At 39.5% G+C, this 144,179-nt stretch overlaps 1 protein-coding gene, 1 long non-coding RNA gene and 1 pseudogene across 2 annotated transcripts; 2 read left to right on the top strand and 1 right to left on the bottom strand.

Moving 5' to 3' along the window:
- Nucleotides 1-32,535: 32,535 nt before the first annotated feature.
- On the top strand, nt 32,536-115,917 carry RSPO3 (R-spondin 3). The gene is made up of 5 exons (XM_008138563.3): nt 32,536-32,632; nt 66,618-66,809; nt 68,385-68,531; nt 73,332-73,529; nt 114,738-115,917. The coding sequence occupies exons 1-5, from the start codon at nt 32,536-32,538 to the stop codon at nt 114,923-114,925; spliced, it is 822 nt and encodes a 273-aa protein (XP_008136785.2). The 3' UTR covers nt 114,926-115,917.
- LOC129150480 (uncharacterized) lies at nt 53,256-89,761 on the bottom strand. Its single transcript, XR_008557235.1, has 3 exons — nt 89,649-89,761; nt 65,482-65,523; nt 53,256-53,413 (listed from the first exon to the last, which is right to left on the bottom strand). It is a non-coding gene; the product is annotated as an uncharacterized LOC129150480 (long non-coding RNA).
- Nucleotides 115,918-116,128: 211 nt separating the features above from the next.
- On the top strand, nt 116,129-116,281 carry LOC129150661 (U2 spliceosomal RNA; annotated as a pseudogene).
- The last annotated feature ends 27,898 nt before the right edge of the window (nt 116,282-144,179 follow it).

The following is a 144,179-nucleotide window of genomic DNA, read 5'->3' as shown; positions in this document are numbered from 1 at the left end:
ATAGAAACATCAATGATGAGAGAGAATAAATGATTAGCTTCCTCCTGCATGGCCCCACACTAGGGATCAGTCGAGCCTGCAACCTAGGCATGTGCCCTGCCCAAGAATTGAACCCTGACCTCCTGGTTCATAGGTCAATGCTCAACCACTGAGCCATGCCGGCCAGGCACAAAAGCCATGTTTTAAATCAAATTATTCTAGTCCAGGTGAATTAAATAAAGAGGAACAAAATCTATAAAGATTGTATATTTGTTCATATATTGCTTTAATTCACAAATTAAAATAATGTATAAAATAATATCAAAAAATAAAAATATCAAAAAATTAAAATAAGGAATATTTCAGATCAAGACCATAAGGTAAGATAGAACAAAGATGTATAGATTGATAATATTTAATACTGATATTAATATTGACCTTTATTTCCCCATGCTTAAACATCACAAAACTTTGTATAAGGTAGTAAAATTATATTTATTATTTTCAAGGTTATATATTTTCAAATATCTGTGGTCTTTTCTTACAAAATATCCATCTCAATCAGAAGCCCTGGCATACACCCTACTTCCTAGGTCCCAGATTATATTTGAAGCACTCAGCATTGGGCAACTCTACATGCCTTGGGAAAATCATGTATTCTCTTACTTTGTTTTGATGCATATATATCTGATCCTTATGGAAATAGTTTTTAAAACAAGGTCTAGATCTTTATTGTAATGGTTTTCAAAATATACCTCTCAGCCAGGCTGTTGTGGTTCAGTGGTTGAGTGTCAACCTATGAACCAGGAGGTCATGGTTCAATTCCTGGTCAGGACATGTGCCTGGGTTGCATGCTCCATCCCCAGTGTGGAGTGTGCCGGAGGCAGTCAGTCAATGATTCTCTCTCATCATTGATGTTTCTATCTCTCTCTCCCTTTCCCTTTCTCTCTGAAATAAATGCCTCCCAAGTTTATATTCCTATTTGCTTCTTTTGACTGCACTGTCAACCTAGAAGACACAAATCAAGTAAAAGCTTGATGGCCATCTGGTGGGACTCTTACAGAGGGTGTTCATGCTTTGGGTAGTCTGGCTTCTTTTCATGAAAGCTGGTGAAAAGTGGGCTAGTTCTGAAGCATGAGATAAAATCCAGGAGGTCTGACAGGATCAGATTTGTTTTGTGGAGCACTAAACAGCAGATGCAAACCAAAGAATGCACACTACTGTTATCACATAGATTACTGGTCACTATCAGAGGAATATCATTAAACGGAAGATCCAAGAAACAAACGTAAAGACATAGGCAGGAAATGAGGCAACAAGTCCGGAGTTAAAGAGGTCATGAGCAGGTCAGAAATCAGAGAAGGTGGCATTTAGCAAAATGTTTATGATACCGCTATCCTGCCTGTGAACAAATGAAGTAGGGCTGCCAGGACCTTGTTGTTGTTTAGATGTTGAATGGTAAGTAGATTGGTCAGCTTAAAGGAGAGTTAGGCTTCATACTTACCACTACAGCTATCCAGTAGAGATGACATAAATGTCAAACCCTCCAAGGATGTGGTGGACCTTCTGAGGCCACCTTAACACCACTGCTCTGTCAGAATAAAAATAATAGGCTTCTCAGACCACGCAATAATTTAAATTTATAATATAGAGAAGAGAGGTGTGTTTTTATCAAATTTTGTTTGGGGAGATAGTTCTCCCTGAGTCTCTCATTTATCCACATCTTGTGAGCAGGGGCACTTTCTGTTATTTTTCCAGGCTATCTTTTCAAGCATGTTTGTAAAACAGAGCCTTGAAAAATAGAGACAGCATTTCCCACCAAAGCAAAGGGCAGGCTTGCCTACTGTCATGTATAATAAAAAGTATGTTTATGGCTACTATCTATTGTAAAAGATTCAGATTCCCTAATCTCTGACCCCTCTCCTTTAATACCAAGCCTCTGCATGGACAGGCATTACCTTCTCATTGCACTGTCTCATGGGAACTGGGGTGTGGGGAAACAGTACAAGAAAATGCTGATACTCTGGCTGTTGCTATTGCTGTTAATTTGATCTTTTTGTCCTGGAGGCAAGATTCTTGTGTCTTCTGCCAGCATCTATGAAACTGTGACAAAATAACTTTTTAGTTTGCAAAGAGTATAAAATATCAAGTAAGATAAAAAACATAATTTAAAATAACATACTTGTAAAAAGAAAATAAAAACTATCTTCAGAGAGACTCACCTCTGTTAATTACCTCCAAGTAAGAAGTAGTACTTTACCACAGACTTGGGAAAATTAAAGGATGGAAAAACTACTATATATACTCTGTATGATTGTTTATCTATTATATTTTAGACACCAAAAATATTGACTTTATATAACTTTACTTAAGGAGCCTATACATACCTATTAAAAATAAGCACATTGATACCAATAGATACATTGAGTACATTATCTCTATCTTAAATGATAGAATAAATATCCTATTCCCCGTTGACTTTGAGTTTCACCTCAGTTATCTTGATCTCTGCTCCAATTTGCACTTAATTTTTATTTGTAGCCTCAGGATGTTCAGCACATTTGCAAATCTCAAATGGTTATAATTTATAATTGAATTGTATTTGCATCGTTGTTTTTTTCAGTTATCACATCTATAATATTTAATTTATTTGTCTAGGTCAGTACTGAAAGCCTTTAATGAAAACAGTAAGAAATATGAAATATATATGTATATGGTATTCTTTATAGAGCAACCTTGGAATTTTTAATTCATTTTTTAATTTTAGCTTTATATTCAGATTATGGCAGTCATCCTAAAATATAGTTTGAGAAAGATGCAGGCAGAGAGGATGAAGGATCCTAATATCTATATATACGAAAGGCTAATATGCTAAGTGTCCCTCCAACTGGTCACTATGACACACACTGACTACTAGGGGGCAGGCACTCAATGCAGGAGCTGCCATGACACTTACTGGCCATTGACAGAGAAATGGCACCTTAGACTGGGTGCCCACAAAGCAACACTCAGCTTCCCCCAAGTGGGACACAGGCCCCGCCACCACCTCGGAGCGACAGCCCACCAAATCGCAGCTGATGCTGCCGAGAACCCATAGCACAAAATGTGGCCCACAGCCCAGCCCCACTCAGAAACAGTCACTGTGGGTGCCAGGTAATGATGTCACATAGCAACACCTGCTTTCTCTCCCTAGCGACTAGCCTCCTTGAAGTTTCTTCAGCCCAGGAACATGGCTTGCTTTATAGCCAGGTGCAAACATTTCACACTTTAACCAAATGTCTGGGAAGCATTTTCCCATGCTTCATCCCATTTGATCCTCACAGAAGTCCTGGAGTAGGTAGATAGGAGACTCAGTGGAATCCTATTTTCTTTTCATTAGTTGAAAAACAGAGATTTTGAAAGCTTAGAAACTTGACCTGACTGAAAAGAAGTAAGAAATGGTGGACCTTGAAAATGACTTCAGGTTTTCTCACTATGCAGAATATAGTCAAACACTGCTGCAATTAAATGTTTTTTACCCTTTGTTCTCCCTGTGTGATCTACAATAATAATCTGCTTCATGTTGATATTTACTGCTGTGTGGCTGACAATTACCTGAAAGAGAAGTTGGGGTGCTTCACTGGGCTGGAAAAAGTTTAGCTACATCAGAAAGCAGGTCTAATTAAGCAAGTTTATTCTATATCTATAAAAGGCTAAGTTGACTTGCGCATGCACGATACATATACAGCTCTCGCTGGCGCCAATTGCACACATTTGTTTCAATCTGTCATTGTCGATCGTGAATTTGGTTGACACTTCTATTATAGAGAAAGGGCGAATGGCGATATTAAAATATTTCTTCTAATTATTTCCCTTTCAATGTGCATGAATTCATGCACCAGACCACTAGTGTAAGTATAAGAGAAGAAACATAATGAGACTTAAGCTTGGCCAATGTAGCTTAGTGGTTGAGCATAGACCTATGAACCAGGAGGTCACAGTTCAATTTCCGGTCAGGGCACATGCCCAGGGTTGGGAACTCGATCTCCAGTAAGGGGCATGCAGGAGGCAGCCGGTTAATGATTTAATGATTCTCTCTCATCATTGATGTCTCTCTCTCTCTCTCTCTCTCTCTCTCTCTCTCTCTCTCTCTCTCTCTCTCTTGCTCTCTGAAATCAATAAAAATATATATTTTAAAAATGAGACTTAAGTTGAATGTCACACAAAGAGATAAAGAAGTCAGGAAATTCCAGAGAAGTCTATGATGGATGGAAACCAAAGTAGTGGAGGTGACTGTGCACGCGTGACCTGAGGCAGACATGCTAGTATATCCAAAGCTTAGATTATTCTGTTTTGTCACTTTAATGTCCCAGACAACTCAATCAATACAAAGGCATCCCCCTCTTCACTTTAGCAAATCCTTGCCAACACTCAGTAAGTTTCAGTTTAAACACATCACACAGATGTTTACATTCAGTAGGGAAATTTGAGAATTTTCATCAGGATATACAAAAATTGAGTCTGGAAGTTTGTGGTCTAACAAGAGTCCTCCTACTCAAAAGCAAAGGCAATATTGCTTAAAAAGAAAAATTTTAAAGGGGGAGGGGAATTCAATGGACACAAAAGTACTGAGAGGTTTCAGAGATGATAGGAAATAATGAACCCACCCGAACTAATCTATGTTATGAATCGAGCTTTCTTTCTGGCCACACCAAATTGGCCAAAATCAGATTTACATGCTTATTCTACTTGGTGTCCCAAAAAAAGAGGAATTGTTTATTTCAATAACTACACACTGGAATTCACGGTTTGGGTTTTTCAAGGACTGCATAACAGGGCCCTGGGTAAGCAGGTCTCTTATTTCTGTCAATGGAAGTATTTTTCCCTAGAATTTACATTTTAAACTGTAACTTTCCTTTTAGTTTATAATTTTTCATGCTCTGCTATTTATGCAGCAAAAGTCATTGATCACCTACTATATTTAAAGCATTTTACTAAGCACAGATTACAAAATGATGAACAAAACAAAATCTCTGCCCTAAAGGAACCTAAAGTGGGCAGTTATCTTTGGAAACAGACCATCACAGAAGCAAACACACATTGCCACTCCAACAAAAATATTTAGGTTGGGTAGTTGGTTTAGCTTGCCATATTTATTAAGTGATTTGACCTATCAGAATAAAAGACATTTTATAAATGTTTTATATGTATACATATATATTGTTTTATATATAAATTGTTTTATATATATAAATTGTTATATATATATATATAAATTGTGACTATGCTTTTGCAAAGTTGAAAGTGAAGCAAAATTACAAGTGGTTAGGCTCATTCTTGTCATTCATTTTTATTCAATTGTAAAGTATTAGAAATTTAAAAATACTAGCCTGGATTAAAACAATAACAATAGTAACTGGTTTTTCTATAACCACTAGAATCCCCATTCCTCAGTCGTGCATCCAGCTCTTGGACTTGCACACTTTTCTGCCTGTGTAAGGAGCTGCTATATCACTCTCGCCTTCTTGTGAATTCACTGCCATCATAAGTTGCCTCTTTTAAAAAATTACAGAAAGGAAAGTAATCCAAGCAAAGTTTTGGAGAGTATGGCCAGGATATAGATAATATAGGTGTTGAAAATCCATCCTACAGCCATCAAACAGCGTTAGTCTGATTTGTTTATTGTTGGAATTCACCCTTATGACAGCCACCTCTGTCGTTGCACACAGGAGAATTATTACATTGGCATATTAGGCCATAGACGAACTGCAACTCAGAAATCTACCGAATGTCAAATGTCAAAAACATCTACACTTAAGAAAACCTCCCTGCAGTCAAATAGTCCATAATGTTTATTTATACTTTCAGTTTACAGGTGTAATATCTAAAAAATACTACCATGTTTTATTGGTCAAATATCTGTGTTGTGATTGTATTGCTAATAATAATTCATCTTGCCTCAGTAGCCTAGCTGGTAATGGCACATGAGGTGAGGTGATGGGTCAAGGTTGGTTAGGACAGGATCAAGTAACAAGGACCTTTTGGCATGAACCAAATGTCTCTGTGGACAATTTGGACAGGACCAAATGTCTGCTAATCAGAAAGCCTCCAAATTGTGTCAGTGTAACAAACCCACCTACTTCCTTCTTAACACCCAGGAAATATGGAGAAAATCACATATTGTGAGAATTGTGGCCCCCAACAAATTTCTGGTTTGTGGCCATGCTTGGGCCTTTGCGAAAGACAGAGCTCATGCCCATTGTACACTGCTCAGCTGAATGCAGAACAAGCAGGAAGAGACAGCATCGTCATGCACTTAGTTGAGTTAAGCCTGGATTAGATGCTGCTGCAGATCTCCCTTCATCAGGTGAAATAAAGCCCAAGTTCCTGCCAGGGGAACCTGAGACAGGAAGTGATATTTGGGGATGATTTAACTCCATGGTGTGATGGCCAGAGATCTCCACTGAGCAAGTGGCCAAGATCCCAAGAAGCAGCTGGAGCCAAGTGAATGTGTAAAGGTGCATGAATGTTTGGTCCACCATGGGTATATTAAATTATGTAAACACAATTGTAGAAATAAAAATGGATATCTAAACAAATAAAAGTTATTAATATGTACTTTACCTTCAATAATATGGTAAATAATGAAATTGTTTTTTAAATTATTTTAATTCTACTAGTAAACTACTAGTAGAATTAAAAATGAGATGCTTACTTTCCAAACTCCTCAACAAGTAAAAATAAAAATATTGTTCATAACAGAAATAAAAAGAGACTCCAAAGAAGCACAACAATCAGAAAGCATACAACAAAATACTAAAAAAGAAATATCAAACATTTAAGTGATGTTAAATAGTTAACTACTCTGTTAGGAGAAAAAGATACATAGTATTAAAGCAATCAAACAGATTAATATCCAAATATTTATGGGCAAAATACTATTCAACAATGCTGAGACCTCATAGTGCACAAACTAAGATGTTACCTTCATCTAATGCAACACATCTGCAGCTATAAGTAGAAAAAAAGATCCCAAAAATGCATATATGAATATATAAATGTTCTTAGAGTTTGTGCATGAAATCTGATGGTCAGAGTTTAGCAATTTGGAAGTTTGAATCTAAATGCTTCATTAAATTATTTTTAATGGCATCTGAGTTAGCCATAGTAATAAAACTATGACTCTGTTTCCTTGTTTTCTAGAATGGAAAAAAAGTATCATTTTTCTAAATCATGGAAATCACAGTGGCATTGAGATTTTTTTAGTGGGTTGGGCAGATGAAAAGTGGAAGAAGAATGTGAATCCTTAAGTTTGTTTAGAGATTTACTTTTCCTTTTTTTTAATATTTTTTAAAATCTTGGCACAAAACTAAACAGAGGTATAAAGGCAACAAGAAAAATCACTAATAATGATTCAGAAAAGACTTTTAAGAGAGTTATGATTAAGATAAGTTCTTCATTTCTGTGCTTCTGCCCCAACATAGCTATTTTCTCTCCAAATCTTTTTTATATTTTTCTGCATTGTTGTAAATAAAACCTAATCTTTTTGTTCTCTCTAGTTCAAGGACCTTTGGTGGGTTTTCCAAAGTCAAATCTAAATGTTTAAGAGAATTATTGCACTATAGAAATGTGCATATGCCTTCAAAGTCTACCATTAATCGTTGGGAAATCATGCAGTTAAGAGGAAAGATGTTTGCATAAATTTTTCTCTTCCTTTATTTATATCCTTGATATGAACTACACACAGGAACATACAAAATATAAAGAATAAAAGATAGAAGCAGCAAAGCCTAACAGAGACCTAGTTGGTTTGGCTCAGTGGCTAGAGCGTCGGCCTGTGGACCAAAGGATCCTGTGTTTAATTACAGTCAAAGGCATGTACCTTTATTGCAGGCTACTCCCCAGCCCAGGCCCTGGTCGGGGCTCATTCAGGAAGCAAGCAATCAATGTGTTTCTCTCATATCAATGTTTCTCTCTGTCTTTCCCTCTCTCTTCCACTCTCCCTAAAAACCAATGGAAAAATATCCTCGGGTGAGAACAAACAAAAAAACGCCCTACCAGAAACCTCCTCATGGCTATAAATAGCCCACAGGTTACTATGGAAATTACTCTTCTGGCACTAACATTTCCCCCCCAAAAAAATGATTTTATATATATATATATATATATATATATATATATATATATATATATATATATACACACACACACACACACACACACACACACACACACAAGAGGCCCGGTGCACAAAATTCGTGCATGGGGGGGTGTCCCTTAGCCCAGCCTGCACCCTCTCCAATCTGGGACCTCTCGAGGGATGTCTGACTGCCCGTTTAGGCCCGATCCTCACAATCCAGGACTGCTGGCTCCCAACTGCTCACCTGCATGCCTTCCTGATTGCCCCTAACTGCTTCTTCCTGCCAGCCTGATCACCCCCTAACCATTCCCCTGCCAGTCTGATTGATGCCTAACTGCTCCCCTGCCAGCCTGTTTGCCCCTAACTGCCCTCCACTGCAGGCCTGATCACCCCTAACTGCCCTCCCTTGCAGGCCTGGTCCCTCACAACTGCCCTTCCCTGCTGGCCTGATTGCCCACAACTGCCCTCCCTTGCAGGCCTGGTCCCTCCCAACGACCCTCCCCTGCTGGCCATCTTGTGGCAGCCATCTTGTGTCCTCATGGGGGCAGCCATCTTGTGTGTTGGAGTAATGGTCAATCTACTGATTACTCTTATTAGATAGGATAAAGGCCTGGTGCATGGGTGGGGGCCAGTTGGTTTGCCCTGAAGGCTGTCTCGGATCAGGGTGGGGGTTCCCTTGGAGCATGGGGCATCCTGGGCGAGGGGCCTGTGGTGGTTTGCAGGCCGGCCACGCCCCCCGGCGACCCAAGTGGAGGCCCTGGTATCTGGGATTTATTTACCTTCTACAACTGAAACTTTGTAGCCTGGAGCAGAACCAAGCCTCCTGCTCGTTCCGTGGCGGCAGCCATTTCTGTTGGGTTTTATGTATCTTTTATAATTGAAACTTTGTAGCCTTAAGTGGAGGCCTGGGCCGGCCAGGGTGTGCGGAAAGCTTGGCTTCCTCCATGGCCGGAGCCAACCCTAGCCTCCCACTCTTTCCAGCTCCATGGCTGCCTCCATTTCTGTTTGGATTTATGTATCTTCTCTCATTGAAATTTTGTAGCCTTGAGTGGAGGCCTAGGCCTGCAAGGGCAGGCAGAAAGCTTGGCTTCCTCTATTGCCAGGGAAACCCAAGCCTCCCTCCTGCTCTCTGTGGCCGTAGCCCTCTGGGTTGGGTTTATTTGCATATTTGCTCCTGACTGGCTTCTGGGCATGGCTTGTGGGTGTAGCGGAGTGATGGTTAATTTTCATATTACTCTTTTATTAGATAGGATATATATATATATATATATATATATATATATATATATATATGTGTGTGTGTGTGTGTGTGTGTGTGTGTGTGTATATATATATATATATATATATATATATATATATATATATATAGTATTTATTAGATAGGATATATATATATATATATAGTATTGATTTCCAAGAAGGAAGAGAGAATCATTGATTGGCTGCCTCCTGCATGCCCCCTACTGGTGATCAACCTGCAACCCGGGCATGTGCCCTGACTGGGAATTGAACTGTGACCTCATGGTTCATGGGTTAATGCTCAATCACTAGCAGGGCTCTTAAGGAATGATCTTGTCACTAGCCTTATATGTCTTGTTAAAGAAACACAATAGCTATGATGTGTTCAGCCCTAAATTCTGAAAATTTATGGCATTAGTGTCTTTATTCCAAGATATTTAAGCTTTGGCATTATCAGTTATTTCTTTAGGAATTTCAAAAAAGATTTGATCTCTGTAAACATAATCACATCAATTTATCAGTTAATCCATACTTCCCAGCCATTAAAAGAACAAAAAACAAACAAAGAAGCAAAAACAAAGAAGGAAGGAAGGAAGGATGGAAGGAAGGAAGGAAGGAAGGAAGGAAGGAAGGAAGGAAGGAAGGAAGGAAGGAAAGGAAGGAAGAAAGGGAGGTCCGGAAATACTGAAAGTTGGTCAATTATATGATAACCTCATAAAATGTATGCCCACTTTATTGATATTGCCGTATGTTATACTTTACCACCACTTGTGTCTTTATCAATAGCATAAAGAGCCAGCCTGAAACTGAAGTTGGCTCTGAGGCCAAGAGAAAAGAATGACACCAACCATATTATAAGGGCGCATTATAAACCAGCTGCTTCTTTGTAGAGTCACAATGGCTTTAATGCTCAAAAGATCCCTCTATAATTTAAAGACACATCTCAAACTGTGAAGAAAATTACCAAAGAAGATAAAGAAACAAAGGCTCAAAATAATAGATAATGCTCATTATCTCTACTACGAAATTCTGTCCAGAGTTTTATTGTAAAGGATAAAAATGTATTTTGTTTTCTGTCACATCAGTAGTTTGATTCTATATGAAAACAACTTCATTCTACTATGAAGGCCTGAGACATTAACCCAGAAGATAAATTATTACAAAGCCTTTGCAGTCTTTGTTTCTGTTAGATATTGCACACTCCACATTGCTCAGATTAATGGAACTCCAAAAACAGCTCTTGAACAGAACACAAATCCAATAGAACTAAATTACCAGGCCACCATGAACTCCTATCGGAGCTTATCCTTGCCAATGACATTTATCTCTCTCTAACACCATATTTCTATCTGGCTTTTAACATCAGCCTTTTGACACTTTCTGACTCTGTAATAGGTCTATGACCCTACTCTGCTGTATCGCCATTAAGATTAAAATCGCAGGCCCGGCTGGTGTGGCTCAACTTATGAACCAGGAGGTCATGGTTTGATTCCCAGTCAGGGCTGTTTGGGGTGTGCAGGAGGCGACCAATCAATGATTCTTTCTCATCATTGATGTTTTTCCCCCCCCCCCCCCGGCCCGCCCCCACCGCTTTCCCTTCCTCTCTGCAATAAAAATATTTTTTTAAAGATTAAAATTTCAGGTATATTTTTAGGTGGGAATAAAGTCTTCTCCCTCTAGTCATCACAGCAGTCCAGAGGAGGCACAAAAGAGTAGGAGGACAAAAAAATTACACAGTCTATCTAAAGCTCTGCCTTCACTCTGAACTGAGCTGAGGGGTGAAGAGGCTACACTAAAGTGGAAGAGAGATTCAACATTGGCTGAAACTGCCCATATCCACTGGTAGAGCTGCATATTTTTGTGGCATGATCAAGTGAAGGACATGATGATGCACAAAGTCCTCCAGTCCAAATCATCTCAACCCCACGACTTGAGATTGTAATATTAGGGATTTATGCCTTTGCAATTACCAATGGAGTGTAAGCAGATACCCAAAAAGGAATGAAATGGCATCCACTTGAAGAAAGGAATACAGCAAAGTTAAAATACAGGATGAAAAGTTTGTGATAAAAAAGGGCCACCGAAAGGGTAGGTAACTATAAATAAAACAATGAAATAAATAAATTCCATGTATGGCATTCTTTTCCCTAGATAAAATTCCCATGCCCTGGTTAAGGAAAGGGAGCGGTAAAAATCAAAGCAAATAAAATATGTAGTGGGCACCCAGCCTGTTTATACTGTGGGCTATAAGGAATAAAATGTAGAAATGAAGGTAGGAAGATTAGAAGAAGGCATAATAACAGAAATCAAAGTTACAACAAAAACTAAGAAACTGTGAAGCAAATTCCTCAGACACACCTTTACAAAATGTGAGAATTTTTAATTCCAGGTTCAGCCCTCTCTGGAGATTTGATCTTGTTGTGATATGGAAGTAAATTGGTATCTGTTGAGAAAAACTCTGGCTAATCCTTGCCTCCAACGGCTACATTTTCAAGAGACTGTGTTGAAAATGTTATACAAATCTTGAAAAACATCCACTCAAAATCTGTTTTGAGTAGATACCAATTTATATTTGCCAGAGAACACAACCGAAGTTGTATGGTTTCTTAGAATTAAATGTGCAAAGTACAAAAGGGAAAGGAATATAAAATATTTTTTCCTCCCTTGATTCTTAAAGTGTAAAAACTTCCTGAAACTACATCTTCACAAACACAGAAGCTGTCTCAGCATTCAAACATGAAGCCTGAAGATCTGCAATGGGGGATACTAAAATAGACTCCATGTCTCCTTAAATACGTTTTTAAAAAACTAGGTTATTTTTCAATCATTTTCTTTTATTCATCTGTCAGCAATTTTTTGTGGAGCATATAGCCTGTGAGGAAACCAGTTTGCTTAAAATAAAGAATGTAAAGTTTAGATCACTTGATCCCTATGCTCAAGGAGCTTGAAGGTTGTTGAAGAGGTAAGACATGACCAGAAAAGAAATCTGATGCAAGACAGAAAATAATGCCCCCCCACCTCCCCTAAAAAAAAAAAAAAAAAAAAAAAAAAAACTAAAGCAAAATGCCAGGAAAGTTCAGAGGCAGGAGAAATCATTTCCATAGTGTTGGGAGAGAAGAGGTAGTTTTCCATGGAGCTCACACCCGCTGAGTCAGGCCTTGAAAAAACTTAGGATTTCTGTAATTGTTGATAGAAACAGAAGAAATTCCCAGTGAAAGAAATAGTTTAATAAGAAGAGCAAATGTGGGAAAGCTCAAGCAGTTTATGGGGGAAGACATGTAGTCCAGTTATGTATGTTTAGAGATTGTACAAGTATATGAGAAACTAAAATGCTACATTTCCGTGATTTTCTAGGAGCTAGTGGCTCATATTCAGATTTTCAAGACACACTTTTATACAAACCATAAGCTATCTTCTATTGAACTAATATCATTAAATATAGTTCTGGGACCTTCTAGCTCAACCCTCTATTTTAGCAGAATTCAAAAACTGAATTTTAAAGAAGACAGATGACATTTCCAACTTCATAAAGCTAATTAATGGCAGCATTGAGACCTGTATCAAAGTTTATTATTCCAGTATCAGAGGAGGGATTTCCCCTGGCCCATAAATACTCTATTACTCCACACATTACCGCTCACTCTCTCCCCATTCATGCCAAAATATGCATTGGTTCACAGGCAAACCTGAGTAATCGGTTACCAAGAGGGAGGGATATTTTCTCTGAAAGATCTTAATTGGTTCACACAGAGAATCAGTCTCTACCTTGGCCTCATTAGCTGCAGGTTCTAACCAAATCTTGCACTGGGCCCTTATTGAGAGGATCAAAACAACGTTGTCACCAAGGAATGGAATTTCTAAAAAAGAACCAATAGCAGTTGAAATGCATTAAACATAACTTTCTTATATTTGACTCCCTCTAGAGTATGTTGGAGGAAAAAACTTGAGTCAGTGAATTCTTTTTTAATACACATTTTGAAACATGGAAAGTACTTGCTACAATACTCCCCATCCCCCACAAAATCTACAAGTTTTCTTTAAAAAAAAAAAAAAGAAGAAGAAGAAGAAGCAAAATCAATTCAGTCTGTCTTAACTTCCTTAGTGAACATAGCTGAAATGTTTCTGTTGAGTAAACTACAAAGTTACATCTCTAACTCATTCACCTATGGATATTAGGACCAGAGATCTCTAAAGTCAAGTCCTTAAAAATTGGCTTTGTGAATTAGAGTACTAAAATTCCAAATTCATAGATGTTGTTTTTTAATGAGTTAGCGTTAGATAAGTGCTATCAAATAAAATAAACCTATCACGAAGCCTTTATTCCTATAACTTAAAGTTCACTAACCAAATCAGTTTCAGCTTTTCACGTATATGAACATGCATTCATGTGATATGCTCCTTTATGGCAAGATATACATGTATTTGTTCCATATTGCAAAAAGGAAAATTAGGGACTTGCTTCATTCTCCTAAAATCTCCTAAAATCTTAACATTTGAATATATTAAAGAGATTTCTTCCACATGTTTTGCATTCTCAATCTCAGGTAGACTTATTCAACATAAAAATTTTTTCAAGGTCACTGGAGCATTAAGTACCATACATAAATAATAATAGGAGTATTTGTGATCCTTCATAGGAATAATACACATGCTAAGATAATCAAATCGCATCAGATCTCTTTTTGTTCTTTCCCATTCTACCAGGGAACCTATATAAAGTTTGTGTGTGTGTGTGTGTGTGTGTGTGTGTGTGTGTGTGTGTGTGTGTGTATAGCTTATATATAAAGTATATGTGTGTATATATATGCTGTGCGTATATATATTTTATAAATGTATATATACATAAATGTAGTTATGGATGTAGATATATATTTTAGTGAGCTCTGTTAGTGAGCTTTTGCTAGTCCATGTTAGGTAGACACTATTACACCTACCACCTCAAAATTTAAATACTGTATATATAGAAACTTGGAAATAATATGGAAGAAGAAACCATAAATCTTATTTGACAATATCTTAACACTCATCTGAATTTATGCAGGAATCCTATTCTGCAGAAAAACACATTCCATTTTACACAGTGCTCATGGTTCAAAATGGCCCCTTATGTCATTCTCTTTCAATAATGCCCCTCCCAGTAAAAGAAGCTCTCATTAGGCTACAGGTCCCAGCTATTAGCTGATTAGTAAAGTACTTCTGCTTGCCTGCTAATATTAATAATTAACTTGATTGATTAATATAAATTAAAGAGCCAGAAGTAAGTCATGCTGGTGGGAACCTGTAACAGATTGGTTATTTATTTGAACACTATGGTGCATTAAGAGTTCATTTTGACTTCCTTGAATGTAAACTAGATAATTGCTCACTTACTGCAGGATTGAGAAGGAAAGTTCCAATTTATCACAAGTTGCAAAATGTAGTGAGTAATCCTTATTATATTGTATTACACAGCTGTGGGATGGCTCCTGATGTCAATAGCCCACTTCCCATTCCCCAGACTAGACTCACTTGACTTTCGGTTTATTTAACTGACACTTTTGTTTGAAATTCTGGGTGCTTCTTCTCCCTTTGAGTCACACACTGCATCTGGGAACCTCTGCTCTGGCACTTTTAGCACCTCATTAATTACTAACTGTGGCAAAGTCCCGCTGTTTCGCAACTTCTTTGCCTTTGTTGGGAAATCACATCTCCTTGCTAGAATGAGAAGGCAGGACAATAGTGTTCTGCCAAATGTCCAGTCTGGGTGCATTTTACTAAGACTGATTATCTGAGGGTCTTGTAATTTTCCTAGTTACTCACAGTTGATAAGATAATTGATTGTGTCTATTAAGTACCAGGGGAAATCCAGGAAGCATTTGCATTCAGCTAACAAATGTTCAGAGAAGTCAAATCATCGTTACAGATGAAAGTGAGAATAGGCGATGAAATAGAAAATGCTCCCCTAGTTCACACCGGCACCTTTCAGAGGGACAGCCCAAAACACAATTCCCAAAGGCAAACAGCACTCAACCTCTTCAGAGTTACTGTCTGAACCTCCCATTTCACTCTCAATGCGTGCTTGGCTCCACTGTTGTTTATTTTTTGTGTGTACAAGTTCTGACCCACCCCCACAATGAATTTTAAGCCTTCCAGAGTCAGGGCTGCATCCTTTAATTTTATTTTTTTATCCTTAGCACCCAGCAGTGTGCTCCACATTTTTTCCATATGTAGATGTTTAGAATGCATGGTAATTTCCTACTGTGAAATTTAACAAATAGAAGTACAAACAATTCTATAAGTCAATGCAAGGTCTTGAATAACCCCTAACATAATTTTACAAAGAATTCATCTATTAAATTGTTCTATGTCAAGACGGCAGAGATATTGAACAGATGCAATAAGTGTAATCCACACCAGTATTGAAAATGTGTTGCTGCTATTTGTATCACATTTATCAATAAAGAGATTTTTACACATTTTACACATTTTTAAAACCAGTATTCCTCAATCTGGGTTTTAAGAGTAAAAGTATCCAAAGGATAGCTTCCCCGAACCCTGAAGAATACCCACTCATTCCTTTCATACCCACTCATTCCTTTCATATTGAATCCTACGACTGATTCTTTAGCTAATCTGATTTGTTATCTCTCTTCTTCTAAAATCTTTGGTTATCTTCTCTCAAATGTTCCCTTTCAGGAACAACCTTTCCCAAACAAAGGTTTAGAATTGTTAAGAATCATTCACGGACTCAGGTGCAGCACTGGGTGTTGATAATGATAAAGGAATGCAGGTGGATTTGAGCCCCACCTCAGCTCTCACCTTATCAGGCATTTTAAACCTATAGCTCATCCTGTATTTTCTCCTTTCCACGTTTCCCTCCCTGCTCTGTGTTTCTACACCAGGAGGGTAAAAGGATATAGGGACAGTGTTTCCTGGTAAAAGGATATAGGGACACTGAGTCAAAAATTAGCTCCCCCAAGGTCACCAGATGAAAGGACTGGGACATCTGAGGATTAGCAGTGTTTCCTAGGTTTCCTAGTTAACAAATGGCATCTGAGATGCTTGTTAAATATACAGATGAATAGGTGTCTCCCCTGGAAATTAATTTCTGATTTGGAAGGTTCTAAACCTAGACTGGAATCCATTTTGTTAACAAGGCTGTAAGTGACTCTTATCTTTAGGTACGTTTGGGAGAGTAGAGCACTGTGTTCACACTAGAACCTCCTGAGAACTGTTTAAGTCACAGATGCCCGAACACCAGAGATTCTGATTTAATTGTGTTCAAATAGAGGCTATTCATGAGTCCTTTTCAAAGCTCCTTCAGATGATTAGTATATCATCGAAGCAGCCTCTCAAACTTTTCTGTGCATACAAATCACCTACAGTGGTTCTCAACCTTTCTAATGCCGCAACCCTTTAATACAGTTCCTCATGTTGTGGTGACCCCCAACCATAAAATTATTTTCGTTGCTACTTCATATCTGTAATTTTGCTACTGTTATGAATCGAAATGTAAATATCTGTGTTTTCCGATGGTCTTAGGCGACCCTGCTAGCGGTTCTCAACTTGTGGGTCTTGAGAACTGCTAGCAGGGTCGCCTAAGACCATCGGATATCCAGCAGTCGGATATCCCTCTCACAATCCTGGACCACTGGCTCCTAATTGCTCACCTGCCTGCCTGCCTGCCTGGTTGCCCCTAACTGCTCTCCCAACTCCCACTGCCAGCCAGGTCACCCCCTACTGCCCCTTCCCTGCTAGCCTGGTAGCTCCTAACTGTCCCCCCCACCCCTGCCAGCCTGGTCACCCCTTACTGCCGCCCCTGCCAGCCTGGTTGTCCCCACCTGTCCCCCTCTGTCAGCCTGGTCACCCCCAACTGCCCCCCCTGCTGTCCTGGTCACCCCCAACTGTCCCCACTGCTGGCCTGGTTATCCCTCACAACCCCCCCGCCAGCCTGGTCACCCCATGCAGCCTACTTGTTCAGTTGTTTGGTCGTCCCTCACTAACCCCCCTGCTGGCCTGGTCGCCCCATGCAGCCTGCTGTTCAGTCGTTTGGTCATCCCTCACTAACCCCTCTTGCCGGCCTGGTCACCCCATACAGCCTGCTTGTTCAGTTGTTTATTCATTCCTCACTAACCCCCCCACCCTGCCCCTGCTGGCTTGGTCGCCCCACATAGCCTGCTTGTTCAGTCATTTGGTCATTCCTCACTAACCCCCCTGCTGGCCTGGTCGTAGGCAGCCATCTTGTGAGGATATGATGGTCAATTTGCATATTACCTCTTTATTATGTAGAATATCAGATTCCAGTGTTGAGTAGGATAAATAGTATGGAAGAAAAGGTTGAAAATAAACTGCTAACTTACCTAGATGAACGAACTATTAGGTGACCGAACTGACAACATGCCATTGTGCCTTGCATGGAGCCTGGGTTGTGAGCTCTCAGGAATTGCTTTTGAATGCAGATCTGAACATTCTGAATGGGCATATGCACAGAATGAGTCATTCAGTTGGTCTCAAAGGAGAGAGGGGAAAATTTGAGGTGTTTCTTTTGAACAGTAATCACTTCAACACCTGTCCTGCCCTTTCCCTATGTCTCCATCAAATTTGCTTCAAAATCTGGCTTAACATTGAAGTCTTCAAAGACTGGTACCTTAGTTGAACTGACTTAGTTCTGCTTATTTCTCTGTAGTCTAAAGAGTAACCTTCTTCTAGGGATATGAAAGTATATGTAGCATAACATTCCCATTGTTGATACATCTCTTTATATCTTTTTCATGACTAAATTATGAGCTTCTGGAGAACTGTGTCCTTCATTTAGTGTTACTCTCACAACATTTAATAAACATATTCCTATTGCCCACATAGTAGAGTCAGCACTCTCACTAACTGGCAGTGTGAAAGCAGAATCCAAGAAATTTTTATACATTGCAGTAATTAGAAAATAAATTGTAATAGTATAAGTATAGGATAATACATGGAATGAATGTATTACCTTATTTATTTCAGAAGGTTATAATTTTTGTCCTTAAGAATGGCTGGAAAAAGAAACTATGGCCACTTCTATGGCAAATTCATATTCGAATTCTCTATTATAAAAACAAATATGGGCTTCAGTTAAGAAAATAAATGCAGAAACATTAGTATATTTCTAGTATACTCAGAATTCACCTGACCCTAGACTTTGCAAACACAAGTATATGAAAGTCAATGAAAAATTATGGGGAAAAAACACAATTAAAGTGTTTAACACAAAGAAATTAATAAATTAATAATTCTTTTAAACTATATAAAGGTTTCTTCATTTGAAAATGGTAATGAGGATCAAAGACAATGCCCAGAGAAAGTAGTAAAGGAATGTTAAATAGAAGTGAGTGAATGAATTAATTAAACTGCTGAATAAATGAGCTGTTCTCAGACTCCATTGCTATGAAACAAAACATATGGATTGCTAAAGTAGCATGTCTGATGAAACAGCATTCAGAATCCTGGTGTAGTCACAAGCATCCTAGAAATGAGAGGGATTGAGTTTTAGTTTCAGCTTGCCAGTATGGGCTCCAGCAAGCCATTTAATCTTTCAGGTCACAGCTTACTCAACTACAAAATAAAATAATATATATTAAATGACTTCTAAGAGTCCTTCCAGTTCTAGAATTCTATGAATTGTGTAATTTAAATTAAGCTAGAACTTGCATTAAGAATCAGAAGCTTTACCAGTTTTCAGACAAAGATTCCAATTTGCTGTTGAAAAGTTCATTCAGTACAGAATCCTTAGGCTGGCATATGTTGCTATTCTAGGGAAATGGTTTTTGTTCTGTACTTTTTTAAATTTTATTTTATTGTTTAAAGTATTACAAATAGTAGTACACATGTCTCCTTTTTTCCCCCATTGACCTCGGCCTCCCCTACCACCCCCCCCCCACACACACACACACACATGCCTTCAAACGCCCCCCACCCCCAGTGTCTTGTGTCCATTGGTTATGCTTATATGCATACATACTAGTACAAGTCCTTCGGTTGATCTCTTAACCTCCCCCCCACAACCCTCTCCAGCCTTCCTGCTGTAGTTTGACAGTATGTTCGATGCTTCTCTGCCTCTGTACCTATTTTTGTTCATCAGGTTATAATGTTCTTTATTATCCATAAGTGAGTGAGATCATGTGGTATTTTTCTTTCACTGACTGGCTTATTTCACTTAGCATAATGCTCTCCAGTTCCATCCATGCTGTTGCAAATAGTAAGAATTCCTTCTTTTTTATAGCAGCGAAGTATTCCATTGTGTAGATATACCACAGTTTCCTAATCCACTCATCCGCTGATGGGTACTTAGGCTGTTTCCAAATCTTAGCTATTGTAAATTGTACTGCTATGAACATAGGGGTGCATATATCCTTTCTGATTGGTGTTTCTGTTTTCTTGGGACATATTCCTAGAAGTGGGATCACTGGGTCAAATGGGAGTTCCATTTTTTATTTTTTGAGGAAACGCCATACTGCTTTCCACAGTGGCCGCACTAGTCTGCATTCCCACCAGCAGTGCACGAGGGTTCCTTTTCTCCGCATCCTCGATAGCACTTGTCGTTTGTTGATTTGTTGATGATAGCCATTCTGAGAGGTGTGAGGTGGTACCTCATTGTTGTTTTGATTTGCATCTCTCGGATGATTAGTGACTTTGAGCATGTTTTCATATGTCTCTTGGCTTTCTGAATGTCCTCTTTCAAAAAATGTCTATTTGATGGGAAACCATAAAAATATTAGAAGAAGCCATAGGCAGCAAAATAGCAGACATTTGTCTGTCGTAGCAATATCTTCACCGATACAGCTCCTAGGGCAATGGAAACTAAGGAGAAAATAAACAAATGGGACTACATCAAAATTAAAAGCTTCTGCACAGCAAAAGAAACCATCAACAAAACAACAAGAAAGCCCACTGAATGGGAGAAGATATTTGCCAATGTTATCTCTGATAAGGGTTTAATCTCCAACATTTACAGTGAACTCATACAACTTAACAAAAGGAAGGTAAACAATCCAATCAAAAAACAGTTCTGTATTTTTAAAAGTTGCAAAAAAGATTGGAACTTCCTCACCGCCTGCCACCACCACCACCCAAAGGTCTTTACAAACAGTATACACTTTTGTCTCTCAAGGGTGCTTTAAATGTTCTATCTCAAGTCCACGTGGCAAACAGGTTTCCCTATTGTCCTCCTGTTCCCATCACCTGGCAGTGACAGCATAGGGCCCTGCGTGTGGAGGATCCTGGACCTGGTGATTCGGAGTGCCACAGTCACATTGATAACATGGATTTCAGAGGGAGGGACTTGTGGCACGCTGATGGGAATATTTGCCGGGCATGAGAGATGAGATTAAATACCAAACCTTTCAAGTTCTCTAAAATATATGTGCTTCAACTTGGTATTAAAAGCCATCATTCTTTAACAATAGACATAAAATAAAAGAATCCATTCTTGTGCTTAACTTTTAAATACTTATTAATTTAACAACAGCAAATATATCTTATTCCAAAGGATTCTGCAGCTCCATTTTTTTCAATCAATCTTGCTCATTATCAATAAGGATTTATTGAATCTGACCCTGTAAATTATCTATTACTTTTCTCTTTATAATTTTGATGGAAATTATCTATTCTTATTCCCTAGTGTGTTCCCCTTCTGAACACATATCTTAATATACATATACTAGAGGCCCGGTGCATGGATTCGAGCACCGGTGGGGTCCCTCAGCCTGGCCTGCGGAGATTGGGCCAAAACCGGCTCTCCGACATCCCCCAAGGGGTCTCGGATTGCAAGAGGGTGCAGGCCAGGCCGAGGGACCCCACCAGTGCACTATCAGGGCCAGGCAGGGACCGCGGGAGGTTGACCAGCTGGGGAGGAACTGCAGGAGGGCTCCAGGGCATATCTGGCCCATCTCACCCAGTCCCGATCAACAGACCCCAGCAGCAAGCTGACCTACAGGTCGAAGCATCTGCCCCCTGGTGGTCAGTGTACATCATAGCGACTGGTAGGACACTTAGCATATTAGGCTTTTACTATATAGGACTAGGGGCCCAGTGCACAAACTCGTGCACCTTGAAAGGAACTGTGGGCCACGAGGCTACGGTGGGCACATGACAGGTCTTGGCCCATCCTCTGTGCCCCCGCCCGGTGCCTCCCGCCACAGCCCCCAGTCCCCTGCCTGCCAGCAGCCCCGCTCCTGCCACTGCCGCTCCCACGTGCTGACAGTGCTGGCCCCACTCGCACCTGCTGATGGCGCAGAGCCATTGGGGCCGGCACCAGCAGCAGGTGCAAGCAGAGCCGGCACCATCAGCCAGTGCGAGAGGCGGCCTCTGCCTCAATAGCCCTTCAGGAGCAGGGGGAGGTGGAGAAGCCCTGAGGGGTGATTGGGGCTGGCAGCCGCCGCTTGCATCTGCTAATGGCACTGAGCGATTGGGGCCAGTGCTGGGCGCCAGGCAGGACCACAGGGCATGGGAACAAAGAATTTTCAGTAACCACCAGAGGCTTGCCCCGATGACAGTGACCAGCACCCTGCCTTGGTCTTGCACCCCCACTCACCTGCTCCACCATCCCACTGCGGCCCATGTCCACCATGTTCCACGCTCTGCCGCCTGCTGCTGACGCCTGCCATGTTCTGTGAGCGCCCCCGGTGGTCAGTGCATGTCATAGTGACCAGTTGTTCGGTTGTTCTGCTGTTTGGTCTATTTTCATATTAGGGTTTTATATATTTAGAGGCTAGGACTATGCTGACTGATGCAATCAGAGTCTGACTTAGGGGAAGTCTCAGTAGCCCATTAACTGCCAAGTTGTGTTTCTCACTCAGACTGTATGTCCAGCACAGTCAGCAGTGGATGAGCAGCGAGGGGGCTGTTCACCAGACTCCCACAGGGATCTAGGCTGACAAAGGATTTCTTTTCTCCTGTGCTTCCATATCATCACAACCCCAGAAAGAGAATAGTGTAAACCTGTCCCTGGCCCTTAAAGCTGTTACCTTGCAGTGACTTAGTGTCACTTCTGCTTCTTATTTCTTTTGTTTTATATAGTCTATGCTAAATTTAAAGAGAGGGAGGGGCATGGGAATGGAATTTCTACAGGTGTCCAGAAAGCATAGTGAAGAGAGAGACTATTTGCTAAACCACCCCGTGGCTACCGCATAAGGCCATGCCAGGACCAGCATGGTAGGAAAAATCCTTACAGTCACTTTCACCCATATTTGAATTCTGTACAAATGTCTCTGGCCCCCCCAGCAAATCTGCCCATAAACTATTATATTAGGTTCCTCCAATACAAGGAGAAATTTTAGTTCATCCTTGACCTTTTAATATACTGTAATTTCCTTATAGACATTTTACACAAGACCCTAGATATCCACCATAGCTCTACCCCTACAATATGAAAAGGGACATGGATGGTGAACTGTGCAGAGGAAACTAGACCATGACTTATTTGTCCTACTCTCCCACTATCTTCCCTTCAGTTCCAGAAGGGTTCTCTGCATCTTCTTCCTCTGACAAGGCTATCTTTTACGTCCTGATTCCTCATTACACTGTAACTTTCAGTGGAACTCTATATTTGGACTGCCAACTTTGCTTGTGTGTGTAAAGGAAAATTTTGGAGTTGAGAAATTTCTTGTCTCTCAACAAATCCATGGCAAGACTATTACTAACGAGGAATTCAAAAAAGGTAGTTTTGAGGCTCAAAGAAAAACAATAAAATTATGGTCTACGACTATGTGATATCTGTCCTTTACCCTCAAATAATAAATGGCCTTGATTCAATGTATAGAGTAGCTGTAGGGCAACATAATATTCACGGAATGAAAAATGCATCTGCTTAGCATTTTCAAAACTGTTATCTTCAAATTAAGCAATGTAGAATATTAAACATCAGGGCTATAAATGAAACAAAATGTTTTTCATTACTGGGGCAGTCTTTAAATTAAAATGTAGCATAAGTACTAGTATTAATAAAAAATATTTATGTTGTCACTGAGGGTTTCCCCAACAAAGTATTTAGAAGTCTGTCATGCCTGAAAAAAAATCCTTTCATACAATTCTCAGTAACAAGTATCAATAATAGCAGCAATTTCAATTTTAAAAAGAAAGTGGGTGAAGAGAAAATGGGAACAGTATATTTTGCCTCACCTTTTTGTGTTTGAGAGTATGTACTCATCTACTTTCAGCCTTCAAATGCATTTTCTGGGTAATTTTTCTTCTTTTCTCATAAGACATGCCAAATCTCAGGTGAATCTATGTCAGGGAATTTTCAATTACTTTTTATAACAACCCATTATGTAATTTCTTACACAACCTACTCCAATATTGTAGGGATTGTAATGGGGTGTCTAACTTACATTTTTATTTGTGCTTCACAGGGCCATCCCTAGAAAATTAAGTTCATCATTGAAACACTGACATCTCCTCTTCTGCTGCTGCTTTTTCTTGCAGCTTCTATTTCTGCCCTCACTTCTCCACTTCCCATAGTTACTCAGCATCCTCATTGTACACAAGTCTCTCACATTTCAAAATGTCCGGTACAGGTCAGACCTTCTCCCCTTACCAAATATCAGGGGTCTGTTAAGAAGGAAACAATCTAATTAAAGTAATTTGTTCATTATTCACTTTCTTGGGAGTGATTTCATTTAAAATAAATTTCTAATTGTGATGATTAAAAGTAGTATTACTTATCTATTAGAAGTTGTTAATTATTTATTACTTATTACTTATTTATTAGTAGTCAGGCTGGACTTGAATTTCTAACTTATTATATCATATATGTTTAATAAAACACGAAAGATACCATATTTTATATAACTGAACAATGTTACTAAGTATTGATTCTTATGATCACAAATAATAGAAATTCACCATAAAATCATGCAAAATTAATGTATCATTTTTACATAAATCAGAGACTCAATTAACACTGAGGTCCACATCCACCAGTTTACTGCCCCCAACCCTAGGCCTTCACCACCCTATTGTCTGTGTCTATGGGTTATGCAGATACGCATACAAGTTCTTTGGTTGATCTCTGCCCACCCACCCATCCTCCCCTCTGAGGTTTAACAGTCTGTACCATGCTTCTATTGCTTTCTTGTTTCAATTCAGTGCTAATCTGATGAGTGGCTACGGGGTTCAAAAGCTTGACTTTATGCAGTGGATTAAAAATTCCCAACAATTCTCTGCAGCTCCTCATAGCAAAAGATAGAGTCTATTGAGTAAAACCTGGAAACTGGTCTGGCCCTGTAACTTGCTCGGCCAACAGAATGTACTAGGAATAACACTGTAGGACTTCCAAAAGGATCTTTCAGCATCCACTTCCATGCACCTAGAACCCAGAGAGCTCCATTCTTAGGGCATGAATAAACACCTGAGGAGAGAGGCCTGCCTTCTCTGCCATCTCAGTTGAGTGCAGACCCAGTGACCTGATAGCTGAATGTAGCATATGAGCGGCCCACCCACATGACCATAGGAGGGAAGACCAAGAGAACCACCAGTCAAAAAACAAAACAAAACAAAACAAAAATGGTGAGCTGCCATAAATAGGTGCCATTTTAAGCCTTAAGTTTGAGGGGAAAGGGAGGGATGTTTTTTAGCAATATGTAATAGATAGAAGCTCCCTGGGAAGAAAGTCCTTTGCAATTTTGCTACAAATATAGAATACCACCTGCCAAATTGGAAAAAGTGGCAAACAGGCTAGAATCCAGATGTCAGGACCACCAGGCTACCGGAACCTTTCCTATTCCTCATAATGGCTTAAAATTCCCTACATCTGGGCCATGCCCCTAGGACAATGTAAAATCAAAATATATTTCTAAGAAAGAAATGACTATATGGAGGGAAAAAACAAGGAGAGAAGGGCAGAACAAAGCTAACTCTTTATCACTAATAAAGGTTAGGTTCCAGAGTAGGGAGCGTCTAATATGGGGAGGGCTACGCAGCCAGATGGCTGAGTCATAGCAGGGTACTTTTCGGTAAGGCTGGGTGCACAAAACACTGTCTGGGGAGAACATGTTGTAAGGAATACTAGAATGTGTGGGGAATGGTGGAGGATGAACGTGGGCTAGGAGCGTGAGAGCAGCCAGACACCTAGAGAGTCCAACCCTCATTTCCTTGGTTACTCTAAATACTTGTAGAAAAGAGGAGAAATAAAACATCATTTTTCTCACATGAGAGGAATCTACCCACCATGTGGCTATAGTATATTTCTCAAATCATTAACCTACATAGACAGCCCCACACGTATCAGCCATTAACCACACTCCCACATGGTCAATACTGAGCCACATTGAATTGCTGGAGGAGGAGGTGGCCTGATACCACTCCTGGAGTATGGCTGCCTCCCTGTAGCAAGCCGTCAGACAACCGTGACCACTGACCTCCACAAAACAAGATACAAGAGCTTATCCTTCCACCTCTGAATCAGGACCAGTCTAAGGCAAAGGGAGAAATCCTTCCTTATCTGCATTGAAACTCACCATCAGTCCTTTAAAAGCTGTGCATCTTAGACACAGAGTTTATCTCCACCCCACCCAGCCACGCATTGTTCCTCTTTCCTCTTCCGAGAACACACCACACGGTCCCTGTCACGTAGCATTTATCTGTGGAAGCTTTAATGGTTTATGTGCCTGCCTTCCTCCCTCACTGAGGGCAAGGCCCTAGTCTCCATAGTTTGCTCTCTCTAGAGCCTAGCATAGTAGGTGCCACATGTGCGCTTACTGTTGAAATAAGAGTAACTAGCTGACCAAAGGTAGCTACTCAAATGCATCGGTAGTAACAAACGTAAACCATAAATGATAGGTAAGTATAGAATTGAAGAGAGGTGTGTGTGTTTTTAAAATACAGCTGCTCTGAAGAGGATTTTTCCTAAGTTTATCATTGAGCATGATCTTATATGCCTCTTCATGCCATTTGTTTTCTGTCACAAAATATAACATTGCCATATATGTGTGTGTGTGTGTGTGTGTGTGTGTAAAATTTCAGAAAGGAAGGGAGAGGGAGAGAGAGATAGAAACATCACTGCTAAGAGAGAATCATTGATAGGCTGCCTCCTGCACACCCCCTACTGGGGATTGAGCCCACAACCCAGGCATGTGCCCTTGACGGAAATCGAACCCAGGACCCTTCAGTCTGCAGGCCGTCTCTCTATCCACTGAGCAAAACTAGCTAGGGGTATAACATTGCTTTTAACCACAGCACCAATACAACCTATAATGTCCTTTCTTTAATATTCGTCTCTTAGATAGAGGCCATGCATTCAGCCCTGCTTCTTTGTCTAGCCTGGAATCACCCATAGTAGGCACCATCAACAAACACTTGTGGGATGAATAGATGGTGACCGACTGACCTGACCGGCCACCTTTCACTATCCAATAAGGAGCCCTTACTCACCTACCCATTGTGCAGGACTGGTTTGAGACGTCGCAGGAATAAACAAATAAACAAAAAGTGACTTAGTCAAAACAGCCTTAAAGTCACTGGCATCCTTTGCGGCTGCTGTATCCTTACTGCACTGTCCCTTCTCTTCCCGCTGATCACCTTGTTTCTGGTGCCTGATTACAATTTTGAACATGAACTTTGCTCTGCTCCTTGCCATTCTGATTTTGGTTCCTCCCTTTGGGTTAGCCCACAATCTAGCTCTGAGGTCTAAAGAGGCAGGAGAGCAGTGTTGTTGAAACCTGGTTGAGAGCTAGGTAATAGTTACTACATAAGCTCAGGCAAGTGACTTTATCTTTCTGGCTTCAGTTGTGAAACAATGTGTTTCCAGGTTGTTTTGAAATAACCCATACAAAAGCAAGTGCAAAAGAATTGCTCATTAGAATTATCCCTCCCCTAGCTTGGCACTCTGCATCTTAGAGTGTTTTTATGTCTTTGTTAGTAACCCTTCCACCCAAAGCTGTGACCACAGCCACTGGAGCTTCGCGGTTGGTTTTCTGAAGAGCTTCCTGGGACAAAAGAAAGATGGATATAAATCCTCATCCAAAGATATAGATCAGAAAAAGAAATGAATAACACAGGATGAAAAAAAGTCCTCACTCAATGAAATCCATGTTCTTTATTCACCTATGATTCCTGATAACAAATGGAGATTGACTGGTACCTCTGGGGGGGGGAAGGGGGGTGCAAACGTCTTTTTCCCTACTCTCTCCTGGTGTCTGCCCAGAATCTGAGATTTAAAATTTGTTCTTCCTTGTCCCAAAGCCTAAAGACATCTAAAAAGATTAAAATAGTTCTAGACCTACTTTGTTGAGGCAGAATCACCTAGGATTCCTTTCATGGGTTAGACCAGTGGTTGGCAAACTCATTAGTCAACAGAGCCAAATATCAACAGTACAATGATTGAAATTTCTTTTGAGAGCCGAAAACCGACTTCTGCGCATGGGCCACGAAGTTTCAATCGCACTGTACGTGCACGTGCCCGCACGTGGTACTTTGTGGAAGAGCCACACTCAAGGGGCCAAAGAGCCGCATGTGGCTCGCGAGCCGCAGTTTGCCGACCACTGGGTTAGACATTTCTAGAGAATCAACGACTTTGCAAGCAGATTTCTAAGTCTGAACCTATTCAATTGAACACAATTCCGTAAGTGAAAGCTGTGATGTCACATAGCTAGAAATAGCTTTGACATTTGCGATTACAAGTCTGTCTTTCTTTTTTGGAGATACTGCCAGTATTTTCAGAGCTAAACGGGTATTTGGAGATCACTTAGTTGAATTCCTTCATTTTTCAGATGAAGAAACCTGAAATACAACAACAAATACAGAATAAGGATTCAACTTGATCCCTAGATTGCTAGACTAGACCCCTTCTTAATGCAGCACAGAACTGTATATTAAAGATCTATAATCAAACAAAAGTTTCTGAGATATTCATTTTTGATAGTAAACATTATAGGATATTCACTCTTTAAATGAACCCAGCAATGAATTGATTTGTGAGAGAAGTTATTTAAAATAGCCACACCAGACAGTGCTCGCCACAACTTTATAAGCGTCCCATAACTTCATCTGGGAGAAAGAACACACTTCCTTGTTGACAGAAAGTAATCTATCACGAGTCCTAATTTTCTCATTTTTCTTAATGATATGTAACCATTTAATCGTTTTTTAAATTGCTATAATAACTCTGTCTCCTTGATTTCTCTCTTCTACAAATAGCAGTTGTCCTTCCTCTACTAATTTCAATGGCTTTCAAATACTGCTGCCTGCTCTGTCTTTCAGGGATGACTTCTAACCGCTTCAGTAACACATACCCCGCCAGCAGCACCCTGTCTGACTGACTCAGATGCCTCCAGATCTGAGTAACTGGCGAGTTGAGCCTTTTCAGGATCTGCATGTCAGTTCTGTGGTATAATGACTGATGTCAGCCCAAACTTTGCCAAACATCTCTCATCACTACTAGTTATATCCCATTCCAAACTGCGGGGCTTGCTCTCTCTTTCTGGAGCACACCCCCTGACACATACTTGCAGTATGGATGCAACAATATGACAATCATTTTCTCTTCTTCGAGTGCCACTGCAGCAAAGGACAAAAATAACTTGTTACTGTTCGTCACTGCCTGGTGGGGGAGGTGGTAAAGGAGAGATGAGAAGTTTCACGGACTCCTCTGGATGTGTTTAATCCACTATCATTGTCCAAAACGATTCTATTCTTCTAGCTCGAATCTCTTAAACTCCTGGTTATCCAAACCCCTTGGAACTTGAGAGTTTTCTGGAGAAAAATAACAAGCAAATGTTGACTTCCATGCTGAGCCTATGGTGTTTAACTTGCTTTTTAGGCTTGGGCCCTGGAAATCATTGGCAGCCGCAGGCTTCTGTGAGTGCTGCTTTCTTGATTTAAAAAAAAAAAAAAATGGGAGGGGGTACTATGTTGTACAAAATAAGCCAGGGCATGCTTTCCATAAGCTGCTAGGACAGTTAAGGGAATGTGAGACTCAGCCAGGCAAGTAAACACACATTTAATAGTACGCTAACATGGATCAGGAAAAAGTTCTAAAGCATAGCGTCAAGAGAGAAAGAATACGCTCGCCGTTTATTTAATGTTTTCCTTATGTTTCCTCAGAACAGCACTATTCCTTGACAAGCTTTTCCTGCCCACTGCATCTAGTGCTTCTTTTCTGGGATGGCTCAAGAGCTACAGCTTCTCACTTCGCTTGTTTATTTATTTAGACTGCCATTCCCATTCTCTTCCAAACTAACATATGTCTGCACAACACACAGTGAAAAGTAAATGTCTTTCTTCATGTTTATTTCCCTGAAGTTGTTCACCAAATTGCTTTTTTACATCCCTTTTGCAATCTCATCCCATCCGGTTCAAGGATCCTGGATTAGAATGGCCTTCTCTGGAGTCCTTTTCAAAGGGAGCCTCCCACAGCCTTTAAATCCCCCACATTTTATGGTACAGATATTCAGGATCTGCAGTATTAAGTGAGAAGGAAGGCAAAGCTGAGTGTGACCGGCACAGCTTATTTTTATGGATAACCATTATTGGAATTGTCCTGTTATTTGTAACTTTTCTGGTTCTCAGTGATACACTCGGTCATTTGCAAGTGGATATTATGCAACAGAAAAAGGAGGAGAATGTGTGTGTGCTTTTGAGTGTGTGTGTGTGTGTGTGTGTGTGTGTGTGTGTGTTGCACAGAAAATGCAGTTCCACCCCAGAAGGAGAAATATTCAAATGGGAAGTCTTAAAAAATAAGCCAAAAATCATAATCTTGATAGGATTGTTGTGGTGGTTGTCTTCCTCATAAAATACAGCCTAAAGAAAACGATTCCTACCTTTGAAATTCCAATACAAGTGCGCCAAGTAAGAAATTATATGTAATTAATTAGCATGGAAAGGCCAGTCTCTCAGGTTCTAATTTTTAGCAACTTGGCAGGAATTCATATTTTATGATTCTCTCCTTTTGTATCCAGGCCATTTCATCTCCCCAACCCTCACTTTCGGGATGTTTAACAGCTACACCACTAAAGACCTCAGAGACATACAACAATGTGAAGCATTGCAAGCTTGCAAAATGGGGTGGATAGGGGCAATAGTTTTTTTTTTCTCCTCTCATTTATCAACACGTAAATTGAAGGCAATCTAGGGCTAGGGGGTCACAAGTGGAGGAAAGAAAAAGGAATACAAATCTTACTTGCTTTCCTCCAAGGCTTCAGCTATTTTCTAAACCTAAATGATTGGGCATACAAATTAACAAGGTGTCTATGAATCAAGGATCTTTTTACAGTGACCTCTCAGGCGTTTGGGGCTGTGTAAACCTGTAATGCTACCCAGTGCGGTCCTGCAGCTCTTCCATTACAACACATAGGACAGGTCTGTATTAAAGTCCCTTTGGGGCTTGTGACTTCCAACTAAATGCTTCTTCCGTAACTACTGGAAGCTCATCAACTTGTGCTACCGCAGAAAGGAGGTGTGGGAAGCCTGCCGCTGACTAATGACAGCCAGGGTGTATTCCGCTCAGAAGTGCTAGCCCTGGGCTCACCCGCCCCTGGCCACCCAGGAACCTCATTTTCCGCTGTCTTGGGGTCCCTACCTCCGCTGGGAACAGAAGGAAGTAGTAGACCCTCCTCTCCTCCCCCAATACCAGGAGGAATCTTTCCAAATGTCCTACCCAGTCCCCCAGATGAGACGCCGAATGGCACAACAGATCTTCTCCCGAAGATTGGGGGACTGAGGGTGAGAGAGCGCCCAGCGAGGGCGAGTGACCACGAGGGAACTGCTTGAGGGGAGGAGGGATCGTCCAGGGCCGCGCGGCCGGGCTCAGTTTGGAGGAAAACCGCAGCATAATTGAATTTCCAAAGGGGCCATCCTGAGCGCACACACCTCTGGGTCCTACCCACTCGGGTCAGGTAACCCGCGGCGGCGGTGACCTCCCGCAGCCACTTGAGCTCCCTCCAGACCACCCGCCCTGCGCCTAAACTGCAGCTACTTTTATTGAGAGAAAGGGAGGAAAGCAACAGAGGAGAGGCTTTAGAAACAACTTAAACAACAAAAAAAACAAACAAACAAAAATCAAACAAACAAAACACTGGGAAGTTGTCCGCAGCCAGAAACCCTCCAGCCAAGTGCCAAGCGGTCAAGGGGCGAGCTGCCCAGAGCCCGGCCACTGCGCGCCGCGCCGGGGGTGCGGGCGCCGATGCCGAGCGCTCGGCCCGCGAGAGCTGGGTGCGCCCAGCCTTGGCCGCGGAGATCGGCGGGACTCGGGAGTAGGGCGCGGGGGTCTCTCGCCTCCTGGACCTTCGGCCTCAACACTCCCGGGCCGCCCGCGTGTCCACCTCTCCCCCGCGAAAGCCGCCCTTTGGAGGGCCCTGCTACGCACGCAGCGCCTCCCCAACTCCCCGGCTCCCGCTCTCCCGCCTTCTCCGCCGTGCCCAGAGATGCTCCGCCGCAGACCCGGGACCCCTTAGGCGCCTCTTCCCGTGCCTCTGCCAAAGCGCAGCGCCTGTACTTTTCCAGCTCCCTCTTTCCCTCTTGAAATTGAAAGTTATTGAGGTCGCTCAGGGTTGTTGCTCCAGCAGTTTCCTTCCCCGCCCCCGAGCTCCCCCCGCCCCCCGCAGCCATGCCCCCTCCCCTTCCCTCGCCCCGTCTTTCCCTCCCTCCCACCCTCCCTCCCTCTCTCTCTCCCTCCTCCCCTCTGGGGTTCTCCTGGCAGCCCAGCCCCACTGGAGCGGCTCCTGCTCGCGAAAGGCAGCAGCAGCTCGGGGTCTCTCCACCGCCCCTTGGCCATGGCCGCGGCGCCGACGGCGCTCGCTCCCCGACGCTCCCGGGGCCTCCGCCTCTGCCTCCGCCACCTCTGAGCCCCAGGGGCCGCCGCCGCCGCCGCCGCCGCCCGCCCGCCCGCTCGGATCCCGACCGCGGCCGCCGCCGCCGCGCACCATGCTACCTGCGGCAGCCCCGGCGAGGCCGCTCGCTGCTCCCGGAACCCTCCTCGCTCGCGGCGTTGACAGCCACCCTCGCGGAGCCGCGGCGGCTCAGGGCTCGGACAATTTGAAAGTACAATAGTTGGTTTCCCTCTCCACCCGACCCGCTCCGTTTGCCAACCCAGCACGCCCATCGGCTCTGAGCGCAGAAGTTGTCCGCTGCTGGGGTTGTCGCTCGCTTTCTCTCTGTACGCCTAACACCTTACATATATTTCTAAAAACATTCGGCATAATTACCCATCAAAAGAAAACGGAGGAAAAGAAGGGAAGCATTACTGGGTTACTATGCACTTGCGACTGATTTCTTGGTTTTTTATCATTTTGAACTTTATGGAATACATCGGCAGCCAAAACGCCTCCCGGGGAAGGCGCCAGCGAAGAAGTAAGTGCAGGGTCTTTTACGCGTTTGCCCCCTCCCGCCGGGTTCACCTGTCGGGTCGCTTCGCCGGTGCGGAGACGGCACCCTGCGCAGCGGTCCTCCCGCCCCGCGCGCCCCACGCCTCCGGAGGAGGTCACCGGTCAGGCTCCGGGATGGACGGCGTCTCTCACGCCTTCCTCTCCACGTCCCTCCGGGACCCGGCAAACGCGCGCGTGCCAGAGTCGGGCATCCCGGGCGCTAAGGTGTCTCCCGCCCCCTTTAACTTCAGGTTCGCGGGAAAGTTGGGTCTTTTCGTTTGACTAGCTCTAGGGATTCCCGCTTTCCTTTCGAGACTCGGACGGGGACCTCGGATCCCAGGGATGCCCCTGACCACCTAAGGACACGCGAGGGGAGGTGCGCTCACCCTGGCGCCCGGTCACCTCGCGTCGCCGCCTCGCGTGGGGAGCCCTGGCTGGGCTCTCCCGTGGCGATCGGCTGCTAAGAGCCCGCGGGGCCGCGAAGAGCCCGCGGAGCAGCCGGGGAGCGAGGGGGGCGGACGCCTGCGCGGCCACTTGCCCTCGCCACACGCGCGTGGAGCGGGAGGCTGGAGAGGCGCGCAGGGTCCGCGTGTCCGCGCGCTTCGGGGCCGCTCGCAGCCCCAGTCCCAGGGCCGTGGGGACCTCAGCACCGCCGTTCGGAGCCGGTTTCCAGTTCCAACCTTTGCCTGTCACACGTGAACGCGTTTACCATCTCAGGCTCTTTCGAGCGGGTCCCCTTTCCAGCGGGCAGACACGTAGGGAGGGTAGGGGTGCCCCCTAAAGATTCAAGCTCGCCTCCTCGCCGTCTCTTACCCTGCCTCCTGTGACTTGGAGGGTTGGCTTGTGAAAGCTTCTTTAGACAGTGTCCTAGCTAGGGTTAAACGGGCACCCCGGAGCACCCGGGATGAAAGTGGTGCCCTCCTGAGATGAGGGGACAAACCCGAGAATGTCGCCTCTCCCTGCTCCCGGGTAGCCCGGCGCGCCGGCCGCTCTAAGGTCTGTGCCTGGGGTGGCAGTCCCTTGGAGAACAGCAGAGCGGGGTGGGGGGTCTACCCTAGCTTTAGTGTGTGTGTGGGGGGGCGCTGCTGGGGAGAGGGAGGGAGAAACCGCCCGGAGCCCTTGGGGGCACAGAGGGTGATGCTTTGGCCTTGGCCCCTCAGACCTCCTGGGCGTGGGAGGCAAAGACGTGGGGCGGCTCTTGATCCCGCGTGGAAAGCCCCCTAGCTCCTCGGGACAGGCGCGGGTGGCCCACGCACAGGACACAGCGCAGGCTTGTGTGAGACGGAGATTTGGTCATCGCTTCCCCGCCGCTGTTCGCCTCTGCCCTACCCCTGGACGGGAGGGTCCCCTGAAAGCTGCCTTTGTGCCGCTGGCCTCCAGCAGACAAGGTTTGATTCACCTGAAAACTGCCTTTTGGAAACGCGGCTGGGCCAGCGCTCCAGGGGCTCCGGCCTCACTGCCTCTAGGATCGCGTAGCAGGGGGCAGGAGGACCTAAGCTAAACATGTCAGGGCATCCGATTTATTATTCTTGGCTCCTGAATGGTTTATATTCTTCCTAACTCCTCCAGCCATCCTTTCACTCAAGCGTTGCGCTCACGCCTGCCCCCCCCCCCCTTCCCCCGCACGCCCCCTCCCCGCCTCCTCTTCTTGCGGTGTCCAGCTGGGGATCTGAGTCACAGATCCCTGGGAAGAAGGATGCCGCCGATGCCGGGCACAAACACAGCCTCCTATTTGCTACCACTCTTGCAGCCGGCGCCCACCTGGAGCTGCAAGTCCACTCCCTCCACCCCACTGAGGACCCACAGGGCTAGAAGCCGCACACCTGCTGGGTGGGGACAGGGACCTGAATGTCCGTGTGTCCCAGTGTCTCCGATTGCAGTGTGGGGGCCCCTGTTTCTGAAAGAAGAGACGGGAAGGGAAGTTGGCCACCCATTCGTTCCCACCTCCCTAAGCGAGGACAGCCGCGCGGGCAGCTGCCCAGGGAGGCCCCCCCCAAGGCTGCAGGGAGCTGCTGGATAGCGCCCCTCTGGGAGAGGACCCTGGAGGAGTCACGGATTCAAAAGGCAAACGGCTTCTCTGCCGTGATCATCTCAAGGCCAAGTCAAAGGCGCCCTCTGGTTGTGTAGCGGGGATGAGAGAGGGAGTGGGTGGAACTGGGACGAAATTCCAATTATTCTGTGGGAGTGGGGCCGGGAGCGAGCTCCCATTTGCAAGGGGATATCCCGCTCCTTCGCACTGGAGTCTGCTTTTGCGGCTGGGTTTGCTGGTGCAATCCTGGGAGAGGGGCGACCCCTTGCGTCCTCCGAGGAGACACGCCAGGCTCTCTTGGCAGGTGCAGTATGGTGTGGGTTTTGTTTTGTTTTGTTTTGTTGTTTTTTTGGAGAATGGGGAAGGGGTGGAGGGGAAGGAGAGATCTTTGTTAAATGTCCAGAAACTCAAGGCCAAATTGCATGTGCACATACTCACTTCTTTAAAACTCTCTGAAAGAAACACATTGAGACTGTTTCTCAAGGACGAGGAAAGGTTTTCTTTAATGAAAAATAAGGTAATAGTCAAAGGGATTTTAGAAAGTGGTCTCTCCAGTTTTTCAAGGAGACAACTTCAGTGAATGTTTAAGAGTGTCCCTTCTAGCCTGTAGTTGAATCGCTTCACTTCCTTAAACTCTTAACTTAAGATATGGGAGATAGAACATTGAACTAAGAACTTACGGTCTTTTGAATATTTTAGTAGAAAGTGTCTTGCACGAAAAGATATTCATTTGTAGTGTTAAATGTCAAGTTTAAGGAGCCATGGTTAATCCTCAGATATAGCAAACGAAGCCCTATCAGGTATTGCCCTAAAACAACTGCTAGACCATTTTCTCTGTGTTGTTGCAAACTAATGATATTGTTTCCTCTTATAAAAGAAACATTTCACTCAGAACTTTTATACTTTTAAATATATATATTGAATTATGGGTTGATAAATGCACAATAACTTTTTTACCTATTTGGATTCATATCCAGTTCCCAGAGAATTGAATTTATTCATGGTAAAAATGAAATGCAATTGTTACTTAAAAATTCCCAGGTAGCATTGTCTTCAGAGGTAAGCATTAGGATGCTAAATCAAGACCCTGAAACTCAACTTTTAATTTCTCTCCAACTCAGCCTTTGCAACTTAGTACAGTCAGCCTCTGAATTCCCGGTTATCTGCTAGTAAAATTAATCGTCAAATTTGCCATGATAATAACCACAATAGCTTACTATTACTCCACATTTTCACTTGAATTATTCATTTGAGCTTCTAAATAGCCACTTGATTTAAAGAGGCGGGTATTTGTATTCTCATTTTATAGAGAATGGACCCAAGAAATAGAGACTAAGTAACCTATACAAAATTATACAGTTAGTAAGTGAAACTTGTCTCCTGCTATTTATATGATATGCTGATTCATGGGTGAGAGAAGATGTCAGGCATGCTACGTAATCTTATGGTCTCTAGGCCATCATTTATCCAATGTGTTTGGAGAATACGCTGTTCTGCTTGACTGGAAATTTTTGAAATGATATTTGTATGTATTATACATAAATGACCAATGTCAAAGAATTAAATAACGAATAATAATAGTGAAGCTTGTTAAATATAATATAATATTATTTGGTTATTCAGAAGTAATTGTAGGATCATATTATGCCAGAAGACTATTGTTAGAAACATCAGTTGCCATTGTAGTATTATTTTTTTTTATGCCATGTACTAATTGGATTTTAATTTTTTAGATTTCAGATAAATGCAAGATTTGAAAAGCCATTGTATGCGTAATAATTGCAAAGTATCCATTGCACATCTATAAAACTTTTGAATCTTTCATAAAGGTGTTTTAAATAAAGGAGTAAGAATACAAAGGGAATATTTTTAATGGTAATAAAGTAAAAACCAGTTCATTGGAATATACTGGTTATTGCTCATGACATTGCTTCAGATGTTGAGCTATTCTTTTAGTTCCAATGCACTTTTGGTGATTACACTCTAGTCTTGGAAAATAAGTTAACAATAAGGTGGGAAAATCTTTTATTTTGTTCTGAATTTTGTAATATTACTTTTAAATGAAAGTATGGTTTGGATATTGGCTACAATACATTTTCTCACCTGTCTACTCTTGTTAACAGTCTACCTTGTTGTTCAGAGGAATTTAATAGATGGAGACATGAGTAACATTTGCTGGAGAAGGTATATTTTGCAACATATCATGTGATATCTGTGTGAATCACAAATTCAGACTCTTAGTAATGACATCTGAATATATGTAAAAGACTTATTTTTGTGAATTCTAATTTAATCATCATTAGACTATCAGAATTGTTTCTTAAAATATCCCTTTGTTATACTATTTTAATTATTTTATAGTTTAACAAAAGGATTTTTACCAAGAACATTAAGGGTGATAATTTTTAAACATTGTCTTTTTAGTCCCAAGTTATTCTACATAAAATAATTGAGAATATAAGAATGAGTGTGAAATTGATTTAATGTCATCATGTCTATATTACTTTAAGCATGAAATATGAACAGTATTTCAATGTGTAAGTAGGTAAGTTTTGCTAACTCATTTACATTAAATATTTCCCTGGCATTTAATATTCTACAAATTAGGTCCCCAGAAAGCTATGAATGGAAATTACAACATGTAGTTAAAATTGATTTTCAAGTTATTATGGAGAGGCCCTTGCCGCACTACTACAAAACAAATTTATTAGTCATCTGATCATTTTAGACTATTTTTAAAATATATTTTTATTGATTTCAGAGAGGAAGCGAGAGGTGGAGAGACATGGAAACATCAATGATGAGAGCAAATCACTAATCTGCTGCCTCCTGCATGCCCTGCACTAGGATCAAGCCCGCAACTGGGCATATGCCCTGACCAGGAATTGAACCTTGACCTCCTGGTTCAGAGGTTGACTCTCAACCACTGAGCAATGCTGGCTGGGCTCATTTTAGACTATTTGAATCTGAACAGATATCTTTAAATTGCTACTAAAAGTCTAAAGTATAAATGGTTAAATCTTTTTTAATGTAATAGTGCTCTAATTCTATGTAATGTTGATAGAATACTATGTGAAGTTGCCAGACCCCATGTAGAGTTAAAATCAAATTATCCTTCTGCAATTATTAGAATGAACTATCAAAAATAAAACTATACTACCTAGTGATTTACTCAGTCATCTTTTCCCTCTTTATCTCTATTCAAATGCTTCATTTTGGACATTGTGCTAACCTTTCTTCCCACTTCCTTACTATTCACTCCCCTCTCCCCCACCCCAAAATCCTTTTCCAAGTAGTGAATTCTTGAAATGCCATCAGAGAGGGTATTATGTTTCATGAAATGTAAGAATCAACTTTGGTTACCGTTAGAAAAACATCATTCAGTTTGAGAGCATGGTAAGGATCATGCAAGACAGTGTGTTGAAATTATATGTTTTACTTGGTTAGGACTATTTCTTCTCTGAACAGTGCCTTGTACACTGACATTCTTTTGAGAATGACCATTTGAAAAAGTGTCGAATCATAAATTACATAGTTTTTTTTTGTTTGTGTGTGTGTGTGTTTGTGTTTTGTTTTTTTTTTTGCCTTGCTTTTGATTTTGAGAAATAATGTGGAATTGTAAAATTTTTTCTTAGGGTTGAAAATTATCGGCTTATCTTAAAATTTACCATCTGATGGACAACCTAGTAAATTTGAAACACTTTGCAATTATGCCTTAACAAAATTATACAGAATCTATAATAATAAAAGCATAATATGCTAATTAGGCCGGACAGCTGAACAACCTTTCAGACGTCATTCCGGATGTCCTTACAGACAAAGCCGCGCACACGGGGAGCGGGGGGAGGGGCTGAGGCAGAGGCAGTTAGGGGCATCAGGCAGGCAGGAAGGTGAGTGATTAGGAGCCAGCGGTCCCAGATTGCGAGGGTGGAGGCTAGGCTGAGGGACCCCGCCCTGCCCCCCCCCCCCACACACACACACACAAATTTCATGCACCAGGCCTCTAGTATAAAATATACATCTGTAGAAGATACTTTGCATTTTTTTAATTTATTTAATTCTACCCATCAGACCTTCCCATTAAGGAATACTGCTAGCATTCTGATTAAAGTACTCATCCAGCAATACTGAAAAATATAGGATGTTCTACTCTCAAGAATTATGGCAGTGCTGAAAATACTTACTGTCTCAGTTCCATTGAGTGCTAAGTAATCTCATTTTATGCTCCAAAGGTGTTTCAACAACATGAAACTTTTAAGCAAATTACCTGAATTCTTTTTACTTGTGAAACATTTGAATAATTTCAAATTTTTATTTTTAAAAATATGGTTACAGGTGCCTCTTCTCTGATGAGAGTATTTCTGCCTTATTTGTAATCTTGACAAGGAACCAAGTTACCATCTGCTGTCACTAACATTCTTCTGGAATTTTCTCAAAGAAAACTGGTACTAAAGGATATGATTACCCAATTAAATATATCTTTTAGAGCTTTTAACTGCCTTTATACCTCATGCAAGAATCTAATCAAGTATTCAAAACTCTACCTTATTAAGGTTCCATCTGACCTTTAAGCATTTGATAAATAGCAAGCATCACAAATTCATGATAGAGACTGAGACCTAAGAAGCCATTGAGGAGAGTCCCCAGTGTATGTTAGGAAAACTAGACTGAGGAGTAGAAGACCAGATTCTAGATCCAGCACTGCTCCTAACATCTGGATAACCTAGTCAAGGTTACCACACTAAGTTGCAGTTCCTCGTCTGTGTAATGAGATGGCTGGTTAAAAATTTATATCTGGCCCGGCTGGCATGGCTCAGTGGTTGAGCATTGACTTATGAACCAGGAGGTCAGGAGGTCAAGGTTTAATTCCCGGTCAGGGCACATGCCTGGATTGCAGGCTAGATCCCCAGTGTGGGGCGTGCAGGAGGCAGCCAATCAGTGACTCTTTCTCATCATTGATGTTTCTGTCTCTCTCTCCCTCTCCCTTCCTCTCTGAAATCAATAAAAATTATATTTTAAAAATTTTAGATCTAAGTGATTCCTATAGTCTCTTCAACTTTTCGTCTTTGGGTATGAGAAGCATAAGTCAAGACTAGGGTGTTAAACAGTCCTTCTAAACTTAGCTGTCTTATTGAATAAGTTTAGTAGATAAAGATTAAGTTGACTTAAGTTTAGTAGATAAAGATTAAGAATGAAAGCAAATAGAAATATTCATTTATTATCAGTATATTAATCATATAAACATTAGTTAGTAAGTAATTTATTAAAGTACATAATTAATGAATTATGATATTTCCCATCCTTCACAATTTCTAGTGCCTGAAAACATTAGCCATAGCACCAATCAGTGTACTCCGTCTTCAGCAGGTCCATCTTGTCCTTTGGCTCACAGTCGTAGGGATCTGGTTTGGAACGTAACTGAAGAGAAGCTTTAGAAGTCCCCTATAATGGCAGACTTTCAGAAGTGGCCTGTGCTGGGATGAAAGTGGCAATTAAATGGCCCAGGTTTAGGGTAGTAAGGCCCTGTGCTATGACAGTTACTGATTGAGCAAAAATGCATATACAGCACATAAGTTATATTATGAACAAATCCATAGGTCTTAGAAACAAATTGGGTATTAAGGGAAACGAGGAAGTGGACCATATTTGGCACTAAACTTTGGAGTATAAAGACTCAGTTCTGTGTGAATGGAAAAACAATCGATGGGAAGGTAGGAAAAGCATAGTTGGTAAGAAACCTATTTTTCTTTTGACTTACCTTTCTTGAGGGCCAGTTGAAATTTAGTAACTCCAAATTAAAGTTTCAGAGAGTGTCAGGGGCTGAAGATAAATATTTTGGAGTCACTCACGTAAAGGGTATAGTTGAATGCTTGAGACTAAATCAAATGGTGCCTTGTTTATGAAAAGCGTTTGCAGTGCTGACATTGAGACTCACCCTTATTGGTAGCTTCAAAATAGGATTTATTACATTAATGTATTTGTTTTAAAGAGTCTACTATATTATTCTCAACTATGGTTTCTCGCTTTCACCTATGGGACTCTCTGTATTATATGAGAATGGTCCCTGGTATCTTGAGCTGCAATTGGAACTTGCCAAATCTTTGAACTGAAGATCATACGTGGAAGCCTCATTGAATGTGAGACTATATGGCTTTGACACCGATCATAGGAAACTTGAAAAAATTTATGGTAAAGAAAGACGAGTTTTCTTAAGATGTAAACATGGTTTTTAAAGAATATTCCATTTAGATCTAGCATCTACTCAAAACAGTGGAATTCTATGTTCAAGTACATTTCTCTACAAAGTGCGCTCTCTTAAAATAAGAGAATCTCAGGATGGGATGAAACTGGAAAGAATCCAGTCCATACACACAGTGTGTGGATTACCGCTGCAACATCCCCACCGAGTAATTGTCCAGCCCTAGTAACCACTCCACTCCACACCCTCTCTTTCTTCCCCTATTCACTTTGAACCTTCTGTATCAGAAGAAGGTTATATTTCCTAGTGTGTCTATTCTCACAGTTCTCTTCTGAGACCTTGGTGTGAGCATGGGATTGGATTCAGTTACCTTAAAACCTACTTCTCAAATGAATACACCATAAAGCAATGCACCATATTCACTCCCAAAAATTGTCCTCGGAAAACTAGCTGGTAAGCATATTTATAATTATACCCCGATACAAAGCACATTCCTGAGAGTAAGTGGTAAAGCAGCCCCCATTTTATAACCACATAATACAAACCACCACCACACAATATAAAATAACAGAACTTGTGAGCTGCTTGTTTTAGAACACTGTTTTCTTAACATATGCTTGATAAGCTAGTAAGAAAAAGAACAGCTAGTTTCTTATTATTATGTTCTCCACTCATGCAAAAGGACCTCACAGATATGAACACAGTCATCTCCACAAAGGCTTTCATGTAAGGAGAGGCAGTATCAGTCACATTTTCTGAGAAGAAAGAAGCAAAATGTTGTGCCAAAGTGCGTGTAAATGCTGCATGGCAAACTATAACTTCCTAGTTCTCAGAGCCACTGTTATAGAGGCCCGGTGCACAAAATTTGTGCATTGGGGGGGGGGGGCAGATCCCCTCAGCCCAGACTGCACCCTCTCCAATCTGGGATTGGGCCTCAACCGGCAGTCGGACATCCCTCTCACAATCCTGGACCACTGGCTCCTAATCGCTCACCTGCCTGCCTGCCTGCCCGCCCCTAACTGGCCTCCACTGCTGGCCTGATTGCCCCTCACTGCCTCTGCGTGCCGGCCTGATCACCCCTAACTGCTCCCCCCCTGCCGACCTGGTTTGCCCCTCACTAACACCCCTGCCAGCCTGGTCACCCCACACAGCTGCTTGTTCAGTCGTTTGGTCGTCCCTCACTAAACGCCCCCCCCCCCCCCACCGCTGGACTAGTTGTAGGCAGCCATCTTGTGAAGGGATGATGGTCAATTTTCATATTACCTCTTTATTATATAGGATACATTTTATCTGCATATAATACATTTATATTTACTTTTTGAAGTGAGTGCTGTGATAATGGCTATTACTTAAATAGCTGCTGTGTTCGAACTATCTGTGAGTGCCAGACCCTGAACTTGATGTTTTTTGCAAATATTATCTCATTTAGTCCTCACACTCACCCTGTAAGGAAGGCGCCAATAGTCCCATGTTAGTTGCTCCAGATCAGTCAATGAAGATGTAGTGGACCTGGGATTCCAGCCCAGCTGACTCTAAAGCCCATGTTCTCCCCAGATTTCTTCTCATCACCTCAACTCTTGGGATTGGTATGGAAGCCTTTTCTCAAACCTCACCTTTTTCTTTTCCTTACTCACCCTTTGCTCATTATTTCTTCCTCCTCATTTAACAAACCTCAAACTTATTCAAACATTTACTATAGAGTTTGCTTCTGGTATTCTGATATTCTCTCCCATAGCTCTTTCCTTTCTTTACCCTTTCTTCTCTTTCTTGCAACCTGCCCTATTAATGATTTTAAACATAAAAAGTTGCTGATTTTTTTTTTTCATTAGGACAATAGGCTAGCACAGTTTATATGAAATTCTCTAAGATTATTCTTCCCATCTATGGTGTGGATGTCCAAGATAAGATTAACTTAGGCATGAGGATGTGGGTACAGTCTATAATTTTGCAGTTAAATATCAAAATCTGTCTATGTAATTTACAACCACAATAGATATTTCACTGGCTAGTTTTTGTTATCCAGAAAAGTTATCTTTATGGTCCTTCATAAAATCTGTTATTTATATTACTTTTACCATGAACATTAACAGTAACCTCCACTCTGAATTTTTGTTTTATAGGCCTTTGTACAGTAATTTTCAATCCTGATTTCAAATGAAAATCACCTGGGGATCTTTAAAAAAAAAAAAAAGGGGGGGGGCAAATCAATGCCAGACTACACCCTCAACCAAATGGAGCAAGCTCTGGGGCTGGGGGCTGGACATATATATTTCAAAAAATAGTCCTGTTGGATCCTTAATTTGAAATTAGCTATCACTGCTGAGCAACTGTTGAAAACAGTGCCCATTCACAAGGGTTCAGTAGATGAAAAAGCCTGTGTGTAGTGTGATAATAAATGAGATATATGCCATTTGAACAGGTAATAGTTTAAAGTATAAAGCAGTTAGATAGTCCCATATTGTTTATCAATAGAGTAATGTTGAAGTTGTGACACTGACTAGTGCAGACAAGACCAGCTGATAGAGAATTGTCTCAGCCAAAGAGTCTAAGAAAGGAGAGGCAAGGCACACAGTAGGGCACGATAGTGAGTTGGACAGATATGGACTCATTGAGTAAGAATCAGCTGCTGGGGGAGGTGCAGTCTGGGCTGAGTGTGCTTGCTGCTGAACTCTATGTACCATGGGTGAGTGAGGCAGTAAGTAGGATAAAAGATGGGGTATCAGCCATACTAAAAAGGTTTTTCAAAGCTACTTAATAAGCCAATGTTTTTATGTCTTACCTGCTGACTGGTAATGTACCCTAGAGTCCTCTTTGTTTTTAGGAAAACGTAATGGTTAGAGAACTGCCTAATCTATAATAATAAAAGCATAATATGCTAATTAATCCAGACGGCCGAACAGCAGAACAACTGTCCGGATGACCTTCCGGATGACCTTCCGGATGAAGCCGGGGCTGCAAGGGCCTAGCCCCTTGCACGGATTTCGTGCACAGGGCCTCTAATAATAAATAAACATCCCATTTTTTAATAGTTTCTACAATCCTTGACCAACTTTAAATTGACTACTGGTGATTGTAAAACTACTATAAATAACATAGTTTTAACTCTATCTTAATGGGTTAAGTTTTGTAGTAGGTTGTTTATTCATGAACTTACTGATTTTCTTTCTCTCCTAATGTGCTCTTCGTTGGGTGGTTATCTTCATTAAATCTTGTTTATTATTTTTTCTAGTCCAGGAAGGATTTTCAAACCTTGTCACAAACCAGAGAAAGCTCCATGGATAGTGAGGTGGAAGTCTAGGCTTCCTGTCAAACTAAATTTTGCTTGTTAAGGGGGCTTGTTGGGAGAATTTGGGTTCTAGTGAGTCACTAGGCCAAATCCCAATAACCACACTTGCCAAAAGTAATTAGATTGAGGAAAGCCAGGCTCCTTGGGAGGAGGGTCATCATAGCACACTTGAGCCATTGCTACGTGGTCAGACCTAGTTACTTGTCCCTGAGGATTGGGAACAATCATGAGTTATAAGGAGCAGAAAATCCACCAGAAAACAATGCTTTCCACCAATTTTTCCCCCCTCAATAGGTTATTCACCCTAAGCACGCAAGAGATGGAAATACGCCACTGGTATTTGTACACAGTTCATGTCACCATCACCATATAAACCACCTTGTCTGCCTTCATGAATACAAACATACACTTACAGAACTCCTGCTGTCCTCATTCCAAGTTCTCCCCCTCCCTTCCTGAGTAGATAAAAAGAACCTAAGGAATTTCGTTGTCTTTGTAAAAGAGGTGTCTGATTAGGATGGAAAGGGAAGGGAAGGGACTCTTATAAACATCCTAAGGTCAATGTACATATAGTACTACTGAATTAACCCTTGGAAATAAGAAAATAATAGTATAATACACCAGGACTGGAGTTCTAAAACCTCTAGAGCTAGGAAAAGGCCAACAACAAACTTACAATTTCTTGTACTGAAAAGAATACCATGCTGAAACATGGTACCGTAAGTATCTAAGTAGAAATGATCAATAAGCAATGCTCTAATTTTAAGCCTTTCTACAGGCAAATATTAAGTTAGCATAAATGCATTTAATAACCCAAGTCCATGGTCGGCAAACTGCGGCTCGCGAGCCACATGCGGCTCTTTGGCCCCTTGAGTGTGGCTCTTCCACAAAATACCATGGCCTGGGCAAGTCTGTTTTGAAGAAGTGGCGTTAGAAGAAGTTTAAGTTTAAAAAATTCGGCTCTCAAAAGAAATTTCAGTCGTTGTACTGTTGATATTTGGCTCTGTTGACTAATGAGTTTGCCGACCACTGACCTCAGTGAAAGGTTGCCTTTAAAACTATTGCCATTGCCTCAAATACCCAAAATAGAGACTCTGTCACTTCATGTGATGGATTTTTAATGGAGCAAAGACACAGATCTCCCACTGATCATACTGTAATGTGGTAAGTTTCCCATTCCTTTATGACTCAGGATGACTTCGGCATATTTCAGTACTCCTATGACCTTAGCCCAGCGATTTTTCAACCAGTGTGCTGCAAGAGGCACGCTGGTGTGCCACAGGGATTTTTAAAACCTGCACTACCTCACTATTTAGTCAGGGGAATTGACCTCTTTTCCCTTGCATTGTCAAATTTAAAAAATTACAGCATCCAACACAACAATAGCCATTTGATGTAAGTGAGTAAAAATGACACCTAGTTGTTTTTTATCACACTGACAAAAATATATGTATATATTTTTGGTGTGCTACAGAATTTTAATAATTAGTTTATGTGTGCCATGAAGTGAAAAGGTTGAAAACCACTGCCTTAGACTACTAGCTCTTTTTAAGCATGTGGATAGGTGATACTGCTTATTTTAAACCCACTGACAGGCAGGCAGGCATATTCACTTTCTGGCCAGCTTTCTCCAGCAACACAATCTCCAGGTAATACTGGCAAATAAACCCTGACCTTGTGCACACCAAGGAATTATAATGACCTGCTGTCAATATATTACCAATCTAATGGAAATGTTTGATTTTCTTTGGTCTTGAATTTGACCATGAGACAATCTAAGAATAGAAGAATCCTAATTTTTGGAAATGTAGCAGCAAATGTTACCTATGTTTACTTATTTCACTACCTTTTGATGGCCTGTAGTTTCTGCCTTGAAATACAAAAGATATAGGCAAATGCTGCTTGACCACAAACTAAATGAGCACATAAATTAGCAGCTGAATATTTGTTTCTTACAGAATTCAGTCTTGCTTTCCAAGTTATGACCAATTTGTTGATCAAAGTCTAAAAGGACCTTACTACTTTTTGGTAACAAGAAATAAAGCCCAAAGGTGGTATCATCAGCCCCTCTGGCCTCAATTCACGCACTCATTTCATGCCATCTTCAAAATGGTAACTCAGCCCCCTCCACAAAGACTAACATAATTTAAAAGGGACAGTCTCTCTTTCCTATAGCACATTTCCAAGACATCCATCCAACTTTCCAGTTTGTCCAGAGCTTGATGTAGATTCAACCTTTTTTAAATGTATTTTTAAAATATATTTTATTGATTTTTTACAGAGAGGAAGGGAGAGGGATAGAGAGTTAGAAACATCGATCAGCTGCCTCCTACACAACCCCACTGGGGATGTGCCCACAACCAAGGTACATGGCCTTGACCGGAATCGAACCTGGAACCCTTCAGTCCACAGGCTGATGCTCTATCCACTGAGCCAAACCGGTTAGGGCATAGATCCAACCTTTTTTAAAAAAATGTTTTTATTGATTTTTTAGAGAGAGAGGAAGGGAGAGGGATAGAGAGATAGAAACATCGATGAGACAGAAGCATTGTCAATCGGCTTCCTCCTGCACACCCCTCCCAGGGCATCGAGCCCGCAATCTTGGTGTGTGCCCTAACCTGGAATCGAACCGGTGGCCTCTTGGTTCCTGGGTCAATGCTCAACCACTGAGATACAGCGGCCTGGCTAGATCCAACCTTTTAACGCAGATCAGTGGGATTCCCTTGGAAGCCGGGTAGGCTTGCAGCAGGTCCATGTGGATGCATCCTGGGCCCGAGCACAGTCAAAAGCATGTGCCATCCATTCAGCTCTGAGCCCAGGACCCAGTCCTGATTCATGTGTGTTTTCATACCTGTGGGCATTACATGCCCATACCTCAATATTTAATGTCTGAGAGAACAAGGGGAGTTTCAGGCGCTCCAAACCATTTTAGGTTACTGCTATCATTTTCAGCACCCATGTGGACATCTCACATTGCAGGAATTCATTGTAAACGATTTGCCCCTGAACTTAATATATTGCTCACACTATTCGTGGAGAGTTTACAATCCCAGGAAACTTTATGTAATACTTTTTAACCAAACTACTTAAATCACTGGCTGTGGGGCAGAAGTGCTATCATTCATCAAATAACACATTTCAAATGAAAATTGCCAAGATTTTCCAGTGCAGGATATTTTCTCCACCCTTCCTAGCCCAAACTCACTTCCTCATCCACTCCCCAAATTCTAAACCACTACGCAGACGAATTGAACAGTGGTAATTTTAGAATCTTCCAAAGAAAAAACAAACACACAGATAGCCCAGTTAATTTCTAAAACACTGCTGCCTTTATCTTGGCAGATTTCAGCCCTCTCCTTTCCCACTCCTGCAGGCTGACTCTCCCTCCACAGCTCATGCAAGGAACAAGTTATTTCTGTATCCTGAGCACCTTGAGGACCATTGCACAGAATGTGTTTGGTGCTCATTCACACTTCTTCAACAGGCCTCTTTCCTCAGAGACAATTTATTTACTAGGTCTCTGAAGCCTAAATGATCCCTTTAAACCTGAGGAAATTGGAGAGTCATTTTTATAAGAGCAATAAACGAAAGTGGCTGTTCAGGTACTTTCCTTGAACTGGTCCTCACCCTGAAGTACCTTTTTGTTCATGCAAATCCTTGATATTCCAGCAAGCTGCTCCCTAAAATTCTGTTGCTGCTTAATATGATATGACCAGGGACCAGGCATCTCCCTCCCCCCGCCCCACACACATACACACCAGCCCCCTGCTCCTGGGAGTATGCCAGCAATTTTGCAGAATTCATTCTGACAACTGTTCTGGTATAAATATTTAGAGAAATCCTTCCATTAGAGATTAAACAACGTGTAAGTAACGGTTCATAAATGATAGATCTTACTAATGTTTGCAACAGCAGGCCTTATGCTCTCTGATGCACAGATTCCAATGCTGGACACTGAAGAAAAGACTAAGGGAAAAAGAATCAAGACAAGAATTACATTGAACTTCATGTAATTTGAACTGCAAGATAGCATTTTAAGTTACCACTACAGAGGTGACATGTTTTAATGTGCACAGAATGTAGGGTGAATGAGTTTCTTTAAATTGCAAATAGCAAAAGTTTGCTTCTGGCAGTGTAGTGGTTTAAAAATGGGGAGAAGAGTCTGGCCAGTGTGGCTCAGTAGTTGAGTGTCAACCTATGAACCAGGAGGTCACAGTTCGATTCCTGGTCAGGGCACATGCTTGGGTTGCGGGCCCCAGAATGGGGCATGCAAGAGGCAGCTGACCAATGATGCTCTCTCATCATTGATGTTTCTATCTCTCCCTCTCCTTTCCTCTCTGAAATCAATAAAAAGCAAGCAAAACAAAAAATGGTGAGAAGCAATTACAGATCTTTTTATTACCATGCCATTTCAAATGCAGTTCTTAGCTATTCCTCCATATCCCCACCAAATGAGGTAATACATCTGAGATCCTATGTGATGTAAGGTCTGGTTTTTATCTCCTTATTCAAGAGCCATTAAAAGAGATTATGGCCGGGCTCTAATGCTAATATCAAATGTCATTTGTTAAAATAGGGTGCTTTCCCAGTGTCAAGGGCTGGAAGCTCACCGTGTTCCACATGTGTGTTTTTCAGTGTGCGTGGCATTTTTATGCTGCTTATTATATACTAAGGGATCATACAGCTAATTAATGATTAGTGTGATACTTAACTAGGACAGGTGAGCATCCTTTAGTTATCATTGTAACACTAAAGAGGTTAAAATATCTATAATGGGAGTTTACTTTTGCTTCAAATATACAATGACAATCATTCACCGCCGAGTCTCCAGTTGAATCCCACCTGAATCATGTATTTGTTCATGATTCAGCAAAGAAAATAAAAAAAGATTTAAGGGGAATGAAAGGGAAACTTTATAAACGTCATCGCAGGAGAATAACACCTTTCTAATTGCCTTTTTAGAATCTAGATCTTCTGGAATTTGGACTATAAAGAAATCTCCCTGTAGGGAGCAGGTGGATTGATTTCTAATTAATACTCTGCTATATAATTTAGACCAATCATTTAGTCTGTGGTTCAGTTGCATCCACTAGAAAACGGGACTAAAATATTTTATTTACTTGAAAGAAGGAGACTGATCTTGAAGGCCCCCTCAACAGTAAGATCAAAGAGCTTTTCCTTTTCCTTCTTGTAGCATGCTCTAACCTTAGGTAGTTGTCAACAGTTCAAGAAGCTGGAGTTGAATTAAAAAGCATAAGTTTCTCTTTGTTGTTCCATGGAAGTCTTCAGGAAGCTTACAAGTGAATAGTAAGTTCCACTGAGGGGAAAAGTCCTAGGAAAAATTGAAACTAAATGTAGCCCTAATTAAAAGAGCATAAATGCATTCATTCAACAGCTGTTTATTGAACATGTAGTATGTGCTGGGATTACAAAATTGAGCAAAACACTCATTAAACCTTTCCTTGTAACGTGTCACAGTGGTTCAGGAAAGAAAATGTGGAGCCAGAATTAAATATTTGGCTCAAGAAAAAGTATACTCTTTAGGCACTCTTTATAAGCTGCATAAAATTTTTTCAAGACTTGTTTAAATAGAATTCAAAAATTAATTGTTTTACAAATGAGCCTAATGCACACTCAGATTATTCTCTGGAAAACAAAGATGCTAGACAGCCTGGGGATGAAGCAGGAAGGTGGAAGGAAGATCAACTGGAAACACTGGAATTTATTGGACCTCCCAGTATTTTCTTGTCTGGAAATTTATGACCAGTGAACCGGAGTCATCAGTTAGCATGACGTTCATGACAATCATAGGAAGTACGCTATGCACACTGTAAACGTAGTTGGCATTGTTAGGTAAAGCTTGTAATGGAGTGGCATAGTTTGGCTGAGCTAATTTCCATTTTTAGCACATTGACTAATTTCTATAGTTGAACTTTTACACTAGTTCATTAAGTGGAATTACTTTCACCAAACAAACATTAAAATGTTTTATGTTTAAAAATAGTGCATTTTTGTCCATCTCTCCCAAGCATTTTTCAAATCTTTTTTTCTTTATTTTTTTCCCATCACCATTTATCTCCCCTATATCCTCTTCCACCTCCACCCGACCCCCACAATCACCACACTGTTGTCTGTGTCCATGAGTTCTTTCTTTTATGCTAAACCCTTGACCACTACGTGGACTATACACTCCCATTTACTTAAAGCACCAGTTTGGCAAACACATATCAACAAGTTATTTGAATTTCTTATGGAAGTCTGTTGATGGCCTTTCCTAACATCAATTGATAGCTTTCAAGATGTCAGTTGCCAGACGTCAGAGTTTTGAAAATAATATGATCCTGTTCTTTTCTATACATTGTTGCTAACTTGTGAAGGGTTTTGAGTAAAGAAAGGTAAGCATCAGGTATTTTTATGTGCCAGCTCAGGTAACCCTTACAACAATCTCATGAAACATTGATCACTATTTTATAAATGAAGAAACTGAGGCTCAGAACACCCAAGGAACAGATCAAAATGACTAAGGAACCACTTGGTGGAACGAAGTGTATATCCAGATCTTCTGACCTAAAGCACAGCTTTCCCCATTACACTCTGCTTTTCAGTAAGACCCCTAAAGGAGAATGCCAGAGGAGGGTTAAACATGGAGTGTTCTCTGTCTGCAGCTCAGAGTGAACTGCTAGTGGTTCCTTAGACAAAAAGTGAGGGTGAGAGAGTAAACCAGGCCCATTGACAGAAGTGGTTACTTGGGAAGTGCAATGAGAAGCCTTTAAACTGTTTTTAAAGCAGGAGCCTGATTAGATCATAACTATTGTTTTTTAAAGGTCACTCTGGTAGCAGTAGTCCTGGTAGGAAATGGAAGGTTAGCGCCGCTAATTAAGGAGGGAGAGTCCAGAGGAAAGGGTGATTGGAGATGGGGATGAGGAGGCTCCTAAATTTCTGGCTTTAATAACTGGATGGTGCCACATAGTGAGTAGAAAGTATTAGAGAAAGAACGCATGTGGGTTAGCTGTTCAATGGGTTTTCATAGTAAGATGTTGGGGATAACGCATACAGCATGATCCCCTCATGTTACGTTAGAGGGTAAAAGAGAGGCCAGAGAAGTTACTTGATTGAAGTCACCACTTCGTAGTGGAGCAAAGAGTAGAAACAACTCCTGTGCCCATTCTGCAACACTGGGCACCACAGAACAGATGGATGGGTCAGGACCAGCATTCCAGAGAAGTGATCTGTGGGTCTTCTGGCAATCTGACCTCTTATTTAATCAATGCTCATTTCAAAGAGAATTATCTGTCCATTGATGAAGATTTATTTCACAGTCTCTTTATTTCCTTACTCCATGAGATACAAATCTTAAAAAGTTACTATAACCTATTTTCCAAGAGAACATGACTCGTTAGAGCACAATAAAAAAAAAAAAAAAACACACAAAAAAACAGTTACACATACTCTCACCAAATACAAATGATTAGGTTCAAATCTGGCCCTGAGTTGGTGAGGTATCATTATGCTCATTATTAAAAATAATATATCATTATGATTTTATACATTTTATTTTTTTAATACCCTTGTGAAATGTGTAGAACAAGTTTTACCCTTCTCATTTTACAGATAAAGCTCAAAGACGTTAAGTGACAAGTATAGTATCACAGAACTAGTAAGTGGCAGGATTCAGCCTCAAGTTTCTTATAGGGGAATATTTGCTTTTTGTTTTATTTTGTTTTCTTGCTTTTTTGCTGCAAAAAGCTTTATTGTTTCATTTGGTCCAATGCATGGGAGAGGGCTTCAGGGTGGTTAAAAGGCTAGTAGTTTTAGGAAGAGGCTCAGGCAAAAGCCAGACACCAGGGGGATGCAGAGGGGCCCCCTCAAAAGCCTCTGGGCTCCACAGGCTCCTAGTCGTGCAGGAGGGTGAGCCTTTCCAAGAGATACTCACCCAGCCCAGCCTGGAGGCGTCAGCCTGCAGAGGTGAGTCAGGTGTCGCCCATCTTCTTGATGAGTTTCACCTCCTCACCCCGGAAGTGGTTCTGCAGGAAGTCCCAGAGCTGAGGGTCTGTGCGGGCGGAACCAGGGCCTGCAGCTCCACAAGGGCCTGGTTCAGGTTCCTCTCCGAGGCTTCCACGGTGCCCTGAGATTTGCCCACTCACCTTGGGGAGGCTTCAGCTCATCCTGGAAAGAATGCAGCCACCATGCTGGTTTTGCATCTTTAAGACGCTCAGTGCCCTCGGCTTCTTCTCCGCCAACTCCCAGAAGTGGCCCACGGCCTCCAGAGCCACATCGTTGGTGGAATTAGAAGCCCAGAGAGAGGTAGGTGTGGGAGGCCTGCAGATGCAGGTTGGCCAGGCGGTTGACTGCAGCCTCCACCTCGGTGGAATAATTCTGATGAATTAGGGAGCTCACAGTTAATCGGCAATAAGGAGTTAAGGTAGATAAAACCTGGGGTGTTGGCTGGTCCGGGAGGTGGTTCTGAAGGTGGTTCTAAATAAGATGCAGGAGAGGGGCCGGAGGCTGGAAGAAGGGGCTCCCCTGGATCTGTTCCATCCAAACACTGTTGAAGCAAGAGACAGATCGGAATGGCCGAGGGCACTGAATATTTGCCTTTTTTTTTTTTTCCTAGACGCCCATGGCCTTTCCTGCATTGCCATTATCCCATTTATCTCCTGTGAAGTTCCTACGATTGGTTTAATTTCTTTGGGTTTGCCATTAAAGGCATGTAAAGTAGGGGAAATCTCTGTTCAGGTGATGTTATTCTTACTGGCTGACAAGGCGAATTGGTGGATCTTTAAGGTCCTTTCCCATTTGAATACCTATGTGTTCCCCCATCACAGGGGAAAGGAGAGAATAGGGTGCCAGATAAGCTATTTTAGAGAATGAACAAAAATGTTTTCAAATCTAAGAATAAAATTTTAAGTTCTTGGCTCCCCTAATAGTACTAATAAGCTCAAAATAATTTATAAAAAGAGACTCATAGTGATATAGTATTTTGTAAAATGATTAAGAAAAAAACTTTCTCATTTTGTTATGTCATTGTCTGTAATCATTTTTTTTTTTTTTTGAATGAAGATCCTCAAATAAGCTCCCTAATTAAAATGGACTGGTGAGCTTTTTGGTGAGGCAGAGTGTCCAAGGCAATATGCTGTGAGGATTATGATGGAAAATGAGCCATGTTGGATCTTCTTGTAACAAAAGGCTTTGGCTCTGTAGTCTCCATGGAGAATGATCATTTATAATGGGTTGCAGGAAAATTTGTTTTATCCTGTGGGGAAGACAGAAAATGAGAGGAATTACTGTCAGGTGTCTCTACTCCTACTCTGGGCAATTTTCACGACTCACTTTCCAGGTCCTGTCTCCACAATGACCACTTAGCCAGAACTCAACACTGGGGAATGAGCTCAGCCACTGGAAAACATGAGGGAATGTTGCTGCTTTAAGGAATGAAGCTTAGCTCCTCCGTTCTAGCTCTCTTTGGCTTTGGTAAAACCCTTAGATTCCATATCTTAATTCGTGCATGCTCAGGTGGGATGGTTGAAAGCATCGCCCCCCTTTATCCCCCATGCCCCGACTTTGTTTTCTGAACTCCTGTAACACATGAACAACTTTTCCTAAAATTTCATCACCTTTCAAAGCAGTGATGTTTCCTTGTTATCTTCACAGTGAACTTCTTAAGCTGCTTCATATGTTTAATCTTAATCTTTTCTCCCCTCTGTTTCTCTCCATCAATTTTACATTTCAGTCAAACAAACAAAAAAACAACAACCCTGAAGAGTGCCACTAATGCTAGCTGATCCCAGTCAAGGCACCCAAACTTCATAAACCTCATTTTTGTTTTGAGGAGTTTTGATATGTGTGTTTTATATGAAACAAAGGGGGATTATTTGTTCTTTGATTTATTATGAACTGTTAATGTGCCTAGTCCTGAGGTATGCATTTTTGATACAAAGTGGGAATAAGAGAAGTCCAAGTCCCCAGGATCTCAAAATAATCATTTTTATCTGCTTTCCTTCCTCTATCAATTTTTACCTGCTTTTCTCCCTTTCTTTAGATATCAACTATCCTTCTATTTGATATCCAAATCTCCTTTTCTCAGTTAATTACATTATTTTGTGCCTGGCTTCCCAAGTTAGAAACCACCACATCAACATTTACTACTCCTTCGTTTGCCCACTTAAAATTGATTTTCAAATCCTGCTTATTCTCCTTTTTGAAAAGCTTTAAAATCCATGCCTTCTTTTTTCATCCCAGCAATGCTCTCCTCATTCAGCTAACAACAATGTCTGATATAGAGCATCACATCCCAGTGTCTCTCTCAATGTTTAGTCTCTCCTTCATTGATTCTTCTCTCCACCATCAGATCTTAAAACCAAATTAGATCATGTCACTAGTTTGTCCATAAACAGTTCCTCCAAATTGCATTGAAGGTTAAATTCAAACCCCCAACCAGTTTCTCCTTATTTTTCAAAATTCAGTTCAAATCTCAGGCCTTCCAAGTACCTGCGCCCCGGTGGTTAGTGGTGTCCTTCCTGCCAAAGTCTTGTACGTACTGTTTACCGCACTGGCTTTCCTTTGTCCATAGTATCTCGCCATACTTGACCTCCTCGGCCTTCTCCACCTTTCCTAAGCACCAAGTGTCATTTGACAAACTGTCTTCAGGGAAAGAGAGAACATGTATTGGTGTCTCTATGGTAGTAGAACTTCCTGAAAGACAGATTTATGTTCAATATGGGGAGATGTTTCAAAATGTTCAATAGAAGGAGGTGCTGTAAAATAATTATATTGGCTACCCCAAAATGTCATCAGGTTTGTTTTACTAGACATTATGAAATAGGCTGTCCCGGGGCATATGTTTGAACTAAATCCCTCTAAAGTTCCAAAGGCTTATGACTCTATCAGCTGCAAGCTAATTAACTACATGGACCTCAGTGTTCTCATCTGAAATTTAAGAGAGAAGGAAGAGCTCTAAGATCCTTTTAAACTCCACAGGGGTATTCACCATTCTCCTAAATCATCTTTATGCTTTTACATAATTGCTCTTGGTCATAACATTCGCTCTCTTTCCCCCTTTCCATTTGTCTAAGTTATTCTTTAATTTCAAGTCTCATAACTGTTCCTCAATGCCCTCTATGGTCTTCAGATACTTCAACCATCAGTAATTGCCCCTGCCTGTTAATTCCTGTTGCACTAAATGTGGCCTTTGGGACATAAAAAGATTACTTTACTAACTGTATTGTAGGCTTCTTGGTCAGAGACCATATTTTGTCTTTCAGTCCCTGGAAGAGTATTTCCAGTAATCACTGAATAAATGCTTATTTGTGAATATGGCAGTGATGTGCTACTCACAATGTGGTACTTGTATCACCTGCCTCACATTCACTTGGGACTTCTTCGTATAAATGCAGCTGGCATTATTAAAATTACTACAGGTCATTTTTACACACAGTAAAGTTTTAGAATCACTGGCATAGACCTTCGGGTGCTATATGCCATTCTGGTATTATTTCTATAGCTTGCCTTACCACTTCCAGTCTTCAGTGTAGAGTCCCAGAGGACTTCTTGTGTGAGACCACCATGGATATCCATTAAAATCTGCATCTGCAGTCCTTAAAATGTAGCCCCTCCCTATGACTATTAGAGTGTCCCTGGTTCCCTGAAGTTCCCCAGATCACCTGTGTCAGAAGAAGCACCAGCATCTGTCCTCTCTCCAGCCTCCTTGCTTGGAGGTTTCTGACAGAGTTATTATTGACTAAAGCTTCCAGCTACCTCTAATGAGTAGAAATGGCTTAAAGTACTTCTTGGGTAAAACAAAGTCTCTTATGCCTAGTGATTGTATTAAGTGCCTGCAAGAAGGCTAGGCACTTACATATGATCTCACTTAATTTCCCTTCCCATCCCAGTATCTATCAAGCAGATAATTCCCGTGTTACAGAGGAGGCCTAGGCTCAGAGAGGTAAGCAACTTTTGTCTAAGTAAATAATCAGGCCCTGAACTCTTGGACACAGATCATTGGTTTTATTCATCTTTGGATGCTCACTAACAAGCACAGTGTCGGGATGTTGCATAATTTAATTGTTTAAATGAAAAGCTGGATGAAGAGATAAATTTTGGTTTTTCGACTAGTAAATGTGAGAACTCTGTATAAGCCCAAAATCAGTCCTCCACCCCCGAGTCCCTGTGCTCCTCTGGGAAGTGTGCAGGGCCCATTTCCAAATAAGGTGGCAATCCAGTGAGTGTGCACATAGGACAAAAATGCATCACACCCACGAAGGTGCATGTCAGCACCTCCTATTCTCTCAGCAGTTTGGTGAGTCCGGTAGAAAAACCCATTTATTTTTTTGGCTCAGGAGTTTAGATGTGACACATAAAGCTGGACTTATTTAATGGTATACCCTCTATTTGCACATCTTCCTGTGCCTGTTAAAATACCACAAGTCCCTTGCCTGCTATTTGCTTATGCTAAGACTTCAGCCATCAGATATTCTACTTTCGCATGCTATGTGGCAAGAAGATCCAAGTTTATTCATAATATAACAAAGTGGAGTTTGTTTTTAGCACAAACTGAAGTTTGTTTCATTCAAGAATGTGAACTTAGTAGTTACGGAATCACACCCATGCAGATTCATTACCATTCAACTATCACATTTTCTGTTTATGTTGATTTCTAATTAATTCTCTCCTCAAAAAAAAATAAAAATAAATGGAATGGCTCTCTCAGCCAGACCAGAGCACATAATGATTCCCACTGTTGGATGAACACTGTTGGATCTGTCTCATGAAAAATGCTGTTATTACCACCCACTAACTCATCAACAGGTCCTGGCTCTCTACAGAATCTGGGTCTCCATCACCCCTATCCACACCCTCTTGTCCTCTATTCACCTCCATTTGGGAACATGGCCACTTGGAGAAGGGGAAGCTTTCCCTCCCTTAGCAACAGCTGGGATGCTGATTCAGTACCTTACATTTTACACCCGTAGCAGAGTGCATTAACTTTATGATAGAATTTCTACTTGTGGTTAGGGAAAAAAAAAAAAAAAAAAAACACCCACTATGTTTGGTTCTACAAATGCTTTTTGTTGCAGTTTCAGCAACAGAATCAACACTAGCTATCTGGTAGGTCATAGGAAAACGAATATGGTTTCCAATACTTTTGAAGAATCAACTTTGGAATTAGCCCTTAGGTTATTAACTCGTTTAACGGGAAAAAGAACATGATATTGAGAGTCTAAAAGGAAGGTTATATCAGAAGAGAAACTATAGTGTTGTTATAAATTATTTAGACGGTGTTAACATGTGTTTCTAATGGCATGGATTCAGAAAAGAAAAAGATTGTGTACACGATTGCAAAGGGTTTTTACTTCTTATTCTCTTTATTCATTCTTATGACCTCTTATATATTTCATAACTTTCCTGTTCCTCCTCACCACCACCACCCCCTCATCTCCCCCCTACCTCCGAACCCCCCCCCCCCCACTCAGACACACACACACAGGGAATGGGAATTTAAAACCCCAGGACAAACTAAAATTACTGCTAGAAGGAGATGGGAGGAACAAAGGAGAAATGAAGTGTTCCCAAGAGCAAAGAACATGTAGACCAATGCACAGTCTCTTCAAAGATTATAATCTGAACATAAATTCCCAAGTTGTGGCTAGTTAGAACATTCTCCTCTAATATAAAAATTAATAAGAGAACATATTTTCATGGAATATAAGATGCTGGTTCTGTTCCATGTACTAGCATCATAAATCTCACAAAAATTAAAATGAATAAACATATTAGACAAAATGTGTTCCGGCCTTTCCTGCTGGTATTAGCAATACAGAATCTAAATGCACTTGGTATAGAATCGCAGCTATTGACTTTGGTCCACGAGGCTCTAACCTTCATTTCTAACCTCCTCTCATCCCACTCACAGCGCTGTGGTCTCATTGGTTCCCCTTGGGCTGCTCCTCAGGCCAGTTCTTTCTCAAAGCCTTAACAAGTTTGCACTCCGTGATGCTCACCTGTAATACTCTTTCTCAAGTGTTCATGGCTGACTTCTTCTTATTCTCTTGGTCTCAGCTAAAGGGTAACCTTCTCAAAGGGGCCTTCCCTGACCACCATATTTAAAATAGCTCCCCAGAGCTACTCTCTGCCTTATCCACCTGTTTATTTCCTTCACCACTCCACCATATTTAATCAATTATTTATTTACTTGCTTATTAGCCGATTAATGTCATGAGGAAAGGAACCAGATGTCTTCTTCAGTCCAGCATTTTCTGCATCCTGAGTAGGTTGGGCACATAGTGAGTTATCAGAAATTTTTGTCGAAAACCTTAATCATAGTCTCCACATTGTCTATGCAATGCCCACTTTAGTCTGTCTTTTGTTTCTAGTCCTGATTCCTTAGCCTGTGGATACACAAAGCACAGCCATCAGCCACCAAGTTGGCATCTAGCTACCAAATAGTCATCCTATTTTAGATTTTAGGAATTCTATATCTGCCATCATTTGCTAGCCATTTTCTTAATATGGTGAGCTGGCTTGATTTTAGTGGAAAGTCTAGCTAAGTGCTACCTAATGTTAGGTCTGTTTCATTGCTGTGGTTTTATTTAAAGTATTTATAGGATATAAATATTAGACTCCCTTCAGGAAATTATTATTCAGTAAGAGAAAGAGAAAGATTTTCCAAGTTCTGAAAGAAATAGTTTCCATTAAAAACAGTATGTTTCCCCACATAATAACGGTGGAGCCCTAAATGGGCTGTATTCAGAACTGGTGGACACATTCCTCTCTGAGACTGTTAGGAATTTTGTGAAACCATTGGTGTGGCACAAACTTTTGAGCATTCAAGGTTGATTTACTGGGACAAAAGATGTGGCAGATTCTATCATCCTAACTGCTTCAGGTCAATTAATGTCTTCACTCTTGATTTTGATAAAAGACCAAAGAGAACGTGTATGTGTCCTGTGTCTGAATACATATATATGTCTAAATATGTATATATGTACATATGTACACAGGCATACATATCTATATTTAAGTAGCATAAGTGAATTTTAATTAATTTAATGATTAAAACATTGGTATATTAATACATTTAAGCCATTAGATGACACACAGTATTTCAAAAGTAACAAAATTTATATGTTTGTTTATATAAACATATGGCAGTTTCAACAAATTATTAGCCACAAGTTATAATAAAGAACTATGATAGATTCAGATATTATTGTTTGACAATGTAAAGAAGTATCATATGCCAATAAGCAATTATATTTATTCAAACAGCTTTTGATATTATATTGTCTATACTTAATACTCCCAAATTGCCCAAATGGCTGTGGAGATATAGCCATTGTCAGTACTGCTTGAATGTTTTAACTTATGAGCAAATAAGAAACATTGGCTCTCAATGCCTTCTGGGGTTGATTCAACAGAATTTGAAAGAGACTGCCAAGTAATTCAAATTTTTAACATTATGTTTTTCTTAAAGTGAATATTGCCAAAAATTCCATAGGAATCATGAAACATCTCTTTCTGTAACCATAACATTACATTAAACCTAAAAATGATTCTGTAACAATCAAGCCCCAAAGTATGATAGAAATGTGCTATCCTAACTTAAGCAAGAGAAAGAGTCTACATTTTCTCCAGGTGAATCTCTAATTGAAGTACACAGAACTTAGAAAAGCTTTCATTGTTTTATTTTGAAAAATGTATTTCATATTTAAGCATCCTTAAAGTGTATGTGATTTGAAACTTGATTTTTTTTACCAAATGTTCATAGGCATAACTCACTTACAAATGCTTATTTAGGTACTTATTTAGCCATTTAACAAAAATTGGTTAAATATTTACTGTTTTGACATCTTTATTATTTAAAAAACACAAATAGCCCTGCTAGCGTGGTTCAGTGGTTGAGCATCAACCTGTGAACCAGGAGGTCGAGGTTGGATTCCCGCTCAAGGCACATGCCCAAGTTGCAGGCTCGGTCTCCAGTGTGGGGCATGCAGCAGGCAGCCGATCAGTGATTCTCTCTCATCATTGATGTTTCTATCTCTCTCTCCCTCTCCCTTCCTCTCTGAAATAAATAAAAATATATTTTAAGAAAATAAACAGAAAACACAAATACCTTATTTTTAAAATGTATTACCTTCAGCCATTTAATAATAACAAATTTTTTTGTTGAGATCTATTCAATAAGCAGCTACCCTGGGTAGAAGTTGGGACTTACAAAGAAAACTATGAAGAAATTATCAAGGCCAAAACCAGACCCCTGCCTTCAAAAAGCCTTCAGTCATTGTGAATGTCCTTGTAAAGGGAGAAGACATGGAGAAAAGGACAGATGTAAAAATAACTTTGATTATAGAATTTCACTGGTCTCCTCTTCCTACCCTGTCTGTTGAGGCCACTGCATACAGGAGAGTAGGCAGTAACTATTGTGAAGGCGAGAATACTTTAAAGTGACCCTGGTGGTTCTCCTCCTCCTCCTCCTCCTCCTTCTCCTCCTTCTTCCTTAAAAGTAAATTTTATCAAATTCACTAATTTACTAATTTTTCCTTATCTGAATTATAAAATCAACAAGTTAATTTCATGTTTTTAGCTTTTCTTTTAAACTTAATCAAACATGCTTTTATAAGCCTAGAGTTTATTAAATTTCGTACTTCTGGAAATGTTCTAGCCACAAATAAATGACCATCAGAGGTCATTGGCAGCATGCAATAATGGATCTCTTCCACATAGCAATTTGCAATAGATGTTAGTACATTTGCAGTTGGGCTTTAGAAGGGGATTACAATAAAGCAAATCCTTGAGGCTTGCACTTCAACTGTTACAGAAATAGAACATTGATTCCAATGCTGCAATTAGTTTGGTATATCATAAACATTGAAATTACCTAAACATTGTGTATTTACCAAATGCTCTAATACAGTTTAAAACTCTGTGTTATGGATCTTTTATCAAAAAAGTTGAATTACCACACATGCCAATAGCCTTTAGGAAGTGTTGCATTAGTCATGCATCACAAGATTATTAAATAAAGAAATAGTAGGAAATCTCATCAACTGGGAAAAAAACTGAAGTTACTCAGAGTATCAAATACTGAAAATGTGTTTGTTATGCATTAATATATACTCTTTCCATACTTAACCTTCATATACAAGTTAAGGAAAATACGTTCCTCTTTCCCAGTTTTGGGGACAGACACTCATTTTACCATGTATTTGACACATCTGTAGTCAGAAGGTCCCATTTTAAAGTTCCCGTGAATTCTGCCCAGTTTCCCACTTATAATTACCCACATCTAAAGTTTACTTATATAGACAGATATCAAAGATCTAGGTTCTAACTTTTGATCTAAACTCACCATTTATTCAGTAGTTTACAACATTTCTTTGAATTCTAGTTTTGGGTTTCAAAACAAATAATTGTTGTAGCTCCTGCCATTACAAACAGCAGTTACCACAGTTATTTAGGCTTTCTTTGAAAGCAAAGTGGTACGGAAATACAAAGTATTATTTAAATGAGCTGATATATCCCTTTTCTTTTACAAAATATCCCTTCTCTGGGGCTCTACTTGCTTCCTTTGCCATCCTTCAGCACTTCCCCTTTCAAGATGTCTTCTCTAATTAAGTAGCTACCACCAGAGACTCACAGGTATGTCCCAAGCAATTATCACACAATAAAACTTCATCTATTGAGCATTGCTTTCTGGATATCTTATAAAACCTGCAAAATCAATGATCCCAAGCCATGTTTATATTTGTAGACCTTTTTGTTCCATGTACCTTGCTCCAAGCCTCCAACTGAAGGCTTTTTACTCCTCCAGCTGTCCTCTCCTTTCTCGTCACTGGCTGGAACTCAAAACACACCTTCTCAAATCCTCTTTCTTATTCAGTCCACATTCTGTTGGTCACCGTATTTAATTGACTTTACCTCCAAAATGTCCTTGGAAATATGCATCCCTCTCTCACCACATTCCATTGCCCCTGCTATATTTTAAGCTATCATCAGTCTTTTACCTTGATCACTACATTTAGTCTCCTAGTTTCCATGCCTGCCATGCTGTCAGGGAAAATCACCTCTCTCATATAAATGTGATTGTATCATTCACCAGATTGAAATTCTCCTTATCCACAGACCAAGTACCTTGGCCCACAAAGGGTTTCATAATCTAGATCTACCCTGTGCTTCCAATCTCCTTGATATTCCTCATGCTTCCATTAACCACTGCTTAAGCATCAGTTGCACTGAACTCATGCCAGTCTCCTGCTTGATGTGGTAATTGTGGTGTTCCCTCCTCCAGCCCCACCATGGCCACTTCCATATTGATACCTTCAGCTCCTTTTCTAACATTAAGTACAAACCTTGGATAGTCTATGAAGCCTACCCACCAACAACACCTCCATTGGTCATATAAAATAACAGTACAAAAACATTGTTTGAAAAAGTGATTTGGAAATACAAAATGGAGTTATTATTAGAATAGAACAAAGAAGAACCATGACAAAGCGGAATTCTATTTTCTGTCTTAGGATCATAAGATTTTAAGGCTGAAAGGGTTGTTACAGTCAATCCAGACCAAAGTTTTCTGTGGTTTCCATATAAAAAGTAAAAACTCTTGCCTTAAGATGAAGTTTGAGAAATTTGTGTCTAGTTGTGTAAGACTGACTGTATAATTTGAGTGATCTTTGTCCAGCTTTCAAGAAAGCAATCACTATGCTACTCAACTGTAAAAAAAAAAAAATCTAGAATCTTAGAATATGAACTTCATAGTCTCAATTCTTCTCACTTCCCACAACATAATACTTAAACCTTCCTGAAGCAATGTTGGCTTTCAAATTTGTACCTGCCCATATTCAAAATGCCCTGATTAAGAACAAACAAACAAGAATTTCCTTTGCCAGTTAAGACAGTCATGTCTTTACTTTTTCAAAAAAGTATTTTGTTAAAAATTTTTGGCTACAAACGAAATACGTTTTTTTAAAAAGCAAAGAGAGTGATAGTAGTACAATGTGTGAGTCAACTGTGCTGTATTAATCAGTAAAAGTTTTAACGAGGGAATTGTGCACCCTTGTAATTTGGGTGCAAATTGTTACCAAATCGTGGGACCCATACAGCTCTCTCCTGGAGAAGTTTCCAAACATCCCAAACTCAATTTTTTCAATGAAATTTATTTTAACGTTTTTTGAGGCTCTGAACATGTGAGTCGTGTTTATTTTCATAGTTGATTCCTTTAAAGTTACGCTATAATAGGTCGACCTTTCAAGGTGCTCAAAAGTCCATTGTGCCTCCTCTGAGCAGCTGCATTTCAGAGATAGGGACAGATTGGTGAGGACCAATCCAATCCATCTTCATTTAAGCTCAGAGTCACTCAGTGCCCTGGGTTGGAATGATTTTCTTTCCAACCGAGTTCCTGAGATCCGTTTTTCCATAGAGTTTTTAGGAAAAGGTTTCACGGGTTTTATTTTTGTTTTTTATCTACACCCTTGTTTCTTAACCTGAGTCAGTAGACTCAGAACACATGAAGCTCTCTTCACTTCAGGGTCTTTTCCCGCTTAAAATGTGGACACATTTTCTGTAAGTCTCCAATGCTGAGTTACTGGCATGAAAAATTACCCTGTTACTTGGAAAGCAGTCTTCACTTACAAGTCCCCCAGGTCCTATAATGTCTAAACCTCCTGTGCCACTTTCTATGTCCACCCCACCCCACAGAGGAGCATGTACAGGAAAAGCAGACTTCCCTTCCCCCACACATTTCCTCAGTTTATTTACAAAACGTCTTGGAATGAGAATGAGCTGCTTGTGGTTCCTGTGGCTGATTCAGGGATGGTTTCCTCCAGGCAGAGGATGCTGGTCAACTGAGTGACCTCTCTGCAGCTAACCCGTGCACCCTGTGGGAAGGCTGAGCGGGCTTATGGGTGCCCCTTCTCAGTAAGCCTGGTGGGATTTGCTTTTGTGGTCAAGAACTTAGCAATAATCAAACATCACTGTGAAACAGACTAAAGAATGGCATGGTCCATCAGAGCCTATCCCTCCCACCACCAACAAAATAGTCAGAAATACACGGGGATGCCTTTACCCCCCAAGTGTGTCAAACTCAAAGGCTAACACGGGCCAAGTAAACAAGGTTTATGCTTATGTGGGCCGCAAAAAAACAAAAGCTTCAATTTTCATAGAAACGTAGGTTTATTTCGATAGAGACATGCTGAATACAAAGGGCTGAAATAAAGAGTAATCGTTAACATAAAATAATAGAACATTTTAACAAAAATTAATATTTTTCCTTGAACATTAACTTACCAGACACTGAATAACTGCACAAATGAATAAGCGTAATGCAAATAAACCTATTTTTCTTGTTCTCCGAAAGCGAAATATTTCCAGTTGCACACACCAAACAAGTCAGTCCAAGACTAATGACGTGGCCATCGGCTGCTAAAATATTCGCTGCTGGTATTAGTGGAGAGAAATGGTGTGCCCGCACATAAAGCGCGTAAGGGAAATGAATGCAACACGATTATAGTAATCAGTCATTAGCGAATGTTGTAGTTGGTTATTGATAAATAGAGGCCCAATGCATAAAATTTGGGCAAGGGGCCGAAACCGGTTTGGCTCAGTGGATAGAGCGTCGGCCTGCGGACTGAAAGGTCCCAGGTTCGATTCCGGTCAAGGGCATGTACCTTGGTTGTGGGCACATCCCCAGTAGAGGGTGTGCAAGAGGCAGCTGGTCGATGTTTCTCTCTCATCGATGTTTCTAACTCTCTATCCCTCTCTATCCCTCTCTCTTCCTCACTGTAATAAATCAATAAAATATAAAAAAAAAATTCATGCAAGGGGCTTGGCCCTCACAGCCCTGGCTGCCTCTCAGCCCTGTGGCCCTACCCACTGGTTGTTCTGGAAAGTCGTCCGTCCAGAAGGTCGTTCTGCCATCTGGTCTAATTAGCATATTAGCTCTTTATTATATAGGACAGTGGTTGGCAAACTCATTAGTAGTCAACAGAGCCAAATATCAACAGTACAATGATTGAAATTTCTTTTGAGAGCCAAATTTTTTAAACTTAAACTTTTTCTAACGCCACTTCTTCAAAATAGACCCGCCCAGGCCGTGGTATTTTGTGGAAGAGCCACACTCAAGGGGCCACATGTGGCTCGTGAGCCGCAGTTTGCCGACCACAGATATAGGATAATGTATAACAGGATATTGTAAAAATTAAGTTACAAGATTTTTATTAAAACGTTTCTTATTTATATTGGTTGGGCCACAAAAATATTCCTTGTGGGCCACATGTGGCCCACGGGCCACAAGTTTGACATGCTTGCTTTACACGCTTATGTACCAACCTTTGCTTCTCATCATGGTCAGGATTTTTCCCTTCTGGACTCCTGAAAGGACAATAAGGCTATTAATAGTGCATTTAAATAAAGAATGCATTAGGAGAAGAAATCATCCCAAACACCAGCTACATGAGAGATTCAACTTAGTTAGCAATTTTCCATCAACTTGCACATAGGTGTTGATGACTGGTTAGTCATAAGGTTTAAAGTTGTGAGGATTTCAAGTAGACATGACTCTTCCAAATGTTGGTTTATATTTGTTCAGATTTGCTAATGAATAGTCTCACCACACAAATAAGTGACTCTTGGAAACCTTGGAATTCTCAGGGATATGTGTAGAAGTAGTCCTTAGTATGGACTGGTTATGTTCTCGCCAAATAAATAATTCCCTTGAGTAAATGAAAGATGAGGGTGCAAACACTATAAGACTTCTCTCCCAATGGATAAAATGTTGAACATAAAATATGGCAAGTACTCACATATGATTCACGTGGAAATACTGATAAGCTAAACATCATGATTTCACCATTCTGTCAATGTGAACTGATAAACATTAAATTCATGTGAGAAGAAATATTTTGGGAAAGCATTCGGAGGTGGGGTGCCCAAATAGCTGCATAGTTTTAGAATCAATTGGCATTGGATCAAAGAGTAAAATTGTGTACTCGGACAGACCATGGTTGAAAAAAGATACCCTAGAACACAGTGTCCTTGCTCAAGTTAAGCCCCAGTCTATGTTGTCATCCTTGCTTGAAGAAATTAGAGACGTGCTTATCATCCACCACAGAAACAAAAAGCAAAAACTAATGTGTATTGATTTCAATGAATGTGCACAAAATTACCGTCTCCAATCTGCCAGGGTGCTGGTTCAATTGGATATTTTTATATACATAAATGAGGCAATATATTCTTATGTTTCAAATGCTCAAATTTTAAGAACTTTTAAATCAGAAACAATGTATGTATTAAAAGGAAATCGTAGAGCAGAAAAAAGAGAAGGGGCAAAAATCCCAGCTCATTCACCCCTTACCACCAAATTGAAAACTAATGAAAGAAAACGTATATTCTACCCAGAGAATGTCATTGAACGTCTATATTTACAATTTAACCTTTGTTGTTGTCTCTCTCCATTTGTCCTCCAGTGCATCCTAACGTCAGTCAAGGCTGCCAAGGAGGCTGTGCAACGTGTTCAGATTACAATGGATGTTTGTCATGTAAGCCCAGACTATTTTTTGTTCTGGAAAGAATTGGCATGAAGCAGATCGGAGTGTGTCTCTCTTCATGCCCAAGTGGATATTATGGAACTCGATATCCAGATATAAATAAGTGTACAAGTAAGTGCCTACACAAAATTATGGTTTTATCTCATCCATGGGGACTTTCCAGATATGAAATGGCCTCTAGAATATTTGTGATATTCAGTGTTAAGTAAATAGTAATATTTACCTGATTAATTAGGCTAAACCCTACTTGGACTTCACCCTCAGGGCAGGACAATTTTCAACACTTATAAAAAAACACTCAGGTTGTGTGTTGTTGTTTTTTTTTCTCTTTTTCATTGTTTCATTCCTAAGGTATAAATCATTGAACCAATGGAAAAATAGTGCAAGCATCAATGCCATTTGCGTTCCCATTATATTTACAAAATCTAAATATTTAATGACTTACAGGATCAATTCAGCTATTTTTCACTTCAGGAAAGATTCCAGTATAGATACTGAAACATTTGTCAGTTGGAAATAAATGTCGGAAATATCACATCACCTCTCATCTGCACCTGAAAAACCTACTCTCCACACTGTAGACCAAGTAACGGTTTAAAATGTAAATTAGGGAATATCACTCCTCTATCCTACACCACATGTAGCCCTGCCTACCTCTCCAACCTCATCTGTAACTACCTCTCAAACACTTTCACTAACCTCACTGGACTTCTTACAGGATCTTCCCTCCTCAAAGCTTTTGCAATTACTGTTCTACACTCACTGTACTGGCAGTTTGGAAAGCTTTTTTGTCCACACTTTGTTTGGCTGGTTCTCTCTTTATAGCCAAGATTCTACTCATATGTCCCCTTCTCAGAGAGGCATTTCATGACCATCATATCGAAATAACCAACCTCTTCCTTTTATCAGTAGTTTTTCATATCTTTTTCCTACTTTTGTTGTTAATTTTTTCCAGGGCATTGATTACTCTGAAACCAGACTGCCTGGTTTTACAAACAAATCTGCTCTGTGGTCCTAGGCTAGTTACATAACCTTGTGTGTCTCAGTTTTCTTATCTGTAAAATGGGAATCATAATAGGAGCCACCCCATTAGGTATTATAAGATTTAAATGACTTAATATTGCAAAATTCTGGTAGCAGTGTCTGACTTATAGTATCACCATAGAAGAGGCAACTATTGTTATTTTTTATTGTGTCTCCTCTCCTTGAATGTAAGCTTTGTGAAGTCTGGGTCTTGTTTCGTTTTTGTGCACTGCTGTCAATGAATACCTAGAATAGTGATTGGCACATATTGGGCAGTCAAGTACTTGTTTGAATGAATGGACTTCAAGAATAGCACAAAGGCAATATCCTAGTATATTTTATTACAGTTCTGATGAAACATTTCACTGTTATTTATTATAAATAGATATTTGCTCTTAGAAACATTCTTGGCAGTGGACTTATGGCCAAAAACTTTTTATAAGGCAATCAGTACAACAATTCTAAAACCAGTGACTGACATACATCAACAAAATGACTGTGGGAGAGTCCTTAATTTAGTTTGGCAAAATAATTTTGAGCCCTAAATGTTTGTTTGACATAAAAGTCACATGTGCCTATGTTGTAAGCATACAGAACTGGGCCAATAATAGTTAAGTCAAGATAATAAAAAAAAAAATGCTTCTCTTTTTCTTTCTCTTTCAGAATGCAAAGCTGACTGTGATACTTGTTTCAACAAAAATTTCTGCACCAAGTGTAAAAGTGGGTTTTATTTACACCTTGGGAAGTGCCTTGGCAATTGCCCAGAAGGATTGGAAGCCAACAACCATACCATGGAGTGCGTCAGTATTGGTGAGGAGGAACTCTATGATTTAGAAAGACAAGAAACATCTTAGATCGTAATTCAGTCTCCATGGACATGGCTTCTCGTCGTCCTATTTCACAAGAACCTGAGGGGACTGTCTCTACAAGGCTCTCTCCATCTTTCCATCTTAATGGTGTTTCCATAGCTTTTCCCAGCCGTATTATAGTACAGTTTAACATCCTGTGGGAGCTCCATTATATCTTAGGGACTGTTAATAATTGTTTCAACTATTCTTATCATTCTTTAATGAGGTTGTGCTTATAGTGATTTCTTTTTATATATATATTGGTCTTGAACTAAATTCCCACCCTAGGGCAAAAATGTCGCAAAACACCTAGGTCTAATCTCAGTCAGTGACCTAAGCTACACTCCAAGGGGAGAAAAACATGCTCAGTGGGTAGATCAAATACCTAGAGAACTGGAGCTGATACCGTTAGAATTCTTACTCTTTCCTTTCACACCGCTTTGCTGAAAGGTCCTGCTACGCAGGTATTCAGAAACAAGGAGAGATTTTTGGACTTACTCAAACTGACAGAGGAGACAGTCCCGGGGTCTGATTAATTGCAGGCCGAGTTTCCTGGAGGGGAGGTCCCTCAGACAAGTTGTTTCTCTAAATAACAGATCACTGTCAGGCTATATTTTCCTTCTTTTAAATGCTGTGTAGCTACTACAGCTACAAGTTTGATGAACACTTGGGGAGCAGATGCGAAACCAAATGGGAAAACAGCATACTAAATCCCCAAGTCCCCTGGGCAAGAGCTTCAGGAACCTTTGATGCTGAGCTGGTGTTGGCACATGCACACAAATGTCCTGATTCAGTACAAGATAGTCGTCTCCAGGACTCCCCTGGGGTCCCCACAGACTGATCCATTAGAATCTGAAGTGCTGGGGTAATAACCCTAAAGTGCTGGTTTAACCATTTCAGGTCCACTCGGAACGCTTATTTCTAAACACAGTTTTTGGCAGAGTGAAATAGATAGATGATATTTTTAAGATAATTTCAAAAGCATCTGGAAAACAAGTCCTGAAACAGTTCATGGCTCATTTTGGTTTGCCCTTTTTCCCCCTTTAGTCAATAAAACACACACACACACACACACACACACACACACACACATACACACAAACACCTTTAGAAAGAACGTGTTTTATCTATTTGTAGGTACCAAGGGTTGAGGATTAGAGGTAATAAATTCCAAACTGTGGGGAAAAAAAAAAAAAGGAAACAATTCTGTAGAATATTCAAACAGGATGAGCTGCAAAGAGTTTGTGGTATTTCTCTACCCAGGGAAAGGGGCACCTGTTTGGATTTTCTTAGTTGCTGAAAGTATAGCATTCAGTCCTTGAATGGCTAGTTATTTTAAATATATCAATGCTTTCTTATCAGAGAGAGCATTGAACACCTGAAACTATTGGATTAGCCTTTAAAGCTGACTGGCAATTTATACTACCATTAAGACAAGACTATTTCTTAACACAATAAAATTAAAGAAATTACATAATTTAGAATATGGGTCAGCAGTCTAAAAGGCATTTAGTGAATCTGGCTCGCTGAACAGGTAGACACGACTTGGAACACACTAGCAATGCAAATCAGCAACTTTGGTTCAGGGCTGGCTCCTGTTGCTTGCTCCCTATGGGGTGTCCCCCATCACGTGGTATCTAGCCTACCAGCACTACGCAGGCCAGGCCCATGGGCTTCCTGAGAATTTCATGAAAAATGATGACCTGCTTGATTATCACAAAGGGCCATTAAAGCCTGTTCCTTTAACAAATATGAAAACTAGGACTCGGAGAGCTGAAATGATGATCCCAAGGACACAAGTGAGTTATTGTCGGTGCTGTAATGTAGCCTCCTAGTGTTCACCCAACAGGTTAAAGAATGTTTCCTCTCTTTGCTAAAATCTATACGGTATGACTTGTTCCTTACCCAGATTTTCAATTGGCGGGAAAGGTCATAAACAGAAAACACCACCGTGGTGTAGAGCTGGGGCGAAAGACTTACAGACATACCCGTTATCATGGTTGGCAGGTCAAATTAAGCACAAATATCCACTGACCCCAATTTTATAGGGGAATGCATTTCTTCTACTTTGGACTCCAGTTATTTGCTTCCTTTCTGAACTGTCATTCCATTCTGTCATCCTTATTGCTTCTCTTGGAAAGTTGTTCAAGTAGTGAAAGGGGGAAGATATTCCGCTCCAAAGAGTGAGTAGCAAGGCGCATACCCTTGCTATGTTCTCTGTGGAACCACATAGTTAGCCAACAAGAATGAGAGCAGTATCATTATTAGAATTTCATTGTTAGAATCATTCATCATCTGACTGAGGACTCACAGCTAGCTATGCTGTAATTTTTAAAACGTTTTTTTGAAGTCTGAGTATACATTTGCCTAGATCACCTTTGTGACAAAGCACCAACGTTCTGTTCACTTGCACATCATATAATGTTTTTCTCAGTTCGTCCTCTTAGTTCTGGTATTAAATGAACAGTAGACAGAGTGATAGCTCATAAACTTAGATTTTTATTTTTCCGTGTGCTTTCTTGGAGGTCTTTTTATTTGTTGTGTTCAAGATCCGCTGCTTTTTAGTGATTAATATGGGGATGGAAGACATTTCCTTAACTGGCAAGAGTTATGGTATCATTAAGTGACTTGGTTGCTCTAATAATGGTATAACTGAGCATGAAGACTATTTTGAAAGTGGTGCAATAAAGTTCATTTGAGTTCATAGAAACTTAAATTCGCTTATCTAATCATTTCCATTTAACCCTGTGTTACATTCAGATATCTGAAAGTGACCAAAAAATCATGTGGATAAATGTATGGCAAATGGATTTAAATTTCTAAAACACTTAGGTTCTATTTCTTGAGAGTGTATGAAATACAACATTCTATCCTAAAGTAAAGATTCTTTAAATCGGAAGGCAGCAAGAACATTTTTTGGAAACTTGTTTTTGTGGAAAGGGAGTCATATCATCTGAAAGAGTTACTATTGCAAGCTGTTACAGTTGTTCTAAGCTGGGAAGTTTTATAGACATAAATATAAGAATAGCACCTTGTAGATATTTATTTTCATTAGAAGTGCAAAAGTCTGACCTTGAAAAGCCATGATTGAAAGAAAGAGATTAATACATAAAGAAAAAGGAACACCTCTACAAAAAAGCTTTAGAGAAGGTACATCAGCTGATCTTAGGAATCACTTATCAAGTTAATTTTAGAAGCAGTCTATCAGCTGAAATTGACCCAGAATTCAGTTAAAATAGATGTTTCCATACCTGAACCATATCTGTATATATAAAAAAACCAGCTACTGGAATGCCGGAACGACCGGAATGACTGGTTGCTATGACGCCCACTGCGGCCAGCGAAACTTCCTCCTGCAGCCCCCCTCCCCCCACCCCTCACCCCGGCTATCCCCACCCCAGATAAGCCCCGACCACCCTGATCAGGGGCAGGGCTGGCCGGCCAACTGCCTGCGGCCCCTCCCCCTGGCTGGCCTCACCCCTGATGGGCCCCCACTATGCTGATTGGCCTGCGGCGCCTCCCCCCAGCCAGCTCCACCCCTCATCAGCCCTCCCACTGCGAGAAGGGGCAGGGCTGGCCAGCCAACCACCCATGGTCCCTCCCCCAGGCCGCTGGCCCCTGATTAGGTGCCCCCATTTGGGGGCGGGGCCAGCCAGCCCACTACCCACAGCCCCTCCCCATGGCCGGCCCCACCCCCAATCAGCCCCCACCACCCTGATTGGCCCACGCCCCTCCCCCCAGCCAACTCCGCCCCTGATCAGCCCCCCACACACCAATCGGGGGTGGGGCTGGCCAGCCAACCTTCTGCAGCCCCTCCCCCAGCCCCATTTGTGGGTGGGGCTGGCCAGCACACCACCCACAGTTCCTCCCCACTGCTGGCCACACCCCCAATCGGTCCCCCCACTCCAATCAGGGGCAGGTTCCACGGCCCCTCCCCCCAGCTGGCCCAGCCCTGATCAGGCCCCGATGATGGGGTTGGGCCAGCTGGCCAACCTCCCTCTGTCTCCTCCTCTGGACAGGCCTGGCCCCAATCCACCGAATGGGGCTGGGCCGGCTGAACCCCACCCATGCACAAATTCATGCACTGGGCCTCTAGTCCATTAATAAATAACAATACTTAAATACTCAAGAGCAATGGAGTAGAACAGGTAGTAGATTGCAGGCTAAGGACCCAGATTCATTTTTCGCTTTACCATTCTGTATGTAGCACAGAAGTTCTCAAAGTGTGTTCTCAGTACTTGCAAATCAGTATTGCATGTATTGTTAGAAATGCAAATTCTCAGGCCCTATCCCAGACAGCTGAATCAGAGACACGGGGTGGGGCCCAGAATTCTGTGTGTTAGCCCTCCTGGGGATTTTGTTATTCACTACAGTTTAAGAATCCTCTAATGCACAATAATGACTATTCTATCAAGTTATGACCAGGATCAATCAATAATGGTCCAGTGCTGGGAACTTGTAAAACACTGGCTAATTGTGAATAATTGTATTAGTTGCTGGTTAATCAAATCTAAAGTGAAAAGAAAACCTAATGCAAGAATGAGTTTACCTGATTAAATATGTGTACTAAAACACTGAAAACTTCCTGCCCGCCCACCCCCCTTTCTCTTTGTTCTATCTTTGTCATCTTGCCCAACTCTGTTCTGCAGGATTTCTGCTCAAAATTTGGGCAAGTATTGATGGGAGCAAACCTTTTTGTTTATTTCACAATCGTGGGAATATCTGTGCGCCAGCTGAGGCTGTGTCTGCTGTTCTGTTGCAGTGCACTGTGAGGCCAGTGAGTGGAGTGCTTGGAGCCCATGCACGAAGAAGGGGAAAACATGCGGCTTCAAAAGAGGGACTGAAACCAGGGTCCGAGAAATAACACAGCATCCGTCCGCAAAGGGTAACCTGTGTCCCCCGACCAGTGAGACGAGGAAGTGTACAGTGCAAAGAAAGAAGTGTCAGAAGGGAGAACGAGGTACTAAAAGATACGCTTGTTTGAATCTTCATAATTTGATGGAAATTTCACTTTATTTCTTAGGACATATTTGGTATTATCATACATCTCTAAAGCCCCAAAGTGTGTACTAGCCAAAGAATATGTTGGCTGTCAATTACAGAATATAGATGTGTAATTTTTCTTTTTTACATGGAGCTGATTGCAGAACTTTAAACTGCGATAGAAGTGTGCTCACTGAGTCTGATGAAGGAGGCTGCATCATGGGAATTTAGGCCTATTTGAGAGGAGGGGTGGATTCCCTTTTTCTACTCCACCTTCCTGGTGCCTAGAAAATTTTGGGGAGCCTCATAACCACAAGGTATAATACCATGCAGTATAAGATCATGATGAAGAGACAACAGAAAATAAACGTATTCCTTTGTTCATTGCCTACAAACCGAAGTACAGTTGGGATGTAAGCTTTTGTAGCTAACATGTTTTAAAGGTTACATAGGATTTTTAAAATGTTTAAATATATATGTTTTTAAAATATATATCTTTATTGATTTTAGAGAGAGGAAGGGAGAGGGATAGAGAGCTAGAAACATCTATGAGAGAGAAACATCGATTGGCTGCCTTCTGCACACCCCCTGTTGGGGATTGAGCCTGAAACCCAGGCATGTGCCTTTGACAGGGAATGGAACCCTGACCTCCTGGTTCATGGGCTACCGCTCAACCACTGAGCCACCCCAACCGGGCTAAATGTATATATGTTTTTAATATTGACTTTACATTTGAAGGAAAGAACCAAGCCATATTTTATAAATATAATACCAACATTAATGACATGTTATCCTCCAGTTTTTATTCATAGTACACTAACTTTATATAACAGATTACAGAATCTTAATGATCAGTGTTCAATAACTCTGTGTCAGACCTTGTTCTGAAGTCTTACGATTACCAAGGAGAAATATACCATTTCATAAGATGTTTTAAGGTGATTAAATACATATTGGTCTTTAAAATTTAATATTTTTCATCTTCCTCACTAATGTCTTCAGCACCAGTGTCTACCAATATGTTACATAGCTTTATATAACTACTAGAGGCCCAATGCACGAATTCATGTACAGGTGGGGTCCTCAGCATGGCCTGCAGGGATTGGGCTGAAACTGGCAGTTCAACGCCACCTGCCACTCCTGCCTGCTGCTCCCGCTCATCCTGGCCCCACTGCACCTGCCGCAGGCTCGTGCCCAGTCAGTCCTGATCAGGAGAGGCTCATGCTCGCCAGCCTTGAGCCCTGCATCTGGTGCCATCCCAAGGAGGATGGGGAGTAGCCAGGACCTGATCAGCCCTCCAGGTGGGCAGTGGGATGCCTTTGCATAACCGGGGATCCAGATCCCTCCCCTTGACATTTGAGCTGGTTGTCAGGAGCCACCTGGCGGCCGCTTTTATATCGTTTCTTCCTTGTGGAGCGTCTAGGGAGGGGAAGTGGCCATGGTGACAGAGGCCGGTGGCGCTGTTCGGATCATGCCAGCAGCACCGGTCCTTTGGTGCCTGGCCCATTCTCTGGAGATTGGACCTGCAGGACTACTGAGGGAGTGAGTGACTGCTGCTGGGCTGGTGGGCCACAGGGACAGGTCTGTCAGCTGAGCGGCACTCCCGCTGTGGGAGCTCACTGACCACCAGGAGGCAGCTCCTGCATTGAGCATCTGCCCCCTGGTGGTCAGTGCGCATCCTAGTGACTGGTGGACCAGTCCTTTGGTCATTTGGTCCTAATGGTCGCTTAGTCTTTTATATATATATAGATTGGTAGTTATCTGGTAAGTCGATAAATCATCCCCTCAATTAGCTGTCAATTGAAAATAGTTTAGTTGCCTCTGTAATTAAACTTCCTTTGCTTATTTCATTCATTCATTCATTCATTCAAGATCATTTTATTTCATTTTTACTTTATGGCCATACACAATTTTAAGCCCTGGAGATTTACAACTGAATAGGGTACAGTTTCTATCCTGAAGGTTCACTCAGAATCCTATGGAGGATTAAGATGTTTAAACAGAAAATCGCAATATTTTATATTAGGGAAGATTATATGTGTGTGAACAAGTTCAATGGGAACACAGAGGAGGGTGCTGTGCAAATCTGAATATTGCTCATCTGAGACAGAACTTGGGTCACCTGTACTTTGCAATGTCTTTCACTATACCAAATGCACCAGCAATCATCAGAATGTATAAAGCTATTGTTGTCATTAGTAATCAAGTAGTTAATATGATAAAATTATTGAAGACATGGATTATTTTAAAGGGATCTTCAAGCTTTTGCAAATTTGTAAAATTAAAATTAGGTTTTGATTAAAATTAGGTTTAAGGAATAAAAGTTGGCTAGTGAAAAAGGTCTTTCTGGCATTAGTTACCAATTAATTTAAAACAGCTTAGATTTTGAAAGTTGAATTTGGAAATCAAATATTTCATCACTCTACTTGTTGGTAAGCTCCCATAGCTGTACATTTACTTATGTTTACTAAATTTTCTTGAAATGTAATGACTTACAGGTGGTCTTCACTCATACTAGCCTTTCCACAAAGATTCTACACTACTACTGAGTATTCCGTATACTTGTCTTTTCAAATATAAGTAAAAAAATCTTATCCGATAGAAAAAGTAAATTATGGTACTAATTGCATTTTATTTCTTTACTTGAGAATGTGGTCTTCTAATATGTTTTTCTGGCACTTGACTTAAACATTAACATTAAAAATGTCAGTCTTTCAACAGAGAGTGAGAGTGAGGGCAGGTTTGGGAGGGGAGGGGCAATGGAGGGATAACCACACATTTGTAATACCTTAATCAATTAAAAAAAGAAAAAAAAAAGTCAGTCTTTAAAACTAAGAATGGATAAGACAAATAATGTCACAAGAATTTTAAAAATAGTAATCTGTGACATAAACTTGGCTTAAAAGTTTCTTTTCTGGTCTTTTTTCCTTTCCTCTGATAGGATATGGTAACATTTCATATTACAGAGGAACTTTATACAACCATAAAAATGTATGTGTTTATTACTTTTCAAATTTCATAATACACAGACAACCAAGTAGGAAATATAGACTGCACTTGCAATTAAATACCAGATTCAGTTCCAGTTTTATTAATCTTCATACATCTTTTTATGTCTGTCAAATATTTTTCTCAAGTAGCCTAAAAATTTAAGATAGAAAGGAAGCCGCTTCTTCCTTAATTCATTACTTCTCTAATTTAACATGTATCTTACATTGTTTTAATGGTAACTTATCAAATATCCTATTGAACATGGAGAAACCAAATAGAAAAGCATCTATGACCTCTAGATAGACCACTATACCATATCAAAATAATATTACCCAGAGTACTCTCACTTAGGCTCTGAGATTATATATATATTTAATAAACACAATAAAGTGATAAAGCCATGATTTCTCTTACCAGTCTTAAATGCTTATAGATTAATAAAAGAAGATCTTTTAGATTCATGGCTGGAGCATTTCTGGGGAGTAAGCTAAAAGATAAGACTCTTTAAAATAAATTTAGCCTGAAAATCTTGAATTTAAACTTACATCTATCATCCCCGCCTAATGGGTTAACGATAGACAGAGGTAGATAAGCCATATTTGGAAAAGGTGCGGAGCATGTGTTCAGGATTTTTCTGTTGGGCCTTAATTGCCAAAGGCAAGGTCTCTGGGGAAGAATAATAAGATCCAGAAACGACTTTTCAAAATGGACACAAAGACTGAATAGAAGGAACTAGGTTTCAGTAACAGAATGGATTATTCTAGTTGTGAGATGCATATACATATATATTTGAAAAACTGTTTGCTAATAATACACACATACACATTTTTCTCTACTAATATTATTCTCGTGCTTAGAATGGTCATAGTAAATGAATCTGTAAAGAAAAATGTAATATCTGTAGCCCCAAATCTGAATTTTTATCTGATGTACTTTTTGTTTGTACCCTTCAAAATTATTTCCCTTTACCTGACATGCTACCTTTTAATCAACCTTAACTTTTCCATCAATTACCAGCTTTAATAAGTTATAACCATTGCAATAGTTTCTAGCTTGAGCCATCTTAATTAAATTATATATCTAAAATGTCAAAGATATATCACATATTTTAAGAGATTATAAAGTCTAACATATATAGACTATCATATATGCATTAAAACAATATATTGAAATAGAAGTAAACAAGGAGAAAATGTACTTTCAATAGTTGTCAACTTATATTTATTGACTCTTTTGATTTACTTGGTGTAACCATCTTAGAGAAAGGGAAGTGAAACAGGACCATGTAATATACGTGTGCCTGCATTTGATGCAAAGGGATAATTTTTGTGTGTATGTGGGGGGCAGGCATAGGAAGACCAAACATGTTTCTTATTAATTTGCACATCCTTTAATTGATTGAAGAAAATTTCCTATAGATATGGGGTTTTCAGGCAATTTGCAAAGAATGAAAGAAATTTTGTTCCTTGCCTAATTGCATGGAGAGCATACTAATTTATTACATGCAATGCATGATCCTGGGATAGAAATGGAGGAGAAAAGTAAGTCACAGAAGAAATAGGGTTGCCTCTACTTTCTTGGTGTCGAAAGAAATACCATCCTTCCCACCAGAGAAAGAGAACAGGAATCCATTAAAACATAAATAAATAAAATATCCAGAGACATTTCCAGGGAAGAAACAGTGTGGGGATTATTGCATTATTTGAACATATTGCAGGTTGCCTTATGTGCCTTCCCCAAATTAAAAGTAACGTAGCAAAATCTAGTAGGTTTTACACAAAAGAAATGTGTTATATGTTAACTTATAAATTGCTATTAATCACAACTTCAAATACCACTATTATATATGCACTAGAAGCCCGATGCACAAAGATTTGTGCCAGAATGGGCCTTCTTTTTCCTGGCTGCCGGCACCGCCTTCGCTCTGGCTGGAGCCACCTTTCTGCCTTCCTACACTGCTCAGAGGCCCGGAGCAGCCAGGGGTGGGGTGGAATGCCTGCATCATCACCATGGCGACAATGCAAGCGTCCTGCCCCACCCCCAGCCGCTCGGCGCCACATATGCAAATTAACCCGCCATCTTTGTTGGGTTAATTTGCATACTCACTCCTGATTGGCTGGTGGGCATCGTGAAGGTACAGTCAATTAGCATGTTACTCTTTTATTAGGTAGATTATGTTTATCATGAGCACTATATTTAAAATTACAGCAGAAACAGCATTAAAAAATCAAGCAAATAAAAAGTGAGTCTGCTTGGTTCCTAGGTATCCTCCTCTGTTTGTTAGTTTACTTCCTGAGAGCTTTATAACAAGATTCCAGTGATGAATGGTTACGTTTTCTACAAGAAGTATTTAGATTAAATATTTGTTCAAATTCGAAACAATATATTTAGCCAATATTTTCTGAACAGTTTGCAAAATCCAAATCGATGGATTGGTTAGCTCAAAATTGCAGGATGCCAACTGGCTTCGAGTATGTGCATGCTGTCCTCTCCCCACCTGTGATCCATGGAGGAAGACCAGCTGGCCGGCGGCTCATCCTGTTTAAGCACTGGAGGGTGGGAGCTGTCTACTCTAACCTACACCCAATCGATGGACTAGCTCTTTGCCATGGGTCAGAGAACGTGTGAAAAAGTGCAGAGCTGAGATGATAATGGCATTAGAGACTGTGCTTCTCAACCTACATGATTTTGCTCCCCAGGGGACATTTCTGATGATCACAACCTAGAGGAAGGGAATGCTATCAGCATGTAATGGTAAAGACTGGGATGCTGCTAAATACCCTACATGCACAGAACAGCCCTACACACAAAAAATTATCTGCTGATGACAAGGAGGAGAAACTCAACAAGCTGTCTTTGTTATCCCTCCTTGGGTTCTAGTCAGTTCCTACCCCAATGGGTTTGTTCAGATTCTGGGCAGGGCCCGTTGCCACCAACGAAAACCTGCACATGATCCGAAGCTTTGGTAGCAAGGACGAGATGGTAGAACAGAAGGGAAATCCCACCCCCCAAGTTAATATAAAAATAAGAAACCAATTTTATTTTAAAAATTAATGTTCTTTTAATTTAAAATATTTCAGTGTCACATGAAAATGTTCAGCTATGCTAAAGCCTCCAAAACAGGTAGTCCATTGCAATAAATAACACCTTTTGCTCTCAGAGAGATGTGCCCTAATATAAATGTATGTACCTCCTCTTAAAGACTACTTTGCAATCTGGTTGTATCTTCTTAAGTGTGTCGATCTTAAGGAAAAAGCTCAGCTAAAAATAAGAAACTTTTTGTTTCATGCCTTGCAACCCTAGGTACTGTACCATTTTTAAAAATTCAGCCATCAGTTATCTCTTTATAATTAATACCAAATTCATATTATCCCATTTTTTGTAGGCAACCTAAGATTTGGTGGACATCATTCATGGTGGTCAAAATTTATCGTGGGAAATACTTGTGTTACCATTATCCATGCAGTCCCTTCCTTGCTATGGTGACAGAATAATCATTTTTAGTTTTCTCTGTTGTGTTGATATGTACCTCAGCATCCCTATTCTAAAACCATCTTTATCATAAATTATCCAGACAAATGCCTTTCTTTTCTCAGATTTTTTGTGATGTTAATAAATTTCTAATGTTTTTTGATGTAACACACGTGGGCCAGTTTATTAAATAGAGTAGTAGCTGTAGTACACAAGGCATTCTTCAGCCCCTGAGCAAACAATGATTTTGCCACTGTTTAGATTCTGTGCATGAAGTGAAGTTGTTCAGTCAGCCTTTGCTGCATAACAAATGATCCCAAAACCTAGAGGCTCAAAAAAAAAAAAAAAAAAAAACAGTAACAATAAATGTGAATGAGCAATTTAAGCTGAGGTCCCCTGTGCAGTTCCCTCTGGGCTCCCTCGTGTGGTTGGCTGGCTGAGGACTAAGGAAAGTGGGCTATGTTTCTATCATTCTCAAAGTGGCTAGGGGGTTCTACAAGGTTTGAAAAGGGAGAGGAAAAACAGTTTCTCTTGAAGAGGGTATGGGGGAGTAAATGCAATGCGAGGAGACTTGACTTGGGGTGGTGAACACACAATACAATATACAGATGATGTGTTGTAGAATTGTACACCTGAAACCCATGTAATTAGCCAACATCACCCCAATAAATTCATTAAAAAGGTAAAAAATAATAATAATAAAAATAAAGCAATGAACCCATAATGAGAAGGCAAGGTGTGTGTGTGTGTGTGTGTGTGTGTGTGTGTGTGTGTGTGTGAAAATAAACAAACGGTAGAAGGGACCGAATAGAAGATTAGACAGAAAGGAAAAGAACAGAAACATGGTGGACTAAGAGGTTTTGAAGAGTTTGCCCTTCATACCCATTCTGTCCCTGTTAATAATAATAGCCTATTGGTGCCAGGCACTGTGCTAGATAGAAATTTTATGTTTGGATTAGTCCATCAGTAAAAAATATACCTCCTTCTATTTGGGGTCTGCTTTGGCAGCAGTGTATAAGGATTAAACCATTTGAGTGGTTCATTTCCGCTTGTGGTGCTAAATATGATATGTTTTAATGTAAATGAGTTTGGGAATGTTTTTGCTTCAATGATATCACAGAATTTAATTAGAACCTGGTCGTATTTGTTTGGTCACACCTCTTGGGAGGCCTCAGGACAAGGTATCCAGTCCTTTGTGCCAGGCTGTAACAATCTATAAAGTTAGTCTGTAACGCTCCTATGAAGAAGTTGCTGGAGTAGATAAAAGGAGAACAAGATAATGATCTATGGAAAGAATAATTCTTTTGTGCCTTCAAATGTGGGATGTCTTCTCTGCCAAAGAGGTTTCAGCAGCAGCAGCATTTTCAAGGAGTGACTGTATTAGGGAGGTAGGAGAGAGGACAGGAGCATGAAAGGAGGAAGTGTCTTTTTGCCGGAGAAATGTTTACTTTGTAATTAGCAAAGGACAAGAAGGCCCTTTTGGAAACTATACTTGGGGGTCCAAAATTTAAATTTATGCTGATGCTCTCCCAGTCTCTCTCTAGGGAACCCTCCTAATTGGCAGGGATCTCAGCTGGCTAGAACAGGCTGCAAAGGAAGCCAAGGTCTTGGGGTCATTTCTCCAAAGAGCCCGTTAGCTCAGCTCTGTTCCACAGCCACAAGCTGTATCTTTAACCCTACTTAACCATCTTGAAAACATATATCAGCACATCAACATGGTGGTCACACACACACCAAAAAAACACACATATTCACCTCGAGACCAAAACAGAAAGCATAAAGAGATATTTCATTTTTGCCAGCATAAACAAATGTTTTTGTAAATGTCTTAGCAAACTCTAATGAAGACCTCAGCTACTCGTGAAGCAAACTGTGAAGATAAAAATTATCCACACAGGTATATGTTACAAGTGCGCCAATCACCGATGCTCACTACCTTGTGGACAGACATGAACCATGATGCCAACATCTGAAGTATAAGATTCACAGTGGCAGGGACTTTGTTTTGGTTTGTTTCTTTTGTTCATTTTCTATCCCAGACACCTAAGAGTGTCTAGCACAGGACTGGTGCTTTAATAACTATTTGTTCAGTGTATGAAGGTATCTTGGCCTGGCCTTTTATTTATTACTAGAGGCCCGATGCACGAAATTCTTGCAAGAGTAGACCTTCCTTCTCCCGGCTGCCGGCACCGGCTTCCCTCCGGCACCCAGGACCCGGGCTTCCCTCGCAGCCCCAGCTTCGTCCAGAAGGACGTCTGGTCTAATTAGCATATTATGCTTTTATTATTATAGATTCCTCTCCTGCCCCTTACAAATTGGAAAGTACAATAGAAATAATCTCTTACACAACATCTTCATCAACCATAGCGTGTGTTTTTACAAAGGAAGAAACAGTACTTTAGAAGTAAGAGAGTCCTACTCCTTTTAACTATTGTCTACAAGTTTTAACTTTTCATGTCCTAAATGGAAATGCTTTTTTAATAATTTTTTAAAATATATTTTTATTGATTTCAGAGAGGAAGGGAGAAGGAGAGAGAGAGAAACATCAATAATGAGAATGAATCATTGATCAGCTGCCTTCTTTCTGCACCCCCCCCCCCCCCCCCCCCCCCCCCCCGCCGGAGATCTAGCCAGCAACCTGGCATTTGCTCTGACCGGGAATTGAACCGTGACCTCCTTGGTTCATAGGTCGACAATCAACTCTTTAGCCACACCGGCCAGGTGCTTGTTTTATAATTTTTATTTTAGTTTCTTAAAATACATTATTTTCAAAAACATGTAATTATTGCTTGAACAGAAAAACAATATATCAGTGGTGATCCCCCGTTGATAACCCCTTCTCACGAAGCTCACCGTTAATCCCCCTTTGTATCATCAGACATTTTAGTTGATAAGGACAGACTTCAAATTGCCTCAAACCAAAAGAAAACTATTGGCTGTAGGCACAGCTTGCTCTAAGTGCTTTAACAATATCACTTGGCTCTTTCTCACCGTTTCAGCTCATCCTGCCTCTGTTTCTCATTGTTTATTGGCCTTCTTCGTCCTGCTGCAGAGAGCTTTTTCTCTACTCCGGGGAAAGCCGGCTCTGGGCAGCCCTAAGTCTACATCCACATTGCTCTCAATCCAAAAGAATGGTTCTCTCTCTCTTCCAGTGTTCACTCACCCAATCTCATAAAGGGACTCACATTGACTCTGCGTGAATCACATGTCCACCCCTGAAGGAACCACTGAGGCAGGAGGACTGCGCTAGCGTGACTGGTCTGCCTGGTTTGCATGCCCCTTATCAAAGCCAAGGCACATACAGGCCACTCTGAGTGGCAGGTCCTTGTAAAAACAAAGAGGCTAACAAACATCAGTTGCAAAAGATGCCCTTCTAAAAAAAAAATATTCAAATTTTACAAAATATAGAAGCTTATACTTTTTTATGAGGTCATCCTACCCAATATTATATATGGAAAAACACTTAAGTGAGGAGGAATAACCAACGTTTTCTCCATCTATATTAGACCAGAGAGGCACGTATAGCTTAATGCTAATGATGTTTTAATCTGTGTGTTTTTCCCTGATTTCTGTGGTTTGCTAGAAACATTTTTATGTGAGTAAACTGGCTCTGAAATGAATAGGAAAATAACCCACTGCTCATGTGAGTGGTTTCTGGGATTGATTTGTGCAAGCTTAAGTAAAGGCACGTCCATTTCCATTTCTAGCTGCTGAGTGTTCTGTGTGAAATGTACCAGTGTGGGTAATGACCTTTTGCTTGATTATGAACCAGGCCACTGGAACGTTAAAATTAACTCAAACCTAATTACTGAACTCTTATGTTTATGCTGTGTATACACCACCCGGTCATAACTCTAGCCTCTGTGAGCCCAGCCTGCCATAATTGAGAAATTTGCCTTGTAAAGGGTTGTTTTGTTTATTTGTTGTTTCTGCTGGAAAAGCCTGCTTTTCCTATTTTTGCAAAGAATCAGATTTAGGAAAGAGGTTCTGAACAGAGTCCAATTACGTTTTCTATCTCACTGCAAAACACGTGCATTTTAAATGAGATATTCCTTTTACTTTTGCATCACATGAAATCTAGAAGTTTAGAAGCACAGTGCCACTTATTTTTTACTGACGTTTTATAAAATGTCACATTTTTTTGTCAAGAAAATGTCAACATACCAAATTCACACTTGGGAAATATGAATAACTGCTGATTCCAAAAATAAGACAGACATAAAAAAATGTATGCACACTTAGAATTGGCAGTTAGCATCTAATTAATTGCAAAGGATCAGCAATTACCATCTAATTTATTTTAATCTTATTACTCTATTTACAGAAATAATAACCTAGTTTTCCATAATGCAATTAGTAGAATGCTAATTTGCTAATTATTTCTATGAAATATGGACATGTGATAGTGAAATATCCCTCAGAAATAGTACGTACTCACTGTAAACATCTGATATATAACGCATGCCTGCTTTCCATGCAGCTCCAAAATCATAAAAATAATTTGGTTTTATTTTAAATTTGTTTGTTCCAATAGTTGAAACACAGTTTACTAAAGTATTTCATAGGAACGATGGTGGATTCACACTTACTCGGTGTGTCAAATTTTGCTTTGAAATGTTCAGGAGGAGGGAGTTTTTATGTGTCATTTCTCTCAGCCCTTTGGTTTCCTCCTATGTGCCCGAGTGTCCCTCTTCCCACTGTGGATCTTGCCTTGTCATCTTTTCCTGCCATGCCTGCAGGTTTCCTCAGTTCTCAAAGAACTATCTGCTCCTGGCCTCATGGTTTCTTTTTGTGTTTTTTCATGTTTAATCCTTGCAGGGTCAGTTTGGTGAAGTAAAAACGCACTGAAATCGTTTGAAAGGCAGAACCATCTCAGTTCAACTCCCGGCTAGCTGTTCGTTTCTTTGTTTCGTTTTTACGAAAGCATTATTTTTAGTATCAATAGTGGCAAACCTGGATAGTAACTTTTCTCCTGGCTTTGTTCTTACTGCTATAATAAAAAGTCTCTATAACATTCATAAGTTGGCGCATTCACTTTCTATCAGAGGTAAAAGAGTGGATATTTCATAGTGTGTAGAATACAGGCTCTGGAACCGCATACCTGTTTTTAAATCTCACTTGTGCTTTTAACAAGTTCTATGAATTTAAGCAAGTGACTGGGCTGTGTATGCCCTGTTTTCCTGGGGATGTCAACAGTGACTGCGAGGAGCTATGTAGTGAGGAGTTGCTGAGTGTGTATAAAACCCTTAGACTTGTGTCTGGCACATGGTAAGCATCCAATAATTGTGAGATTTAATATAAAATGGAGTCCCAAACACTGGGTGGATAAGTAAAAGGGTGTGCACATTTTAAATATTAATGTACTCTGTCAGATTACTTTCCAAAAAAAGTTTTAACAGTTCACATTTGTGGTGTATCAGAATTGCCTGTTTGCTTATGTATTTGCCAGAACTGGATGTTACCAGTTTTTTAAACTCTTGCCAATCTGATGAATTAGCAATATTATCCTATTGTTTTGTTATTGGCATTTTCCTGCCTACCAGGAAGGCTAATAATGTGCTCATTAGTTATTTGGATTTCTATAAGATAGCTATTTATATACTTTTCCAATTTTTCTATTAAGCAAATATGTATGTAAATATGATGATCCATACATAGAAGATATCTTGCCTTGTATCTTTTTGCCTCTGCCAATGTAATTAAGAGAAGATGTGTGTTAGGAATAATCTTACATTTCTTGTATAGCAATAGCAAGATATGAAACAGCAAAATGAGAGAGTCAAAAGGGATCTTAGGGATGCATAGTTCACCCATCCCCCTCCCCCCCTCCTTTTTTTTGGGGGGGGGGGGGCAATAAATGACACCAATACCTAAAGAGATTAAATTACTTGCCCAAGGGACCTTGTCCCAATCCTGGTGCATTGCAGTTTCCACTATATCATGCTGCTTTATGGACACAATATTTCCTGTACTATTGTTTAATCGCTTTCCATTAACAACTATGTTTACGTTGCTAATTCCATTTGTGGGACTATACAGATATTTAATAATGCATCACCATGCTAACTTTAGTGGCTTTCTCCTCTTTTGAATCCCTTCTTTTCACCCCTGTTTTTAAACAGCGAAGGGAGCCACCTGCTTAAGCTACCCTTTGATGCTACAATGGAAGAGAGACTGTCTCCCTTCGATGAAATAGGTCTTTCTCAGTGAGTTTGCTCTTGTGGCGTAGGGCCAGGTATTCTGGAAAGCAGATTAAGCATTAAGCGAAGAGTGTTCTACCTGAAAAGGTGATCTGGTAAGGGCCAGAAAAGAAGACAGGCAAGAGATTTCTTATGGAGAGAAGAGCAACCTTTTTAATGGGCATTTATTGAGTCTTGCTTTGCTCCTGGTGATGCATTACTGGGCTATCTACAGATGCTTACAAGATGAGAAGATTGGATCAGAAAAGTCATTTTTAAATGAGTTTTAGTAACAGAACCTTTTTCGTTATTGAAATCTTATGCAGGGCCTAATATATAAAATAGATAAAAATAGAAGTTGTTGGGGAGAAATTGTAACCTTTGTGCATGATGGTTGGGAATGTACAATGGCGGAGCCGCTATGGAGAACAGTGGGGTGTTTCTGCAAAGAATTAAAAATAGAATTATCATATAACCCACCAATTCCACATCTAGTAATATATCCAAAATGATTGAAAGCAAAATGGTCTCAAAAGGATATTTGTATACCCACATTCATAGCCGTGTTATTAACAATAGCCAAAAGGAGGAAGCAACCCAAAAGTCCATTGATAACATTTGTTTATCCAGGAAAATGAAGAAACAAAATGTGGTATATGTACTATGGAATATTATTCAGCTTTAAAAAGGGGGGGAAAGTGTGTCACATGTTATAACATGGGTAAACCCTAAAAATGTGATGCTAAACGAGATAAGCCAGTCACCAAAAGACAAATGCTGTATAACTACAGTTATATGAGATACATAGTGTAGTCAGATTCATTAGAGATAGACAATAGAATGGTGGTTGCCGGAAGCTGAGGGGAGGAGGTAATTGGGACTTATTTAATAGGTACAGAGTTTCAGTTTTGCAAGACAAAAATATTTGAGGAGACGGATAGTGCTAATGGTTGCACAACAGTGTGAATGTACCTAATTCTGATGATCTGTGCACTTAAATGTGATTAAAGTGGCAAGTTTCATGTTATGTGCATTTTACCGCACTTCAAAATAATTTTAAAAAATGTAAGTGCTTGTATTAAAGTAAGGCCTAACTCACCAATAGCTCTGAGCTAGAGCACTGTATATGAAAACATTAAAGAAGATGGTTTAGCCCAGCCGGTGTGGCCCAGGGGTTGAATGTCGACCCATGCACCAAGAGGCCACCGGGTTTGATTCCCGTTCAGGGCTCAATCCCCAGTAGAGAGTGCGTGATAAACGTTTCTCTCTCTTTCTCCATCGTCCTTCCTCTCTCTCCCTAAAAACAAAAACAAAACAAAAAAAATCAATAAAGACATATCTTTTAAAAAGAAGATGGTTTATAAGATCTCTTTTATGTTTCCCAATTAGATTCAGATAAAACCTGAACTTAATACTCCTATAAACCCTGTACTACAGAAAAGTACAATATGTTTTTCTTAAGGACATTGCTTGAATCTCGAAAGGGAGATGTATCCGTGTGCCCCTAAGGCATCATCCAGAGGTTTTGTCAGATGTCACAGTGTATATTACGCTGTCGCTGAGGGACGTTCAGGGTGACAAGAAATAAGGAGCTGTGAACACTAGCTCTCTAGGGCAGGGGTCCTCAAACTTTTTAAACAGGGGGCCAGTTCACTGTCCCTCAGACCGTTGAAGGGCCGGACTATAGTTTAAAAAAAAAAACAAAAAAAAAACAACTATGAACAAATTCCTATGCACACTGCTAAGTCGGCTGCTAAGCAGGACAGGCAGCTGCGGCAAAAACACCCGGCGGGCCGGATAAATGTCCTCGGCGGGCCGCATGTGGCCCGCGGGCCGTTGTTTGAGGACCCCTGCTCTAGGGATACATTCACGTGCTGGCCTTTGTTCCTTTCTTGGTTTTCTCCTCAGATTTGTATTTACTTACACTAATTTATGGAAATGTCGCTTCAACACTTGTCATCTGTAGCAACAACTCTATGGAAAAGAGACACGAAATCTTGTAACATTTCTAATACATACACTGTACACATAACCTTTAACTTGTAGTTACGTTTAATGTATGACACCGTGTAATTTTGAAGAACATTGCTCATTGTTATTTTGTCCCACCTAATACCTGACGCAACACTTTTTTTCAGGATTCCTGTCTCCTTTTTTTTTGATGGCTAAATGCATAATCTAAAAGACTATGCTGCAAACCAGGCTTAACTTGGCTAGGAGCTTAGGAGAAGTACTCTGAGCACTTTTTATATAAACTCTAAGGAGGTCAGATTTAGAAAAATCTCAGCTGCTATACTTGGATCCCATGAGTCACTGACCATTTATAATTAATATTAATAAATGGCAGATGACAGATGTTTATTGCTTAACTAAAAATGTGTGTGCAATACTAAATTTTAAAAAAAATAAGTGAGTTTAAGACCCAAAGGGCTTTAAATATATGTATTTGGAGTAATGAAAATAATAAAACCACCAACATGTGATCCAGAATCCTCGAACTGCAAACACCACAGTTTCATAGGAAACGTAAAAGTATTTTCAATTCATCATATTAAACATGGGATTGCCAGAAAAATCTATCCCTTTAAATTAGAATGCCTCTTTTGCAAGCCTAGATTTCGCTAGAAAGGAGGCTTCTGAATCACTAATATGCCCTTAACGATTGATCTCACAGTCTAAAACTAAACTGTTTAGCATGTATGGCTGTTATAATCAGAAATCTTTAAAACATAGTACCCAAATCCTGAGTTGGTTTAAATTTTAACATTCCATGGATTCCCACTAAATAGTATGCAACTGAAAAGGGATTTATTCACCTCTGGACACTAAGGAGTTAGGACACGGTATTTTAGTTGCATAGATGTATTATTTTTGGAACCTGATAAGATGATTAAATTGAAGATTAAGGTAACTTCTAGTTATTGAAGAAGTAAAAATGATTTTCTAAGGGAATTACAATGGACCCAAAATTACCTTACAAAAAGCCAAAAGACAGGAAAATAATTTGCTTGAGTTATATGGCCTTACTCAACGTCAATAACCGTATCCATTGACATCAATTCTTTCCAAATGTGGCTTGCCTAAAGCGTGGCAAGCTGCATGTTTATCTCATGTAGTCCTTTGAATATTCTGAGCAACTGGACATTGCTGTTATCAACTCCATTTTTTAAAAAAATGAGGAAACTGAGTCACTGAGTGTGAGTAATCAGGACTAGAACCTGGTCTTTTTGTCTATTCGTCCAACCTTCTTCCCATGCTGGCTCTTTCAACACTTTGCCACATGACCATTCATTTCTATTTGTCTGACCTTTTCTAATTATACCCACTACACGCGTGGTTGGCATTAGCCATTATTTCTTGTTATTGTCATTGTTGCTGCTGATAAAGTTGAGAATGTTCTCTTCCTACCACCCAATCTGCTAAGTCTTTCTTTGTATTTTAATAACCATTCTGACCTTCAAAGAGCAGACTTGAACTCAGTGAGCAAACTGGCCAATGACTCCTCCTTTTGCCTCAAGGCTGTTTTAAAGCCAAATGGTTTTCCACAAATTGTCAACATCATATTCGAATGTGGTAAATGGTTATGCTAGCCGGCCTCATCCTGTCCAAACAAAGACACTGTCAGTCAATAGAGTCAGTGACCTTTAGGCTCTAAGTGCTTTGTGCAATTTTCACAGGGTTGTGTTTAGATATGGTCTCTAGTAAAGAGCCTTGTTTGGCTTTTTAAGAGGTCGCGAAAATTAATACCCCTTCCAACTACCATAAAATAACACTGGAAACATAAAGATGAAATTCACTAAAAAAAAAAAAAAAATGTATTTCAAAGGCTCAGATTTTCGACTCGATTTATGGAGTTCTGTATAGATGGTCTCCTAAGTGTCACGTGCACCAGTGGCTACGCCAGAACACGGAGCGAAGCTGCGGCCCCGGGAGGCTTCCAAGCCTGAAGCAAGCTGCACGTGGATGGAGTTCCAAGAGAGCACACAATGTGCATGTGCGAACGAAGCAGATGCAGCGTGACTTTCGGGTTGTTCCCTGGGAACTCACGGCTTTATGGGAAAAATCACATGCTGCTCTCAGTTGCCGTGGACATCTGCTGAAGGCACGTGAGATCGAAGCTAAGGCAACGGTGCAGAATCCCTCCTCGAATATCCTAACTTAGAAACAAGGGAAACTGCTCGCAGAACAAGAGTTTCATTCTCACATGATCAATGTACAGCATGCTCCTCCGAGGTGGCAAACAGAGGCTATTGGTTTTCAAGCAGATGGGAGCATCTATTTCCTGCAGTAATATTATTAGATACCTACTGACAGCCTTTAGTGTGGGATGTCAAAGGCCAGCCTGTTTCTAACAGTGTGTTCACAATACCTTGCTCTTAGCAAAGGCTTCAAAATTTAAAGAGGCTTTTAAATATTTTTTAGGCATGAAATTGAGCTCACAAAATAAGCTTTATGGCAAGTTAGTCAGAAACACATGGATATGTTTCCTTTAAATTATATACAGATTTTTAGAATTAAGATGTGGTAAAACCTACTAGCGGTCTATTAAGCCTTCTACAGCCACTTGAAACATAATTAATTTTTTTTTCCAAATTCAAGGATGTTCTATTGGAAATAGAAAATTGGTGGCTGTCATTTTGGCATTGCCTGTGAATTTTACAAACACTAAATTTAGCCTCATTTTGGAATAAGGATATGCTCCCATCAGGGACAGACCAAAAGGTGTGAAGAATCCCTCCTCGAATGGAATGTGGGACGTTAAGAAATCAGGTGTCACTTTTCAGGTTATCCTCACTGCTACCATATTCTCTAGGACTGATAGAATGGAACATCTTCTTCAAAGATTAAATATGCTGTACCACACAGCAATTAAAAATAATACATATGGAGTCAGCAAAATGGGAATATAGTCACCAGCACTTTTTTTTAAAAAACAAAGCCTGTTTCATGATCCATTTGCATCCATCCTCAGTTAAACAATAGGTTTCCATTTGAAGTGCACAGTAAAATTTTCCTAAGCCAGTTTTGCGGGATGTCTGGCAGGAGTAGTGTTTAGATTTATGGAGAAGCTTTCTATCTTTGGGCAGCTTTACCTTAGCTTTCTGAACCAGCCATAAAATCATGTGCGTGAGAAACACTTAGACTTCTTACATTTGTATTGTAAGAAGTCTTATTGACTTAAATGCATGAAAATGTATTCAATTTTAAAGCTTTGTAGTGAATAGATTTTATAGCACATCTATATATATAAAAGGCTAATATGCTAAGTGTCCGACTGGTCGCTATGACGTGCACTGACCACCAGGTGGCAGATGCTCAACACAGGAGCTACTGTGATGCGCATGGAGAAATGGCACCATGGACCTGGCACCCACAAAGCAACACTTGGCTTCCCTCAAGTGGGACACAGGCCCCGCCACCACCCCGGAGTGACAGCCCACCAAATCGCAGCCAATGCTGCCGAGACCCCATGACACAAAATGTGGCGCCCAGCCCGGCCCGGAAACAGTCATTGTGGGCACTGGGTAATGACATCATGTAGTAACGCCCAGCTTCCTCTCCCTAGCAACGACTATCCTCCTTGCAGTTTCTTCAGCCCAGGAGCACAACTTGCTTTATAGCCAGGTGCAAACATTTCACACTTTAACCAAATGTCTGTGAAACATTTTCCCGTGCTTCATCTCATTTGATCCTCAAAGAAGCCCTGGTTAGGTAGATAGGAGACACGGTGGAATCCTATTTTCTTTTCATTAACTGGAAAATGGAGATTTTGAAAGCTTAGAAACTTGACCCAACTGAAAAGAAGTAAGAAATGGTGGACCTTGAAAATGACTTCAGGTTTTCTCACTGCGCAGAATATAGTCAAACACTGCTGCAATTAAATATTTTACCCTTTGTTCTCCCTGCGTCATCTACAATAATAATCTGCTTCGTGTTGATATTTGCTGCTGTGTTGCTGACAATTACCTGAAAGAGAAGTTGGGGTGCTTCATTGGGCTGGAAAAAGTTTAGCTACATCAGAATGCAGGTCTAATTAAGCAATTTTATTCTATATCTATAAAAGACTAAGTTGACTTGAGCATGCATGATACATATAAAGCTCTCGCTGGCGCCAATCGCACACATTTGTTTCAGTCTGTCATTGTTGATCGTGAATTTGGTTGACACTCTATTATAGAGGAAGGGTGAATAGCAATATTAAAATATTTCTTCTAATTAATTTTCTTTCAATGTGCACGAATTCATGCACCGGGCCTCTAATTTTATATGAAAAAAAAAAAAAAAAAGGTGATTTTCCAGCTTTACTGAAGTCACTCAATGCTCTCTTCATCATTCTCTTTATGTTCTAGAATCCATTTGTTCTCTAACTTAAACATTTTCCCAGTATATATTTATTGATGTGTAGTTTTATTCCTATATTTGACCCTTAATGTCTCTTAGCTTCCGGTATGGCCACTTGTTTTGTTTTGTTCTTTTATCTAACTTAGAAAATACAGTTCCTCTCTGAAGATAAAGTCTGAAAGCACAGTGTTTAGATTTTGTTGTGTTGGGGGTGGGAGAATGCATCTTTTTTAATATTGAAAACCCAGATTCAAAGAAGTAAGAGTCTGAATTACAGAATATAGAATATATTAGAAAGACATACAATCCTGTTACTTTCTTCAATTGCATTTGGTTAAGGCGCTAAGTATATATTGGTTAGGTGACTGTTTTAGTTTTCAAACAATATTGCCTAGTAACAATTTTTTCCATAAATGATATAAATTGCTGGAAAACTTTATACTTTTGAATAACTTAAAATACCTCTAAAAACAACTTTGTGTCAATTTTAAATCTACTTAAAAATCCTTCTCCCTGATGATATTGCAAAGGTCAATTTTAGCAAACTTATCATAATGCCTTCTCAACCATAGATTCCAAATTTGTGGATTTATAGCCGATTTGTTTTTATTACTCAGCCCACCTTCTTCATCTCTTTACTGGTCTGTCTAAAAACTAGTAGGAATAGAGCTAGTATAAAAACATGGATATCCTTAAAGACTGTATTCTTTAAGACTAGTTCACCAAATTTTCTAATACTGGTAAGTGAGAACACATTATATTGAATAAGGATATTGTTAACCACATTCTAAGATTCATCTTAAATTGTTTTATTATGAGCATTATGTATCTATCATAAAAAAATCACTATTATTTTAAAACACTTATGAAGTGCCCATCTGAAAATGATATGCTGCTGGATGTTTTGTAATGTTAAGCAGATGCAGAGATAAATGCAAAAGCAAATTCCAGAGTATTTTTGTAGCCATGAAACCACCATAAAAAGAGGTTTGTGACCCCACTGTTACCTTAACATTGTCTTCAGCGTTTCATATTTAATTATAGTAGATTACTCACCAATATAATAAATATAGATTTATGAGATACTTTAATGTTCTTAAAACAAATGAAAACCACCCAAGAGGAGCCTCACCAACCCTGAGGTTGTCCAGATTGCATTGGCTGAGAGCAAGTGGAAGATCACTCATCTCCAAGGGTCATGCAATCAATCTCAGAGTGGGAGTTAAAGCAATGACTAAGCAGAAAAGGAAGCTGAAGTACAAGCCTGTTACAAAGGAGGTTGGAGCTCCAATGTCAAGGAACTTAATTTCCTTTTTTTGTGAATAGACCTAAAATATCACTTCTTACCATGATTTTCTTTGGGTCCTAAAACCCCACTTGTTTGGTCAGTTATTTTTGATGACTATTACTGATCGGGTCAAACAGATAAAAAGAATACATTTTTAAAAGAGCACAGTGTATTTTAAATTCGGGGAGGGGGGGGGAGGCGCGGGGGGAGGGGCAGGCACTTTATGTTAGGAGTCACCAGAAAGTAATTTTAAATGAATTCATGATAATCCAGAATTTGGACAATGAAAAAACTCAAGATGCACTTTAAAGAAGAAATATTCTACTCCAGGGTGAATATATTTATTTAATTTCAAACAATAAAAGTTAAAACTCATCTTCATTTAACTCAGGTGACACCTGTTTAAAAAAAATGAATTTCTTATGGCTGAATTAGTATACTCTTGTTAATCCCTATGATTCCTCGTGGCAGCACAGTTTTATTTCTAATAAACACTGCCTTTTCTCCCCCATCTCCTCCACTTACTAAGATTCTCAAACCTTACATTTTAAGCAAGACTTCTTTCTTGTTGTTGTTGTTAATCCTCGCCCAAGGATATTTTTCCATTGATTTTCAGGGAGAGTGGGAGAGAGAGGGAAAGACAAAGAGAAACATCAATGTGAGAGAAACACATAGATAGGTTGCCTCCAGCACAAGTCCGACCAGGGCCGGGGCTGGGGAGGAGCCTGTAACCAAGGTATGTGCCCTTGACCAGAATTGAACCTGGGACCCTTTGGTCCTCAGGCCAACGCTCTATCCACTGAACCAACCCTGCTAGGGCTAGGCAAGACTTCTTTTGAACTTGGTCCTTCCTTAATGGGAAAGCCTTTCTCTAACTGCGGAGAACTTTGACACAAGATTGGCCTGCCTTAGGGGTTTTTAATGTGATGTGCCACGGCTGATGGCTTATGCAAGTGACTGTTAAGTCTATTGCTCACATCAATGTTCCCACTGGATATTTTTCTCATTCTTTGGGAATTTAAAAGAATAACAAATAACCAACAAATCATTAAAAACTATAACATGTTACCCAATTCTTGGGAATAAGCCAATGAGCCTAAAATCTGCTTAAGTGTCATAAATGTGAATCCCCAGCCTTTCAAGCTACCATTTTGTTTCAAATGCTCACCAATGAGAACTCTTATCTCTGCTGCACAGAAGAGACATCCATCTGGTAGCTGCCAACTGTGAGGCTCTGCCTCCTTAAACCCAACTCCATGTTTGCCCCTGAGATAGCAGAAGGTAGAGAGTGCCCTGTCAGAAAGATGACATGGATGCAAATGTAACCTGAAATCGATTTGAGGTTGGCACCAAATGTTCCATGTCAGTAGTATGTGGAATTTAGTACAGTCATAAGAACTTAATTCTATATTCTGTCAGAATTGGTGATGGGGTGTGAACTGAACTTAATATGTCACAAGCTATAGGAACAAATAAACAAAGCTGGGTGAGCAACTAAAGTGGTGAAACAAGAAGTGAAAGCTGAAACTGGTTTGGCTCAGTGGATAGAGTGTCGGTCTGTGGACTGAAAGGTCCCAGGTTTGATTCTCGTCAAGGGCATGTATATTGGTTGTGGGCACATCCCCGGTAGGGGGTGTACAGGAGGCAGCTGGTTGATGTTTCTGGCTCTCTATCCCTCTCCCTTCCTCTCTGTAAAAAATCAATAAAATATTTTTTTTTAAAGTGAAAAAAGAAAACTTTAATGTGAACTGAGAAAAAGTCATAAGAAGTCAATTTTTTTTTAAATGTGTTTGTTTTTCCTCAAAAATCAACTGTAAGTGATGTCCAGGGGAAGAAGTCAGAGAGAGCCAAATAATGATCTTAAAGTTTTGTTTTTGTTAGTGGGGTTTTGTTGTTACCATTTCCCCTAAAAAACAGAACGGTGAAATAAATTTTAGTATGCTACTATTAGTCTCATAATCTGTGGGATATAGTCCTTCTTGGACTCATTTCTGAAATAGAAATGAAGTATGAAATGAAACTGGCATTCACTGAATATTTAAATAGATATTTATTTAGCCACTTTTCTAGAGCTATGCATCCTATGAGAGTCTTTATAGTTATCAAAATGTTAACTAATTATATTTCACTGTATATATTTTTAAACATTATATTATAGTTGACAAACAGAGATATTTTGTATAATTTGGGCTACACAACAACTATAAATGTCACAGACAACTCAAGATTCTCTCAGATATACACATAAGCTTAATTATAAAATTCACAATGGAATATCTATATTTTTTACTTTATGATTTTATTTTTTATTTTTTTAATTCTTTATTGTTTAAAGTATTACATAAGTCTCCTTTTCCCCCCATTGACCTCTCCCCAGCCACCCCACTCCCTAACACATGCCCCCCATCCCCAGTCTGTGTCCATTTGTTATGCTCATATGCATGCATACAAGTCCTTTGGTTGATGTCTTACCCCCTCACCCTCCACCTTCCCTCATAGGTTGGACAGTCTGTTCAATGCTTCAGTAACGCTGGTTCTATTTTTGCTCATCAGTTTATGTTGTTCATTATATGGAATATATTTCTTAAAGCAGGTTTCATTTAATCCCTTTTTTCACATAATCATAGAAATCAAAAAATAAAATGATTACATTTGGGACAACTTAGTGTCAGATATCTTGTCAAAGATTTTTCTAAAATGATTGGGAGTCTCATCAATATAGTCTCTGCTACAACTATGCTCAGTTATAAGTCAGGATAAATAGTAAAATATCAAGCTCCTATGAATTTTCAAAAAAAATTTCAAAAAGCACAATCTGAGCTAAGAGTCAGCAGCAACATGATAAACATTTACTGCCTTGTATTACATATACTATATAATATAGTAATAATATATGTAAATACATATGCTATGTATATATAATCGTAGACATTTTCCAAAAGATGTTTATATTTGGTGAACTTTTATAAATGAAATCAATAAAACCTATATAGGTATACAAAATACATATTGTTCTAGACTTCAACTCGACTTTTTCATTTCATACTTCAAAAGAATGAAACTATTTCTGAGAAAGGAGCATCTGTGTCTTTTCACATATAACTTTTCTTGATTATTTCTAAGAAGGCAGACTAAACATGCAGTTCTGACATAATGCAGCATCCCATTTTGATTTCTGGTTAGCCCAGAAGCCTTCACCAGCTGAAAAAAAGTCTCTGAAAAGGGCAAAACTTTCTGACCTCGGGAGGTTCTGATAGGAAGAACTGAAGCAATGAACACCAAGAGTAGAGAAAACATTGGAATAAATTCCCCAAAGTTCTGTAACCACACTGATGTGGGCGCATGGAGAAAGGCATAAGTTCATTCTCAAAGAATCTCCCTGTTTTCACATTCTCTCCTTTCTCTCAAAGCTGATCTTGCAGATGATATAGTCCAGATGAATATCTGCTTAATAGGAATTCTTGTCCACAAATTGACACTGAGTGTGTCTCCACCATATTATCTAAAAGTAAGAGGGGGTGCATTCACCTTATTTTAAAATTTGGCTAATAATCAGATCTTTTTTAAAAAACAAAGCAAAATTTTGGGTCTCATAGGAACTGAATAAATAGTAGAGGTATGAACTTTAAAAAAATTAAGATGTGGTTCTTTATGACACTTTGGCTGCTTTTGATCTATTATTTTTCACCAATAAATTTAATTTCTCCAAATTTCCTGGAGTAAAGTTTCTAGAAAGGAAATTAAGGTGTTTCTATTCCAAAACTCTGTGTAGACAAGTGAGGTGTTTTTCATAACCAGGATGACCTCTTCAGGTTATATAGAGCATTTAAACATTGACACACTGGTCTTCAAAACTGTTTTTGTCATATGTTTATGAACTGAAATATAAGAAAACCATTACAAGGTTTGAGCTTGTATTAGTGCTCTATTGCTGTTATAAATTATAAAAAAAATTTAGTGCCTTAAAACAAAATTTTCATCTTATAGTTCCATAGTTCAGAAGTCCAATACAGGCCTAATCAAGCTAAAATCAAGGTGTTCACAGGGCCGTTGCTTTCCGAGGCTCTAGGGGAGAATCCAGTTCCTTGCCTTTTCCAGCTTGTAGAGTCTGCCAACATTCCTTGGCTCATGGTCCCTTCCTCTGTCTTCAAAGCCACAAATGGCAGGTGGAATCCTTTCACATAACATTTCTCTGACCCTTCTGCCTCGCCTTCCACTTTTACGGATTCATAGGAGACTGAGCCTGCCTGGATAATCGCAGGTAATCTATCTCAGAGTCAGCTGATGAGCAACTTTAATTTCATCTGCAATCTTAATTCTCTTTGTCATGTAAAGTAACATAATCACAGGATTAGGACATTGTCATTTTTGAGAAGCTATTAGTTTGCCTACCATGGAACTCTTCCAAAAAAAATGGCTCATGCTTCTTAGAAATTTGAAGAGTCCCCAATTTACATAATATTATTCTCTTAATGGACCCTAGGCGAATGATCACCAAGCCAAGGACAAACATTCACTGGCATTGCTCATTTTTATGAACTGGATGCTCACGCTGATGATCTCCTCTATGAGAAATTGTTGACAGATTCAGCTAAGTCTGCCCAGTTCTTTCATTACTCTTTCTGTTTCCCCCTATCATTTACAGATTTAAAAAGGAAAGTTAATTTTTCTTATAAACAAACTGTAGAAAAATATGAATAAATTTATCATTCCTAATGCGTGTGTTGTGTATATTAATCAGAGGACAAACTGAGGCCTAGAAATTGGAAGTTGGATGCGATGATACTGTGAGTAAGTCTTGTATCCTCACTGCTCCCAGCTGGGGTGATGTAATGACACCATGCCTCATATAGAGCAGTTTATTTAATGGATCACATCACCACCAAAAGCAGAGATTCCTTTACTGAGAACAGCATAAAGAAAGAAAGCACTATAATCGTGACAAAGTAAAAGTAATCTCAGAGAATAAATTGATGTCCAACTAAAAAATGAGTTTTTAGCCCTGGCCGATTTGATAGAGCATCGGCCTGCAGACCCAAGGGCCCCGACTTTGATTCTGGTCAAGGGCATGTACCTCAGTGGCAGGCTCATCCCCACCCTGGCCCTGGTTGGGGTGCATGGAGGAGGCAACCAATCGATGTGTTTCCCTCACATCAATATTTCTCTCTGTCTTTCCCTCTCTCTTCCACTCTGTCTAAAAATCAATGGAAGAATATCCTCAGGTGAGGACTTAAAAAAAAAAAAGAAGGAGAAGGAGGAAGAGGTGGAGGAGGAGGAGGAGGAGATGTGTTTTTATGTGTAATTGTTTTTATTGTCATTGAACTGTTTTGTTGTTTAAGCCTTGTGGTATCACCACTCATGGTGCTTTGCATGATTCTGGTGTTCAACATCCTGCCTGTTCATCCTCTCATTCAATTTTGTGTATTGAATAACAACTATATATCAGGAACCGAACCGTGCTAAATGCTAGAAGTGAAAATGACAAGGAAGATACACAAATACGTATGGCGGGAAACAAATAATGGGCATGTAAGGTGTTCTGACACAGGGGCGGTGAATTGTTATTGCCTGTTGTAGTCCACATTGAATTTTTCCATTGAGCAGCAGCATCTAAGGCACAAAAGAAGAGCATGATGTGATCAAATAATAGAGAGACATGTCATGTGCAGAAACAAGGCAAATTAGGGAGAGATAATGCTTTATAAAATAGGCTGGCGTCAGATTCCGAGGGGTCTTCTAAACTATGTTATCCAAATTGTGGGAGAAATGGCACTGGAGAGATTTAAAAAGAAGACACCAGCCCGGCTGGTGTGGTTCAGTGGTTGAGCGTCGACCCAGGAACCAAGAGAGTCTTGGTCCTATTCCCAGTCAGGGCATGTGCTGGGGTTGTGAACTCCATCTCTGCTAGGGGGCGTGCAGGAAGCTGCTGATCAATGACGTTTCTTTCTCATTGATGTTTCTGTCTCTCTATCCCTCTTCTTTTCTCTCTAAAAATCAATAAAAACATATTTTTTAAAATATATTTTATTGATTTTTCACAGAGAAAAAGGTAGAGGGATAGAGAGCTAGAAACATCAATGAGAGAGATACATTGACCAGCTGCCTCCTGCACACCCCCACCGGGGATGTGCCCGCAACCAATGTACATGCCCTTGACCGGAATCAAACCTGGGACCTTTCAGTCCGCAGACCGATGCTCTATCCACTGAGCCAAACCGGTTTCGGCAATAAAAACATATTTTTAAAAAGAGAGAGAGAGACCAAAAGGAACAATAGACCAGCCCTCTGCACTATTCGAAGGTAACCCACCAGGAAGGTGAAAAACAACAGGAAGCAAACAACAAACGTGATCTGGTTTTTTGCAAAAATATGTTCTAGAGATGATTGGCATTTGGATTAAGTAAGGTAGAGGAGGGAATAATACATTTGGGAGATATGTAAGAGGTGGAATTTTCAAAATTTTACTAAAGTAGATGGATTTGAGTGCGTTAAGTTCTTTCACCAAAAGTCTTAAAGGAAGCAAGTACCCCTGAGGTTTTACCCCAGTCAGATGAACGCTGTTCTATTTTCAAAAGTGACATTTTTCACTCAACTATTTTATATTTTCATTGGGACCATCGTCATCACCAATTCTTTGCATTTTCTAAGTACTTATATATCATCTGTTCCTAACCCTACCCCACATGGTGGGAATAACAGGAATCGCCCATTCCAGTTAATAAAGCACGCAAAGGGCTCCGCTTAAGGTCACGTTGCTGTTAAGTAATACAACCACGTCTAAAACGCACATTTTCTGTTACCCATTTCAGACTGTTGACATTTAATTTAATGTCACACATATTTTTTAAGCACACATTTTTTTTTTCATGAGTTCTTAGGAGTTTATGTAACCACCCCCAAGGAGAGACAATAACCAGTGGTTTAGCCAAGACTCAGATCTTTCTAACTCCAGAATCTGTTAGAGAATGGCAGGGGAAGCCTTCATGGAGATACCACCTTCGAAAGGGAGCTTAAAGAACGTCTATATAAGCAAAGAGTACTTTTCAAAAGACTTAACTAGTACAGTAAAATATGTTAAGCGTTCATAGACACATAAAATTGTTAAATATATTAGCGCACGTAAAGAATACAACTGTTTACCATGTGTGGTAAGTGGCAGTGAAAATCATCTATTAGATCATTCAGTGATTTCTGAAATACTCATTGTTTTTTAGAAATCACTGGTATTATTTTCTGTTGGGGCAGATGAATACACCCACACCCAGACCTGTTCATACCCAGGGAAGTCTGCCCAGGGGACATTTGTGCTTAAGTCCTCAAGGCCTCTGCAGCTAAAAGGTACCATCAGTTTGCAGGGCCCAAAAATGTGCTTGATTAAAAATGGCCAAGGAGTAATGGAGACCAAAGGATTCTCCTTCCTGTTCGCCCCAACCCCCAGCACAGCAGAGACAGATCTGCCAGTGTAAAAATTCTCGTGATTTCCCAAAATATTTTTAATTCCTAGTATTTTTAATCACCTCCTGACCACTTCCCCCTTTCCTAAAAATTCCCTAGAGATAAGGGAAGAGCTTATGTAAAATCAGGGATCACGCATATTCCTCCTTCTACTTTAATGTGTGGTCTTCAGGCACACGGGAAGATTATCCACTTTGCCCAGAAAATAAAATCCAAAAACATGGGTTATCAAAAACGACCCCTTTAAAACTTTTTAAAAAAAATGTATTTAGTTTTTTAATTTTCAAGATCATCTTATTTGATTCTTAAATACTCAATTGAGCAATAATTATTCATTTCCATGGAGATTGATCAAGCCAGGGTTCATTCCTTTAGGAATTATCACAATTTCTTTCAACTTCAGCTCCTTTGCTTCAGTCTTTTCTAGGACTTTCTCTCCCCATTAATTATATTACACATGCCATCTCTGCCCTTGCCACACCCTCTTAAATTAGAAGTTTCATCATAGTAACCAATGGCCCTTCATTTTGCTGGAATTCCACTGAAAGTAGAATTCAACAGATTACAACAAAAGCTACAGCCATTCAGAACTGGGAAATCGGGCTTCTGAGACTATAGTGCCACTTCAAAAGCCCCCAGTTGGGCCAAGGGAAGCCAGGGTCATATTTCATCATTTTAAAAGAGCTCCACCAGGTAAAGCATCATTTACTCCTGCTATAAAAGGGAGTTTAAGGAAGAAAAGGTTATTTGACATCATTAAACTTTTTACAGTCATCCAAAAATCCCCTCATCTCCTCTTCCATTCCTGCTTTCTGTCCCTTTCCCTGACCACCTCTTATTTTCCAGTCTCAGGAACATTTTATTAGGCCACTGTTTTCACCTCAGTGAAACTTGTAGAGCCTTCAAATCCCCCAAACTGCTCTAGAATTACAATTTCTTCTAAAAATAAGAGAAAAGAGCAGAATTACCTCTCTCTTGCAACCTGGACTTTCTAAGCTCTCTTCTTGAAGCAATCTTAGAACAATCTATTCATTCATCTTTGATTTGGTCCCAAAGATGACCTTCTACAACATGACAGGTCAAAATTATTTCCCTGAGACCATGATGAAGTCATGTGGAGTGGGCTGTAGCCACGTGAAGCTGATATTGGAACAGAAGTGGCTATTTGGCTGAGGACTCCATAATAATAATGGGAGTCATTAAGACAAGTTGTTTGAAATACTGTATAATCACAGCATGCTTACATATGTGAGAATAACAACCAAAGCATCTCTCTCTATGCCTGACCTTCCCCAACTCTTCCTCAAATAGAATGACAGGTATGAAATAACAAAAAGAGAGCATTATTTATTGTTTCATTTAATTTCTTCAACAAATATTTATTGGGTAGCTAGTATATACAGGGTCTTGCCAAAGAGAAAGGCAAAACTACCACATTCTTTGTGGGTGTTTTTCTTTCTTTTTTTAAGATATATTTTTATTGAGTTTATTTACTTCAGAGAGGAAGGGAGAGAGAGAAAGAGAGAGAGAAACATTGATAATGAGAGAGAATCATTGATCGGCTGCCTTCTACACGCCCCACACTGGGGATTGAACCCGAAACCTGGGCATATGCCCTGACCAGAAATCAAATCATGACCTCCTGGTTCATAGGTCGATGCTCAACCACTGAGTCACATGGGCCGAGCCATAGCAATGATATCAGTGCTGATCAGGTATGTGGATTTCATAAGATTCTGAGGTTCTCTGTGCACAAAATGAATCAGTAACCTACTATTAGAAGCCCCAATCTTATCTACCCACTCCACCCAAAAATAACCTGTCCTATGAATTGTATTTTCTCTTTTAATATTTTTAAAGGAAATGAAAATTAATTTTGAGATTCTATAAAGACAAGTTTATCATATATGAAGTTATTACTACATTGCTCTTCCTAATATTATAAAAAATAAGAACATAGTTTAATATCGCCTGACAATTTGCAAAAGGGCCTGGATATAAATGAAAATTCAGTAGATAATATATTACGATATACTTAAGGACCCGATCAAAACTATGGAAGGAAATTAACTAGTTAGCAAAGAAAGAGGAGGCAAATTGAGGTTCTAATGAGAATGTCAGTTGGGAAAATCCACCTATAAAAGGTTGGTTGAGTGACCAAAAAATAAAAGTAATTCTTTGATTTCTTCTCCATTAATCAGATGCTTATTAGAGGATCATGTTCTATTTACCCCACAACATTTTGAAAGTTTTCAAGGAACAAAAATAGAGAAGCTGCATGTCTTAACATATGGAAAAAAATGTTTGATAAGAAAAAGTTAAACATCATATAATCTAGCAAAATCTCTTTAAGGGATCAAATTTCTGAAGGACTAGTAAATACATTGAATATCCTTTCATACATATTGAAAATTCAATTGGAAAACAGGCTTTTGGTCTTTGAATTGACGTTTTTCAATCCATCAGGAAAATAGAACATTTCCATCTGTGGTGGGAAGGGACCTATAAATAAATATGTTCATAAATATTTATATAGACATACACAAACATACATACACATTTGTTGCACATGTGTCTATTCTCCCAACTCTCCTCCACAATAACCCACACCAATACAATAATAAAGGAAGCACAGTAAAAAACTATAAAATGAGAAACTGAAATATTACTAATCTTGCTTAATTATAGGGTTGATATTTCTAGATTATTAAACTTTCAACTGCCAAAAAAATTTAAAGTAATTAGCCCTGACTGGTTTGGCTCAGTGGATAGAGCATTGGCCTGCGGACTGAAGGGTCCCAGGTTCGATTCCAGTCAAGGGCATATGCCTTGGTTGAAGGCACATCCCCAGTAAGGGGTGTGCAGGAGGCCGCTGATTGATGTTTCTCTCTCATCAGTGTTTCTAACTCTCTATCCCTCTCCCTTCCTCTCTGTAAAAATCAATAAAATATATTAAAGAAAGAGAAAATACTATTTAAAAATTTTTTTAAGTAATTAGTTGTGTTCCATTCAAGTATTTGTAACCACTATTGATGAAGCACTATAATTACAAGGAGCTATCTTGCTGGTTATGAAAATGCATGTGGAAAGTATTTCTAACTAAGAACAGATATTTACAGCAACAAATAGGGAGAAAAAGTATTTTAAAGTTTGCATTAACTTCCATATGGCCTTATTTATATTATGAATGAAACTTATTTTTTACAAATTATAATATAGTAGAGGTTAAGTGAGGTTTTTCCTATTTTTTCCAAACTAGTTAAAAAATCAATAGTTTGAGATAGAGTTTGTAACAAAAACAAAAGATAACACTGAAACAAATTGAAAACAATTGAGAATGTAATAAAGGTGCATAAAAAATATTAGCTTCACATAGGCAACCAATAAATAGCTGAAAATATTAAATTATAGCTATAAAAAAGTGTGTGGCATCTTTACTAAAAATATCATGGTGTCGTGCACACTAAGTAAGAGACTTAGAATTTGTTTTTTTCCCTGTGATGTAATTCCTGATTAGAGTTACATTCCTTCCCCACCCCCCTCCACAGAATAGTAAAAAAACTTCAAAGAAGAGTGGGCTATGGTAGAATAAGAATTAGACAGCAGAGGCAACTAGTGTATAAAATGATGAAAGAGATCAGAATAATATCAACATTTCTTGTATAATCAATCACTGCACATGTGTCAGCAAGTATGAGGCCACCCCTCCCTTGTCAATATAACCAAGTAGACAATTTGGGTAAGGAAGGAAGTATAGCGCCGTCAAACATGGCTATCAACACTTCTTTTTCTGTCTCAGAAGAACAAAATTCTGAGACAAGTGCTGGGAGCAAACGGAAATTTATCCAAATGAAAATCAAATGATAAATGCCAAGAGAATATTCTTTCTTTGGAATTCTTTCAGTTCTTCAAGTTAACCAGCTGGAATGAATTTTCAAGTAGCATTCTGTTCAGCCTTTTGAAATGAAGGACTTTCCTGTTAATTGGAAAGCTATATTTCATCAAAGATGAAGACAGTGCTTTTGGCTTAGTGAGTCTCTTTCTCTTGGAAAAAAAAAGGGGGAGGGGAATGGGGAGTCATTTGGTGGATGTGTACCATAAACAGATTCCAGAACATGCATTTCAAATATGAGAGACTGACTGTGAGCCTACATATCTAACTAAAGAAAAAAAAGGGGGAAATGTAAATACTGGTGTTATTCTAAGCTCTGCATTAAAAAAAAAAAAAAAAAAACTACCACTGTGCTCTCTACTGAAAGGAAAATGTAAGGAAGGAAAAAAAACAATATTATTAACTTTCAGAATCAAATATTGATACAAGTGAGGTTTTGGGGTTTTCTAAGGTAAATGAATTTGGTAAGTTAACAAATTTAAGCATTCTTTATTGTGTTACTTTAACATGTGCTATTGGGGCTGAGGTGATGATTGTCAACTCAGGTTTAGAGTCAGAAAGTAAAAATTCACCTGGAAACAAATATTTTTTAAGACTCAGATTTTCAAAGCAATCTATACTTTAGGCAATACTTTCAATTTATTTGATGATTAGTGATAGAGTAAATAAAGTTGTTACATTTAATTTTAAATTGACACAAAATTAGGCAAACTAATTAATCACAAAGAATGTAAAAAGTTTTTTAAATAATTATAATGAAATATTAAACATAGTTTTTTCAGACTTCTTAAAGAAATCACTGACAATTGTGTATTCTGCTTTAAAATAATTACATAGAAAAACCTATCCGTGATGCTACTTACATACTTTAAGTTTGCCAATATATGTATGATAGGATTTTTCAAAGATGTTATTTCACTGTTTTGTTTTTAAATATTTATATTACTGAAATAGATTTTTAAAGGATGGTATAAAAGAAATATTTGACATAAACACTTCATCTATTCACACATATATCTCCACCTTGAGATATAAGGTAGCAGCCAGCATGAATCAGGGGTAGGCAGTGAGGAAGGGACAAGGTAGAGTGCAAGTTCCAAAACAGATAAACACATCATTTCAGTTTTGATATCGTCATTAATGCTTTGAGAAGACTGGGCTAAACGCAAAATTTCAGGGAGAACACTTGACAGGCAGGCTCCAGTGGTTTTTCAAACAGATGAGCCAGCCACACAACCGTCCAAAATGAAGATAAGCAGTATCGCATAAGTTTCCTTATTAGAAGTTCATAAACTGTATATGACACAATCAAAATACAGTCATGTCTTCTTAAGGATTAATTATAAATACAGTTATTTCTTATACCGCTGTTATAATGTTATAATTATATTTCATTATTATATTTCATTATAATTAATATTTCAATAATAATCATTTTACAAACTAGTCATGAATATTATGGCAAGAGTAATGAACAAAATTTGATTGAATTCAAGAGATGAAATTCATCAGCACACCCTTTGACAGCAATTAAAAATCAGAATATTTACATGCTTATCCAATAGATACAATTGCCTAAGACCAAAGATCTAGTTCAAAACATATTATACGAACATGCTTAGATCCAGAAATTTTCAACATGTGTGTGATTTGGTTTCTGAGAGTTTTGTAATCTAGCCTAGTGTGGTGGATGGAATTTCATAGTCAAGTTAAGAGATTTTGCACTGAAATCTGAAACACTGAAATGGCTAATTGCAAATGGACTTTTCATCAAAAGGTGGTTGATTCAAGAGAAGTACAATAAGTCTACATAAAGGAATACTAAGCTTTTTTAAAAATATTTTTTATTGATTTCAGAGAGGAAGGGAGAGGAAGAGGGAGATAGAAACATCCATGATGAGAGAGAATCATTGATCGGCTGCCTCCTGCCCACCCCACACTGGGGATCAAGCTTGCAACCCGGGCATGTGCCCTGACCAGGAATTGAACTGTGACCTCCTGATTCATAGGTTGACATTCAACTACTGAGCCATGCCGGCCAGGCTAAACTTTTTTTTCATAGCACATTGTAGCAGAGTTGACAGCTACTTTTTTTAAACAGCAGTAACTAAGAATACTGAACTTAAAATAGTTATGTAATACAAATTGTAATGTAAGTATTTTAAAATATTATAAAATGAAATACAGAATAACCTTTGCTTTTATAATGAGTACATTGTAAATATTGCAAATAGTAAAAAATTTCTGGGTTCTTTTCCTCTTTGCACTTTTAAGTATCATTTTATTACGAATTTCCAAAAGGAAGGCATTCTAGTATGCAATATTCAATATCTTTAACAGTTTCTTTCAAACTCTAAAGTCATTTTGAACGCAAGGAGTCCAGGCTAGCTTTCTGGGCAACAGGAGCAATGAGGTGCAATTGAGTTCCCTGGGATGATAAGGCTGTGTGTGGAAACTTCTATTAAGACATCTGACTTGAGTCTTTAGTGTGGAGTGATATTATTGAAACAACCGAAGGAAAAAAAATCTATAAAGGCCTATTGACATAATCGATTTATAAGGGAAATATTCTATTGGGCAAAAACAGTTCATTATGCTAATCCAGATTATGGAAATATAGATTTTTTTAATGTGATTATTGATATTTCGGATGTTTACTATAAAATGAATCGATAGGACTGCACTCAAACCTCAGAGGAATCTTACATTTTAAATTCGTACAGTTTTTCTTTCTCCTTTTTTGTCTTAAGTGTAACAAAATATAAAAATCTCTGATAATTTTATTAGGATTTCAAAGTGTAATGGTGCTAGTTTAAATATAAAATAAAGTTTCTAAATGAGATTATACCAAATAAATAATTTCAAATTACATGTATATTGTATCTTATCTCTACATGCTTGGGGGAGGGTGAAAAATACAGAAAAATAAATATACTTGTGGCAAAAAAAAAAAAGAGAGTAGAGAATGAGGTAACTGAATGGTGTTGACACAAAACACCATTAGACTCTGATGAGTGACCTGCTGCTCAGAAAATTCAAATTTCAAGAGGGTCAATATGTTCTTAACCTTAATTTTTATAAAACGCATCTATTTAATAGGTTCACACCTGGACACTTTTTTCCCCAGTGGCTTAAGTGTGAAATAAAACAAGGATGCCATGTCACACTGTGCTCTACGGAGACATAATGTGGAAGCAAAGGAGTACGGGGGTTCAGAGCCCTCATTTTCCTCATCTGTTAAAGGGGTTTATAATAGAGATTGTAGACACAGTGCTCTTGCTTAGAAATATGCCTGATACACATAAGTATTCATTAAATTTTTGTTATCATTACTCCTCCTATTTTTAAAAGCAGATCTCCAAGTCACCGAAGCTTGATTAAATTGCAGCAGGTTAGTAACTGGAAGTTTTTGGAGCAAAGAAAATAGAATCATATATAACCTTGTGTAGGAAAAGGTTAGGGTGAGAGCAAGCAATAAAGAAGGCATTTTAGGTTCATGTGTCAAATATCGGGGGCCAATAAATAGTGTGGGCCGTGGTGAGTGGAGTGCAGGGGCACTGGGAAGAGAAGTGTGAGGCTGCGGAAGTGGATGTCACCGTGCACGTTAAGAAGCTTGGCTTTATCCTTTCACTTCGTAAAGTTTACTCTCATTGTCTTACATCAGGACAGTCTTATTTCAGGATTCCCAAAAGGATGTGACACAAATAGAACGCAGCTCTTAAACTGGCTCTTTTCGATTGGTGGCAGAATACTATTTCCATCTTAATATGTTTCAATGATCAGAACTAACTTTGCAAAAATGGGGTGAAGGGAATTTTCCCAAATGAAGACCATCTAGTGGAGTGTGTAATGATGTGTCAAATTATTTCTCTGTGAATAACTAATCAGAAACATCTTGGAAGTTAAATACAAATGCCATTGAGTTAATTCATGTATTAAAATTATGGAGTAGATAATTCAGGTAGCTTTACATTTCAATTTAGAGAAATTAAGTGCCCATTTTAAAGTTATCTATTACTTAATTTTCTACCACACTGTTATAAATTTCTAGGTTAAAATAGTAGCCAGGAAATAAGTATTTCTATTTTATTAAAAGAAACACGCAAACGAAAGACAAAAGATTTGAATGCCTTTCTCAAATCAATTCCATGTGGTAATAATGTAGCTGAGAAGGAATTAGCCTTGCTGGCTTTCAGTTATCTTCTTCACCATTGTCAAGCTCTTCTGTTTATATATAAACCACCGTTCAAATGCCTTTAAGTATATATCGATCTACACAATAGGTCGTATTTGCTGCAGTACTTATAATGTAACAATTCCCCTGCCTTTGCAAATTAACTAAAAAGAACAAAAGTTGGACTTTCCATTCTCTATACATAAAAATCCAGTGCAACTCTACATTAAAAAACCATCACATTAACTGCATTTTCACACCATGTGTGCCTTTTTGAAGTGTATAAAGCCATGGGTGTTCAACAATTTTATTCCATACCCAATAAAGAGAAAAGACCTAGCAGAAATTTTAAATTTGAATGTGATAATTATTTAATTGGGTTGAGTGGTAAGTTCAGTGATATTTAGTTCTCAGAATAGAGTGTGGGATACATTTTTAGCTTCTTGAGAAAAAATAGGTTTGTCTTGGAACTGGAGCTACTTAAAGCTCAATGGCTCCCCTTAGTGGTGTCTTTTAAGAATTTCACTAAGCGGTAGCTTTTCTAAAGACCTACGCACAACACAGATGTTTCTAAATATCCAGAAAATCATGCGCTGATATTTACATTTTAAGTAATTTTCAATAAATCAACTCTATTTGTGATTATATGTAAGTAACCTTTTTATTCATAACCTTGTTACATTTAAAATTGTAGTTGAGCATTTTCTATGGTTTCCATTTTCATTTGGAACTTAAATATGTAGCGTAACATAAAACTTAGGAAAAATAACTCATCATTTTCTTCTCTCTTTGTTCCCTTTACATCTTTATGCTTTCTAGTTCATATTTCTATTTGAACAGTTTTTTTTAAAAAACAATTAGCAACTAATTTTTATTTTGTACCTAGGTATCTATATCAAATGTACCTAATCAGAAAACCTGACTTATAAATTAGTAGCAACATGTCTGGCTGGCGTGGCTGAATGGTTGAGTGTTGACCTATGAACCAGGAGGCCCCGGTTCAATTCCCAGGGTAGGGCATGCAGGAGGCAGCCAATCAATGATTCTCTCTCATCATTGAAGTTTCTATCTCCCTCTCCTTTCCTCTCTGAAATCAATAAAAATATATTTTAAAATATTACTAGCAACAGTAAGCCAAACATATTTGCTATCCACTGGGAAAATATATAAGAACTTAAATGAGAAATTATATGATGTGAAATAAATTTTGAGAGTATATGTTTAAGGAAATTGGATCTTCTGTTGATCTCCAGCTATGGTTCTTAAATGTGCTGCACATCAGAATAGAATGGGGGTGAACTTGTCATTAACTACAGGTTCCTGGGCCCATCATTAGAACTACTGAATCATAATCTTCAAGGGTGAGGCCTAAAACTCTGTGTTTTTAAAAGTCATCTATACTTGGAAACCTGGTCTGCAAAAGGCCCGAGGAAGTGCTTACATAATGACTCTATTTTTGTATTAATGAAACATTAATTTCGGAATCCCCAAAATCACAATCACCTACTCAATGATGTGGTACTGATTTGCAACAAAATCTTAAATAATATGTGGCTATATGGTCTGAATACCAGTCACTGCCTATACTCCTGTATGGATTCTTACTACTTACAGAAGTGTTTATGAAATAGGAAATCAAGTTTATCTGGAAACAACTGGTTGGCCTTTCTAAACTAGTCACAGAAACACTGGAACTCTGCCCTGCTCTCAAATTCTGATACTTACCCTTCTCCAGTTTTCAGTACCACTGGTCCTCAGGACAAACACCCAATATGGCAATCAAGTCCTGTATATCGTTCCAGTTTCCTGGGTAATATCCTATATATAAACCATGATCAAACCAAGGAAGACTACTTCCAGTTTTCCAGATTCACCATGTCCTTGCATGCCTTCATGCCGTTGACACTGCCCCACATACCTTCTTCCCTCATCATCCTGGGAAACTCTCACTCATTCTTTAAGGCTCTGCTCAAACATCACCCCATCTGGGGAGTCTTTCTCCATCTCCATTGGCAGAGTTCAATGCTCTCCTTTCTGTGCTCCCAAAAGGATCTTGTGCATACCTCTATTTCAGTATTAGCTTGTGACTTCTCATTATTGTGTCTGTCTCCATATCTCTCTCGTATCTCCAGGTTTTAGCACAATTTTTAGCATGGAGTCGAGGTGTAATTCATGTTTGTGGAATGAGTTAATGACATTAGCTTTCACTTCTCCTGTGATTAATGTGTGCCGGGCATCTTGTGTAATCCTTACAAAGTTTAACAAATATTAATGATTATCTACATTTTAAATATCAGGCAATTAATTCTGAGAGGTATCAACAATGTGAGTGCCAAAAGCCACACAACAGGTAGTGGCAGACCTAGAATTTGAACACCATGTTGTTCTGACTCTAAAGACAGTGGTCTACAACATGACCCCACAGTGCTTCCCTGTTGGAGCTCAACTTGTACTTGATTACTAATGGAAGTTTCCCTTTTGATGGTTTCTACCCAAACACCACTCTTTTAGCTGGAACATTAAGGGAAAATGAACATTCTTTGAATCATAAGAACGATCTACAGCCCAATTCTGGGTCACGTGTGCATGTACACACACACACACACACACACACACACACACACACACACATAATCAATGAATGAAAATACAAAAACATACATGTAAGATTGTAATAACTGGAATGCTTAGTTTGCAAAATTACCAAAAATATACATATATATAAATAACTATTGACCACATCAATGAAAAGTCACCAGAAGAGAAAAAGGAGGCCTCTCTAATGAAAACCGTGCAAAATTTCCCAAATTGCACATGATTTTTAATGGACTACAGCCACTCTTCTGCATTTCTATTTTATTTCTTGGACAAGAGGAAAATATACTATTTATGCAAAAGGGTAGTTAGCGTTTCCAACCACGAACACATGGCCTGTAAAAAATAATAATCCCATTTTCTATTGTGCAATAGCTCTCTGTTGGGCAACAACAATGTACAATGTGCTAGTTTCCTGTTGCTTTACTAGAGCCTCCCCTTTCACTCACCGCCCAGACTAAATAGCTATTCCTTGGATTATAAAACTATAATACAAGCTACTTCCAAAAATGTTTCTGCCTGTCTTAAGAAATAATCCTATCAGTTTGCTAATAAGCAGAAATGCACTGTAAGTTGAGTACGTTGTCACAAATGGCTAAAAAACATATAAATCAATCTGTGACCAGGAAAAAAACAACATATTACTTATGTGTTCAAAACATTATGGTTGGGGTCACAGCTGTAAGATGTTGGATCATCATCAAGAGAACAATGTCAAACACTGAACTTTTGGATGATTTCCATAAAAAGTAACATTTTGTTTGGGGTCAGTAGTTTTCATGAAACTTTGGAATGATTTTCACTGACAATTTTTTTAGAGTTTAACTTGAACACCTCCAAAATGCTCCTCAAAATGGAAATATTATGTAATTTAACCTCTGTGGCCATGTCCTTCTGAAAACCAAGCACATACCATGAAAACAAGCATTTCATTCTTTCAATTGGTGAGGCTTTATGAAAATTAAAATATGCTACATATTCAGTAAGGTAAATTTACTCTTCAGTTTTCTCTGTTTAATACCAAGTGCAAGTCAACACTTCCAATGTGTAGTATCTAAAGCCAGTATGGGGGGAAAAAAAAAAAAAAAAAAAACAAGACAAAACAAAACATGGATTTCTTCCACAGAATCTTATCAATCCAGACGTATTCTTTTAAGCGCAAAGAAGAATGGAATTGGTACATCAGGCCTCATAGTCAACTCCAATAATTTTTGTTCATCTTTACATATCCAAAACAATTTGATATTTGCTTTACAGTGGTCTGAATTCCCATTTTCGTTAACTGTCCTTTTACAGTCCAGAATTTGGAGGTGTGTTATGTTGAGCCTAACAAGGCAGGTTTTCATAAAGTAACTGGAAGCTTTTGTAAATATAGTCTCAGACAAAGCTAGTTGTGGCATAAAATCATTAATCCAAGGAGACTGTATTGGCCAAGTACACATATGCACTATTAATAATATTGCTCCCTGGGATTCTGAAACCAGAGCTCAAGGAAAGGAAAGCCAAACCACTGAATTCAATATTTGCAGCCTATTTCAGGACATGAAAATATTTTGGTTCTCTCATGCAAATAATTTCCCCAAAATACCTTTGTCCAAAGCAGCTTTTTGTAGACAGAGACTAATATCAAATTTTACATGGCTTAGTAGATGGGAACATGAGTTATCAGAATTTGTTCTACATCAAGGAATAGTTGGTTCCTAATTTTCATTTATGATGATATTGAATTAGTAATTTCTCATTGGGATTTATGTATTAATGGATGCTCCTAAAATCATGCTCTCAGAAATTATTTTACATTGTTGATTGAATATGTAAAATGTCTACATAGTAGTAAAACATCGCGTTAATTCACTATTTGGAAATAAATAAAGACAATCTACCCTATTTGATGCCAGGCTCATGCACTTTAATTATATTATTCTCTTCTAAAATCTCCAGCCATTCTCCAATGCCAACAGAAAGAAATTCAGTTCTTTACCCAGGCTCCAGTCTACCTCACTATATGCCTTTCCACATAAAAACCTTTAAAGTCATGTTGATTCCACTTTGTGAAATGCCTCATAGTGTGAACCTGACTTAAATCTTTGCCTCAAACCCAGCTTAATGTCAGAGACCTCCTTGGAAGCCAATATATATACAATAATTATCGGCTCATTTGATTGAATGATACACAATGTCCCTGCCCTTGCAGTTTATACTATAGGGTTATTGGTGTTATAGTCACCACTGCCCCTGGAAATTAAGATCAACATACAAATATTCATATTAAAGTATGTAAAGTTATCTTGATATTCTTCATGAACTATTTTTTGCATATTTTTATATATAAATTAGTTCTAGTAGATGGCATGCAGATATATTGACACATTGCAAATATGTAAATGCTACTTGAAAAAATTTGAATATAAAATAGTGCCTTAATAAGAGCCAGATAATATATACTCACTGATAAATTTCTTATGTGGCAAGAAATCTTCAAAACTTTCTATTAAATATCCGTAAATAACTATCAAGTAAAATATTACCAAACTTATAACAATAAGACCCTCTAGTGTTCAGAACTGTTATCTACTAATTGCTTCATTATATTTTGTATGTGTTTCATGTTTATATTGCTTGAAATATAATATGGACTTAAGAAAGAGTAGTTGAGTGAATGACTTAAATAGTAGATATTTGGTATCTATGAGTATAGTATGCAACCCAAGAGAAAATTAACTCATTTTAAAAAACTTAGGATAACCAAATAGAACATGATTGAATGTATTTTTTAAAGGCGTATCCTTTCATTTCAGGAAAAAAAGGAAGGGAGAGGAAAAGAAAAAAACTTAATAAAGAAGAAAATAAGGATGCAGTGCCTGATAACAAAGGTCTGGAACCCAGCAGAGAAACCCCAGAACAACGAGAAAGTAAACAGCAGCAGAAGAAGCGAAAGGTCCAAGATAAACAACAGAAATCGGTATCTGTCAGCACTGTGCATTAGAGGGTCCCATGAGATTGTTGTAGACTCGTGATGCTGCTATCTCAACCAGATGCCCAGGACAGGTGCTCTAGCCATTAGGATCACAAACGGACAATGTGTCAGTTACTGCTCGGTCCAAACAACATTCCAAATAGTTGTTTTATCTTCATACAAGCATAATTAACAACAACAGAGCCCAAAGTTCAAAGAAGGGATGCTTTTGAATGGTTATCTTACGTGCTTCTGTGCATTTTTAAGAGACAAGAACGTTTGTACATAATTATCAATAGGCTATAAGTTCTAACAACCTAACGAAGACATCTGGAGAAGCAACATCTTTTCCCTATTAAAAAATATTTTTTCAATGTTTTATTTTAAGAAGCAAAAGATAGTTCTACAAATTCAAAGATACAGTATCCCTTCAAAATAAATAAGAGATCAGGAGAGAGACACACCTTTCAAAGGACAGTATTGTTTGTCCAGGAGATCTAGAGAGTGCTCCAATGCTAGGGCCTGGCATTTGGACTCCTAAGAACTATCACCACGGAAACAACTGTTTTAAGATCAGTTCTATTCCCCGCGTCCTGTCCTGCAAGAAGCATGAGAGTGCACCTAGAGTTAAATATACTGCCTGGGACTGGAGAAAAGCAAACTGTGGAAGAAACCATCGAGTTGGAGATGACTTTCGTGCTTTCCAAAACTGTGAAGGGTTGTGATTCCCCGAAACAGGCCTCCAGTCTATGTCAGCACTGTGTGGTTCAGCCTCTGCTACCCCTTGGGTTATATAAGTCTGTAAACATGTACCTGTAACTTACTTCCAAAAGCAAAGTCATACTTATTAGAAGATTCTGATTCATAGAACACAAAAACTAGAGCAAGGAGAATATAACATGTTTGCAAAGTTATGTGTTTTCTTTCTCAATGAGGGAGAAGCACGTTTATTACCTGCTTAATGGTCCACCTGAACTAAAAAGGATACTACTTTCTAACAAGGTGTATCTAGTAGGGGGGAAAGCCACCACAATAAATATATTTGTTGATAGTTTTTAAAGTTTGGTTCATTTTGTTTTATTGGAAACTTGTTTCTCTCACAGTCTCATGGATTAGAAAAGATAATTCTACATCCTATGTAAGTCAGAACGTACTACATTTCTATTGCTTTTTTTTTTTTTAATCCATCTTTGGACATGAGCCAATGGAGATTTATTTAGAGGGTATTAGGAGATCGCTTCTCGGCCTTTTGGCTAAGATCAAGTGTAGAGGGTATTAGGAGATACTTATTCAATTTATTTTCTTATTTTAATCAACAAAATTCTGGTTATAGATGTAAAGGCCTTCCTAAATTATCGCACTACTTTATTGCTTAGAAATTAGCATCTTTTCTTGTATGTTGGTTTTTCCTACATCGTGAACATCTGACTTTTACTTCTCCATATTTTCTCAGTCTGTGGACCTCTTTTGGGGATTGAAGTCACCTTAGCTGAAGGCCTCACAGGGGATACAGCCAGCCTAGGGCCGGAAGAGGCACCTCAGTGTGCAGCACAGAATCTCATGACCCGCCTTACCCTTCCTGTTGTAATGGAAGGAGGCACAGCTGCTCTGTCCACCATGCTTCCTAGCCCCCCAGAGATCACTGCTTTCTGAAGAATTTGCAATGAATCGGGCTTCTGGCTGCCTATCACTGGTCACTCTTTCCCCACCAACTGCACTGTCATGTGGACTGATTGGCTTACTTTCATTTCCACTTCTCTTTTGCTCTTCCAAAATACAAACAATTTGAATGATGTATTCCTGTTTCTTACTCTGGTGATTGTTTTTGTCCCCGGGAGAAAAGTGTTTCAACTAAGTAGATCTAGTCCCAATGTATAAATATAATTCTATCTTCAAATACAACTTATGCTTCCAAGGATAACCAAAGTATATTCCCATGTTCTAGAATTTTTGTTTGGTCTCAAACACCATCTTTGTTCTCAATCTTATCTAGTCAAGCATAAGTGAGCAAATTATTTTTGTGTATCTTTTTATGTTTGTCCTTGTCTTCATTATTTCAATAAGCAATTACTGGGAAAGTCCATGCCTGCATTTGCAGTGCTAGAAAGGGGTTAAATAAGCCAGGACCCCAAAATGTGGCACATGACTATCATGTCTTCTCGTGTGTTATGACAAGACTTTTACCCTGTGGTCCTCCAGACAATGGCACACCATCTAAATCCTTGATGCAGTACTTAAAAGCACAAGTATTACAAAGGAAAGTGAAATGAAACTAACATTAATATTTATACATTGGGTGAAATATAACTGCAGACAAAAGTAGCATCAATTTTAACTACAATTCTCAGTTCCATCTTTAATAGATCTTTAGGCACATGGAATCGTTATGACCTTTATACTAGCAGCCTACTCAACTCTGAGCAAAAACTTGTGATCAACTTCTGGTCACAGAAGGCATTAACTTTCTGCTCGGATTCTGTCTCTAAGATCCGGTAAGCTGTTAATGGTAACAGATGGCTGGTAAATTCTTGGCACAAAGAGAACTGAGAGAGTAAAGCAACCTAAATCTGTCTATGTCTGATCCACACTCTTGCTCTGGTCTCCAAACTCTGCTTTATAACTAAGGGAAGGTCTCTCTGTTCTATCAGCAGATTTAGATTCCAGTCCCAGGTGCTTACCACTGGCAAATCACTTCACTGCTCTTGGTCCCCATTTCTTAAGCACAACATAAAAGTGATGGGCTGGAGATGATCTCTAAAGTCCCAGTTAGGGGAGGATGTGACACTTCTGTTAGTTCAAGGTGATATCCCTAACTAGCCCTTATTAACAGCAGGGTCCTTTGGGTTTCCCAACTTGCTCTTCCCAAAGGTAGAAATGTGTAGGCTCTCAAAGTATACAGATTAAACTCCACTACTCTGATGTTATTAAATTAAACGTTACCTACACTAATGGTTTTCAAATATTGCCATGAATAACATTGAGAAGGAAAGAAGAAATACATAAATATGGCTCATGCCAGGAATGGAGAAGGATTCCTACAAAGGGAGATATAAAAGAAGGTAGGAAAGTCACCGTAGCTAAAATTAGACAGCCCGTGTTAACATACCGCTTCTGTTATTTGACTGGTTATATCTTGTGTGACTTTGGGAGAGTTGTATGGTCTCTCAGTTGTATGGTCTCTTCTATTCCCCATTGCAAAAAAGAAATGAAAATACCAATCTTGCAAGGTTATTATGAGAACTAAAAGGTTAATCACTCATTATAATAATAACTATTCAATATATAAATATCAATGGAAAGTAATAACTATTTCCACAAGTAACACATAGAAATTAATTTTATTTCTTGATTAGTAATATGTTTTAATATCCATGTAAGTGTACACTTATAATAATTTCAAGGATCCCATGGCTATACTTTAATAGCACAGGAACCCAGTAGACTCTTTCTCAATTATAATACAAATAGAGTAATCTGGAAGCCAATATAAATCCATCTTCCTCTGAAATAATAAGATTAAATAAAGCTGTTGGTTAAATCAAATTATATTTGTCCCATTCCAAGCAATGATACTTTATCTCACTAACTTAGTATGTATTACTGTTTTTATTATATTTCTAGATTTATTAGAAAAAGTAACAAAAAACTGTCTATATCTCTTTTCTGCTAGCCACTTACCATTGACTAAGTTATATTATGTAATTATCACAAAGGTCCACTGAGAGAGCTATTGACATTCTTGTTTTAAAAATGAGGAAAATGAGGCACATAAAAATATCCAAAGTCACACAGCCAGCATTCAGTGAGCCTGGAAGTCACTCCCAGCTCTTCATGACTCCAAAGCCCACACTCCTTCCCTATATCATATTCTTTAGAACTGTATTTATGATTAGTTCCAAGGATGTCCATGACACACATTATGGAAGTATTTTCCCATGATCTGAACCAGACTTCATGAAGGAGAAGACTGAGAAGAGCTCTCAACCCAGGATAATACTCACCTCTGAATCTGAACCCATGGGTGACTGTGTGTGTGTGTGTGTGTGTGTGTGTGTGTGTGTGTGTGCGTGTTCGTGCTCCAGAGGGCCTGTGGGCTGGCTAGTGGGCCAGTGAATGGGATGGGAGAAGGCAAGTGTGCTTGGAGGGAAAAGGAGAAATGAGAATTATGTGCCATCAGAAAAAGACCAAAATCAGACAGAAAGGGACAACAGGTATGGCTCCTGGGAAGAGTTCTGTATTACTCTTACCCTTTATAACTGTGGACTGGCTCTCAATTCAGTTCTCTTCCAGTGTGAGCAGGATATTTTCCAGCACTATCATCTTTTCCCTGAGTCTCTGTTCAGAATTGTATTGCTGCAGGAAGAAACATCAACAAGTCTTTTCTATCAGAACTGCCAAAACAACTTCGTTCAAACGTGCCTCACTTTCTCCCAGTTACTTCAGATATTCTACATCAGTATTTTAATCATCACATACCTTTTCTTGCCCATTCTGCTTCTCAGGTAATTCAAGGAGTAACATAACCATCATCTAAAACAGGCAAAGAAAAAAATGAAAGAAAGGAAAAGAAGACATGCAAGCCAAAACCGGTTTGGCTCAGTGGATAGAGCGTCGGCCCGCGGACTGAAGGGTCCCAGGTTCGATTCCGGTCAGGGGCATGTACCTTGGTTGCGGGCACATCCCCAGTGGGGGGTGTGCAGAAGGCAGCTGATCGATGTTTCTCTCTCATCGATGTTTCTAACTCTCTATCCCTCTCTCTTCCTCTCTGTAAAAAATCAATAAAATATATTTTTTTTTTAAAAAAAAAGACATGCAAAAAGAAAATAACCACTTTTATTCTATTCATAAAAATACAGTTGTAAAGAGAATCTCTACTAGTAGGAATATTCCATTAGCCGGAAAATTGGCAATACTGTAATTTAAAAATACAGAATTACATGACCATAAAACAATCTGATAAAAAAATGTTGGAAAAATATCTTACACTTCCATATCTATAGGTGTGTGAAATGGAAAATATTGTTCAAAATTATGTTTAGATAGTCCAAGATACTGAATCATCTACCAAAGATTACGTATTACTTTTAAAAACAGAGAATTAGAAAATGCATATTAGAAATATTTTTAAACAAAGCTGAGTAATCATTTTAATTACCAATGTTTTCTGGCTAATTAAGTTTTAACTGATGTATTATTGAATTATCCCTATAGAATTTTCATCACAAATAGATTTTAAGCAAGAGTCATAGCTTTTCAACCAATTTAATGATTAATTAAAATTTTACAGCGTCATCTATGTTTATAATAAAATCTGAAATGATATAATACATTCATAGGTGCTTTGAAATTGTAAGCACCCTAAACATAAGCTACTATTATTGCTAGCCATTTACTAACTACAGCAACAGATTTCCTTTCCTTTTGCCATTGCTCACACGTTGACTCACTGGAGACTTTATTCTCAGAGGAAATTCTCCATGTCCTTCCCTGGAAGGAGTTTAAATAGAGGCCCTTATTCCTGCGTGCACAAATCAGAGAATGCAGCATGCAGCCGTTCCCACCGGCGTGTTCTTCTGTAGCTGCCACCATTGGAACTAAGTCAATGGTGGAGCAGGAAGCACCCCTTCACTTGATAAATTGTGTGGTGCCCAAAGACAGTGACATAAGCTACCTCTAAATATGGATACTGTTCCACACACATTTTTGAGTCAGTGGATGCTGACAAACATGCTCTCTCTCCCCAGATCGTGCACACTCCTGGTGGGTCCCAACTTCCCGAGAGGTAGTTCTGCAATAGCTCAGCCAAGTCCAAGTTTGCAAAACAAAGGAAGAAAAAATGTATGATCCCTAAAAAAATTGTGATGTCTTACTTTCATCTTTACAGCTAGTCAGTGACAACCATGTCCATGTACTGCCTCTCCTCTACAATGCTATACAATAATAATAATAATAATAATAATAATAATAATAATAATTTAGTAAGTGCCTCTACTTTTAATGTAAAACAAAGGAAAATGCTATTTACACTTAAAGTTGTAGGGTAATAAAACAAAAGGAAACTAGAAAAAGAAAAACACTTGGAATTTAACATCAAAGGGATTTTCCTCATGTGGTAATTATTTAGAAGCAGGTCCCATTTATCACTAAGTTTGCCCTTACTGATTTTTTCCCCATAGTAAAAAATGGTTATGACTCACTTTAGGAACTCACATTAAATACTACAGGAAAGTTGATTTTCGTTTATCCAAACCAGCAGTGAGAATAATTTATGATTCCAAAAAGACATAGACAAGCAGAGGCAGTTTAGGAAAGTGAGTCATTTTCATGCAAATGAATTCTAGCTTTCTTGATTGCCATTCTAGTCTCCTTTTAAACGTTGGGAGTTTTTAGGGGGAGAGGAGGGAAAGTATGAATTATTGTGGTAAACCAATATTTCTGCTTGTTGACTGTAGAGTACTTTAAGCAGGGCTTAATATGCAACATGTGAAAGGGTCAAGAGAATACAGCTTAATGTGTATTTCCATATGATCCAATCAAATTCAAAATGTTATTTATTTATAGAAAAGAAGAGATCATTTGAATATGCTGTTCTGGGTCTCCAGATTTTCCAGATTTATTATGAAAATTATCCTTTCCATAATCATCAAAATAGATTGTTTGGGCATAGACATTCCTACATGCCTAAGCAATTTGAAATTCAGGACCAAAATCAGTTTCCTTGCCTCCACCCTTCCATCCCTGAACAACAAGTAGTCAATTACATAGTAAGTGAATACAGACTAAATTGACAAGCAAAGAATAATTAAAAATCAATAAACTTGAAGGTAAATTACTATAAAAAATCATCACTTGTTTCAGGTTTGATGTAGTCCCTTTGGGAAATGACTATGAAACCAATCAGTAGAAGAACTTCCTATCTATTTGAGTCCATTTGGGGCTGTGAGAATAAAATACCAGAGACTGGGTAGCTCATAGGTGGCACGCTGGAAGTTGGAAGATTAAGATCAAGGTGCTGGTACATTTGGTGTCTAGTGAGGGCTCACTTTCTACTTCACTGATGGCACCTGCTCACTGGGTCCTCACGGGTGGAAGGGGCTAGGAAGCTCTCTGGAGCCCCTTTTGTGCGTGCGCTACTCCCAACTCTGAGGACTCCATCTTCACGGCCTAAGTACCTCCCAAAGGTCCATCCTCTTCCACCATCAGATTGGACATTAGGTTTTCAACATATGACTTGGAGGTGAGTGGACACATTGAGACAATAGCATCATCCATTAATGAGCTATCATTTAAGTAAACAAATAATCAAACCAAAGATTCTGCCATTCTTATTGTATCGCTGATTAGCAACCGTGTGTCAGTAACCTACCCAATTAGACTTAGTATTTTCGTATGTATAGGCTATGTGAATGTTTTCCCTAAAATTGTCTATAACGTCTCTAGGTAGAGGTTAAAGGCTTTGCGTTCGTTATAATGGTTGCTGAGCCAACTGTGGCACCCATAGAAAATGGTAGGTTTTCTACTCTGTAAAAATGACAAGAACACTTATTGCTTTTGTAGTTATATAATTTTATGTTTTGATACCAAAAGTAACCGAAAATGAGAAAATACAGAAGTCTAATTTTGTAAAGACATACAGTGATTTGATTATCAGTTTGAAGAAAAAAAAAAAAGTCTGTACTTCTAAAAACAATCATCACTGGACTACTGAACTAGGTAGGAAAACTAAGGTTTTGACCTACTACCCAAGCAGTGCTTCGAAGGACCGAAAAAATATATATACCTTTGAGTAGCATTTCAGTTGGAGATGTAGCCAGGTCTAAGATGATTTCAGCTCCTCAAAGAAAAGGAACACTTTGTCCTGTTTGCTCTTGTGTTAGTTACTTGAAACACTGTGCAACACTCAATCATTACTAGTAAAGTGAATTGAGAAGAATACTTTTAAAAGAGAGAGAGAGAGAGAGAGAGAGAGAGAGAGAGAAGAATACTTAAGAAAGCAAATTGAGTCCCAGGTTGCTTCTTTAAGTGTGGAGGGGAAAATAACACTAAAGTAGGAGAAGATAATTAGAAGTGGAATCCCTCAGATATTCTAAATTGCAAAAAGAGGCTTCAAAGGAAGGCAGTGCATTTCTAAGGACGTTTCTAAGGAGGCCCCACCGTTTCTAAGGAGGCCCCACCGCCTAGTGCAAAGCTGTCCTAGGGGCTTCCTCAGCCTTCCCTGCTCTCGCACTCCCTGCTTCTGTTGTGCAATGCTCCCTCCACTGCCTGCGCTCCCCCAAACTCAGTGCTGGGTGTCCCCCTAGAAAGACAAAGCACCTTCTGAGGGGACTCGAGAAAGCAGAGGTAAGGTCAAACAAGTTATTTGGGGGTGGGAAGGGGCGGGGGATCATTATATTCCAAAATAATTTTGAAAACAAAAAATGCTATTCCATGTTACTCAAGTGGCATTGAAGTAGTCACAGTGAGGAGACTGAGAACTGTGTGAACTTTCGCATCCTGGCTTTACTGTTTAATACGGTTTTGCTTTGTAACACGTGAAGGAAAGGGATCACAGAATCTTTCAGTACCCATGGCTTCCAGAACCTTCATCGAGCCCTACTGCACAAACACGGCCACCGAGTGCCCCACAGTCCCTGGTCCCCTAGCCAGGACTAAGCCTGGTTTGAGAAGTACCAGGGATTCTCTCAGAACAAAACCAAGTGATCTCTATCCTGGGGGCTATGTGAGCATCTCATTCCATCCACAGGCTCCAGATTTTGTAAGCAAATGCACCCGGGCTCAGTCCCCCATTCTGCCTTGTTTCTTCATTTCTTATCAGATTAACAGCTCCAGGAGCTCAGCTCTTCCTCACAGGGTAAATCCTGTACAACCTTACAGGATTAGAAGAAAAAGGAAGAGGAAACAAAGAAAAACAAGGTCCTCATAATGAAAGAAATGACAGAGAACTCGCTGGAGGAGACCAGGCCCACCCTTTGCAGCGCTGTGCCGCTTTAACCCACACGCCCAGAGTAAATTGTCTTCATTTCAAGAAGCTGTCTCTCTATAAATAAACTGACCAATGTATCTTTAAAACATAAACAGCTCGACTGTCATAATAAACATTGCAAAATAAATACGAAATAACATCTGGAGGCAAAGCTTTGGATGGGGTGGGATGAGAGAGAGAGTGCGAACTTTTTTTAGTTCCGTTAATAAAGTAGGCATTTTGTTTTTTTAAATTTAGGAAATGCTTTCCGTTATTAACCAAACACGAACCAAAGACGTTCTGATTTTTACTTTAAAATCCCAAAGAATATAAGACTGTACATAATGTCTTTTCACAAATTGGCTACTTTTTATTGTTTTAATGCTCTTGTTTTCTAAGTATTTGAAAGTAGGAGAATACACACTGTTACTAAACCACTTCATCTAGATATAAAAACAGTTCTTATTTAGCTCTAATTATTATTAATACTGGTAGACGATAAATGACCTTCTTTTTGCCTTGGAAAATTAAATTCTCTGATGCAATGTACTAGGAATTGTGCAACACTTCCCGTGTAAGGGAATATTATAGTAATTACTAGAGGCCCGGTGCATGAATTAGTGCATGGGTGGGGTCCCTTGGCCTGGCCTTCGATCGGGGCCATTAGGGCCATCTCACCCAGTCCCAATTGGGGCCGATCGGGGCCAGCTGGGGGAGGGACTATGGGAGGTTGGCTGGCCCAGGCTGTGGGAGGTTGGCTGTGGGAGTGCATTGACCACCAGGGGGCAGCTCCTGCATTGAGCGCCTGCCCTCTGGTGGTCAGTGTGCATCATAGTGACCGGTCGACTGGTCATTCGGTCATTTGGTCATTTTGTTGCTTAGGCTTTTATATATATAAATTGGATTTAATTGTTATTGCTCATTGAAATTACAAGCAAAAAGTCCATGTTTTCTGTGCTTCTCATATGCAACCAACCTGTGAGTAGTGATCACATTCAATTAATGTTTCTAGAGAGCCTGCAGCAACTGGTCAGGCTCTTTCTGTGCAAAGTAATTACATGGAATGCTTGAGTCTCACAGAAAACTGTTACGTAGATACTAGCCTGGGAGTCACTTTGCTTGTTGTAGGTAATACTCTGGTAAATTTTTTGTAGGTCCAATGCCAAAGAAACAAAAGCAGTAGAAACTTATGTCACTTGTGAGTAAAAAATCTTTATGCCCAATTTATAGTAAATAATGATAATAATCAGCTACATTATTCCAAACTTATGTGCTCTCAGTTACTTCTTGCTCCCAGTTTATAAATTTTGTGGGGTTTTTTAATGAAACAAACCTGATAATTAGTAATGGGCTAATAGATATTTCTCATCTAGTCAGATTAAGTATGTAAGGATATTTAATTTCATATTAGTGCTTTTTTTTTTTAAGTATACTTATTGCCCTGGCCAGGTGTCTCAGTTGGTTGGAGCATCGTCCCGTACACCAAAAAGGTTGTGGTTCAATTGTACAGGGCACCTAGGTTTTGTGTTCCAACCCCGGTCAGGGTGAGTATGGGAGGCAATTGATCGATGTACATGGGTATAAAATTATAAACTGCAAAATAAATAGAGCCTGAATGAATGCAGAGAGAAAGGTGAAGGAGAGGAGGGGGTTGATACCAGAGATCATTTGGAGGTAGTAGCCACAAAATGTGGTGACCATTAGGAGGAAAAGGATGAGTGACAGAGTCCCACATTGGTCTTGTCAAGTCTGAGGACAGCATGGCGCCACCAAAAAGTCGGCCAAGGCAAGCTGAGATCACAGGTTTGCTTTGTTGACTTTGAAATGTGGGAGACATTCAATGGAGATGAACTCACGGGAATCTGAAATATAGATCTGTCCCTGACCAAAACGTATGAAATGCAGAGATGATCGATTTAGGAATAATCATCTAACAAATAAATCAGAGAACCGGAGCCAGTGGGCCTGAGGGGACTAGACTACTACAGTAAAAGAAAAGAAAAAAGATTGAACACATTTAGCTATAAAGAGTAACCAGGGGAAAGGAATTCATGGAGGAAACTGAGAAAGTCAGACTGAGAGGAAAATAACTAAGGAACAAAGAAAGTGGGAACACAGGAACGCGTTACTAGGATTTGGCAAGGTGGTCATCCTTCAGAACTTGTTTTAGTGCATGGGTGGGGTCCCTTGGCCTGGCCTTCAATCGGGGCCATTAGGGCCATCTCACCCAGTTCCTTAAAGAAGTTGCAAGGAGGATCTCAGTGTGTTGAGACTAGAGGGGGAGGAAGGGGATTGCAGATGCGGAATGTGGGTAATGCAAACATAGTAACACCATAGAGAAGCTTCTTCTCTTAGTGGATGAGAAAGAGAACCACACAGGGTCAAGGTATGCTCTGCTTGGGTCATCTTTATGAGGAAGAGATTAGACCAGAGCACCGTAATCTCCAGCTTAACACACAAGGAATGGAATTACGCTAACATATAATGAAACTAAAAGGGCAACTAAATATATGGTGTTAAGCATGGTAGACAAATAGCAATTTAAACAGTGTTTCCATTATAACCTGTTTCTCCCAAAAAAAACTTCCACTCTCTCTCGAATCTCCATAGCACTTCATGATTCTCAGCAAGATAATTATTTTGCCTTCTTTATTTGACTGTCTTTTCTTCTATAAAAATGCATTTGGTAATTTCTTCTATAAAAATGCAATTTAGCCGAAACCGGTTTGGCTCAGTGGATAGAGCGTTGGCCTGCGGACTCAAGGGTCCCAGGTTCGATTCCGGTCAAGGGCATGTACCTTGGTTGCGGGCACGTCCCCAGTGGGGGGTGTGCAAGAGGCAGCTGATCGATGTTTCTCTCTCATCGATGTTTCTAGCTCTCTATCCCTCTCTCTTCCTCTCTGTAAAAAATCAATAAAATATATTTTTTAAAAAAAATGCAATTTATTCTGTTTTTCCATCCAAAATTAATCTATATTACTGCCCTCCTTAAAATCTACCACAATTCCTCAACTTTTAGGGAATATTGCCTGTATATTAATTTCTATGTTTTTGTATGCTACTTGATAAACGAGTTACAAATGAAATTAAAAAGAGTTTTTTCTATGTAAAATACTGTAAAATATAAAGTATAATAAAATATATAAAGCATACATTTAATTTAGAGAATAACAATATTATCAATTAAAGATATGTTATCTCTTCTCAATTAAATTGTGTTTGAATCATTGACAAGAAGAAAAGCTGTTCAAGTCAACTTATCACAACTTTGTAAAAAATTTTCACTAAGAAAAACTTAGACCTAAAAAATTACTTAGTATATTTTATATGAAGCATAAATTTTGGCTTCATATTTGCTTTCCTTTTTTCAAATACATGCAGCCACAGTCCACTATATGCAATCCTGTTTGATGAAACCTATTATATTTTGTGGCAATTTGTAACTGCCTTTCACATATTGGCACAGGATCAGCTATTCAATTAAAAATCAGATGTTTTATTAATGTGTTCAGTTGCTGATAGGAAGCATCTTGTGCTTAGCATACTTAGTAAAAATAGGGCTAAATAGTCTCCATTACCTTATTTGATATCTAAAGCCAGAGGCACCGAAGCCGGTTTAGCTCAGTGGATAGAACATCGGCCTGAGGACTGAGGGGTCCCAGGTTCGATTCTGGTCAAGGGCATGTACCTTGGTTGCGGGCACATCCCTGGTGGGGGATGTGCAGGAGGCAGCTGATCGATGTTTCTAACTCTATCTAATATTATATTTTATTGTAAAAATCAATAAAATATATTTTTTTAAAAGATAAAGCCAGAGGCATAATGTAATGCCTACAGTATAGATCTAGTGATAAACTTAGAATGCTAGCTTTCTGCCTGATAGAATCTCAGAAAACCAGTAAAAATCATGTATTTCCACAGTTTCTTCATAATAAAAAAGGAGAAATACTTGCTTTCCAGCCAAATTGTAAATCATAAAATCGGATATAAAAGGATCAGAAAATGAACCAATTTTCTTATGTCGATTGTACATCTTTTTCTAAAAGCCTTCAATTATGTATTCCTGCTTCCTCAAAACTGTTCATTTTTAAGAATTATTTTATTTTCAAAATATTTGGGTGGTGTTTTTTTTTTTTTTGCCTAAATAACAGAACCTGCCCTGAGGAGCAAATGCAGATTCTGAAGACTACAATAAAGTTGTGCATTTCTATCTGACAAAATTCTAAAACTAATAGGAAACTATTGACGTAGAAGCAAGAAGCCCAGACTTGACCATCCGAGGAGACTATATAGGCACCTGGAATCACCCCAGCTCTAGACACCAGACTCTGCCTAACAAATCGCACTTTCCTGCCATGTTTCTTTGGTTTGGGAGCTTGTTTTTACAGGTTTTTTTAAAGTAATAATGTAGGAAAACTTCATGAACTATATTTTGAAATTTTTTTAATGTTTTCATTGATTTCAGAGAGGAAGGGAGAAAGGTAGAAACATCAGGGATGAGAATCACTGATCAGCTGCCTCCTGCACTCCCCCTAGTGGGGATTGAGCCTGCAACCCGGGCATGTGCCCTGACTGGGAATCAAACCGTGATCTCCTGGTTCATAGGACCATGCTCAACCACGGCCTATATCTTGAATTTAACAAAGGGGTCGACAGAGTTTCTCTGGATATTTTCATGAATAAGATTGACAGAAGAGGCTACAAATCTCGCTGAGCAACCCCAGATAAGAAAAGTTGATAAAATGATCTATGCCAAACTGCAGGTTCTAGAATAGGGCACCAAAGCCTTTGTCCTTTATTCTTTACTGTTACTTCATCTCAATAGCTTAGAAGAAGCTAAAGAAAGCATGGTTATCTAAGTTTGAAAAAAATAAGACAGTGCTGAGAGAAATAACTGATACTTTGGATGAGAACATAAAAATTGTAAAATAGCCAAACAGATAGGAACAATAAGCTAGTACCAAAATGACAAAATCAATAAGATAAGAAAGCATTAAAGTACAACAAACTACAAAAAATAAGGGAATTAATAGCCACTGGCATGGGGGTGGGGGGAATCAATTCTTAGAGGTGTTTTAGTCAACCACGAGCTTAATAGGAGCCGGGTCTGATCAGATGCCTAAAGGAGTGAATGAAGCAATGGTGCTGGGGACAGCTTGTCTTCCCCGGACGGCTGCCACTTCCACCTCAAGGTCAGGCCTTGGGAACAAGCTAATCTGGGTGTCTGATGCCCGGGCTAGAATTTCTTCAGTTTACTCAAGTTCCCTCAAGTTCACCTCTGAGCTCTGTGGGGAAATGTGAGGCCAGTGAGGCCCAGACCATGAGGTGGAATTTGCACAGGAGGAGGGAAGATCCGTTTGTCTAATCAAACACCAGTGACCCTCTCCAGTCCACCCCTGTCTTTGAGAGAATTATTTAAATTTCAGCTAAAGCAAGGAAATGGAGAGCTCAATTTACAAAGGGTTTGGTAATATGTTGGATTCTAGGTATGGGGAAGGGAGAGATGAAAGTTAGGAGTGGACAATTCAGACTTATAAGCGACACAGATTAAACAAGGAAATAATACAATTTGGGGGTGGATGATGAAGGATAAGAGGAAGGTGCACAAAGTAAGAAGACCCAAAAGAATGAGATTTTCTATCACTGTTTTTAAACCTTAACTTCTTAAAATTCAGATATCTAGCATCGTCATGCTTGATCCTTACATGCCACTGCAGAATGCTTTCTGACTCACTACTTACCCCCTGAATGCTTCTCAGAGACTTGAGCAGATCAAGCATAAGGTCAGATTTTCACCATTATTTCTACTACATCTTGGATTACTGCCAAGTCTGTGCATATAGTGTTTCCAATATTCCAACCTCATTGTCTATGTATCTCTATATGGACACCCTGAACCATACAACATCCAGAATTCTTCCAGGTCTGGATTTATAATTTCTGGTTCACCACACTCTGTAGTGACTCTAAATTTTCTGTTAAATCTCCTTAATTTTCTTCTCCTCCTACCTGTAGGTATACAAACAATGTTCTTCAATCTCATTAAGAACTCTAATTCTTGAGCCTTTGATTTATCTTAACATCTTATCCTCTTCCTGATTTCATTAAATTATTCAGCTGAGCTTCATTTTCCTCATTTTAAAAAAATACGCTTTATTGATTTTTTTATAGAGAGGAAGGGAGAGAGATGGAAAGTTAGAAACATCAATCAGCTGCCTCCTGCACACCCCCTACTAGGGATGTGCCCGCAACCAAGGTACATGCCCTTGACCGGAATCAAACCTGAGACCCTTCAGTCCACAGGCCGATACTCTATCCACTGAGCCAAACTGGGTAGGGCCATTTTCCTCATTTTTAAATGAAATGTAGACTATATGTGATATGAGGAATAGATAAATTACATAAAACACATAGCATTTCTCTTTGCTAAGAGTATGCACTAAATAATTATTGTGAACTTAGTCCACCTACACTTCATGATTTATTACTTAAATAACTATTTTGCCATAAACATGAGCGCCCTTTCCCTTTATCCTTCTTCTGCACCTAATCAGCAAAAATCTAGCCCTGGATCAACCAGGAGAGTCTTTTCCAGTCTCGTATCTGGCTGCCAAGCACAGCTGAAAACAAATGCCACAACCACATGGATTGATGCCACTACAAATTCATGGTCTCCCACATCAGTTGAGCTATTAACACTACACAGTAAAACTTCTAACTATCCCTAGTCCACTTCCTCTTTCATTCCCCACAATAATATTTTCAGACTTTCACCACCCTGATTTTCTCCATCACTCTCAGAAAATTAATTCTACTTTAGAGAGAATATACAGACCATTATGGGAGAATGATCTCCATTTCCTGTCTCTCCCCACAACACAATTATATATAAAAATAGAGTTAGAGCCAGCCTTACTCCTTCTCTTCCTATTTTAGCTAAGTGGTGTCCTTCTGAATTTCAAAGGTTAATCCATCCATCTGTGTTGTTGTTGTTTTTTTAATCCCATCTGACCATTTCTTTGGAAACCTTACTTAAATTGAGTGTATCTGCTCTCTTCTGTATCTTTACCTTCTCTTTCTCTTTCAGCATCTTCCATCTTGTCTCTTGATCTCCTAGTGATCATTTTATTTTTACTTTTCCTCTTAGAGCCACGTTTCTTCAAAAAGCAATTAAGTACTTGATTTCACTGTCCTGTTTCCTAGGACATTCTGAACCACTGTGCTTGTTTACCACCATTAAAGCCAATGTTACAAATGTCTTTCTAGTTGCTAAAAACAGCAGACTTGTTTCAGTCATTACCTTACAGGACCTCTCTACTACTCACGACGTGATTTATCATTTTCCCTCTTGAAATTCTTTTCCTTATGATTGTTATGATATCAGCAACTCTTGATTTTCCTCCTTTATCTTCCAGAGAGAAAATCTCATTCACCTATAGGATTTTAACTACCACTTAACCTTAATATTCCAACATTTAAATCTTCAACCCTGGATCTCCCACTCCAGATCCTTGTAGCTAATAGATAATTCAAGGAAAACAAACAAATAAAACCTCTTGACCTGAATGTTCTATAGCATTTCAAACTTATTATGCTACAAATTGAACTCACCATCTTCCTCCTACCTTTATATTTCGTGTCTCCTGTTTTTCCTATCTTGGCAAACTACCAGTCCCCATCCATGTTTTTTTTTTTCGTCAGAAATTGCATTCAACCTTCATTCACATTTATCCAGTGATTAAGTCCTGATTGTTTTTTGCCTTAATATTTCTTAAATTCGTTGTTTTGTTGTTGTTATTATTATTCCATGTTCACTGCCGTACACTGCCGTTCACTGGCTTTCCTTGTAGTTTTCTACAAGAATTTCTTCATTGTGTCTGCCAAAATTCATTGGAGCCATATTTATTATCCGCACTGCTGCCAGGTATCCTCCCAATTTAAAACACAGTCCCCAGTGTTCTCCATTGCTTCAAAAAAAAAATAGTAACAATTACTACTTATTTAAAAAACTTACTATGTAAATAAGTACATATGGGCTTCTTTGCCCAGAAGCCTCTGGAAAGTCTCATACCGAGGAACTTTCTCTCTCATGCTATCCTCTCCAAGCACTGCCCACTACTGCCCACTAAAGCTTGCTGTGGGTTACTACCTCTCGTGGCCATATCTTTTCCCTTGATGAGCTCAAAATCCCTTGAACCTCAATGACCATACTATACTCCTTCCAGGATAAAACTCAAACTTCTTAGCAGAGCATATCAAAGAATTCGTCATCTGGTCTCTGTCTGCTCCTCCAGCTTCATTTCTTACAGATATTTTTCTTTGTACCTGTTACATTTCAACAGTACACAATTAATTATATATCCTCAGATGGCCTTATTCCAGCTCATCTTTGGGCTATGATAACTTCTTTATTGGGATAGTTAAATAATACCCAAACGTCAGTAGAAAATTTTAAATCAACCATCGTTAATAAGAGTTTAGATAACTGTTAATACTGTACTCCTCAGAGGAGGCTTAAATCAATAATCATTCATTTATTCCTTCAACAAATATTTAGCACGTATTTCCTCTGTGCCTAGAATTATTCTAGGTAGTCAGGGGAAATCCATGAATAAAACAGAAACACACACATACACGGGATCCCCATACTTGTGAAGCTTCTTCATTCTAGAGGAAGATGGGATGACAGTCGGAAATTTTAAATGAATGGACAGAGATTTCAGGGAGGTGACATGAGTGAATTTGGGATTTCATTCTGGGAAAAATGGGGATCCAACTGGAAAGTCTGAGCAGTTAAGTGCCATGATCTGATAATATTTCCACAAAATCACTTTAGCTTCTAGGTTGAGAGTAGACTTCAGGGGACAAAGAGCAAAGGAAGAAGCTGAGAATAGGCTGGTAGCAGAGGAGCTGGTGCGAGAAGGTCAGGTCCTGGAATTATTATGAAAATGAAGTCACCAGATATGATTATAGGTTATAAGTAAAGCGTAAAAGAGACAAAGGAGTTAAGGATGACTCTAATATTTTTTTGGTCTGAGCAACTAAAAGGATGGAGTGGCCATTAACTGTGATGGGTAAGACTATAGTAAGGTCTTAGTGTTTATTCTTTGTCTTCAAATATAACCTTTCTCCTCAATGAACAATAACTGTTATTACACAAGGGTGGACAAAAGTAGGTTTGCAGTTGCCATATAAAATAATATAATAATTAATAAATAATACAAGAATAAATTTTGTTTCATGTACTCACAAATGTAAACCTACTTTTGCCCACTCCCGTGTATCAAGGCTTTGAAAAAAATATCTTGATCTCTGGAGGAAAAAATAATCTGAACCAAGCAATCACATTTCAAATGTCAAAATAGAATAATGACAAGTTGGATGGATCAGTGTGTTCTAGATACTCTGCTATTCCATATGGTCTAAAAAATAGTACAATCCAAACTTCATAATAAATGAGTCACAAACAGGAACTGTTTAAGATTGCAAAATATGATATAAATACCAGAGTGGACTTTAAGATTTATTTTAAAAATCTATTTTTCTTTAATTTTGTTTTAAAACCCTCCTTTTTTCCTTCCTCCTCTTCCCCTTCTCTCTCTCTCTTTCTCTCTCTCTCTCTCTCTCTCTCTCTCTCTCTCTCTCTCTCTCTCTCTCTCTCTTTCTCTCCTTCTATTACCTTCTACTTTGTTATTCTTTTCTCCTTTCTAAAATTACATTTATCCTTGGTGCCTCTATGGCCCTTTAAATTTTCAAGGCCTTGGTTTTATTTTGAAGTTAAAGTGTGATTTCTGGAGCATGTGTGGATTAAAGCTCATTTAAATCCATCATATCTTATCTTAATCAGCCTCTTTTATTAGCAATGCAAAATCTACTACAAAGTTTAATTGGTAACAGAGGAGCACTGGTGAGTCTTTTCATTGTGAGTAGGTGGAATAGATATTTGCCTCGTGATTTGCCTGAGCAATATATATACACGGATATAAAAATAGAAAGTCCTAGGATGAAGAGAATTAAATATTTATGTGAAACTAAAAAAAAAGAACATAAATTTGAAAGCCAGAAGACTTGGGAATTACGCATAATATCTCGTAAACTGAGTGACTTTGGGCAAGATATTTAATCTCTCTGAGTCATAGTTTCCTCAGTTGCAAAGCATCCTTTTGTAGTTTTTGTCTTTCTTTTCTTCTTTATCTTATTTTTTCTTCCTTTCATCTTTACTTTCTTACACTTTCTCGCTCTACCTCTCCTTCCCTCCTATTTAGTCCTCTTTTCCTTCCTTCCTTCTTTCTTTTTTTCTTCTTTCCCTCCTTCCTTCCTTCTTTCTTCCTTCCTTCCTTCCTTCCTTCCTTCCTTCCTTCCTTCCTTCCTTCCTTCCTTCTATCCTTCCCTTCTTTCTTTCTTCCTACTATATCTCTTAACATACAGCATTTAAGAGAGATTTCAATAAGAATATGTCCAATAAAATAATGAAAACAGGAGTAGAATGCTAAGAATACAAATAAGTTACCTAAAAAGCACCAACCGAGCTGAAATAGTTTATCTTTAAGCCATTATAAGTTGAAAAGATTTAGGTTAGATTATTATACTTTGATTAGAATTCAGGTATTCAGTCAATACTGTCAGCTGGGTAGAGGCAATCATACCACTTTATGGAGATTTTTTTTTGCAGCCTCAGTTCTCAGTCTACTCCATCACTTTTACACATGATGTAGTATACCCACTTCCAATATAGCCTTTCCAAAACTTACTAGGTAGGTAAGCATTGGAAAGTTGTTCAACCTCTCTGGGATCAGTTTTATTACCTGTAAACAATGAAAGAAAACATAAATCTATGTATTATTAAAGACTAAAATAATATATGTGGAAGTATGTGTACTAGTTTTCTATTGCTGTATAACAATATTGTCACATCCTGGAGGCTGGAGGCTTAAAATAACACAAATTTATTATCTCAAATTCTCACTGGGTAAGAGTCTGGACTTGGCTGCACTGGATCCTCTTCTCAGAGTTTCACAAAACTACGATCAAGATGCTGGTCATAATGTTGTTCTCATTTGGAGTTCAGGGTTCTCTTTTAAGCTTATTCACATTGTTGAAAGAATTCAGCTCTGACAGTTGTATGACTGAGTTACCTGTTTTCTTTCTGGCTTTTGACTCGTGACCAGAAGCCATCTGCTGTTCCTTGACATGTGGCTCCCATAGTCAGTTCTCAACATCCATGTTCGTTTTTTGCGAAGCAGAAAGAGTGTATCTTTGATGCTTCTTATCTCTTTTAAGAGCTCACCCAATTAGGTCAAGCTCATGAGGATAATCTCCAGTTTGAGATTAGCCAACTGGTTAGTAACCTAATCTTAAGTGATAGCTGCCATATTAGTAGTTTCACCCACAGGCATGGGGTGGAGGTTATACAAGGTCATGGATCTTGGGGGTTATCTTAGAATTCTGCCTGTTGCATGTAGCATACCATGATACCCACTCCCTATAAATAAAACAAGATTTTATAGAAAGTGTTACTTGATTTCATCATTTTTATACACTAGAATCTTGACGATAATAATCAATTTAGTCTAAGTACATTATAGACAGTATTACCTCAAGGATTTCTCAAATCTGCCATTTATTTAACAAATATTTTTTGACTGGCTACTATATGCTATCCACAATGTTAGGCACTGGTGACATGATAAGATAGGCATGGTTTTAGCCTTACAGAACTTACTGTTAGTCCTGAGAAAAATGAAATAAACAAAAGAGATCACCAAATAAATAAGAAAATACAATTTTTGCTAATTATGGTAAGAGTTTTCAGAGATCAAAAGGCTTTTAACAAGGTAGTGACATTATTCAGATGGCATTTTTAGAAAATCACACTTAATAATAATATTAAAAGATTAATGTTTGTTGAGAATAACTAAACCCATTCATGAAATGAGCATTTGGTAGTTTTTACCACACATAAACATAAATGTGTTGACCTTAGAACCCAAGTCTCTTTCATAAACCTACCTTAAGTTCTACACACAATAAAAAGGAACAAATCTAGTCTAATATTTTTGTCTTATGTGGGGGTGGGGGGAGCCTGAAAATATGTTTTCCAGAGCTTGTAGGGAGTTCTACAATGTCATAGATCCAGGGTCCATCAACCTCAACTCATGACTTCCACCTCACAGTCCAAGAGAACTGGTCAAGTCCCAACTGGATTACATTACAACCAGCTAAGAAGGAGGAAGTTTAAAGGAACCGGGGCAAAGAGCATATGCCAACTGGTCTGTAAGGAAACTATAAAAACAAAACAAAACCTTCTGCTTGCATGCCATTCATCTCATTTACCAGAACTTAGTCACATGGCCATATCTTCCTGCAAGGAAGATTAGATAATGAAGCCTTTTTTTCCAAGCAACCATATTTCCAACTAAAACCCAAGTTTTCCATTACAGGGAAGAAAAGGAGAATGGAAACTGAAATAAGCAACTAGCAGTCTCTGCCATGTGGTGAAAGCCAGGAAGGAAGTTTGAATGGAGTAGGCCAAATCCACAACTTTTGGCCAGTTTTGTTCTAAGCCTCTCAAGCTAACCTATTCTAGACTAAGGGTCATCCCCAACAACGAGACTTACCAATATAGAATTTGAAGTGGAAGCCACAATTAGAACTGGTATAACCAATTTTAAATGTAAAAAAAAACAACAACACACAGAGAATAAATGTGAGTTTTGGTTTATTAGTCAGAACGCTATCAGATATATGTAACAGAAGCTCCCCCCTTGAACTAGCTGAAGCAATGAGAAAAGATGTTTTATTGGTAAGATGTTTGTCTAATGCTCAGAACTTATAAAATTACCAAATAACCAAGACTTTGGAAGAATGGGTATTGAACTAGCTTCAGGGATAAACCAGACACTGAAGGGATCGTCTAAATATGGTAAAATTTTCACCACACTCTCTCTACTTTTCACCTCTATTTCGGGGAGTTAGTGGGAGTCAGCTTTATTTTCTTAGATTCCCAATATAGTGAATATGTGGAATTCTTCCCTACTACTCACTTGAAGGTTTCTGACCAGAGAGGTGATAGAAAGAGGTTCAGTTTCTGCAGAGGGACTCTGGTTTGCCCAGTTTGGAGAATATTTCGATCCATGAACTAAGCATTGTCAGCCCCCAACTGAACCAGATGGATACCAATAGGGATGCATAGGAGCTGAACCTGAAGAAGAAGGAGGGAAGCTGCTGAGCAAATCCACTCCACAGAGGCCTGCTAGACCTGGAGCGGACACACTAAAGCTCTGGAAGTCCTGAACACCAGATCCAACAGCAGAATAAGAGGCAAGGAGAAAACAAATGTTTCCGAACATATTTTAGAAACTTAAAAATTCTTCCGAACTAATAGGAGACTAAACTCCATTTAAGGGACTTTTTCATTTCTTGTGGGAACAAAGGATGTTCTTGATTAAGAGAAGAGGTTCGTTTTGTTTAGTTTTATAGAGAGAAAACAATTTTCAGACACTTTATATTTCTGGCCTCGTCTAACTGAGCGAGGCTTTTATCTGGTGTATGTTGCATAACCCTGGCTAGTCCTTCCACCCAGCTGCATGAGGGGAGCCAAGGGAGCTCCCTTGAGCTCCTCTCCCAGCCAACCCGAAAAAACACAGGGGAAGGGAATCCAACCAGCTCTGCCCTATGCCTGGGGCCAAACACTTCCTTCGGTTTCTGTGCTTTCTCCCACCGTTTGTAGCTAGATGTTGTGCTTTCCTTGTCTCAGAGAGTGCTGACATTCAGAATTTAGATTTCAACTTTGGAGTAGAAGCAAAGAAAGCAAGTAGGCTTTCCACTGAACTTTGGTCCTATGCCTCTTAGGCTTAAGTAGCTCAGTCAAAAGAATTGGTGTATGGTCAAGGCTAGGCCAGCCTGCTGGAGTTCTCCATAGGAATTTGGAGCCAGCCCCAGAAAACAATAAAGTGTTCCTTTGTTTGATTTTGGGGTTTTGTTGTGCTTTTTTTATTTATTTTTTATTTTTTTATTTTTGTGGCTATGGGTACTTGTTAAAAACAAAATTAAGGTCCTTGCAGTACTCTGTCCTGGCCAGCCATACCTCTTTCCATAAAAATCTCTTGCAGTTTATCCATACATATATATGCACACTCACATACTCATATACTTATCACAACTGAATTCATACATATATTGGGTGCTGATATACTAATATAGTGGGGTGATGAAAACAATTATTAGTTCTTTTTTCACTAAGAAGCTTATGAGATCCCTTTAGTCAGTGTAGGTGAGGATATGCTGTAGCAGTACTGCTGCCGTCTGGAATCCTCTTCTATTCTCTTTTATGACTGTGATAGTTTTATCAGGCCACCTGCATTGGGATCTGTGTCTCTCTTATTTAAAAGCCCTCATTACTATTTTCAGAGCTCTTTTTTTTTCATATCTGCATACTCAAATTTCACTATCAGTTGATTTCTATAGAGAGTTGATGCCTCTAATTTGTTCCATAAAATACTTTCAGTCTGCTTTACTTCTTAACCTTGAAATTCTCTCTGTCTCTGACTCTTTCTCTCTCACTCAGTCTTTCTCTATTTCTCTCTCTCTCTCTCTCCTTTCCTCCCTCCCTCCCTATCTGTTTCTTTCTTGGATGGATGGATGGATGGATGGATGGATGGATGGATGGATGGATGGAAAGAAATTTAGGAAGGGAGTTATGAAGTTAGAAGAAAATGAAGGAAGGAAGGAAGGAAGGAAGGAAGGAAGGAAGGAAGGAAGGAAGGAAGGAAGGAAGGAAGGAAGGAAGAAAGGAAGGAAGGAAGGAAGGGAGAAAGGGAGGGAGGAAGGAAGGGAGGAAAGAAGGAAGGAGATTCTCAGAGAGCATTGGTATTATATTCCACAAATGTCAAGAAAGAGTTATCACTGATTTGGGTAATAACAACTTTCATATTGACTAACACATGAACATCATGTATGACGTGTTCTATTCAACACTGACTACAGCGGTTGAAAATGTGTCTAATTTAAAATTTTCACAAAGAGCACCATAGAGGTTACAATGAACATAATTAACTCAGTATTGGTTTCCTTGTCTTTTGGCCGAGATAACCAAAAAGGCAGTAGATTCACAGGAGTCCCTGAGGGGGCAAAAGGAGACTCAGAAAGAGAGATTGTGGCACCTAAGTAGAAACTCGACTACCTCATTGCTTAATCTTTTCTGTGCCTTAGGAACAAGTCAGGGGAAGGGTTTGCTGGGCCTCACAGTGGGTTTAAGAATCCATTTAGCACCGCTGAAATAAGGAATGTAAGAGATGGCCCCTCTCTTAACTCCCATTGCTTCATGGTGGCCTGGATCATGTCAACACAGAAGAAATTGGTTATTACTGCCTCATTTAGAAGTCTTGTTGACCTAAAAAAAAAAATTAATAAACCTGTGATATGGATTAACCTAGGAATGACTCCTTTTCTCTTTCTATTTTAAAATATATATATATTTGTATTTATTTCAGAGAGGAATGGAGAGGGAGACAGAGATAGAAACATCACTGATGAGAGAAAATCATTGATAGGCTGCCTTCTGCACGCCACACACTGAGGATCAAGCCCACAACCTGGGCATGTGCCCTGACCAGGAATCAAACCATGACCTCCAGATTTCATAGGTCAATGTCAACCATTGAGCCATGCTGGCCTGGCTCTTTTTCTCTTTCTTATGTCATTATTGCTTGTGCTAACTTGTAAGTACAACCATAATATAAGGAAAATAAGTTTAAATTAAGGCACAAATATGCTATAGTTACTATTCTAAAAAAAATAAATAAATAAAAAAGCTAAGTTAGATATAAATTTTGTTGTCACGACACAAGGGACATAACAACCAGATGTCAAAAGGGAAGATGGGAGCCCTGGCCGGATTGGCTCAGTGGATAGAGCGTGGGCCTGCAGACTGAAGGGTCCTGGGTTTGATTCCCGGTCAAGGGCACATGCCCGGGGTTGCAGGCTTGATCCCCAGTAGGGGGCGTGCAGGAGGCAGCCAATCCAGTGATTCTCTCTCATCATGGATGTTTCTATCTCTCTCTCCCTCTCCCTTCCTCTCGAAAATCAATAAAAATATTTTAGAAAAAAAAGAAAGGGAAGATGGGAAGTTAATTAAACATGCAAAAATTGTACCATATAAAGATAAAGGATTGGCAGAAAGATATCAGCAGAAACATCCCACAGAAGTAATGGAAAACTGACAAAGACTCATACTGTAACACAATTACAGAAAGAGATCCATACACACACACAAAAAAAACCACGCAAACTGTATAAAGACTGACCAATGCACAAACCAAGGCAGGAAAGGATGGACATATACATAAGTGAACTCAAGAGGCATGGGGGTGCAGGGGGTCAGCTAAAGGAGACCGGAAACTGGAATTCAGGCAGTCAGGTCTTTAAATGTTGCAAGAGTGGTGTGATGTGAAGGGACCTATCCACCTTCAGGAATAGAGCGAGGAGGGAAACTGACAAGAACTATCCTATAAGAAAAAATCAAGTCCAAGATTCAGAATATTTGTTTCTATTATTTACTGCTGTGTAAGAACGACTCCAAAACAGAAAGACTTAAGACAATGACCATTTTATTATATGTCATCATTTTGTGAGTCTTCTAGAAATGTGGACATAGTCAGCTGGGCTAGTGTTTTGTTCCACAGGGTACTGACTCACTGGTTTTTACCTGGTGTGTGGCCTGGGCTGGAAGATCTAAGGTGTCTTCACTCTTGTGAATGACACTTTGCCACAGTCAACTGGAAGTCTGGGCTCAGCTGGACCCCTCTGTCTCTCCTCGAGGTATCCTCAGCCCCTTTCATGTGGTCTCTCCAGCAGTGTAGTCTGACTTCCTACTTTGTGGCTGGCAGCTTCAGAAGACCAGAGCCGAAGATGTTAATCTCATTTAAAAAAAGTCTAGAAGGGCCATAGTCTCTTTCATGACATCCTAGTACTCAAAACAGCCTTGTGCCAGCCCAGATTCAAAAAGAGGGCAAATAGACCACACCTCCTGCTAGGAGGAGTATCAAAGAATTTGTAACTGTAATTTATCTGCCAAATCATTCAAGCCAAACAGCAATTGCACTCCAGAAGGCAGCAACTCTGTCATTTGATGAAGCCCTTCCTCCCAATGTGGATTCAGGCAGAGCGACATCTAGTTCCTGTTCCTGACCTCATTGGGCATTCATTTGCTCTTTCACCATCAAGTATGTCAGTTGTAGGTTTTTATAGATTTCCTTTTCCAGGTGGAGGGAGTATTCTTGTGTTCTTTCTTTGCTGAGCATTTTCATCAGAAATAGATGTCAGATTTTTGTCATGTGCTTTTTTTCTGTGCTTATTTAGATAAGTTTTCAATGTGTTTTTTTCTGTTTTCGCTCGTAATATACTGAACACATGGATTTATTTTCTGTAAACCAGCCATATATTCTTAGGATAAAACCCCACTTGGTTATGATAGTTTACCCATTTAACATATTTGGGGGCTCAATTTGCTAAAGTTATTTTGGAATGTTTGTATAAATACTTAGGAGGACTATGGATCAGTAGTTGTTCTTATTTGTTTGTTGTTGTTCTTGTTGTTGTTTTAGAATGTCTTTACCTGAAATCAATTTTAAAAATTAAAAAAAAATGAAACAACTTGACACATCAGATTTTATAAATGAGTTTACCAAATATTTAAAGCAGTAGTTCTTAAAAGTCTGGCAAGCAGAACCAAAACATCTAGGAGCCCGCCCAGAGTTACCTTATTAGAATAAAATACACTGCTACAACCCAGACACTTCCAAGTGATTGAGAAACTCTGTGTTGGGAACAGGCATCAAACACCATCTATTAGAATACAAAATGCCCCTGGTGTTCTTACCACTCAGAAAATTATAAGGATTTTAGAAGGTTTTGCCTTATATCTGTACTAGAAGCCCGTTGCATGAAGTTTCGTGCAAAAGACCTTCCTTCACCTGGCTGGTGGCACCTGTTTTCCTCCAGCGCCATTTCCTCTGGCCACACGCCGATCGGAACGCCTCCCACCAGTGCGATCGGCCACCCCAGTTGCTCTAGCACCAGTTTTCCTCTGGCCACCCACCAATCGGAGTGCCTCCCGCCAGCACGATCTGCCACCCTGAGGTGCTGGAGGAACTCGGGGTGGCCGATCGCACTGGCGGGAGGCACTCTGATTAGCGGGTGGCCAGAGGAAAACTGGTGCTGGCGGAAAACTGGTGCCAGCAGCCACAAAATCAGCCACCCCGAGTTCCGAGTTCTGCCACCGATGCCTTCTGCCGGCCCCATGGGTCCTCCTGCAGCACCGGCAGGAGGAATGGGGGGTGGGGACTCGTGAGTCCCCACCCCCCGCCAGCCCAATCGGCCACCCCGAGTCCCGCCCCCAGCCTCCCAATGGCCCAATCATGGGCGTATCAGAGTGATGGTAATTTGCATGTTACCATTTTATTAGGTAGGATGATTAAAGAGGCATTTGTCCTAGCTGCTTTGGTTTAGAGGATAGAGCTTTGGCCTTCGTACTGAAGGGTCCCGGGTTTCGGGCTTGATCCCTAGTAGGGGGCATGCAGAAGGCAGCCGATAAATGATTCTCTCTCATCATTGATGTTTCTAGCTCTTTCTCCCTCTCTCTTCCTCTCTTCAATTAATAAAAATATATTTTTAAAAAGGCATTTTAAAGAAGTCTAACACAAAACAAGGGAGTATCTTTTCCAAAAATAAATTCAATTTTTGACCTCAGAACTCAGAAACCTGAGATATAATCAGCCCTGATTATATCTGCATCAGCCTATTTATTCCTACCAGGTGGCAACCAAAGGGGGAAGGAGAACCTCCGCATCACTTTCACTCATTTGCTTCTCTTTGCCTCAGAGACTCAGAGTGCTTTTGATTCGAGGCAATACAAAGCAAAGATGAAAGTACTATCATTTTTAAATGAGTCACGACAGTCACTTGACCTCAATAACCACATCCCAGGGGTGATCTGATCATAGCCCCATCGTGTGGATAGATCCAGCCTCTCAAGAGAAAAGTAGACCAAAAGGGTTAATGCTGTTGGTAAAATCAATTTAGGATTCTAGCCCGGTAGATGGTAGATAGATGCAACGGGGTAACAGGAAATTTGGAGAAAAAGCATATTTACCTAAAAATGCAGTCAGGAGTAGGACTTGTATCACCTAGGATTCTTTAGGCGCAAGAAACAAAAAGTCAACCCCGTCTAACAAGCACAGAGGAATATATTGGAGGATTGAAGAATCTGAGGCAAAGTCAGTCTTGGAAGAGTACCCAAAGTATCTATGGGGAGAACGGAAACAAACGGATCGTCACAGCCAAATGGGATGGATCTCCTCCAACTGCTTTTCCCACCTTTCTCCGCATTCCACATGCGCTTCAGATTCCAAGGAGAGGAAAACATCTGATCGGGATGGCTCGGGCCACATGCCTATCCCTCGGCCAGGGGAAATGGAGACATCGTGATGGATAGTTGCATGGTTGTGAAGGAGTAGTTTTCCCAATATAAGTTCAGGGCTGCATTTCAAAAGGAAAGGAAATGGCCTTTTGGCAGGCACAAGCAACAGATGTCCACTGCACGACTGAATAACCCAGGTTTTGGGAAACGTACCAATGAAGAACAACATTGTGATTGCCAGTTGAACCTTGGTGCAAGACCATGATTTTTTATTTTTATTTTTTTTAATATATAAGAGAAAGGATACCTCAAGATTTATCATTCTAGGAAGTGGTTGGTGCCACCGGAGGAAGTGAAGTGGGCCTCTGTCTGGGAGAGGAAGGGTCTTCTGCAGGATGGAGGCATCATGCTGACACCAAGACATTATTCTGGAAGTACTCCTGCCTGTGGCCACTGTCCTGAATCTCTGTTGGCTCTGTGCGATGCAACAGCAGCAATAATGAGGAAAGACAAGCTATTTTCAGGAGCCTCCAGGATCTATGACAGTGGTGGCGAAATCCTCCCATGTCAAGAAAGATACCTCTAAGTGAGTGGTGGATAACAAGTGCATGGCAAAAGCGGGAAAACAAAACACACAAAAACCACCCTGCCCTCTTTGACCACAAAACAAAATCCCCAGTCATTTGGACTGCAGGAGACTTTTCTTTGCCTAAGATCAGGATGGAGTTTCCTCAGTGGTGACAGGGTCTGTGGCCAGCAGAGTAACACTCAAGGGAGTGAGCTGCAACAACATAGGATAGAAGCAAGATGAAGATGTTAGGGTGAAAGAAACTGCTTAATCCAGAGCAAGCATGTGTACCCTACACCTCTGGTGAAAATCCATGTCGCCATTATTGCATAATAAG

Source organism: Eptesicus fuscus, chromosome 10 (genome assembly GCF_027574615.1).
Source record: "Eptesicus fuscus isolate TK198812 chromosome 10, DD_ASM_mEF_20220401, whole genome shotgun sequence".
NCBI lineage: Eukaryota > Metazoa > Chordata > Mammalia > Chiroptera > Vespertilionidae > Eptesicus > Eptesicus fuscus.
This window is presented reverse-complemented; position numbering and strand designations above follow the sequence as displayed.

Coding starts and splice junctions, on each gene's coding strand:
- RSPO3 (XM_008138563.3), top strand. CDS start 32,536: ATGCACTTGCGACTGATTTCTTGGTTTTTTATCATTTTGAACTTTATG. Junction 32,633..66,617: donor GGGAAGGCGCCAGCGAAGAA/GTAAGTGCAGGG, acceptor TTTGTCCTCCAG/TGCATCCTAACGTCAGTCAA. Junction 66,810..68,384: donor AGATATAAATAAGTGTACAA/GTAAGTGCCTAC, acceptor TTTCTCTTTCAG/AATGCAAAGCTGACTGTGAT.